Here is a 144,179-nt window from a genome sequence, read left to right as displayed (position 1 = left end):
GCAGGTCACGGCATCGGAGGAGAGAAACAAGTTCGTTGTAGTTATTTTAATTTTTATTTTTATAATGGTCAACACGTCATGATATAGTGAATCCCTTCTTAGTTTTGATGGGACTTTCCCAGCCATAGCATTTATAAAGGTATGATCCGGTTTGCCTCTGGTTACATTTTATTTTTTTAATATATATATTAAATATATATATATATAATATAAATATAAATATAATAAATATATATATATAATATATATATTTTAATGTTTATTTCTTTTTGAGAGAGAGAGAGAGAGCTCACAAGAGCAGGGGAGAGGCAGAGACAGAGGGGGACAGAGGATCCAAAGTGGGCTCCGTGCTGACAGCAGAGAACCTGATGCCGGGCTCAAACTCATGAGCTGTGAGACGATGACCTGAACTGAATTCAGATGCTTATCCGACTGAGCCACCCAAGTGCCCCAACCACTGGTTACTTTTTTTTTTTTTTAATGTTTATTTATTTTTGAGAGAGAGACGGAGCGCAAACGGGGGAGGGGCACGGAGAGGGAGACACAGAATCCGAAGCAGGCTCCATGCTCTGAGCTGTCAGCACACAGCCCGATGTGGGGCTCGAACCCACGAACCATGAGATCATGACCTGAGCCAAAGTTGGATGCTTAACGGACTGAGCCACTCAGGCACCCCCACTGGTTACTTTGTAAAGCATTGTTTCTTTAATGCTTTATATATACACGCAGTCTTACCAACAAATGCTATTTTTGTGAGCGGTCAATCCCACTTCTACAGTGGGAAACTTTCTTGTCAATTTAAGTCCCCGAGAGTGGCATTTTTCTATCTTATTGGTTGACCTGAACTACAGCTAGGAGCCCTTTTCTCTTTTAGTCCCTAGCCCTCTGTGTCCATTTTCCAGAATCCCATGAATTCATAGACCTATGTACACTTCCTCACCAACCTGTTTGTAAACAGAAAGTTCTTCAGTTTCTGCATCTGACAGCCTCTACTCCCACCCACACAGCCCCATCCGGCATTACCTCTGGGAGGCCAGGGAGATGGTGCCCTGTTCATTTTTGTACCTACCATCTAATATACCGCATGGTATATGGTAAATATGTGTGAAGGCGGGGGAGGGGGAACAGTGAAGAAATCTTGGTCCTGGAGGCAGGCAGACTTGGGTTTAAACGTCAGCTCCCCATTTTTGCTAGCTGTGGGGCCTTGAGCAAATTACTTCAGCGTTTGGGACCTCAGTTCCCTCATTTGTAAGGTGATGATCATAATAGTACCTACCTCCTAGGTGTTTTATAGGAATTAAAACGAGTGAGTAAATATAAAGCCCTCAGCCCAGGACCGTATGCATAGTGAATGCTCAGTCAATGTTAGCAATGGGTGAAGGGCTCTATGAAATCATGAATGAGTGGAAGACGCATTTTCAAAAGGAAGGCATATAACTCCAGGAAATATTTAGTGCCTATAAGAGATCCAGGGAAGGATGAGAAAACAGCCAGTAAGAGCTGGTGAGTGCTTCATCTACCCTATCTCTTACCACGTGATTCTGACTGGTGGGAGTACTTGAAAGCTGAAGTTTATCAGAACAAACCATTCACATCGAACACACAGAAGGAAAATACTGTTTCATATCATAGCAGTAACATTTGCTCAACTTCAGAGAGTTCTTCAAAATATGATGAAGTGTTCACAAGTGTAGCGCTGTCCATAGAAACTCGTGCTCACAGTGGTTTTAAATTAATTAACAATACTGATTTCAGCGGTCTGGCTTTCGGGCAGAGTATTTGAGTTATTATTGTTATTAGAGAAAGTCTGAGTCAGGAGGATTGCATAGACAAATGATGACATTAAAGGAAGTCAGGGGAAATTTCACACATCAGGAGGGTTGCACGGGCAACGAAAGCCACTTTTACTTCACATGACACGCTTTAAGAAGTAGCGCAGGGACGGGGAGGGTAGGGGGGTGGGGGAGAATTGATTTGCTGCAAACCTAGCTAGAGGCAGCTCTTGCTGTTCTGGATGTTAGGGAGGCAGCAGTGAACCAAAAGCCTTGCCCTCCTGGGACGTTGCTTCCGTTAAGGGTCAGCACACTGTGGCTCGCAGGCGAAAGGTGGCCTGTGACCTGTTTGGGTAAATACCGCTTTAACAGAACACAGCCGTGGTCATTCATTTATTTACGTGTCATCTATGATTGCTTTTGTGTAACAACAACAGAGTTTGGGCAGTTGTGGCGGAAACTTCCTGGCCCACAAAGCCTAAAATACTTATTAGCTGGTCCCTTATTTTTAAAAAGCCTGCCAGCCCCCGTTCTAGCAGAAGGAAACGGTTTTTAAAAAGAGATAAATATATAATATTCAAAGTATTATTTCAAAGTCTAAAGTCTAAAGAAAACTAAAGCAGGGAAGGCAGAGAAGGAGTGGGGGGGGGGAGCTTACTACTCTAGACATGCCCATCAGAGAAGATCTCACTGGGCAGGGGGCATTTGATCCAACACCTGAAGGGGGGCAGCGAGGGAATTACATTGATGTTTGAGTTGTATCCGGCATCATGGGCCATTGCGAGGAGTTTTACAATCACTGTGTGTGACATGGGAAGTCACTGGAGGAATTTTGAGCAGAGGAATGACGTGATAAGTCCGGCTTGCAAATGGATAAGGGAATAATAGACTTGGGTGAGGATGGCAGGGACCAAAGTGACGAGAAGAGTTGGGAGGCTAGTGCCATTATGCTGGGACCTGGATCATTGGGACTTCAACTAGGCAGTGAAAAGTCGTTGGATTCGAGGTATATTTTGAAGGTTGAACCAACAAGATCCGACAAAATGTCAGATGTGAGGAAAAGAAAAGAATCAAGAATGATTTCTAGATCTTCTGCCTGAGCAGCTGGAAGAATGGAGTTACCATTTGCCAAGATGGGCAAGGCAGTGACGAGCAAGTTTGACAAGTGGAGTAGGTTTTGGTCCGGGCAGGGGGAGGTGGTGGTGGTGGCCCTGGGAGTGGCGGGGGGATGGGGGGAATTGAGAATTCAGTTTTAGATGCAGTGAGTTTAGGATGCTATGTCAAGCAGGGAGTTGGATATAAAAATATGCAAGGGTTGAGGTTGGAGATACACATTTGGGAGTCATCAGCATATAGATAGTATTTTATTTTATTTTATTTTATTTTATTTTATTTTATTTTTTAAGTAAGCTCCACATCCAGAGTGGAGCCCAATGCGGGGCTTGAACTCACGACCCTGCAATCGAGACCTATGCTGAGATCAAGACTTGGACACTTAACCCACTGAGCCACCCAGACGCCCCTAGATAGTATTTTAAGCCATGAGAATGGAAGCATCACCAAGAAGATCCAGAACAAAAGTGAACTAAGACTTCAGGTGTTCTTTTACCTTTCAGTTTTAGATTCAGTCCGTGACAAAAATCCTATCAATTCGTCCTTTATAATGTCTCTTAACCCAACATTTTTTTTTTTCCTGTTACCAGAGCTACTGCCCTCATCCAGGATCTCATTCTAACCCACTTGGCCATTTGCAATAGCCTCCTAACTGATTAACTTGTCTCTGTCAGTGTGGAACTCATCATCTCACTTGTCCCTCCCCTCCAAGAAATCCTCTTTATTCCTGGGCTCCCCATCTTAAAGAATAGCATCACCATCCATACCTATTTGTCCGAGGCTGAAACTGGCAAATCAGCCTTGACTCCTCTGTCTCTCCTACTTTCCGCATGCAGTCTATTACCGAACACTGCCATTGATACCTCCAAAATATAACACAATTCTGCCCACTTTTCTCAGTCCCTGCTACCATCACTATAACCCAAGACATGGTCATCTCCCACATGGACAGTAGCCGTCTAACTGCTTTCCTGCCCTCCAACCTAGTCTCCATACTGATGTCAGTAGGCTCTTTCTAAAACAACACTGTATGGACCTTGCCTATCTGTTTTGTAGGTCCACAGAATAAAATTCAAAGAGCTTTCATCATTTGACTCGAACAATTCTCTCTAATGGTACCTGCCATGGTCCTTTTAGATATTCCTCCTATTTCAGCCCTGTGGCCTTGTCCATAGTCATTAGACCCACAGTATGCCCCAGTACCTTAGTACGGACCTTCCCAAGCATATTATAAGTATCTGAGACTATGAACCCTCCCCTCTGGTCTCAGCGGAGCCAGGGAGAGTGCAGTTGAAACTCCTAGGTCACTTGCCTTGAGGCTGAAGCTGCTTCCTCTGTTTGCCCAAATGTGGTTTACAAATACTTGCTTTTCTCTGTGTGCCATGACATGATAAGCGTTGGGAAGCACTGACTTAGTACACACCAGTCCCCCAGCTTGTGAAGTGCCGCTCCAACCTCTTCTCTAAGTTCTAAGTGCTCTTCCATGCCATGTTCAAGACTTGCCTTCTTTTTCTTAAGTTTATTTATTTTGAGAGAGAGAGAGTGCGCGTGTGTTCAGGGAGGGGCAGAGAGAGAGAGAAGAGAGAGAATCCCAAGCAGGCTCCGCACTGTCAGCATAGAGCCCGATGTGGGGCTTGATCTCACAAACCATGAGACCATGACCTGAGCTGAAGTCGGACACTTAACTGACTGAGCCACCCAGGTTCCCCAATGGAAAAATTGTTTGGCAGGTGAAAAGAATATGTTCTTCATGAGTAATACGGAGGCAGTATGGAGCATGAAGAAAGAGCTTGTCGAGGACACTGCACAAAGTCATGGGTGGAGGAAAAGCCAGTGGGGTAGGGGAAATTTGCTGGCAAAGTAGACGTGCCCAGTAGTGGTTGAAAAAGCATGGCAAGCACATGGGACAGAAAAATTAAGTCTCTCTGTTGAGAAACATTATAACATAGCCATCAGATCCAGAATGCCTAGGGCCAAAGCCTGGTTCTGGCACTTACCGGCTACGTGACTTTGGACAAATTGCTTAATGTGACCTCGGACAAGTTGCTTAATGCCTCTGAACTTCAATTTACTCATCATATGGGAATAATAATAGTGTCTGTTTCCAAGGAGTTGTTGTAAGACTTACATGAGTTAGGGGCGCCTGGGTGACTTAGTCGCTTAAGTGTCCTACTTCAGCTCAGGTCATGATCTCACAGTTTGTGAGTTTGAGCCCCGAATCAGGCTCTGTGCTGACAGCTCAGGGCCTGGAGCCTGCTTCGGATTCTGGGTCTCCCTCTCTCTCTGCCCCTCCCCTGCTCACACTCTGTCTCTCCCCCTCTCTCTTTCTCAAAAATAAATAAACATTTAAAAAGAATTTTTTTAAAGACTTAAATGAGTTAATGTTTTAATGTGCTTAGAGCAGTATCAACCAATGCCTGGCACATAGAGCACTATAGGAGGGTGCATTAGATTAAAAAAATGGTCTTCCTCTTCCTGGCCAAGCAGTACTCCAACTTCTATGGTTAGGACTTCCTCCTTGGGTCTGAGGCAAAGCCCACAGAAGCTTGGAGTTGCTCCCCAGAGTACATGTCTGATACCTGGGGTCCAGAGCCCAGTCTTCTGACCCGGTCTGTCTCACCATTCATAGGATACTGGCCACTTTCATTAGGTTTCTAGCCTATAAAATTTCTTCGCCATTCTTCAGTCTTTTCAAAAGCCCAGTGGAGTTCACTGTGAGGACATACCGGAGTGGATTCCATGAGCTCGCCAAAGCAACTAGAGTCAAACTAGCATAATCCTTAAGACTAATGGCTTTGCAATCAAGCAAACGTGAGTTTGAATCAGGGCTCTACAAATAATCAACTGGATGAACCTTGGACAAATGAACCTCTCTGAGTCTCAGTTTACTCATCTGTCAAATAAAGCCTAATAGGTGGCTGTCAGGATCAAATGAGAAAACAGACGTGAAGCATTCAGCACAGAGCCTGGTACACAGTAAGCACTCGAAAAGTGTTAACTCTTACCATTAATTCCTAGGATCACAGGTCTTGATTTTCCCGGCTCTAGAATGTAACTTAATTGTACTATAGCTCCTATCCACTATTGCTCTGTCATCCCAATTTGTCCCTTCCAAACTAAAAGGGTGCAGGAAAAAATTCTTTGAACCAGTAAATTACCAACACTCTCTCCACATTTTATAGTCCATTTGAGGTTCATGCCCACGTCGATAATTATGGAGAAAGAACCAGCAACTCTAAGCACGCCACAGATTTCAATTTCTGCAAATGCCTCAAAGACAATGGGGTCCCCTCAGCCTAGGGTGGACATCAAAATCACCATTTTAAAAAAAATTTATTAAACATATTCATTTTGTAAAATGGCAAATAATTTCTTTTCAAAACGCTTATACTTGCATTTACCCTAGCAACAGTTATCCTATTGAAACAAATCTCCAGTGGGGAGACAAGTGGCCAGGCAAGTACGTTTTGCAAAAGTCACCCAAGTGAGTCTGGTAGGCACCTCTGGTCTCGGAGAGGGACTGGAAAGTGAGTCTGGTGGAAAAGGCCAGGGCCTCCCTTTGAGAAGAAATCCAAGAAGGGTAGGTATAGCCACCCTGCCTCCCACACAAAATGGGTGTGTAGAAACATGCCCTGCACCCACTGGGGGACAGCATAGTGATTTCTCCTCCATGCGTGAATCATGGAAGACTTCCCTCCCATAGTTATGCAAATATCACATCTTCGACACACCAGTTGGAGAATTATGCTCAGTGAGAATACAAGATTTGCCCCATGCTTCAAAAATGCAACTATAGGGGTTCCTGGGTGGCTCAGTCAGTTAAGCGTCCAACTTTGGCTCAGGTCATGATCTCAAGGTTTGTGGGTTCAAGCTCCATATCGGGCTCTGTGCTGAGAGCTTGGAACCTGGCACCTGCCTCAGATTCTGTCTCTCTCTCTCTCTCTCTCTGCCCCTCCCCCGCTCATTCTCTCTCTCTCTCTCTCTCTCTCAAAAATAAACATTAAAAAAAATTATAAAAAATGCAACTATATGTAATGACTGGATTAAATATATGTCATGCCTAATTATTAAATACTGTTTAATGTCTAAATCAAGATAGAATGATTACCAAATTATTTAATTATTTTGGGTTTACACATCTGTTTTCAATGCTAATTGTCTGCTAGCAAAAACTGTTTGGCCTTGATTATGATCATTAATGAGTGTGCTTGCATTTCAAATCAAGGAATCAGTCTCTCAAATGGCTTTAATCAGATCAAATAAAACCATAAATGCTTTTCAAAATAAAAGTGTAAAACAAAAAGAAAGTGTAAAATATCATAATTTATTTAATTTTCTTTTTTTAATTTTTTTTAACATTTATTCATTTTTGAGAGACAGAGAGACAGAGCATGGGCAAGGGAGGGGCAGAGAGAGAGAGAGAGACAGAATCTGAAGCAGGTTCCAGGCTCTGAGCTGTCAGCGCAGAGCCCCACGCAGGGCTCGAACCCAACATTGAAATCATGACCTGAGCTGAAGTCGGACGCTTAACCAACCAAGCCACTCAGGTGCCCCAATTTATTTACTTTTCGTTATAAACTTTTTTTTTTTTTGAGCAAGCAAAAGAGAGAGAGCAAGCAACTGAGCAAGGGAGGGGCAGAAGGAAAGGGCCACCACAGAGCCCGATGCGGGGCTCAATCTCATGACCGTGAGATCAGGACCTGACCTGAAATCAAGAGTCAGATGCTTAACCTACTGAGCCACTCAGGCGACTCTAAAGTTGTCACTTTTTATTCCCTGATATATATATCAACAACTTCTTAAATTATGATTTTTGGGTGGAAATGTTATTTATTTTTTAAAAACAGACTTTATATTTTAGAGAAGTTTTTAAAAATTTTTTTAATGTTTATTTACTTTTGAGAGAGAGAGAGAGAGAGAGAGAGTGTGGGGGGGGGGAGGGGCAGAGAGAGGGAGAGAGAGAGTCTGACAGCGCAGAGCCTGACGTGGGTGGGGCTCCATCCCATGAACTGTGAGATCATGACCTGAGCTGAGATCAAGAGTTGGACGTTTTCACTGAATGAACCACCCAGGTGCCCCTCAAGGTGAATTTTTTAAATAAGAGCTTTTATGGAGATGTAACTCCCCATTTAAATTGTACAATTAGTTTTTAGTACCTTTACAGAGTTGTGCAACCATCACCACAAATCAATTTTAGGACATCGTCATCACTCCAAAAAAGAAACTCCATACTCATTAGCAGCCACTCCCCATTAACCTACAACTCCTCTCCCCAGGCCCGAGGGTACCACCAATCTACTTCCTGCCTTTATGGATTTGCCTGTTCTGGACATTTCTTATGAGCAGACTCATCCAGCAAGTGGCTGGTGAAGGCCTATCAATGAATTTCTCTTGCTCATTTAATAGTTCGGGCCTGGGGATGAGGAAGTTTCACAGGAGACTTTAGTTTCCTTTTAAAACGTTTCTAAAATTACAAAAGTAACATACACATGTAAAAAAGTTCTAATTTTACAGAATTATATAGGGAAAAGTAAAAATCTATTTTTATATCCATTCCCCCACCCATTTCCTTCCCAGAAATAACAATAACAGTTTGGTGTATGTCCATCCAGACCATCCTCTATGTATATCCATACATATGAATATATACATAAGAACACACACACACATATATATTTCTACACAAATTATACCTTACTATATATATTATTCTGTGACTTTCTAATTTTACTCAACAGCATGTTTTTAACATCTTTCCATTTGAGTACATAGAGATGTACCTCATTCTCCTTAATGGATGTTCAGCCATCCAAAGGATGGAAACGCCAATGGGTTACTTTTTAAAATCTTCAGTCATTGCTCTCAAGATAGCATCACGAGTCGCCAATTGCTGTGTGCTTTTTTTTTTTTTTTTGGCTGAAAACCTGTATTTAACTATGTCGTGTGTAAATGTACAGTTTACGGCAAATTCATAGTTTTCATGGATCGTGAGTGTTTTATTGAATTTTCAGTTGTAGGGACAGAATGAAAGGCTAAGCATTCATGCAGAAAGGAATTTTCTTTAGGTAGGTCAGGAGGAAAAACAAGTCACTCAAATTACGACCAGCTTTCGAATATTTTTCTTGCTGGGTTCTAATACTGAGAAACTAAATGTAAAAGAAGAATGGAGTGGAATGTGAGTAAATCCAAGCAAGATCTTGAGAAGCTTACTCAATACAAAACTAACTGTTGATCTGGTGGATAAAACATTGAAGTAACGGTAATAATCTTTTTTTTACTGCAAAGTTCCTGTAATAATTACTCTATTGGGTGAGAAACCAGCTCGGATAATTGAGAAATGCCAAAAAAGGGGCTAGCCACGTATTCAAAAATGGTTACATTTACATAAATAAACACACGAAGGAGCAATTAAAATGGATACTTCCAGAGTAAGCAAAATACATCGTGTCAATTTCCAACAGCCCTAAACTGTCTGTGCGCTAGTGATGGACATGTCGGAACTCTGGGCAAGTACTCACAAAGTTCACAAGTGTCATAACACTGAAGCAGTGTGGTTATGAGAGAAGAAAATGTGTAGAGATGGAATCATGGAAATGTCACTCACTGTAATATCTGAGCAGGAGGCTACAATCAAAGCAGTCAGCAATTAGAAAGTACAGGGCCCTAACTCCCACAGAATTTTCTGCTGTAAGCAGCTCCCACAGCACAGAGAACCGTTGTAAGATACTTTATGACAGAGCTTTGTCGGTGCTAATGCCTGCTTTAATGACATCTGGAAACAGCTGTTTTTCTCCAAAAGACAGCACCATGTCTGAGCCTGCCAAATACACATAATAAGGTGCATACCTATCATTAACAAAATTATGCTTTCCTTATTGACGGAAAAGATCTGTTCATATTGTGAGAAGAGAGTACATTATAGGACGAGTGAAAAGCTATTGAAAAGTAGCATATGGATGGCTGCGAAGCAGTGCTTCCCAGCCCTAAATTCACCACCCTGTAGGGTGTCTACAATTATCCTGAAGATCATCATGAGTTCTTTGAAACCGTCTCAAAACAAAATTAAATAGGAGGTGCTTTCATTTAAAAAAGTGATATCCCATCCAGCATTTTGAGGGAAAGGAGGAGATGGCCCAAAATCAAGCTAACAATAACAGTGTGTTATTAACTCCCACAAGGTGGGGAGCCAATGATGGTAAGACTGGTACATTATGTGAATTCGGTGGTAGTTTTTATGAATACAGTATATTGTACCAACGCATGTCATCAAGATAGTTATAATCAAGTGCATGACTTTCCTCTGTGTTGCAAAAGTGGGCACTCACGTCACTAGCAATCCATGCGTTTTGTCTCTAAGTTTCGGATAATTTTTGTAGTTAACAGTTTCCTGAGAGTCTGAAAATCTATTCCGATGCCAGCAAGGAAATCATTCACTCATGAAGAAATATTTATTGAGGGGCATGCTGTATGCCACATACGGATCCACAAGTTGCCAGATAGAAAGTTTGTATCAGTGATGTATAGGAGTACCTGTTTCTCTGAGCTTCTAACAGTGTGTTTTAAAATATCTTTAGCAGAACTATATTAGTGAAAAACAGTATATTATTGCAGTTTCCCATTGCTTTGAATATTCATGAGATTGAACACGTTTTCGGATGTCTATTGACCATGTGACCATTTGTAGTTCTTTTTTTGAATCATCTGTTCATACGTCCACTTTTCTACTGGTCTTTTTCTTACTGATTTGTAAGGACTCTTTACCTATTACCACACCATGTATCTGACATTATTATCTTTGAGTAGGAGCTTCTAGAGAGAGCCACACCTGCTAAATAACTATCAGAGTTCAATGTTGTCAAATATTTTTATAAGTTCTATGAGTACCCTGTAATCATCTTGATGCTGTTAACTTCCGTTTCTGCATTAAATTTCATTTCCTGTACACTAAATCAGTCCGTGTCTTAGCCAAACAGATTACAGGAATGTCCAATAAGCAATATTGTTCAGTAGTCAATAGGGAAGAGATTGGGCTATATAATCTTGCCAGTGATTTAAAACAAAACAAAACATAACATAACAAAAAAAACTAAACAAAAAAAAAAAAGTTTCCATACGATTCTTTTCTTTCTGTGATCCAGAGTCAATAAACATCTCCTGAGCATTTAATAGGCCCAGGTGCTTTTACATACAATCTTTTTACAGTCCTTGTCACTGATCTATTACATAGATATCCCCATTTTCATGTAAGGAAATTGTAGCTCCAAGAGGTTATGTGATTTATGATCATACTAGTAGCTATTAAGTGGCAGAGATGGTCTTCCAACTGCCCTCCTCGGCGAGAGCGGATGACACATGTGAATGCCCCAGGCAGGCTTTATGTTTTGGTGCCTCTCCAATTCAAAATTTTAATTTTTTTAATGTTTATTTCTCCAGAGAGAGACGGAGCACAAGCGGGGGAGGGGCAAAGAAAGAGAGGGAGACCCAAAATCCGAAGCAGGTTCCAGGCTCTGAGATGTCAGCACAGAGCCTGACACGGGGCTCGAACCCACGAACCGTGAGATCATGACCTGAGCTGAAGCTGGACACTTAACCGACTGAGCTACCCAGGCGCCCCTCAGTTCAACACTTTAAAAATATTTGCTCACATTTACTTAATGAGAGTAGGGAGACACTGAGTTTCTATTAGTAAAAGTATATACCTTTTTCATTATTTTTGAAATATGGCCACCACATGCACTTATCACAACAATAGCTACTATGTATTGAGCACTTGCCGTGTATCGGGCAGTGTGCTAAACGCTTTACATGCATTATCTCACTTAACCCATCATCATCATCATCATCCCCATTTAATATGTGAGGTCCAAAGAAGTGAAGTGACTTTGTTAAGGTCACACGGATAGTAAACTGTGGAGCCAGGATTTAAGCTCAAGCCGGCTGACACTTGAGCCTATGAGCTTAACCACTATATTTTATTGCCTTCAGCCATAGCAAGAATCCCAAGTTGACATTTTAACCTGCAGATTTGTTTCATTTCTTTTGTTTTGTTTTGTCCCTCAGAACTGAATATGATGGAGATAATTTACAGGGATATAATTGTAAAACCACATTTAAAAGATTTTAGAATTTTGCCTGTGTTTTTCCATTTTCTTGATAATAAACCATTTCCTATTCTCCTGAGGCTCTTGTTTTGCCTTTAGTTTCCTCTTGCAACTTTCCAAACCAGGCAACTTTCAGGGAGGTGTACTAGAGGATGAAAATTTTATTTTTTTTAAAATTTTTTTAATGTTTATTTATTTTTGAGAGGGAGAGAGACAGAGTGTGAGCAGGGGAGGGGCAAAGAGAGGGAGACAAAGAATCTGAAGCAGGTTCCAGGCTCCGAGCTGTCAGCACAGAGCCTGACCCGGGGCTCGAACTCACAAACCGTGAGATCACGACCTGGGCCGAAGTCGGATGCTTAACCGACTGAGCCACCCAGGTGCCCCGAGGATGAAAATTTTAGATAAGGAAATAAACCCTTCAGGGGCGCCTGGGCGGATCAGTCAGTTAAGCATCAGACTCTTGATTTCGTTTCAGGTCATGATCTCATGGTTCATGAGTTCAAGCCCCACATTGGGCTCTGCACTGATGGTGTGGAGCCTGCTTTGGATTCTCTCTCTCCCATCTCTCTCTGCCACTCCCCTGCTTGCTCTCTCTCTCTCTCAGAATAAATAAACTTTTAAAAGTTTTAAAAAAAGAAGAAAAGAAACCACTCGTTTCTGATAAACAGCACTGTATTATTCTGTTTCACAATCCTAGCTGATTGTGGAGAGTTGATCACTTTAGGCAACTCCCAGCTTGTTAATCTCACAGTTGGTGGCACACCCTTTAGCTTGCACGTGCTCATCACAAAAACGGTGTGGTTGGCACCATTGAGGGCTGGCTTCTTTTTGCTTTTGATTTTTTTTACTCAAGGGCCCCAGCCTCCTTCGTGAAAGAGATGGCCAACTTCCATCTCACCAATTACTTTGGGAAGCATTGGCAGAAACCCAGGGTAGTCGGCACCATATTTATGATGTCTCCCAGAGCTTTCTAAATACCCCTTTTTAAATTGGCAGCCCAGGATGTTGCCTGCCTGGCCCATGGCTTAATCCTTTCTGTCTCAGAAATCCTGTTTTCATGACGGTGTGGCAGAACTCCAGCGTTGGTGAAGAAGGAGGGTATGGTTTGCATACATGCATATTGACTCAAATATTAAAAGGCAATTTTCTGAGTTTTGGTAGACACTAGTGGGCATACAGTTTCCAGAGAAAGCCCCATTTGGTGGGTTTCCTCTCCCTGCTATTTGTAAACAGGTGAAACCAGATTATAATGAATGTCAGAGGGCAGCTGTGACCTGCAGGTGGAATACTGATGTTGACAGCTGTGTAATTACAATGGCGTTTTATTACTGGGCATTTCATATGTATGGTTATAATGAAGTGTGGGTAATTTAGAAAAATGACTGATCATGAGCAATGCCAGGGCATCTACAATCTGAACTTCACCTTTCTGTTAATTAAAGCAAAACTTTCAAACAGGACTAGAAATGAAAGGTAACACACCTGGTGAAAAGACTCCCCCGACCCTGGTTTCTAGTCTGTCCATTCATTGTGCGTACTTCTGTGGAAAACTAAAAACTTAATATTGACTGAATACATCTGGGTTCAAGATCATACCTCTTCGTCCACCCTCTGCCCTGCTAATTCTTTATAGGCACCGGTCTGCTTTGAGTATTACTAAGATGTCTCTAACTAGGATTGAGGGTTTCGAATCAAGTGCAGGGATTGGAGGCAGTTTTGTGTCTTGGTGCCTGAAAAAACAAAGCCTCCTTCAAAGGCTGAAGAGAAATGCACAGTGATCGCATTTGGGAATTTCAAATGGGAGCGCATGGTCTGAAAATGGAACAGAATATTTGAAATCAGGACTGCCCCAGAAAACTTGGATAATTATAGCTGTCATGTATTTCAAGCACTTACTATGTGCCAGGCACTTGGAAAAAATACTCCCCATGTATATTATCTCATTTAATCCTTTCAAGAACTCTAAGAGGTAGGTCCTAGAATCCCCATCTCTGCAGATGAGGAAACTAAGGCATGTTGAGTTAAAGACCACTTGCCCAAGGTCATATAGCAATTATATGCCAGTCCTGGGATTCAAATCCAGTTGTAAGTCCAAAAACCTTTCTCTTGATCACCAAGGGGGTCTGCCATTCTCTTAGATGTTGAGGCTCTAAATAGTTTCTTTGCAGAAGTGATTCACAAGGTAGGAGTCAAATAAGTATTTCCATCTGTGTATGAGCTGCACAGTTTTTTTTTTTTTGCCATATCCATGGACAACATAAATTATAGGAAGGGCGTTCAAGCAGGATCTCTCTAATTCCATGGGGGTGGGGTGGGCAGGCTTCTCCACCTTAGCCTTATCCCCGTAAGCCTACCCAGGATCCTTTTTGGCCATCCCAGTTGGTCTCTGAAAAGTGAACTGCCAAGACTATACTACTTTCACCTCAACTTAAGCAATAGAAGTCATAAAATCATGAGTTGGATGATAGATGTATTTTTAAATCTTTTAAAAAAATTTTTAATGTTTATTTATTTTTGAGAGAGAGGGAGAGAGAATGTGAGCAGGGGAAGGGCGGGGGGGGGGCAGAGAATGAAGTGGGTTCTGTGCTGACAGTAGAGAGCCCATTGTGGGGCTTGAACCCACAAACTGTGAGACCATGACCTGAGCTAAGTTCAACCAACTGAGCCACCCAGGCTCCCCGATAGATGTATTTTTAAATGCGCATCAAAATAGGTAATGTTCATCTGTCACGACCCGAAATCACCTAATGTACTACCAGAGGAACCTACGCCACATCTAGGAAAGCCCTGATCTGGATAATCTCTAACTGACCTTCTAACCTTGACATCTAGTGCAACAGTTAACCTCTAGAAAGAGTTAAGCCCCTGCTTAACTGTCCTCCATTTTCTGAGAGATTTGTCACAGCTTTTCAAAAGGAACTGGGGACTTCCAAGAGAACAAGCTGCTTCTATTTCCACAGCTTCTGACCTTCAACGTCCATCTCAGATGTCACATCCTTAGCAAAGCTTCCTCTGACCACCCAATCAGAAGTAACCCCCCTCTAATATAAAGTAACCCCTGTCTTATTTTTCTCTTAGTACTTATTGCTATTTGAAATCATCTTGTCTGTTGACTTGTATGCCGCCATAATAGTAAATGTTCATGGGGTATTAGTCAAATGAATGCACATGATGAAGTAGGGATTCTAAAGTTAGGTTAGACCATGGAGCTGATCAAACAGGCAACATAAGGAAAGCTAAACTTTGGGTGATGTAATTTATCCAACAAGGCAATGATCCAAAAAGGCATAAAACTGTCTGAGATGCTTACATCACTCATTCCTTCTTGAGCATTTATTGTGTTCGGGACACTTATGCTAAGCTGTCCCCTGTGGACTGGGTACTATTCAGCTCTGGGGTCTATGTCATTGGTAACCCCCAGTTCCATTAATGTAACTCACGTTTACTGAGTGACTACTGTATGTCAAGCACCATTCTATGCTGGGATACTGTAGTAAACCGGACAAAGTTCCAGCCCTCTAGTGAAGGTCAAATCAAGAGCAGGCACACACCTTTATATAGTTTTTCCCAGATGGCGTTTCCTAGTGATACTTTACCCTTCTAGCAAAACCAGATCTTTGCTTTGAAGGTGGTCCTATGTTCACCCTCCCTGACCCACTTATATTTATAACAGCTACCATCTATTTACTGAGTATGCATGATGTGTCGGGCACTATGCTGAGGGCTTTATATGCCTTATATGATAGAATTTTTCCAATAACCCCACAAAGAAAGAACTAGTATTACCCCCATTTTACAGAGGAGGAAATCAAGGCTCACTGAGATTAAATGGCTTGTCCAATGACATGTAGTTGTTACGTGGTAGAGTGGATTCAAAGCTGGGCAGGAAGCCCCCTGGAGCTGTGCAAACCAGCTCCTTAACCAGGAGTGTGTAATGGTGCCTCGTATGAGTGACATATGGCCTCCCTTCACTTAGGAAATCTACCTCTGAGATTCTGACAATGCAGACATTCTCAGGTACAAGGTTTGCCTGAGGAGCTGGCAATGAGATAGGCAGAGGGGTTTCAAGATCTGCCTGTGTGGTTCAAAACACGAGGCACTAGCAGATATATGTTATGAAGCAGTTGCTATGATCCATTATACCCTAGGAATAACACCGACTCTCATTAAAGATCAAATTATCGGAGATATAGTTCAAAAGGAAAACTATATTTCTGGACTTCTTTCATTCGAAAATGATTAACCACAAAGCAATTAAAGAAAAGCTGAGGAAAACTGCCAGTGCATTTGTGGAGAAAATATTAAAACTATATCTCAACATAGGCGACTCAGATTAAGAGAATAAATACATTTCTGCTATCAGCTTTATCATCATATATAGTGCAGGTTCAGTATAGAACTGAAAGTTAGAAAATATGTTTTGGTTTTACACCAATTCTGCATTTTACTGAAATCCATTGATTTGATTAGCAAGTTTTCAAAGCAACTTGTCTTCTTTCATTTAGGTCTTATAAAAACCTTGTAAGGTAGATCTTAGTTTTAGAAAGGTCTACATTTCAGGTACAGAGTGGACAAGTAAGTTTCCAAGAATACCAAAATAGAATTAAAGCAGCGAAATTTGGTCTACACCACCAGGGCGCAAAAAAAATGCCACATTTTTTTTTTAAGTTTATTTATTTTTGAGACAGAGAGAGACAGAGCACGAACGGGGGAGGGTCAGAGAGAGAGGGAGACACAGAATCGGAAGCAGGCTCCAGGCTCTGAGCTGTCAGCACAGAGCCCAACGCGGGGCTCGAACTCACGGACCGTGAGATCGTGACCTGAGCCGAAGTCGGACGCTCAACCGACTGAGCCACCCAGGCACCCCAAAATGCCACATTTTTAAATCTCCCTACAACAAATGAGATCTGCTCTGCGCCTTCCACTTTTCCAGCTGGCTAAAAATGCACTCTCGTGCATGGTTTTTAGAGGCCTTCCCTCTGCCAAGGTTGTTGAAAGCCCTAGCAAATCGTGCAGACCAGAACTTTCAGGGCAGGCCCTCTGCCTTTTGTCCATACTGATAAGTTTATCATGCAAATGCACAGGTCTCTTGCGGTAAGATGTGTCACTTGCTTCTGTGTCACCCTTGGACATTGGTGAGGGGGTGTCTTTGCTGATGTTGGCAGTCTGATGGCCTAGTGTCCAGCCTGTCTTAAGTGTACCATGCAGCCATTCTCCCTTGAGATCCTATCTCCTCTTTGGGCCACTAAAAGGGAACAAGGCTAGTCCTCGCTGCTCAAGGAATCTGTCATCACTCCCACCTGCACTCGAGTCTTGGACTTTAAGAACTTCCAGGTTGGGTAGCTTTGGCCACCTCTACTCAGAAGTGCCCATCTCTTTTTTTTTTTTTAATATGAAATTTATTGTCAAATTGGTTTCCATACAACACCCAGTGCTCATCCCAACAGGTGCCCTCCTCAACAGAAGTGCCCATCTCTTAACCCTCTGGGACAAGCCAGCATAATTCCTCTCAGTAAACCTTTTGAAATCAAAAGCTCTGGATTCAGGTGATCTTCGAGGTGCCTCTCAACTTCTGCTTTTGACTTTGTAAAACAAAAGCTCCCAAGACAAGGGAACAGAAAGACTTGGCTATGTTTCGATGTGGGGGGAGGGAAACATACCTACCATAGCAGAAACAAATTATAAAAAAATTAATGTGTCTATAAATAACCCTACTGAAAACTTTGTTACAGTTCCTATTGGCAGGTTTTTTTTTTTAATTTTAGGCATGTTATTTGTAAGTCAGCAGTAACGATGGGTCTACATTTTAGCAGCTGATTTCAATACTGTGCCTGTTTGTTAAACATGCACAATTCTCCTACTACTATACTACATATTGTATGGCATATGTAAGGAGAAAATGTATGGTTTTGTCTTTGAGATGTAAGGAAATGAATCTACAATGTACTCTTTGACAATCTCTTGCTGGTGACTTTCAGATCCCACTATCCCAGGAGCTAGGATTTTCTTTTCTAAAGATTATGCCATTCACAGGGAGTGTCTTCTTTTCTTTTTTCCTTTTTTCTCTTTTTGCATTCACTTGAGAAACATTATATGCTAGTCATGGGGCCAGGGCTATGAGGAAATGGTGCTGTCCTTGCCCTCAACAAGTAGAAACTAGGTGGAGGAAGAAAATAGACCTGCAATATCAGAGTAGCTTGACAGAGGAGGCTATATTTAGTTTAGGGCATAAAGGATGAGTTGGAGTTTACTAGAAAAGAAGTGGGAAGGAAAATTCCAGAAAGAAGTAACCACATGGGCAAAAAAGGGAAAACATTTCCTTAAAATAAAAAATTAAAAAAGAAAGGAAATGAAAGAACATAGCAAGCTCAGGGAACTCTCAATAATTTGATTGGAGTACAAAGTCTGGGGGTGGGGGACAATGATGAAAGACAAGGCCTGGGAGCTAGTCTGGGTGTGATTCAAAATGTTCCTATATGCAATGCTAAGGAGTTTGGGATTCTTCTTAAAGGCCATGAGAAACCAACCAAAGGCTCACGTATGGAAGTGGCAAAACCAGAACAGCATTTTTTAAATGCTCTTTGTGGCAGAAGTGCCAAGGATAGACTAGAGGAAGGTGAGACTAGATATGGAGAGAGTAATCTTGTGGCTCTTGGTGAGAGTTGATGAAGTAAGTCAAGAGAAGTGGGAATGGATTTGAGGTAATATTGATCACTAAAAGGTGAGAGAGCCAAAGATGACTCCCAGGCCTGGGGTGATCAGGTAGATGGAGAGGACATTAACTAAAATGGAAAATACCCGAGAGGGCCACGGTTGTGTACAATGAGTTCTGTTTTCGGTATGTTGAATTTCAGGTATCTTTGTGATATCCAGGTGAAACTACCTAATAAGTCATTTGAAGGATCAGCCAGCAGCTTGTTTAGAGAAGTCAGGGTTGGAGTTAGAGACTTGAGAGTTGTTAGAGCACAGGTGTTGAATAGACTATGGCAATAAGTGTGGAGAAAATGAAAAGGTGGAGTCTAGGGGTTTGAGGGACAGGTAGCTGGAGTAAGAGAAATCCCCAAAAGAGACTGAGAGAAGCAGCAATCAGATGAGGGCAGGAAGAGAAAAGGGGCATGGAAGACACAGGTAAAGACAGGTCCTGGAAGGAAGGGGTGGTCATGCGTAACAGATGCAGAGTAGAGGTAGGTGAGATAGGACAAGGATTGGAAGGGCCATCATGAATTGCGCAACTTGGACTTCACCGGTGGCTTTTGTTGGAGCAGTGTTTGGGAGCATAAGGCAGACTGCTGTGCTGTGATGACATAAGAGGAGATAAGGAAGAAGAAAATAGTGTATGAGGTTTATTCGGTCGAGAAGCCCGGCAGTAACTGGAAAGTGAGAAATATGATGGCAGCACAGTAGGCAAAGTTAAAAGAAAGATTGTTGAATGTGGGTGAATGCCTATGGAGAGGGAGAGGGAAGCTCTGGGAGAAGAGACAGCTGATGCATGGACTTGAGTCTCAGACAAGTCAGGGGAGGATGAGTTCTAGTCCAGTACTTCTGAAACGGTCTGTGATGAAGGATCAGCTTTTTAAATTTCCAGACTGGTACTCATGTGAAATGTAATAAAAATTGCTAGGAAAATGCAGTAAAAAACATTCAAGTATGAGCCCCAACTTTTCATTAGATCCAATAACATACAATTATCTTATCAAATTGCTATCGAAGTTTCTAAATTCCTACCCTTGATTTCAGTGCTTATGTTTTTGTGAATCACTATCAAACAGTTTGAGGATTGGAAGGGGTCACCACCATACTTTATATAGCACAATTCTAGACCGTAGGACCTAGAAAGGAGGAAAGAAAGAATACTCCTTCTTCCAAGAGAGAGGAAGGAAGAAAGAAAGTACAGGAGATTAGAGAGAACACTTAGGAGTGGAATGAAGGAGAGTTGAGGGAATTCCCACTGGCAGATTTTTTTTTTTTGTAGTGAAGTAAAAAACCTGACCTTTTCAAATGAGTCAAGCATGAGAGGATTTGGTGGGAGGATTGGTGGAGTGTAGTAATGGGTTGAAACAGCTGCTGTGGGAAATGAGAACTGGAACTGAATAAAGATGAATGAAAGAGTTGTAAAAACAATAGAAGGAAGGCCCAGCTGAGGCTGGAAATCATAAATTGGTTGTGGAGCCAATCAGTTCAATTTTGTGATTTTTTTTCCCCCTAGCAGTTTTGCAGCTTCAGGGCAGGAGCAGAGAAACATATGGTAGGGTTCTGGTAATATGGTGGGCTCTGTGTGCAAACTGACACGCCCACAGAAAACAACTAAAAATGCTGGATAAAATGCAACACACATCTCAAAGGTATCGAAGAGCTGGAAAGGTAGTAAGGAATTATAAGCCCAGATTGTAGTGAAGGCCAATTGAGGTAGTTCCTTCTTCAAAAAAAATTCGCTGAACTTAATTTAAGCTTCAGAGAATAAATCACCAGTGATGTGAAAACACAGAGTCAGGGGCCTACCCAAGGTGGGGAGCTCCTCCCCAGAGAAAACTGGCGTAACAAGGAGCTAAACCATCAGTGTATTCGTGAGCCAGAAATAACCCCCTACACACCCATAGGGAAACTTTGAGGAAAGAACCCTTGGTACTGAGTGGAGGGGGAAGCATCTGCCCCGAGAGGTTTAGATACAATCTCATCTAATAAAGGTTTGCAGCCTAAATTCACATTACCCAGGTGCTCCAAAAGACCTCAAGCTCTGAATTTAGTTTAGAGTAGACCCCAACTAGTAGTGCCAGGAAGCACCTGGCATATCGCAAATCCTCTCTGCAGAACCCACCTCCTCCTGAACCTCAAAATAGTTTCACAAATCATTTTTCAAAACAATGAGAAGATCTTAGTTGAAAATCACTAAACACACAACAAAAGGAGGCACCATGCATAAGGCAAATCGGAAGTTCAAATGAGACAGACCCGAATCCAAATAATTCAAGTAATTACATTTTAATACAAATTGACTAAATGCTTATGTTAAAAAAGAGACTAAATTTAAAAAATCTCACCATATGCCAGTTTACAATAGTTACATTTAAAACATGAAGATACAGAAAGATTGACAGTAAAAGGATGGGAAAAGATATTCGCACAAATACTAACCAAAAGAAAGCTGGTACTACTATCTTAGTATCAGACAAAATAGATTTTGAGGCAAAAAAGCACTGCTAAAGATATATAGGGTCATTTCTTTTGAATAAAATAACTCTTTATAAAAGATTTAATTGAATAAAAATTAAATCCCACAGGAAGATATACAAATGTTAAATTTTCATGAACCTAGTAATGGCCTTAGAATAAAGCAAAACTCAACAAAACTATAAGGAGAAACGGACAAGTCCATAATCATAATGAGAGCTGTTAACACACCTCTCTCAATAATTGATAGAATAGACCAAAAATATCAATAAGTATCCAGAATATTTAAATAACACAATTAACAAAACTTATCTAATAATAATGTATAGAACACTGAACTCAACAATTACAGAATACGTATTCTTTTTAAGCCCACATAGAACATTCACCAAAATTGACCATATACTGAATCATAAAACAGAGGATTAAGGTAATAGAAATGACATTTTATGATCACAGTGCAATTAAGCCATAAATCAACAAGAAAATGATAACTAGGAAAACCACATATGTTTGAAAATTTAAAAACATACTTTTTATTTTCTTAATGTTTATTTATTTTGAAAGAGGGAGAGCCAGGGAGGGGCAGAGAAAGAGGGAGAGAGAGAATCCCAAGCAGGCTCCGTGATGTCACCGCACAGCCCTGTGCAGGGCTCAATCCCACGAACCGTGAGATCATGACCTGAGCTGAAATCAAGAATCAGACGCATAACCAACTGAGCCGCCCAGGCTCCCCTAAAAACATCCTTTTAAATAAACCACGGGCCAAAGACAAAATCATATTGGAAATTGTAAAATATTTTGAACTGAACCAAAATGAAAATACTACCTATCAAAACTTGTGGGATGTAACTAAAGCACTACTTAGAGGAAAAGCTATAGCCTGAAAAAAAAAATTACATTTGAAAAGAAATAAACGTTGAAAATGAAAGACCTAGGCATCTATCTTGAGGAGCTAGAAAAATAAAAACAAAATAAACCTAAGAAAATACAAGGAAAAAAAAACATGGTGAAGTTGATCCTGGATTAAAGGTTAGCAGGGCAGATGTGGTTGAGGGCAATAAGTGTGAGGGAATTGTGGAAGCTAGTGAAAGTATGGTAAGAGATTACTGCTAATGGGAATCAAGCTGAGCAGAAAAGGAGGTGAGCAGAGGTGGGGAAAGGAGAGGATGTAAGGAAGATTGGAGAACAGGTATGGATCCAGGGACATGAGGTCACAAAGCCATGAGATCCTAAAGCAGTTCAGTGGGAGTTAGGAAGTGACTGGTGATTGCATGGGAGTTTTTGATTAACAAGCTGTCCATAATTTTTTGAAAGCCCTCCTTTGACCCAACATTCCTCTCTAGCTATCCCTTCATTTTTCTGACCCTCTTTGAAGCCATATGTTTCAATCGGGTTGTCTATATACACTATCTGCAGTTCCTCATCTCCCTACTCACCTTTCGACCGGCTTTACTCTGGCTTCTGGCACGTCCACTCCAATGAAACTACTCCTGTTATCGCAACAGGCAACCTCCATGTTGCCAAATCCAAGAGACACTTCTCTACCCTCATCTTACTTGAACTTCCTGCAGCATTTGCCAGTGAACAATTCCCTGCATCTTAAATGGTTTTTTAAAATTTTTTTAAATGTTTATTTATTTTTGAGAGAGAGAGAGAGAGACAGAGCATGAGTGGGGGAGGGGCAGAGAGAGAGGGAGACGCAGAACCCGAAGCAGGCTCCAGGCTCCAAGCTGTCAGCACAGAGACCGACAGGGGGCTCAAACTCACGTATCTTGAGATCATGACCTGAGCCGCTGAGCCGAAGTCAGACGCTTAACTGACTCAGCCACCCAGGCACCCGATCTCCCGCCCCACCCCGCAGCATCTTAAAACATTTTCTTCTTTGGCTATTGTAACATGACGCTGCTGGTTTTCCCCCCTACCTCACTGACTGCACTTGTTTAGTCTCCTTTGCAGATTTCTCCTAACATTGTGATATTTCAGGACTTGGTCCTTTTTCTTTATATCCCTTCTCTAAGTCAGCTCATCCAGACAGGGTGTCTAATACCATCTGTATGCTGATAACTCTCAAATTTGTTTCTCTAGTCAATATACTCATCTGAGACCATGACATGCAGATTTGACCATCTCCATTTGGGTACCTGACAGATACCTTAAACTTCTTATGCCACAAACTCTTTTTCCCTCCTCCAAACCAGCTTCTGTCCCTATCCTTCCCCTCCATCTCAATATGTCACCACCACTTACTCAGCTACTTAAACAAGAAATCGAGGCATCATCTGTAATTTCTTTCTTCACCTCGCCTCAGGAACATATCTATATTAGCCTTATTGACTCTACCTCTAAAATTTATGTAGAATACCTCCCTTCATTTCATCTTAAATGCTACCACCTATGTCCAGTGGGGCCTAACCTGGATTGTGGACATTTCTTGACTGATCTCTTTACCTTCTCTCTGTTTTCCTACTACATTCTAATTATTCTAATTAGAATATATTCTAATGTATTCTCCACCCAGCAGCAAAACTGATCTCATTGAATCCTTCAATGGCTTCTCATTTGGCTCTTTGCATAAAAGCCAAATTCTTTACTATGGCTATGCATGATCCACTCTTGCACCTCAATAAGTAAAAAGAAGACTAAACAACACTATACAACAACTAAACCTAACATACATCTATAGAGCATTCCACTCAATAACAGCACAATACAAAATCTTCTCAAGTGCATATGGAACATTCTCCAAGATAGACTATATTCTAGGCCATAAAACATCAAACATTTAAAATGATCTAAATCATACAAAGTATATTCTCTAGCACAAAAGAATAAAATTAGAAATAAATAAAGAGATTTGGGGAATTCACAAATATTTGGGAATAACACACTCCCAAATAACCCATGGGGCAAAGAAAAAAAAGGAAATTAGAAAATATTTTGAGATTAAAGAAGGCAAAACCACAACATACTAAAATTTATGTGATATAGCTAAAGCGGTGCTCAGAAAGAAATTTATAGCTGCAAGCCCTTTATTAAAAAAGAAGAGGGGCTCCTGGATCAGTCAATTAAGCGTCTGACTCTTGGTTTCAGCTCAGGTCATGATGTCATGGTTCATGGGTTTGAGCGCTTCATGGGGCTTTGCACTGGTGGTGTGGAGTCTGCTTGGGATTCTCTCTCTCTCTCTCTCTCTCTCTCTCTCTCTCTCTCTCTCTCTCTTTCTCTTTACCCCTACCCTGCTTGTGGTCTTTCTCTCTGTCTCTTTCTCTCTCTCTCTCTCCCTCCCTCTCTCTCTCAAAAATAAATAAATAAACATAAAAAAGAAGAAACAAATCAATAACCTAACCTTCAACTTTAAGAAACTAGAACAGAAAAGATATCCAAACATGAAAAAAAGACAGTAGGATAAGAAACAGGGAACAATGGATCTACAATACAACCAGAAAACAATTAGCAAAATGGCAGTAGGAAGTCCTTACCAATCAACAATTCAATGTAAATGGATTAAATTCTCCAGTCAGAAGACATAGAATGGCCAAATATATTGAAAAAAAATCCAACAATATGCTGATTACAAGAAACTCATTTTAGCTTTAAAGACACACATTAACTGAGAGCAAAGGGATAGAAAAAGTCTTTTCAAGAAAATGGTAACAAAAAAAGCAGAGGTAGTTATATTTGTATCAGACAAATTAGACTTTATTTTTTTAAAAAGATTTTGTTTTTAAGTAATCTCTACACCCAATGTGGGGCTCAAACCTACAATGCTGAGATCAAGACTTGCACAATCTACTGACTGAGCCATCCAAGAGCCCTCAAAATCGACTTTAAACTAAAAATGGTAATAAGAAACAAAGGTCATTACATAGTGATAAAGGGGTCAATCTGTCAAGAAGATACAACAATTGTAAATATTTGTGCACCCAACATTGAAGCACCTAAATATATAAAGCAAAAACTAACAGAGCTAAAAGGAGAAATAACAGTGAAACAATAGTATTTGGGGACTTTAATACACTTCTGTCAACCATGGATAGATCATATAGACAGAGAATCGATAAGGAAACAGTGTATTTGAACAATACTTTAGACCAAGTGGACCAAACAGACACATACAGAACATTCCATCCAACAATAGTAAAATACAAATTCTTCTCAAGAGCACATGGAATATTTTCTAAGAAACTAGAACAGAGAGCAAATTAAAGCCAAGCAAACATAAAAAAGAAAATAATAAAGATTAGAACAGAGATAAATGAAATAGAGAATTAAAAAAAATAGAGAAAATTAACAAAACAAAAGTTGGTTCTTCGAAAAGACCAGCAAAATTGACAAGACTTCTGTTAGACTGACCAAGAAAAAAAGAAAGAAAATTCAAATTATAAAAATCAGAAATGAAAGAGGAGACATCAATACAGACCTTACAGAAATAAAAAGGATTAGAATAGAATATTATAAACAATTTTATCTCAAAAATTAGTCTAGATGAAATGGAAAAATTCTTAGAAACACACAAACTACTGAAACTGACTCAAAAAGAAATTGAAAATCATAATAGACATATAGGAAGTTATAAGACTGAGTCATTAAAACAAAACAAAATAAATCCCAAAAAAGAAAATCCCAGGACCAGATGGCCGGTCCAGATGGGCAGAGAGAGAGGGAGAGAGAATCCCAAACAGGCTCCATGCTGTCAGTGCAGAGCCTGACGTGGGCTTGATCTCATGAACTGCGAGATTATGACCTGAGCCAAGATCAAGAGTTGGACACTTAACTAGCTGAGCCACCTAGGCACCCTGAACTCTACCACATTTTTAAAGAAGAATTAACACCAATTCCTCTTGAACTCATACAAAAAATAGAAGAAAAAACTTCCTGGCTTATCCTATGAGGCCAATATTATCCTGATACCAAAGCCAGACAAAGATGTCACAGTAAAATTCAGACCAATATTTCTTACGAATATAGATGTAAAAATCCTCAACAAAATACTAGTAAGTTGACCCAGCAACATAAAAAAGGGTTATACACTGTGACCAAACAGGATTAATCCCAGTATTTGCAGGTTGGTTTAACATTCAAAAATCAATTAATATAATACACCATATCAACAGAATAAGGGACAAAAACCACATGATCCTTTCATTAGAAAAGCATTAGACCAAATCCAACCTTTCAGGATAAAAAGACACCCAACAAACTAGAAATAGAAGGGAACTTCCTCAATCTAACAAAGGGTATCTTTAAAAATCCATAGCTAACATCATACTTAATGGTGAAAAACTGAAAGCTTTCCTCCTAAGATCAGGAATAGGACAGGGATGCTTGCTCTCACCAATTCTTTATGACATTGTACTGGAGGCTCTGGCCAAAGCAATTAGGTAAGAAAAAAAATAAATGCATCCAGATTAGAAACGAAGAAGTAAAAATATCTGTTTGCAGAAAATATGAACTTGTATATAGAAAAATCCTAAGGAATCCAATAAAAAACTGTTAGAACTAATAAACTAGTTTAGCTAGGTTGTAGGATACACGATCAATATATAAAAATCAGTTGTGTTTCTATACAATGAATAATCAAAAACTGAAATTAAGAAAACAATATCACCTATGATAACATCAAAAAGAGCAAAATACTTAGGAATAAACTTAACAAAAAAGTGCAAAATTGTACTCTGAAAACAATAAAATATTGTTGAAAGAAATTAAAGAAGACCTTAATAAATGGAAGAAAATCCTATGTTCATAGACAGGGAGCCTTAAAATTGTTAAGGTGTTGATATTCCTCAAGTTTATCTTCATTTAATGCAACCCCTATCAAAATCCCAGCTGGCAACTTTTCAGAAGTTGAAAAGATGATCCTGAAATTAATATGGAAATGCAAAGGTCCCTGAACATCTAAAACAATCTTGAAAGAGAAGAACAAATTTAGATGGATCATACCTCCCACTTCCAAAATTTATTACAAAGCTACAGTAATCAAGACAGCATGGCTTTGGCACAAGGACAGACATATAGATCAATGGAATAGAATTGAGGGTCCAGAAATAAATCCTTTTATTAATTTTTTATTTATTTTTGACAAGGGTGCCAAGACCTTCAACAGGAAAGGTCAACAGGGAAGGAAAAGTCTTTTCAACAAATGTTTCTTGGATGACTGGATATCCACATGTAAGAGAATGAATCTGGACACCTTCCTCATAATATACACAAAAGCTAACTCAAAATGGCTCAAGGACCAAAATATATGAGCTAAAACTGTGAAATTCTTAAAAGGTAACAGGTGAAAATCTTCCATGTGGCAATGCTTTCTTAGATATAATATCAAAAGTATAAGAACAAAATGATAAGTGGATTACATCAAAATTAAAAACTTGGTTTCAAAGGACAACATTAAGAACATAAAGAGAATGGGGGGTGGGAGGGAGGGGAGGGTGGGTGATGGGTATTGAGGAGGGCACCTTTTGGGATGAGCACTGGGTGTTGTATGGAAACCAATTTGACAATAAATTTCATATATTGAAAAAAAAAAGAACATAAAGAGACAAGCCACAAAATGAAGAAAATATTTGAAAATGATGGGTCCAATAAGGGATTGGTATCCAAAATATAAAAAGAATTCTTACAACTCAATAATAAAATGAATAATTTAACTTAAAAATGGGCAAAGGAGGGGCACCCAGCTGGCTCAGTCTCTAGAGAATGTGCCTCTGAATCTCAGGGTCGTGAGTTCAGACCCCACATTGGGTGTGGAGCCCACTTAAAAAAATGGGCAAAGGATTTTAATAAATATTTCTCCAAAAAAAGATACACAAATGACTGATAAACACATGAAAAGATGTTTGACGTTGTTAGTCACTAGAGAAATTCAAATCAAGACTACATTGAGATACCACTTCTCACCCACTAGGATAGCTACAATAATACATTTTTAAAAAAGAAAACTAGTGTTGACAAGGATGTGGACAAATTGGAAGCCTCATACACTGCAGGTGGGATTTTTAAATGGTGCAGCTGGTTTGGAAACAGTATGGCAGTTCCTCAAAAGATTAACCATGGAGTCACCATAACTCAGCCCTCCCACCACTAGGCATATATACACAAGAGAAATGAAAACACACATCTACACAAAAACTTATACATGAATGTGCATTGCAGCATTATTCATGAAAGTCAGGAAGTAGAAACAACTAAAATGTCAATTGATGAATGAATAAACAAAATGTAGTATATCCATTTCATGGAATATTATTCAGTCATAAAGAAGAATGAAGTACAGGGGCACCTGGGCGGCTCAGTCAGTTAAGCATTTGACTCTTGATTTTGGCTCAGGTCATGATCTCATGGTCGTAAGATTGAGCTTCAAGACGAGCTCCACACCCAGCATGGAGCCTGCTTAGGATTCTCCCTCTCCCTCTCCCTCTCCCCCTCCCCCTCCCTCGCTCACGCTCTCTCTCTCTCTCTCTCTCTCAAAAAAAAAAAATAAAAGAATGAAGTACTGATATATGTTGTGCCACGGAGGAAACTTGAAAACATTATGCTAAGTAAACTTAAGGCAGCCATGAAAGGACAAATACTGTATGACTCCATTTATACAAAATGTCCAGAATAGGCAAATCTGTAAAAACAGAAAGTAGACTATTGGTTTCTTGGGTTTGTGGGAGTGGGAGGAAATGGAAAGTGACTACTAATGGTTATAGAGTTTTTTGGGGGATGATGAAATTATTCCAGTAAGTAAATAAGAAGAGATGGCTGAATATCTGCCACAATCATTGTGCATTGCTCATTCTGAGAGAATAAACTGTAAATTATGAGCACTTCAGCCGTGGATAGAGTGGGGTGCAATGAGGTACACTTCAACCAGGATCCAGTCAAGGTTACGGGGCTCAGATTTCCCCCTCCTCGGTGCCATGAGTGAGCCTTAACTTTAAATCAAGTATTTGCACAGAAAGGACTTTTAATTCGGAAGATACATTTTTAAAAATATTTTTTATGTGTATTTACTTTTGAGAATGAGAGAGACAGAGCACTAGGGGCAGAGAGCGAGGGAGACACAGAATCCCAAGCAGGCTCCGGGCTCTGAGCTGTCAGCACAGAGCCCGACGCAGGGCTCGAACTCACCAACCATGAGATCATGACCTGAGCCGGGGTTGGATGCTTAACCAACTGAGCCAGCCAGGTGCCCCAGAACATATTTTTATATTTTAATTGGCAACGTTACTCCTCACCCATCCATAACTGTGCCTTCAGGCAACTGGAAGAGGTGTTCCAGAACATGATGAGTGGAGTTATAGAAAAATAACTGTATGTTTATGATTGAATTTAGAGGTTGGGCACAGCTGTGGTATATACATTTTCATACCCCATTGTATGCCTAAATAAGAGTAGATGAAGTCTTTAAGGAGGAGAGAAAAGAGAGTCACGTAAAGATTGTCCAAACTATGGTCGACACCTTCATGTTTTAGTTGCATGTGACTCCTCTCACTACCCAAATATTACTCTTTTTGATCATCTCTTCCCTAAAAAGCTTCCCTCTCCAATCTCCAACTAGCTAGCGTTGTTAATTCTTCCACATTCAGTGTAGATATTGCATATCTAAATGTCATTAAGGAGTTTATATAACTTTGTCTCAAGGAAATAGCTAGCAAAACAACATTCAACAAGTTTGCACTCCAGTTGACGATAGAAGATACAAATGAAACAACTAGAAAACGGTCCAAAGTAGATCCTGGTCCTTTGGCTCATTGATGTGTTCATGGGATAAAGAAAGGACCCAGGAGGGAAGATCTGTTTTGTCATGAAGAGAACAAAATGGGATTTATCAATTTGAATTGAAAAGTGGGTAAAGAATCGCAGTATTTATTCACATATTCATTCAACTATAAAAGGGAACTAATCACCACCTCCACCACCACAACCATGTGTTACATGTGTACAAGGTTAGATCAAAGTGGTAGCTAATAATATTACATTCTGCAGTTGTTCAAGGATGACAGTTGAGAAAGTTTGATGACAGAGGATAAAAATAACACTTGTTTGGGCATAAATGGAAGTTTTTTTTTTTTTTCACTGAACCATGGGAACATTCTTTGTCCCACCCACACCCCCAGAAACCTAAGAAATAATTTTGTGACATTAACCAGTATTTACTACCTGATCAAATTATAATGATTGTCTATTTTCTGAAATTAAAAAATGATTGTATTGGTAAACATGTGGATACACTGAGGTAATGATAACATAATCAGTAACTATTGGGTTCAACTCAATTTTGAGTTTTCCCACGTAGAAAATAATGTACATAACCTTTGTTCAAGAGGTTTTTAACACTTGTATAATAAAACATTTGACAAGAGTTAGCTAATAGCAATTTGGAGGCAGATGTACAGGCAGAAATGCTTATAGTTTGAATGTGCCTTGTTGACAAAAGAGATAATGGCCTGTTCATTATTTTTTTTATTTAAAAGAAACATGGAATCTTTACCTCCAGCTCGACAGTTGGTTATAAAAAGCAGAAGACACCTTAAGGTTTCCTCTGGAGGGTATTATCACTTCGTTCCAGTATCAGTGGTGGGTAGAAACACATATGCTCTATCACACTTCGACCTTTACACTTCAAGTCAAGAGAATCCTGAGCAAGGTCAGTTTTCCCATCTAGTGTGCACTTTGCTTAGATGTAAAAACAAACAAACAGGCAAGAAAGCAAGCAAAAAACCATTTTCACAGAATTTGATCTATAGATTTCATTTACGCTTGAATGAAATACGTTTGTTTCTATGCTGGTGACTTTGTAAGAAAACAAGGCCAGGGGAGGCATTTCCTCAAAGGCTAAAAGGAGGCATTACCACCACCACCACTACTTGCCAGGGGATTTGCAAAGTATGTTGAGGCTCAAGGTTAACATGGGAGATGAGCCAGGCTCAGGAGAAGTTAACACAGAGAAAAAGGTTAGAGTGTTTTTTCCCCTTAAAACAAAGTACTTCAGATAGTAACTCCTGATGGTCAGGTAACGGCGTGTTTTCTGCAACGATCAGGTTTGGGATTGTCTATTTTCTTTACACTTGTGAGGTTTGAAATTGGCATTTCAAATCCTTGGGGGGAAAGCTATTTTTGTAATTCAGCTGGGATGTCCTTGTCTTAGGGTTTCCCATTGCATCAGTCCCTTAGCCTGGTACTATAGCCATGAGAGTGCTGTGTCTTTTAGATGAAATGCAGAAATAAGGACATGATTATGGTGCTTATTAAAGATTCCTTGCTATTTTCACAAGAGTAGGGGCGTTAGACTCTTGTCTACTGGCCAAATTCTAAATTGGGAGATTACATTCTGCTTTCCTAAATCCCCCTAGCAGAAGCAGCCATCCACGGTATCCTACTTTGCTTCCTTTGCTAAACTGTTGTGTGATATCATTGAATGGCGCTGGTTTTCTACTCTAGAAGTGGTTACTTCATAGTGGAGTGGTGAGGAAATCAGTACCTATTGTCTGATATTGTGTTTGACCCAGTTGCAGACAAGTTAAAAAGTAGGCTCTGAGAGTTAAGGATGAAGTATAAAACAAAACAAAACAAAACAAAACAAAACAAAACACCTTAACAGTGTAGCAGTGATTGTGGAGCATTTTTTAAAAACCGAATCTGCTTTCTCTTCTGCAACATAGACCAAAAAAATTAATGTTTTTTTTTTTTTACTCCACTGGTAGTGGATAAGGAATAATCATTTGCTTCAAATAGGAAGATAGTTCTAACAGTGATGATGAGGTTTGAGAGGATGAGATCACATATCACAGAACAGTTAACCCATCTCTTTTGTCCTTAGGCTGCTGCTAACCATTCTAGACAGCTGATCCATTTCATAAAATCTCTTTTTAAGGAGGTTTTTTAAAAAAAAATCTTTTCTTGGTAATATATTTTAGTGTTCCTCAATCTTTCCATGACAATGAAAAATTGTTTAATGTCACCACCTTTTATCCATCGTTAACCTTGCTATCGTGTCGTGGTTTTGAGAGGCAGTATAGCACAATGGCATGGTTTTTGAAATCTGACATTTAAATCCTTGCTCTATCACTTTCTAGGTGTGTGATGTTGAGTGATTTACTTCTAAGGTTCAATTTCCTCATTGGTAAATGAGCAACCTCAGAGGGTCGAGGTGAAGATCAAGTGAGAGGATATATTATTTTGAAGGGTTATGGGGTAAGGTGAAGCATAGTACTCAGCACCCAAAAAATAGTGGTCAATAAATATTTATTGGATTGTGTACACAGATCTGACTTAATTCATAAACTCTTTGAGAGTGGGAAGCATACTTCCTGCATTTCTACATAAGTACAGTGTTGTGCACATAGTATGGTGCAGGGGATCAATATTTATTGCATGAATGAACTTTTTTCTTTCCTGCGTGGAATAAACAGCTCTCAGCTATTTGCAAGATCCCATTTAGCTCAAAGGTGACAAAATCAATCAATACTCTGATGTCTCCAAATGTACTGACACCTTACTTTGTCTAGATGTTTTGGCATGGTGTAGATACAATGCAAATAAGTTACACTTTCTATCAGGCTAATTTCTATGAATTTTAATACTTGAGTTGTCTTAGGTGCCCAAAATGGGACTGACTCAATCATACGCCTCCTCATTCATCCAAGCCTTCTTTGATTGAGAATTTTTTTAATGAATACTAAGAACCATCTAATTATATACCTGAACGAAACCTTCCAACTTGTGACTAAGTACACTACCTGCCCTATTTACCTGTAAGATCTGAGCTGACTACAGATATATTTCTAATTGCTTTGCTCCCAAGCCAAAAAAACAAAACCGAACAAAACAAGCACCCACCGCCGCAAGTTCCAGAGCACAATCAACATCCTTGAACCAGAGAGATGTTGTTTAGGACTTTATTTTTTGCTTTTAAACGTTTGCACGGGGCTAGGAGGGAAAGTTGGGGGAACAAGGGAGAGGTACATAGATTCAACCAGGCTTGAATATTTGTCAATAAGGAAGGAGTATTGCTCTTCGCCATAATCTTGGAAAACCCCTGGTGTGTGCTTAGGTGGGCATTAAAGCGACCTCAGTGTGGCCATTTCCCTGATGGCTTTGTACATACTTTATAGGGGCGGTCTCAGGTGTGGAGCTCCAAGCACCTGCTTGCTCAACTCCCGCAGTTCAGAAACCAGCGTATTTGAGGCCGGTGGCTCAGGTTTCACGTAACTCGGCTCAAGTGTCACTAACACTATGTGCAGTGCCGGTCATCGAGCTGTGCTTTGGGACTTGGATACTTAACTTCGGACTTTCTTCTCCCCCCCCCCCCCCCCCAACACTAGTTTTCCTTTCCCTTCTTCCTCCCCTGGAGTGCCCACCTCCTTCCTTTGCTCCCACTCTCTTTCTTGTTTCTCTTTCTTGTTTCCTTCTCCTTCCTCTCTCTTAGGCTTTCTGTCTGTCATCCATCCTCTGAGGGCCACAGTGCTTGAGGCTGTGCGGCTCGGGGAAGGCGCGAGTCCCCGCGGGACAGGCGCGAGGTGCTGAGCGGCTAAAGCGCGAGGCGCGCGCCGGGCCAGGGGCGCGCGCCGAGCAGCCGCGTGGCCGGGCGGCCGGCCGGGAAGCGGCGCGCGCGCGCCCCACGAGCCCCTGGCGCGCCCCCGGCGGCCGGGGCCGCAGCGTGCTCGCCCCCGCCGCCAGCTCGCCTCACTTATGGGTCGGAAGCGCTGCGTGGGGGAGACTGTTCCAAGATGGCGGCGGGTTGCTGCGGGGTGAAGAAGCAGAAACTGTCCAGTTCGCCCCCCTCTGGCTCGGGTGGCGGTGGTGGCGCCTCCTCCTCCTCCCACTGCAGCGGAGAGAGCCAGTGCCGAGCTGGGGAGCTGGGACTAGGAGGCGCCGGCACGCGGCTCAACGGGCTGGGAGGTCTAGCCGGAGGAGGTAGCGGCAGTGGCTGTACCCTCTCTCCCCCCCAGGGCTGCGGCGGCGGCGGCGGGGGGATTTCCCTGTCGCCACCTCCGAGCTGCGGAGTGGGGACCCTACTTTCTACCCCGGCCGCCGCCACCGCTTCCTCGCCCTCCTTGTCGTCCGCCGCCTCGTCCTCATCGCCCGGCTCCCGGAAGATGGTGGTGTCAGCGGAGATGTGCTGCTTTTGCTTCGATGTGCTCTACTGTCACCTGTACGGATACCAGCAGCCCCGGACCCCCCGGTTCACCAACGAGCCCTAGTGAGTACCGTGCCCTCCGCCGCCCTCTCCCTTGCGCTCGGGATGGGGCTCAGAGTTGAAGCAAAGTACGAGTCCGCCTGCCCGCCGGCGGTGGCCCCTGCCTCTCTCTCTGTCCGGGTCCCCGGAGCCACTCGACCTAAGTAAGGGAGGGCACCCCGCGCTTTCTGCCCTCCGAGGCAAGCACCCCACACTTGGAGCAGGGTGCTGCTGCAAGAGATGGCTCACTGGTTCCCAAAGGTAGTTCGCTTTCTCTTTGCGATAACTTCGAGGAGTTTTGACCCTTTCCTTCTCTCCTTCACCACCCCGCGTTCCCACCGCCCTGGTTTTGGAGATCTGGATTACTCAAGGTGTTGACCTCTCCTCACTTTGGTTTCCATTTACCCCACGTGAAAGCCCCGCCAGTATTCCCGCCCCGCGTACCTTGCACAAGGAGAGTTACCATCCCATTGCAGGGTGAAAGCAACTATCCAACTTCTGCTAGTGATGGAACTTAGCTCCAGAGCTTATGAGGTTACCCGTCTTTTCCTTCGGGTTTCCTTGAGTCCGGGGGAAGGAGGAGGTTTTTTTTGAAAAACACATTTTCCCTTCCTACCTATTTTTATCCGAACATACCCAATAAAATGTGTTTCTAGTGAAGCGCACCGCCAGCTCTCTCACAGAAGAGTGAGACCTCTTTTTTTTTTTTTTGTTAATTCCACCGTCTGCGTAATAGCTCATTCAGAGAGAGCTGTCCCCTATACAGTCACTGTCAGTTTGTACGTTAAGCGTGCATTCGCTTTTGTGTCGATTTCACTTGTAAGAAATCTATGTTAGGCTCCACGAGTTGAGAGATAATTAAACAATCCCAACAGTAAGTGTGTAGGAATTTTTATGCTTTCTTTTGGCTTGTGTACTTTAAGTTATTTTACCCTTCAAGTGTGTGGTTGAAATTGTTTAAAATAGCAGTTACAGCTAAAAGCAGGTTAATTCTAATCCCCATCCATTTGGATGTGTGGGAGATGGGGCATATGGTTTTTTTTTTTTAATGTGTAAACTGAGTGTAAACTGATTTTTTGAGTTAAATGCTAGACAGAATGTAAAGCCCAAGGAAGGGCAGAAATGACAAAGAGGGTAATTGTTTTTATTATGAGTTCTTAGCATCATCAACAACAAAAATAATAGAGAAAAATTTCTGTGAAACTTCTAGTGAAAACCATCAACCCTTTTCCTAGCTAACACAAGTGCCCCTTGTCGCCATATCATAAATACCTGAATTGATGTTCTTTTCAAACTGCTTCTTTTCATTTTGTGAGATTAGGGGATTAGACTACTACTGGATAAGTATAAACACTTCTGCCTAGACTAAAAATATTAAATTAATATGTAAAGTGCAAATTGCAATAAAGTGTCCTGGTAATTTTAAATTTGTATTGTTTGTTTTCTTTGGCTTAGTACTTTAAATGTATTTAATTTTGTATTTTTGCCACTGTTCTGTGGTCTGTGCATTTTCATTCTGACTTGCTTCATCTTTGGGTGTTTATTCATAAAAAATGCATGAAAGAGCATCCAGACTGACACTTTGCCCAGTAAACTAAATATTTTAGAAATTTCATAGTTTTAATTCTGGGAATGTACATCCTAAACCCACACCTTTAGTTAGCCAATTTGTTTTTTGGTTAAGAAGTCAGATTCATTTGAAAGAAACTGCCATGTAAACAAAAAAAGATCTGTGAAATATTTATTAGCTTGAGTTACTTATTTGTGACTTCTCTGCCTTCTCTTGGATGTCTATGATGTATTAAAGCCAGTCGTGGGATGATACATAGGTTGGCTCTGCAAAGTCATGGGACTGCAAAAATTCACTCCTGTTCAGTTACATGACTTTGGCAAAGGCTGTTTTACTATTCACGCTCCGTTGCTCCAAAGCATATGAGAACACACTTTCAGGAGGTGCTATTTTCACACATTTTCAAGTGAGTTTGGGTTAACTGAATGACTATAACGAGAAGTTTAAAAGGAAAGTGAGCTTGACCAGTTCACACAGCAAAGGGTTTTGACGCTGTCATTTTAAGTGGCCACTTGGCACATGTTTTTAAGGTATTGCTTGTCTTCTAATACCCCATCCCCTGGATTTCTTTTTCATGGACTTAAACAGATAAGGCACACTTTTCACCATCACAGATAATGTTGAAACAGTGGTGGAAGTATCATAACCATTACCATCTAGCAGGCCTTGAATGTGTCATGTGTTCAACAAAACAACTAATTTAGAAGAGACACTGATCACGACCAAAGGGAAGACAAACGTTTACTTAAGGGGAAAGAGGACTGCGTCTTATTTTCATTTGTCTTAAAGTCATTTTTGAGGTGTACTGTGGAAAATTCGAGAAAATTTCCTAAAAGCAGTGTTTGATTGTGGGAGTGAAGTAACTAATCTCTTGACAGCGCCTTCATGACCACCACACATTTTCTGTTTTACATATTACGTATTTAACAGCATCGTGTACTTATTAGTGGCTTTGTGCTGGGGGGGGCGGGACATAAGCTGTAAATGGACATACTTCTTTTTTTCCCCGAGTTATTAGTATCATGTCATGAGCAGCAGTGTTTGAGGTCTTGTCTCTGTCCACCAAAAGGCATGCTTTCAACAACTCAGATTCTCACGTGTAAAAGCACACGGCTTTCACCCCTTCCCAGGGCCTTTCTGTCACAATGTCTGTACGTAGTGAAATCTGCCTTTTACAGGTTTAGAAGTTCTAGATCAAATTACGCTTCCATTCTGAAAGATTAGTAGAAATTTCCTCTATGTGTTTCAGGTTTGGGGAAAGGATGTTAATATATGAACAGGCTGTATGGATACAAATTCTTCACTGTTGGTGGCTGTTTCTTGGAGTACCTATTCACCGCACAGAGGTGGCAGTAGCTACAACTTGAGAGGACAGTGAAAACTTGTTTAATGGAAGACAGATAACATTCATGTTAAAAGTTAGGAACGCGTTACTAAATCCCTGGTCTCCGTTGTACAGGCCCATTTGCCCACAGAAATAAGGTTTAAGACATGATTTTAAACGTGACTTTGGTTGCTTTTTACTATTCAAAATCCGAGGTCTTGGACTCATGTGGGAACCCAGACAGTCATGTTACGGGAAACCATTTGCTACAATAAAGGGATCCACTGTGCCAAGTGTTGAGCCGGTTAGATTCGAAGCGGCGGTTCTCAACTTTGGCCACCCAGTGGAATCCTTGGGGAATTATTCAACCTATGGATACCCACCCCACAATCCCAGAGATTCGGATTGAGTTGGTCCTGGATGGGGCCTGGACATCAGGATTATTAAATGCTCCTCAGGTGATTTTACTGTGCAGCTGAGGCAGAGAACCACCCGTTGTACAATATTCAGCTGGCCCTGTCTCCTGAGATTCACATGAACTTGGTCTGGGGTGGTGCCTGGGAACCCGTATTTTATAAGCAGCCTGGTGTATTTTTGGTAAACAACCGGTTTCAGAAACACTGGCAGTGTGGCCTGCTGAAGACTTGACCCGGGAGCTTGTGTGACGTGGAGGCTCTCAGGTCGCACCTCAGACCTGCTGGATTTGAATCTGCATTTGAACAAGCTCCCCAGGTGATTCGTCTGCACTTTAAAGTTTGAAGGGGAGCGGTTCTCCAACTTTAAAGTACATCAGAATCTCCTGTAGTGCTTGTTAAAGCACAAATTGCTGGGCCCCATTCCCAGAGTTTCTGATTCAGTCTGCCTGGGGTGGGGCCCTGAATTTGCATCTCTAACCAGCTCCCTGGTGAAGCGCTCCTGCGGTTCCCAGGACCACAGGGCTGAGACCCACTGGGTTATAGAGTGGTGGGGACCCCAGGAAAGTCCTGGAGCAACTGTAAAGGGAAGGGCAGTTTCCACCGCCAGTTTTCCAGTAAAGCACTTCCTGCTTCCATGTCACTATCCTTTGTCATGTTCTTTCTAATTTAGCACCAGGGAGATTGAATGCTGCCAAGATCATAGTAAGAGTCCCAGGTTCTTGGGATGGTTTCTGTCTGCAGTAGGGGGGAGGGGTGACTCTTAGAAACTGGTGGTGTGATTTTCGGTCTTTCCCCCACCCCCGGACATGTTAAACGTGAGGGGCACATTTTAGGGGTTAAAAACAGCACAAATATGGTATCTTAAAGTGAGTTGTATTGATTTTGGTAAGGAAAGCCCCCTTTTGTTGCCATAAAAAAATGCTTTGATGATTAGCTCAACTAAATAACACGTTGTGATAAAATTTTAAAAGCTTTTCCTTACACTTATGCTTGCCGGATTGGATTTTAAGAATTTCCCTCATTAACAAAGAAATATAAAAGGATCCTGCCAAGGCACTGGGATTGTTCAGTCTTCTATGTTTAATGCTGTGTTGCATGTCACGTCCCATGAACTATTTGTTTTAATCTCCTTACCACCTTTGAAGTTAATGCAGCCCTACATTGTGTATAGACCATGGCTCATAAAAGATACTTTACTATTAACATCAATACTATGGTTTTCCATTGCAGTGAAAGACATATAGTTTTAAAAAATCCACCCCTGGACATGCAGCTCTTGAGAGACTCCAATCAGGTGTTTGAACAGTTAACTCTTTCTTGTCTTGTCACAGCAGTCAAATTACTGTTTTCCAGCATACTTGGGAGGAATTGGGTTGTTTTAGAAAGGTGAAGTAGTAACAGTCCTGTGACATGTTTAAAAAGGTGATTGGACAGTGCAGCTCAGGTCAAAGTGATATTAATGCAGCATTTTAAACACAAGCTATTATATTTCTATTGTGTCTTTTTTAATGAAGACTGACCAGAATAGCCAGAAGGTTTATCTGTCTATTGCAGATGATGCTACTGGGCCAGTACAGATTTCCCTACCTATGTTGGCATAGTGGTTGGCATAATTTTTCTTCAAAAAAAAAAAAAAACACCACACATCTTGTCTGGAAAATTGTTGAGCATTTTTGAAGGTATTATGCAGGTTGTTCTTCAACAATGTTGATTTCCATTGGAGGGCAATCTAGTGTCGTGTCTTATACAAAAGAAAGCAGGCACGCCCCCAGTTTGTCATGTATTCTGTAAAAAAAACAGCCAGTGACTGAAATGGAAGGATGTAGAAATATAAGTTACAAAATTATTTTTATATCCATGCATAAAGGTGTATGTAGGACAAGGTATATTTAGTTAAAAAGAAAAACTCAAAGCTTATTTTACCTTCTCCCCCATATGGCCAAAGGGAGTGATCATCTAGCTCATAATTTTGCTTGCTTAGGAATAGTGTTTGTGCTGCATCAGGTCCCATTTAGTGGGTGGCAACCAAGCAGGGATCTTTGCTGGGATCTCTCAGTCCAATAGGAAGAAAGACCACTGCTGAGAAAGTGACAAATGCTCTGTTAGTCCATGCGCATGAGTTGTTGGGGTGTTTTTCCCTAAGTACGGGTTTCACAGAGACACGCTAACATTCACATTGCTGTCTTTAAAAAACTGTATACACTTTTTGAAATTGTATTTGTGTTGAAACACTACACCTTATTATTGCAAAGGATTATAATTTTGAAGTCAGTTGGGCTTCCCACTTAGAGACCATCTTACTTTCTGAGAATGTGTATGTGTGAAACACTAAAACTTGTGCAATGAGATTAGTCAAAGTTCCCTATCAATAGGCGTTATTCTGTTCTCTCGATGTCACACATGCTTGCCTGTTTTAAAGCTGCACAATGACCGGGGCTTTTTACATTTAAATTTTCTTCAATAGTCTTTTTTTTTTTCTTTTAGAACTTGTGTAATAATGTCTCTTTTTGATACTGTTCTGAATCAATTAAGCTAAGTAAGTGAGGACCAGCAGTAAAAGCCAGGGGCTGCCAAGAATGGACTGTCAATGTGTAAGCTGTCTTTCCCCAATCAGTAATTGGGCAGTTGCTCACAGGACACTGGAGACCGTGTGGGAAGCCAGCGGTTGTGCAGGTGGGAAGAGTAGATTCCCCAACAGCAAACTTAGAGGTGAGCTTCTGTAGTTACAGTGCTGCTAAGAGCAAAAATGAGCTACAAGCTTACGTAGTAGAAATAAAAGAGCCCGAAGGAAGAAGCGTGGTGTAATAGCGTAGCTGGTTGGGTGGAGCATAGTTTATGTTTGGTCCAACAATAAGTGGCATCTTTTCTATCTAGTGTGGGTGTATTTTCTGCAGCCCTTAATGTACCATACTTGCAAACTTGCTCAACCTTAAAAATGTTAGTTTTGAAAAGCTGCGTGGAAATTTTATGTCATTTTATGTTATTTTATGGAAAATAAAAAAAAAACAACCTGTTATTTCTTGTAGCATGTACATTAGGCCGAGTTCCTTGGTTGGAAAGCGAAGAAACAGTTCTGTCCCCACAGAGCTTACAGTCTTGTTCAAGGTGTGGTACAGACATCAAAGTCACTTCAAATGCTGACACTGCAATATATACATGATTGTATATGAATTAAAACAAAATGGAAAACACCGTACGTAAGTATGGTGATGCCATGGAATAAAGGAGTGGTTAGGAAGAAGCCTTTTGGGAGAGGATGACTCCTGAGCCAAGTTTTGAAATGGCAAGGGTACAGAAATCACTGGTGAAGAGTCTGGTGTGACCAGTAGATCTTGAAGTCTTACTGGCGGTTCTCGAACTCATTGGTCATCACCACACCTCTTGCCACAGTAGGTGGGGATTCCCAGCAGCTGTCTTCAGCTGCCAGCTTGCACCCTCAGTATTCTTCATACCACTCCCCTTGCTCTGGTCTCAAAGATCAGAAAACTTCAAGGAAGCTCCAAGTAGGCTTTTGTCTTGGGAACCCTGTGGGAAGGCTGGATAAACGATAAGTGGATCTGGTTGTTGTTTTTCGTGTTAGGAAAAGAACAGTATTGACAGAAGAGCCCTCCAGGATGTAAGATGAATTGGAAGGAGAAGAGTCTCATGATAGGGGATACCAGCTAGGTTTGAGGTTCTGAGGGCACTAGGAAGACTGGCATTGGAAAAGTGGGGAAGCCACCCTAGGGGCAGAGTTCATGCATATAGGAATGTGGCAAAAGCAAGACGTGGAAGAAGGTATCAGCATATGCAGGGACTCGCACTCCAGGGCCAGGTTTTGTGTGGGAGTGGAAAGATTGCAGCTCACCTGTTTTTTGGCTGCCATCCTTGCCTCCTCTTTTCTTGGCTCTGGGCCTAGCTATTCTTGTGCTCAGGAAAAGTTTGTTCAACAGCTTAGTTGGAATGGCTATGAAATTTGATCACAAGTGTAAGAACCTCCCCTCCCCCTTCACCTATTCCCAGTTGTATCTAAATTTGAGAGAAAGGAGAGGAAGACACGTTGGTTTATAGAATTTGGATCAAGTGTAAATATCCCTGAGATAGCTTTTGGGTGAGGACCTGAAAATAATTGACTGCATGTAAGTAAAGAGGCATTGCAGAAAAAGAAAATTCTACCAAATTCCCATTGCTGGGGGAAGTGAAAGGGAGAGAGGCTTTGAACATAATTTTGTTTACAAGCCTGAGGAACCAGGAGGATGGTGGTCCCACTAAAAACATGGAGCTGAAGGTATGGGAAAAACAAATAGTTGGCCAGGTGAAATCAGATTTCTCATTATGTGGTTTTCGAGTGTTGGCTGTTATCACATGTCATTTCTTTTTCAATTAACAGAACCACAGAGCAGCGACAGAGCTATTGTGAGGGTTTGGTCAGTCTCTTGGATCCCTACAGCCTTCCCTGCCCTAGTTGGGACTTTGAATGCTCAGATGAGTAGAGATCAATGATAGTTTTCAGCTTTGTATTGCTAGTAAAATACTTGACAGAATGTTGGGTCTCCTGAATGTAGCTATATATATATATATATATATATATATATATATGTGTGTGTGTGTGTGTGTGTATATATGTTATATATATGTATATATATGTGTATATATGTATATATATATACATATATATATATATTCCATTTGTAGAGCAGTCAGCAATTCTTATGTTTCCTTATGTGAATATCATAGCAGAGCATTCAGCAAAAATAGAGCCTCATGGAGGACCATCTCAAGAACTTGTAGTTTCAAACCTTGGATTAAAGGAAATTTCTGAAGGGCTGGAAGTATGGTCTGGTACTAGATTCTAGGTCCTGTGTCCTCAGGCTTAGCAAGTAAGAAATCAAACTGGATCCATTTTGCAGCTTTGCTCACAGTGAATGATAGATGCTATCAATGGACAGGACTGGCCATATTGCTTCACGGTCATTGTGATCTTCAGTGGATGGGCAAATGTGAAAGCTCTGCTTGAGTCCAGGCCTACTAATATTAGTTTTTTAAAAAATGAGGTCTGTGATAGTCTTGATGATTCTTGCCTTTCCTCTATCTGTTTCATTTTACAGATAATCCACACTGTGACCCAAAGCCACATGCAATGCTGGGAGAGCACAGTTGACTGTATTATGCAATATCCTGCCAGAAGATGCTGACCAGCTCTCTAGTAATGGAAAGTAGTGAGATTGACTTAACAGCCTATGTAGCTTGCCTGGCCATTCCATATATTTTCTGTAAGCATATGACACGCAGTTCTAGTAACGTACCTTGTATTGAGATTTTGGATTGCTGCAAGGTGTCAACACCAGATTCTCTGCTTTGCTTCAGGCATGAGTTGATCTCTGAGTCATTCTCATTGAATGGAATCTATGAAAAATTGGTTTTTGTGCTGTCAGCCTCTAGGCCCCACAGCACTGTGACTGCCTCAAAGAGATGCTTATGTGTTAGCCACACTAGTGTGCTGCTTCTCTGTGACATTATTATGGCCTATGTAGCCTGACAACCATAGAGGCATAGATGTTTGGGGTGTAAGCAAGTGATATAGCTGGTGGAACTTGGGTCTCGGTATATATGTCATTGTAGTAAGAGAAATACCTTTTGTATCCTGATTTTGAGCAACAGTGAGGTAAGTGTTTAGATGATGGGTCCTTTTTTACATCCTTTTCAAATTATTATTTGGTAAGTGGAAGCTGATGTTGGTAATTTGGTCACTAAGGGAGAATCTCACGAAGTCTTCTGGCCTTTTTCCATGTTAGAGCATTGCTCTCAAGGCATTTTACGAAGTTTCCCATGATTAAAACAAATCGACAACTCTCCATGCTTCCTTGGCACTCCAAACCCAAGACTTGCCATCAGCGTGGCATACTTGGTTTCTTAGTTCATGGAGTAGCTCTTTGATGTTAGGACTAGGTGTCAGGTAATCAGTGAGTAAAGGTTTTTGCATCTACCCCACCCTCTTGTCAGTTCAGAAAGCTCTCACAACAACAAATGGGAATGCTACTGCTCTCTTTCTCTGACACTAATAAGGTGATGATGTGTGGTTTCTGATGCGTTTTACCCCACAGACTCCTCACACCATTGCTCTGTTTGGCAAGTCCTTTTGCAGAAATCTACTCTTTCACCATGGGAAAGTGTTATCTCTGTGGAGAAAGAGAGTCACAGAGGGCTGGAGGCAGGAATGGAGGGCACATGGGAGCCAAGGAGGGAGAAAAATGTGATTATCGTCAAGTGAAGTGAAGCCTGGATTCAGGGAAGAAAAAGAAGACCTAGTGCCTGGTCTGGAGTAGGGCTGCCCCAAGAGGCATATTTTGCAATATTACAAACCCGGGGATACCTCCTTTAGAACCAGTGGCCATGGTGCTCTCGTTAAAAAAAAAAAATTAGGGGCACCTGGGTGGCTCAGTCGGTTAAGCGTCCGACTTCGGCTCAGGTCATGATCTCACAGTCCGTGAGTTCGAGCCCCGCGTCAGGCTCTGTGCTGGCAGCTCAGAGCCTGGAGCCTGCTTCAGATTCTGTGTCTCCCTCTCTCTCTGCCCCTCCCCCGTTCATGCTCTGTCTCTCTCTGTCTCAAAAATAAATAAACATTAAAAAAAAATTAAAAAAAAATTATTCCTGAGAAACAGATGCACAGCGTAAAATATAGTAATACTAGAAGACTTGTATATGCACCCCCTGAGTACTTCCAAGAGACCATGTTGAAATGAGAATGAGGTCTCTGGGCAAGTTTGGTGGCCATGGGACAGATAGCCTAAGTATACCCCAAACAGATCAAATGTTCATCTCTGATCATCATTGTTCTTCTCTCTGATCATCATCGTTTCTTTTTTTCTTGGCTTGTCTCCGGACATAGTTCTAAATCCTCAGGTGTTCAGATGTGTCTTATTTTTAGATCTGTGTTTTTCGGTGGTAAGAGATGTATGAAGTTTCATTTATAGCTTGCGCAGTTATTCTCCATAACCAAGATTATGGAGCAGATAATATTAAAGGATAGACTCAGCCATAATTTCAGACTGCAGAATGCGGTTATGCATAGGAAGGCATTCTGTTGACCAGATTCCGGTCTTCTATACCTTTTCTCCAGTGTCTCTCAACAGGACATACTATGGTCCATCTAATTTGCCGACTACATTCTCACAGATAACTGGAGGGTCGACCATTTTCAGTTAATCAGTTTCTCTTTAATCATACAGATGTATGCTTCTTTTAGAAAATTAATTGATATATCTATTAATTAGTGGTTAAAAAAACCACATGAGACCAACCCTCTTTCCAGATTTTTAAGTGTACAGTACAGTACTGATAACTGTAAGTGCCATGTTTAGCTTATTTTTTAAAGATTGTTTTTAAAGTTTATTTACTTGTTTTGAGAGAGAGAGAAAGAGCATGCATACGTGCACAAGCTGGGGAGGGGCAGGGAGAAAGAGAGAGAATCCCAGGCAGACTCCACGCTCAGCTCAGTGTGGAGCAGGACACAGGGCTCAATCTTCTCACCAACCGGGAGATTGTGGCCTGAGCTGATATCGAGAATCTGACGCTTAGCTGACTAAACCACCCTGGTGCCCCTAGCTGATTTTTTTAAGGTACGTGGTAGTGGCTCTACCCCAAAGCAACTAATGTTTCATTAGAATTTGGGAAATCTCTTAAAACTTAATCTTGCAAACATGTATTAGAGATGTACAAAGCTTATTGACAGGAGAGCCTAATTGAGGCTTTGAAGTATTTATTTTTCCAAGCTTACTGAACAGTATGAGTAAACTAGATTAAAGGCATTAGAGTCAGAAAGAACTGTTAAAAAATGTTTCACTCTAGTAGGGTGTCAGTATTTGACGTGGCATTTATCATTCACTTTATTAGTATACTTAATACCACCTATCTGTATTTGAATAGAGCTTGATTTTCTAGCTCTCTTTTTGCTATCGTCTGTTCTTTATGGCTTTCTAATGAATTTGCTAATGATCATATAAGGAAACATCTTTGATAGGTAGGAACTTTGCCATTGTTTACTCAGTCTTAACAGTGAAAGGACCAAGGGCCAAGGCATTACAGGGGAACGTTCGTTTTGACAGCTGAACCTGATATATCTGAGGAAATGTGTTTTCTAGAGAGATGGAAAATTGGAAAACACGTTGCCTAATGGGATACCATAAGTAAGGCCTTTTAAGTCCATATGTGTGTATATAAACCACTTTAGTTAAGCACTTCTTGAAATTGCTTCTTATTTGCTTTAATGAAAAGCTCATATCTAAAGCCAGTAGTGGAGTACTCACTTTGGGAGCACATATACTAAGTGCGGTAGTGGAATCTGAAATAATAGGTATGGTCAAGTCATGGGTCTTGAAAGTTGTTTATTTGCCTCATTGTCTACGCAACCAATGCGAGATTCTTTAGCGGAGGTATAGAAATTTTTTTATATTCTCCCTCAATTGTGATGCATTAATTTGGATTGTGGAGCAGTTTCTAACTTCTTCCACTTAGGGATGGCTTTGCAGCTTTAGAGAAGAAAGTAGAATTTCCACTATGATTACCCCTTTCCTTGCAGACCTTTTATTTTTTATTTTTTATTTTTTTTTTAATTTTTTTTTCAACGTTTTTTATTTATTTTTGGGACAGAGAGAGACAGAGCGTGAATGGGGGAGGGGCAGAAGAGAGGGAGACACAGAATTGGAAACAGGCTCCAGGCTCTGAGCCATCAGCCCAGAGCCTGAAGCGGGGCTCGAACTCACGGACCGCGAGATCGTGACCTGGCTGAAGTTGGACGCTTAACCGACTGCACCACCCAGGCGCCCCCCTTGCAGACCTTTTAAAATGAATATTTGTTTAAGCTTCAAGATTTATTTGACAATATTATCTTAAGACGGTGTATTTTACATCAAAACCTATCATTCACATCTGGTACTGCTCTTCATATTGTAAATTCTCGTATTTCAGTTCAACAAGTCATATAGTGGTTATGGGTGGAACACCATGGGTGTAAGGTAGAGGTCTATAAAATAGGCATAAGCCATGCTTCCTGCCCTTGAAAAGCTTGCAGTCATATTGAGGAGGTTCATGAAACAGATAATGGGGTCACATGATTTAACGGCTGAGTAAACGATGGAGACAATGAGGTCTGTAAGAGTTTGGACAAAGACTAATGTGGGCTTGGATTATACAGGAGGGCTTCATGGACAAAGTAGGATTCAGGTTGGGAAGACCTTTCACAGATGGATAAAGCATTCTAGACAGGGAAACAACTTAAAGACACAGAGGTCAGAAAGAGCATTATACAGTAGTCAATGGGTACCAATCAAAGGTATATTGAAGTGGGGGAGATCGTAGCAAGAAAAGGGACTCGTCAAGCGATTGCTATAATTCAAGCATTGGGAAATGAAGGTCTGCCAGTTGACAATTTTAAACTATTAATGGCCTGTGAATTGCTTCTTTCTTGGTAAAGTTTCCCTTTTGTCCAGTTAATTATGCCTCAGCAGCTCCTTTAATGTCATGAATGTCATGAAGCCTGGACAAGAGACTTGGAAATAACGTAAGCAGGAGTCTGCTGTGTAGACAAAGTGCTTTCATTTATCAATAGACATTCAGCATAAGTCAGTTAGATTAACACTGGTTACATCACCCTTTGCCTGAGTACCTTCTACATTCAGTGTTCTTTTTTTCTTCGAAACTTCAGTGTCTCAAATGTGAAGTTGAGAAAGTTGAGTACCAACAAAGATTATGTAATTTAAAAAATAAGCTACCCTAATTATTATAGAATTAAATGGCTTTAAACCACTTTTTTTCTCCTTAAATGAATGAAGAGATTTTACTTGGATGTTACAATTGTAACTCACATAAGGTAGGTCCTGGAAAATGATAATAATTATAGGAGAATTGTGTGCTAATCATTGAATGATGTTATTTATCAAATTAGCTTCAACATAGATTAGTCTAATGGGTATGTTCTTTCTGGTTCCTAACATGCCCTATTCTAGAATGCTACAACTCTAAGACACAAACTAGATAAACAAAATCTGTAAAAGTTTTATAGTGTTACCCAAAAACAAAATTCTAAAATGGTTTCCTGAATTACAATAAAACAACATATTTTTATTTTATGTTGAACAAGATTTACCCGTTGAAGAAGAAAGAGCAGATTCTTAGTATTTTTGTGGATGATTTGTCTGTAATTATATGAGATATACGTTTAGGACCCAAAACAACTTTTTCAGTCATCACTGTAAAATTTAGTTTCCTTTCATTTTATTTTAGTAACTCTCTTCTTTTTTTCCTCCTGACTGTGTTTCAGAACAGAAGAAAATTATTTCCTAACTGTTAGACTGATCTCTGACAGGGTCTAGCCACATAACCATGAGTGTTGTGGCAACGTGCTCAGGAAGGAAAAAAACAACACTGGCACAGTGCTTATTAGCAGTGTTCTCTGCCTAGTCAGTTCAGGGTTGTCGTTATTGTTGTTGTTTTTTAATAAGTAAACGAGCTCTCCATGTCATAGCCTTGAAGTATGAATAATATGTAATTTGAATTACATATTACTACAGTGAGGTAAAGGAATGCCAGATGTTAAAAGAAAAGAGTGGTAGTGAAGTCTTTTTGTGTCCAAGCTTTTGAAGAAGACATGGACTTTGGCCTAGGGACACGATCGTAGACCTTTATTAATAAAGGTGAACACTCTCATCAAGGGAAGGAGAGGTGATTTTGTTTATACAGGGTTGCACCGTTTAGATGCCAATTTCACTTTTCACAGGCTTCAAACAATAGGCACGTTAAATGGGCAGTGGCCTCCATAGTGTGGAGCACAATCAAGGAAAAAAAAAGGCAGTGGTTTTCCATTTTGGCTATGGCAAGAGAACAAGCAAATCCTATTTTAAAGTGAAAAACATGGGTGTGGGTCCAAAGGGTCCTGGTTCCTGTCTCCGTTGGCTGCTCTTAGAACCTTTGCTGTGTTTATTTCAGTACAGTCTAGAGAAATTCAAGTCAGTTTTTACAGAAGAGGAGCATTTCAGTCTTGAAGCTTTCTTTCACTTCCATGAAGAGTATAATTATTCACCATCCCATCATAACCATGTGTTAACCCTTTGCTAACTTAATTAACTTGCACCAGCCCAGCAGAGCCACTGGTGCTGTCTTGTTCTCAGAGTTATTGTTATACTTATTTGTGTATTTTTGACTCCTTATCTCTCCCACCCCAAAATTGAAGTATAAGTCAAGGAATATCCTTCACTTCCCCTTCCTCAACATAATTTCTCTTTGGAGCTTTGTCACTTTTGAGAGAAGCAGTCTTGAATATCTGAAGACTTTATAGCAACTGCATTAAGTAATTTTTGCCACTTAAATTCTAGTAGTGTTTACCACTTTGCATTATCTAGAAAGCTTGCTGGTTCTGCTAGTCTTCCAATTTGGGGAGGTGGTGGAGTGATGAGGAATAAGAGATTGTAAATTGATGACTTCTAAGTTTTTTCAAACAGTGGATTTGAATATCTAAAGGAGTGTGTTTAACTGGACTGATTTTCAATTTGGAGCAGTGCTAGATCTCAGAGATTTCTAGAAGTTTTTCTAAGAGGGTTTTAAAGCAGAGAATGAGAGATGGTCCATTGGGTTCCTTCCTATGCCTTACCTGAAAGTGAGGATCTTCGTGTCTGTATGCATAACTAACACCAAAAGATCTTTGTGGATTTATTTGATATTGTTTACTATTTGAAGACTGACCTGGCTACATGTAGTTATACACAGGAGGGACATGTGTTTATGATTCTTAAAGAGGCATAGCATAGGCTTTAATTGCCTGCTTATCTTTTACTCTATGATTCCATTCATATCGAATGTTGGAACACTTGGAAGGCTATTTGGTACTATTTATTTTTCTGGTGTTTTTATTTGGTACTATGTATTTTCTGGTGTTTTATTTTAAACTGTAGGTTCCCATATGTTTAGATAAATGCTTCCTACCTAATATTTCTACAGTCAGGAACTTTTCATCTAATGTCTAAGAATGGATTTTAGGGGGTCAGCAAACCACAGTGGATATCCTACATTTGGTGAAAAAAAGGAATACCTTTATTTGTTTTTATGGAAATTCTTGATGTGTCTGTTCTCACATTAATATAATTTAGATGAAGGAAAACAGATTTGAAGAAGCCTGACCCAAGGGATTTTAAGTTATCCTGAAAGTACAAATAATATTTTAGCATGTAATTTCCATCATAAAATGTTTTATGGCAGACTTGTTTATGTCATAGTTCTGAGTCAAAGCTGAACTCAACACATTAGTCTTTAACTTATCCACAATTAATATCTTCTGGCTACGAACCAACACTGCTTCATGACTCTTAAACCATTTCCTTATATTAATCACCAGCTGTAGAAATGTGCTTTATTTGGGGGGGGCATTTAAAAAAAGAAAATGAAAAAATTTTTTCACTTCCTGAGTTACTGCATAGTTTACAATGCAAAGAAAACATCCAAGCGTCGTTGGATAACAGGATAGTTACTAACTTAGCATCTTATTCACCCATTTTAGCCTTAAAGTACACAAGATTCAGATTCTTCCAATTACCGTCTCAGCAAAATGAAAAATCGTTTAATCAAGGACTTTAATGGTTGCTCATAAATTCCTGAAATTGCAGATTTTAAGTTCATGAATTCTAAAGATACATGGTAGGAAAAGCCTACCATGTTATATACCTTCATTGTATGCTGATGCTGGTTTAAAAAAATATGTATGCAATAGGACAGGGAAAGTAAATGATAGCATCATAAGTATCACTGAGACTACTGTGGATTTGTATGAGTGATTTCCTCTATATTAAGGATCTGCTCAATTTAAATTGGTTTTCTTAGAAAAGATTTGAATGGCTTTGTAGTCACTCTTACAGTGTTTCAAACATTTAGTGAGTGATTCTCAACATTTTTCTTCCTGAAACATGACTCTGTGCCTTGCAGCATAATTCCCAAACCCAGCGTTTCGCATACAATTCCAGGTGCTACTTTAAGAGGGGAAGGTCGGTTACTTTGAAAGTATTATGCATTTGTTCTCATTCTTCTCCCCACTTCTCCCTCCCCTTCTCAAACATACACACACAAAGGTATGAACAGATTGTTTTCATATCATACCTGCAGCTAAATTCATTCAGGACTCCCAGAACTACCTAAATGAAGAACCACTTATAATATGTTTGACTAGACATCTCCTAATTTAGTATGAGGATAATGCTACCATTGAGATCAAACTTTTTCACAACTTCGAGTTTGGTTTGGCAACATTATAATGAATCATCAATTGTGTGGGGTAAAATAGTAAATTTTCTATTAAAATGTTTATGATTCTTTAGAGAGTTCAAGACTTAGAGCTTATAATCACCATCCACCTCATTTCATCTATGGAATACATTGAGACCTTTTCTTAGTAACCTTTCATCTGTTACAACTCTAGGCATTGAACTAGATTCTGTGCTTTCAGTCTTACCATGAGTTGGATAAGTCATCGACTCTCTTGTCCTTTTATTTAAAATTAACATATGTGAATCTTTAAAAAGTAATACTTAAATAACACTGAAAATGCAGCCAAATGTTGATAATAATAAATGCCTTTTTATCGCATCTGTTATCAAAAAACACATTTATTTCCTGGTAGTCACCAAAGGTAAAATGGAATGTAAATCTAGGCTGATCATATTTTCTCTCTTCTAATTTTATAGATGTTGATGAATACTTTAACCTAGCAATTTATGTGTAGATCTCACCAAGGACCCCCCTATATTTCTGGGTACTTTTAAGAGCTGAAGGTTACAGTCTTTTTAGAAGACACCAGTCTCAGAATGATTTTCAAACTCAAGAGGGGATTTCCAGAATATTGGCATAAGGATCTCAGAAAATCTACTCCTCTACAAAAGCAGCATGGACACTGGCAAAAATTTTCAAGACTAACCTTTTCAGAATTCTTGAAATTAATCAAAGACTTCCAACAACCTGAGGAGCATTTACTCATTAAAAACAGCTGACTTCCATGAGAACAGTGAGCTTTGTTGTGTTTTAACTTGCCCTATTCCTGTCTCCTTTTGCCCACTTCCACAGGGAAACCAGCAGCCATGCAACCACAGTAGCTGTGAAAACCAGTAGCCACTGGAGGGGTCAAGCTCCCCAAATATCCCTATCACCAAGAATTATCACTATTTGACCTGCCGAGCAGCTCCTGGAAGGGCTCCGTTCACAAGGCTTGTCTTTATTTGATCTGACTCATCCTTGCTCAGTGGAAAAGCATTATCCTCAGGGCAGTTGTTGAAAACAGGCAAGGGCAATTGTTTAACATCGCATCTGCCTGAGCTAGTGATCCCCGGGGAGGGCAAAGAAGAGGCTGGCCGAAAAACTTAAAAGGAGGATCTGGGGGTGCGATAGGGGGCTTTAACAAGCTCCAGGATATTCCTGGTTATCTAGAAGATCACAGACATGTGTAGGGCTGTGTGTATGCCCAGAAAAGACTTAAGGAGGCCCTATTTGCTCACCACTGGTTGACTTTAAGAACCTACGGAATCAGGAAATGAAGGCTAAAGCAGAGTTGTAAACTGCTGGAAGGCATGCCCCAACACACACACACACACACACACACACACACACACACACACACACACGGTCTCTTGACATACGATGAAAGATCTACTGGTTCAAGACATTTTAGAAAATCTCTTTCCAATCATTAGCTGACCCCTAAGCTAACTGAGTGGAGACTTCAATTGGCCACACATGACAGGGAATACAGATTTGACAGAGTTAGTCCAGGGAAGTCACTAAACAAACAACAAACCTTGGGGAAGGATCTGATTTCCAAACTTGCTATGTTACATTATTTGAAATGTCCTCTTTTCAACAACAACAAAAAATAAAATACAAAGACATAGGAAAGTATGACATACAGGGAGATGAACAGTCCATAGAAACTGTTTCTGAGGAAACTCAGATGTTGTGCTTATTAGTCAAAATTTTAAATGAACTATTATAAATCTATTGAAAGGAAATCATGTCTCAAGAATTAAAAGAAAGTATGTGAATGTCTCATCAAGTAAAGAATATCAATAAAGAGATAGGAATTATTTTAAAAAGAACCAAATGGAAAATTTGGAGTTGAAAATTTCAATAACTGAAATGAAAAATTTACTGATGTAGTTTAACAGCAGATGTGAATGACAGAATTAAGAATCAGCAAACTTGAGGATAGATTAATTGAGATTATATCCTCCAAGGACCAAGAAGAATGAAGAAAAATAAGCAGAACCTAAGAGACCTGTGGGACACCAGCAACTATACCAATATATATATAGTAGGAGTCCCAGAAGGAGAAGGTGGGGCAGCAGAAAGAATATTTGAAGGAATAATGGCTGAAAATGTCCCAAATTTGTTAAAACAACAACAACAACAAAAACACATCGATCTACAACATCCAAGGGGCTCAGCTCAAAGTAGGATAAATTCAGAAGGATTTACACCTAGACACCTGATGGTCAAGTTGTTGAAAGCCAAAAACAAAGAGAATCTTGAATGCAGCATAGACAAGGGATCCTCAATAAGATTAACAACTGATTTCTCATCAGAAAGCATGGAGGCCAGAAGGGCAGTGGGATAAAATATTCAAAGTGCTGAAATAAATGGATTGTCAACCAAGTATCCTGTATCTAGCAAGACTGTCCTTCAGAAATGAAGGAAAAAGTAGGAGATTTCCAGATAAATGAAAACTTAGAGAATTTATTGCTACAGATCTGCTCTACAAGGAATACTAAAGGGAATCCTTCAGGCTGAAATAAAAGGACACTAGATAGTAACTTGAATGTACACAAAGAAATAGCACTGGTAAAGGTGACTACATAGATAAATATAAAAGATAGTGTAAAGGTATCCTTGTTTGTAACTTTTGTTCTATCTGATTTAAAAACCAGCTCAGGGGCGCCTGGGTAGTTCAGTCAGTTAAATGCCTGACTCTTGATTTTGGCTCAGGTCATGACCTCATGGTTGTGAGATTGAGCCCTGCATCAGGCTCCATGTGGGGTGTGGATCCTACGTAAGATTCTCCCTTTCCCTCTCCCTCTGCCCCTCCCCTGCTTGTGCTGTCTCTCTCTCATATCAATCAGTCAATCAGTAAAATAAAACACAGCCAAGTGAAGCAATAATTATAAAACTATTGATTGGCTTATCATGTACAAAGGTAATTTTAATGATGATAGTAGCTTAAAGGAGCAGGGTAGAGAACAGAGCTATAATGGAAGAGAGATTTTGTACACTGTTGACATTGGTCACTATTAATCTGAACTAGATTTTTTAAAATTAGATGTTAATTATAGCTCCCAAGGCAGCTATTGAGAAAATGGCTCAAGCTAAAGTAAAGAATTGGTAGTTAGCTTTAGAAATCTCATTACTTTGCCATGCAGGTTAGATTCTGGGAGTGCAATTAAAGATTCCTTATTTTCAAAGTGAAGTTTTATTTGAAAGTTTTTCATATGCTGTAAACAGGTTGAAGTATATTGCCTACATAGCATATTTTGGGCTCTTTCCAGGTAAACCTTAATAAAATACTAAGAAAACTTCATACTTACCAATTCTCAGAAGAATCTCATGAACTAAGAGTTTGTTCTTACCCAGTTTTTAAGATGGGAAAACTATAGCAAAGAGAATTTAAGCCTTGCCTGTTTCTTCTTAGTAGGATTTCTAACATTGTGAAAGTTGCGGTACTCAAGCTTTGGTTTTATAACTTAGTCCTCCCCTCTCCTAAAAGTGGTTAATGGCACATATTTATCTTTTCATATTAAAATTAATGTGTTTAAGGGGCACCTGGGTGGCTCAGTCATTTAGGCATCTGGCTTCAGCTCAGGTCACAATCTCATGGTTTGCGAGTTTGAGCCTGGTGTCTGTCTGCTGTCAACAGGAAGCCCACGTCGGATCCTCTGTCCCCCTGTCTCTCTGCCTCTCCCCTGCTCACATTCCCTCTCTCTCTCACTCTATCAAAAATAAAAAAATAAAATAAACACTTAAAATTAATATATTTAAGGTGCACCTGGGTGGCTCAGTAGGTTACATGTCCGACTCTTGGTTTTGGCTCAGGTCATGATCTTGCACTTCGGGGGTTCAAGCCCTGCATTGGGCTCTGTGCTGATAGCATGGAGCCTGCTTGGGATTCTCTCTCTCCCTCTCTTTCTGCCCCTGCCATGCTCACGCTGTCTCTCTCTCAAAAGAAATAAATAAACTTAAAAAAATAAAAATATGTTTAAGAATTTTATGACACCTCTCAAGGTTAACTGACAAGTTAAAAATCTCTCCCTGAGCTTGCTTCCCTCTCTTCTAGAACTAATTCAAAGAGACCTTCAGTCTGATGTGTAGCATCTGCCACAAAAAGTATGTATCTATTGCCTAGAAAGTTGTTTTTAGGGGCCCCTGGGTGGCTCAGTCATTTAAATGGTTGACTTCGGCACAGGTCATGATTTCACGGTTTCTGAGTTCAAGCCCTACGTCGGGCTCTGTTCTGACAGCTCAGAGCCTGGAGCCTGCTTCAGATTCTTTGTCTCCCCCTCTCTCTGCTCCTACCCCACTCACACACTCTCTCTCAAAAAATGAACATTAAAAAAATTCAAAGAAAGTGGCTTTTAGCTCAAGTAGAGGTCTTAAGAGACGTGGGAAAAAAATTTTTCTTTTCTGAAATAAGTATAGCACATCAATTAAAAAAATGTTGAAGTGTTTTCACAGAAATTTTGAATTTTAGAAATAAATCATCTGTCAGTCTGCAAATTAAATGCATCCTTGAAAAAGTTAATGCAAATAAGTATTTGTTAAGAATTTACTATGACCAAGGCATTGCAGGAGATTCAAGGATAGGTAAGATGTTTTTCTTGCCCTCATCAAGGCTTGTTATTAGGACAAGTGTGAAGTGTTGTAATATTTAATTAATTTTATATTAATGCTGACTTCAAAAACAAGAAAGAAGAACTGTAGAGTTGTAGTATAACCTAACCTCTTGGAATGTTCATAACCTAACAAAGTACGGAATGGACTTACAGGTCTAGATGATAAATTCCGTTATAACCCACATTATAATACTGGTGACTCGTTCCTACTGGGAGAAAATCAGCTGTAACTTTGACTCGCTTTCAGTTCTGTTGGTTTGAGGAAGAAGTAATGTGGCCGACACAATGACTCAAAGCTCTGAACAGTTTTGAATGGATCTGGAAGCGGCCGCCAGTGGCAGGAAACCAGGAGTGCACTGCTTCTGGGGGGCTGGCTGTCCAGAGCTGGGATGTCCAGCAGAAAAAGCGGGATTCCTTGTAAGTAGGAAGCTATTGAACCCGTGCTCTCAGAAGGGACTACTATCTTCTCTCCCCACCCCCCAAGGGATCTTAGTCTCCTTATTTAGCATTTGTTTACCAAGCTTAAAGGGAGTAGCTTAGCAATTTTGTAGTAATGTTTGGGCTTAGCAGCAAGCTGTGCCTGGTTGAGGAAGAGAGAAAGGAGGCAGTTCAGTATACAGATAAAGAAGGTGCTGGTGTTACCTCCACAAGGCCAGAGCAACACCCTCGAGTGATGCGGCGGGTTGTTTATGATAGCACAATTCCTGTCTATAATATACTTGTAACAGTCTTTTATTTGCCCTCACAACAAACCCACTGTGCTATTTTAAGCAAATTAGTTCAATTATAAATTAAATTATTTTTTAAGTTATTTAATTTTTAAATTGGCAAGTCTTAATTAAATGAATTGTTCAAAGATGATTGACCTAGACATTAGTTACTTTGGGAATAATGAGATAGATACAGCTTCCCTGCCCTTACGAAGTTTATACTCTAGTAAAAGAGCTAAGTTATGCACTGAGATAACTGTAATACAAGTAAGTAAACACCTTATAGAAGGACAAATAAACCCTACAGAGGTTAGAGAGTGAGGGGTGTGGATGGAAGATTTTAGCTAAGATGACTGAAGCGTCATCTGGTTCACAGACATACAGAGGTGAAAAGAAAAAGGAAATTTACAAACCACCTATATTCCCATGAAAAGTCTTGGCTTTACCAGAATAAGCCTGCATCTTTTTGAGCATGGCTGTCTGGGGATAGGCAGTCATCATGCTAATGAGAAGTTAATTTTCTAAACATCATGCCAGGGCAGGGGCAGAATCAATGGTAAAGAATCCTTCCAGGCCTGGGGTTTTAAGAGTAGGTCAAAAGGGACAGGATAATAGGTCAAATTAACTCAAAGATAGTCTGTGTCCCTAGATATGACAGACATTGTGCCAGGTACAGCTAATGCTATGGTCCCTTGCCCTCGAGCAGCTAGCTCACTGTCTGGCAGGAGAACCTAGAATGCTGGATCAATGGAAGAACCTATCCCTAAATCCCACTCCATAATCCCTAGGCCTTCTAAACTGGGTGGAGGGGAATATATCAGATAGAAGGGATACTTTAAAACCTTATGGTCAGAAAATTGTGCCCCCAGGATGAACCTTTTTCGAAGAAGTAGTATGTGCACATGGTATGAAATTCAGACATCACAAGGGGACAGTGACATGGAGCTCTCCCTCCCCTCCACCCCCATCTCCAGCTTCCCATTTCCCCTCCCCTGAGGCAATCACTGCTGCCACCAGTTTCTTCTGCATCTTTACAGAGATAGCCTATGCACAGACTAGCACGTATGCATATACACATACCCTTTTGTGTTGCACAAAGAGTAGCACAGTATACATACTTTTCTACATCATTTTTGCAGTTAAGAGTCAATCTTGGACATACTTCTATATCAGCACACCTAGAAATGCCTAGTTCTTCTATTTTCTCATTTAACTTTTAATTTTGAAATAATTATAGACTCATAGGCTGTTACAAAACTAGTACAGAGAGGGGTGCCTGGGTGGCTCGGTCAGTTGAGCATCTGACTTTGGCTCAGGCCATGATCTCACAGTTCATGGGTTTGAGCCCCACGTCAGGCTCTGTGCTGACAGCTCGGGGCCTGGAGCCTGTTTCGGGTTCTGTGTCTCCCTCTCTCTCTGCCCCTCCCCTGCTTACACTCTGTCTCTTGCTCTCAAAAATAAATAAACGTTAAGAAAATAGTACAGAGAGAGTCCCATGTACCTATCACCAGCTTCCCCCACTAATGATATAACTATAGTATATTATCAATTAAAAAAAACTGATTGCCACAATATAATTAGACTATAGTGCCTCTTTTTTTCAATGCCTGCAAGATATTTCATTGTATGGATGTACCATTTAACCAGTGCCTTATTGATGGACGTGTAGCTTGTGGCATTGCTGGTATAAAGACAGGAGACAGTAAATATCCATGTATTCAGGGCCGCTGCTAGCACATATATTGCCTCTGTGTGAATTGCATGTCTATCTCCCACATTGGATGGTAAGCTCCTTTGATAACAGAGACCTGATATTTTCATCTTTGTATCTTCTTTCCCTTTCCCTCCTCACTCCACTATTATCCACCTAGATGGAATATTGTTTTATATAAAAGTGTTGAGCAAATTTTTGTTAAAAAATTTTCTTAAGCCAAGGAAGTTAACAGGTGATTTTTTAATCTGCCTCTTGGTACTGCAGAAGGTGTCATAAAAGTTTTAAACCCAAATTATTTTGAATTAAAATACCTACACATCCCACATTTGTAGGAGAGAAAAAGAGTGTGTCATGAAGTCAGCCAACTAATAATGGGGTACTGCAATTTCAAAAACATAAAGGCATTATAATATTGAAAGGAAGAAAATAGAGTAGCTGAACTCCTTGAGAAATTATAAGCAGGTTATTAGGTTCTGTCTGGTTCCACCGAATATTAAAAAATAGCAATGAGAATAATCCCTGATAACGGCCTTTTAAAGAACTCATAATGGGTACAAAGGAAATATATGCTGTTATAGATAAAAGAGTTTATTTTTAAAGCTCTCTTAACAAAGAACCTATTTTATACGCTTATGTTTAATAAGTACAATTTTGAGAAGTTGCATAAACCTTATCCGCTAAAAATACCTAATTTCATCAGGTCTTAACTTCCTATGCCATTGGTTTAGAATGAAAATCGCCTGTTTTCACCACTGGCCTTTTCATTACTGTTAAGTGCCAGAAATATTTCAGGCAATGTTAATTACATTAATATTTCATTAAAACTTCCATCATTGGAGCCATACGTGTACATATCAGTGCTTCTATGAACACACAAAGAAGAACGGAAATGTATTTTTAAATCATCTTCTATTGTGTAGACTTTATATAAACAGTGTAACTAAATAAAATCAGCAGACCAGCCATACAACCTAATTGGCATAAACCTTCAACAAGTGACAAGTTAAAATAGATAACAGTATTTGCAGAATCACTGGATTCTGAAGATTATGTCCATGGCATAGGCAATAAATGGACTTGACATCTATCGTAGTTATGTTTGCTTGTGTATAAATTTAGGGAGGTAAGCCTTGGGGGTGTGCCAAATAAAACTGGGGAGGGGAATGTCTTCAGATCTGAAGTTCACAGCGAATTATCAACTGAGAGAACTATCAACTCAGAGAATTATCAACTGCTTTGCCAGCAGCACATAAATATTTTTTCATTACAAGGGAGAGACTGTTACTGGAAGATAATTGAAGAAAACATTGGTTTTCCTTGATTTGCTGTAAATAATTTTTTATGTAACTGAATCAACAAACTACTGTGCGTTCATTATGAGAAAGAGCATTGTTATTTAGACGCTCTGTTATCCTGACGTTAACTATACTGGGTTTTTACCTGTATTCCAGGAAATAAAGCAAGTTGGATTGATTCCAGTAGGTTTTAATTTTCAGCTTTAGTGCTAAAATCAGATTGTGTGCAACTCTGAATCATGGTTCTATAAATTCTTGGCTATACTAAGTAAATTACAGTATATCTTCCAGTACAATTATAAGAATGCTGTAACATGCAGGATCCTTTTCTTGAGTGTTTTTATGATTAAAGATTAATTTCCTACTGCTCGTGGCTGGATAGGTTCCCATTCAGCTAGTATTGAAGATCCCTGTCAGCCACCACTTGAGTGCCATCTGTGTATTTGACAATTTACTGCAGACTAATAGGAGTATAAAGAATAGCTTGGTTTGGCAAGATTTCTTACAGGGATGAACAGGATGGGCACGTTTACCTTGTAAGAATGTGTGTTTATGCGCACACACATTTCATATTAATCTTGGCCTATAAACTACTAGTATACTTATAATAATTTACCAACTTGCTTTTCGCCGAGACATACATAAATAAAACATCTTTTCTATGTAATTAAGCAGGTGGCTATTTCCGTGGCTAGGGGGTATATTTCAACTTTTAATATAAATGGACGTAATTACATTTTACGTATATATGTAATCACCCCTCATTATCCCTGCTTCTGAAAGGGACTTTAATGCAAATAGTGCAAAATAGTGACTTTGTTGCCCCTTTTTCTTGACTTTTTCCCACATTTTTTGTAAGCTGTCTATATGTCCCTTCCCTGTCATGCTCCATCTAGCACATTTACCGCAGTGGGCATATCCTAAGCTAGTATGTGAAAAGAAGGGATATGGTCACATGTGGATATTTGGGAGTTGGGTATCCATGATTATACGTGAGAATGGCGGAGGCATATTAGTCATACTAAAGTTGATGGACTGACTTATTAGGGAAGGATTTTGAATTCACAGGTGGTTTTTTTTTGTGTGTGTGTGTGTGTGTGCATAGGAGTTGTGTGGTTGAACCAGAGTGAAAGAATGGTCACATTTGAAAACAGACTCATTGTTGAAGAGAAGATTGGAGTAGGTTAGCTTAGAGAGGACTCTGGTTTACATAAAGATTTGCTGTGAAGTTAGGTTTGAGATGAAAGAGTGGGTGCAAATAGTGGTGCAGGGATGAAATGGTATAGGTTGGCTTTTTACCGAATAACGTGGGTGGTGATCTAGAGGTTCATGTTAGGCTCACACTGTTCATCCAAAGAGAAGGGCAATGCCATTGCCCAATGGATTTTGAAGAGTTCTGTCAGCCGTACACTGTTGAGGCCCTGAAGAGTAAGGTCTGTATTTTTTCCTCCAGCTATACTTTGGAGATCTCTAGTTTTTTCTAGAGAGTTTTTTCAGAGTGCACAATCTGATTCCTGAAATTCTGGTAGAGCTTGGGAGGAGAAATCAAGAACAGTGATGTTTGCTGGGCATTTCTGTGGCATACACCCTGCTGAGTGTTTTACACCCACTCTTCTTTCCCGTTTCTCCACCAAATCAAAGTCTTTTGTAAGGGTATATGTGCAGATGGATGGGTGAGTGGACATTGTGCTGAGAGAAGTCTCCCCGCTGTCAGAATCTTAGTCAACTAAAGAAGTCCAGAAGCAGTGGTGCTCCTTCAGCCCTGACCAGGAGCTTTCTAGCCTTCTCCCTTCCTTTTACTCTACCTTTGATGTGTACTATCTGGTGGCTACAAGCCACAGATCTTGAGCTAAAGTAATTTCCCCCATCATGGTCTAATACTTTCTTGCTTCCCTGAACTCCCACATTAAGTGGCCTTCTTCTGTGCCCCATCACTTCTCATTCATAGCTATTTCTTATCATTTGCTGTTTTATATTAAATTCTATTTATGTGTTTCTCTCCTTCACTTAACAAACTCTAAGCTTCTGACGAGTCGGGTTGGTCTTTTTCATTTCTGATCCCTAGTGCATAGCATATAGTAGAGAAGGTGCTTCATAATGGTTTGTTGCACTAAATTGACCCTATCAAGTGTACTTTGGCTTCTTATCTTGCTTCTCCCTGTGGGATGGCCCCCACCTTCTATTGAGAAAGAATGGGGCAAGGAAAACCTCTTAGCTTTCTTTGTAGTCTCTCTTAATCCAGACAACTGTATGCCCCAAAAACCTAATTGTGACGTGCCTCCAGACAACAGACTCTGTCCTCCAAGGGCATAGTATACCCAGCCCTAACCTGTACTACACAGTGTCAGGTAGACTAGTAACTTGGAAGATCAAGATACAAGAACTGGTTGAGGGGAGGAATTCTGAGCAGCAGTATACATGCTAATTTCTTCCTCAGAAGGACGGTACTCAGGAAACCATGGAGCCCTGGGTTACCTAAGGAGGTGTAACTGGCTCCAGATTGAAATTAGATCTAGTCCTGCTAATTGAAGGTCGATGGTCGTTTGTGTTCTTTCCAACTCCCAACAACAAGGTGGCCTCTCTTTTCAAGGGTTGGAGAGGAAACCAGAACGATTTGAAATTCTTACTCAGCTAGGTCCGCAGACATAGCCATTTTGCTGAAGTGGAAGATCCTCTGGTACAACAAGGCCTCCTCAGTCTCAGGCACATCAGATGCCTGCACAGTTAGGGTGTCTCTGCATTTTGATTTCTATGTGGGAAGAGCATTCCCAGAAGGAAAATTGACAGAACAGGAAGAGGTGGCTTATCCTTCATCCCCCTCTTTTGACATCCTACTTGGAAATTCTAGTAGATAGAATTCTCTTATCTTTCTTAAACCTGCTACTTTCACAAAAAGGTAGATTGTTCAAACTCACCTACCTGTGACTGACTTGAAAGCAGCAGGTCTCACAATTGAGGGAATCACTGGCAGTGAGGCCCTTGCCTTTTCTAACCAGCCCTGTTTTTATAACCAGTGGTTCTAAAATGCTGCTTGGCTATCCATTTGGATCTCAAGAAACTGCTAACTCATGAACATGATTCAGTATTGAAGGGCCTCGTATCCCTTCTTACCATCAAAGACAATGAAATATTCCAAACAGAACTCTTGAACTGGTATTAAAATGCACTAGTAGCTTTTCTAGGATACTTGAGATAAACCTGATGATCTTTTACTAAGGTCTCCAGATTTTGGCCAATGAATTTATAAAACCAAAAGGATCTGGTAGAATGGAAAGAAAGAAAAGATGACCCTAAGTAACTTCTCATACATGCTTCTAAGTTTTTAGGGGTCATGTGCCCATACAGCCTTCATCATTCAGGGTGAGTCATAACCAGAGACTGTATGAGGGTATTGTGAAATTCTGTGCAGTTCTTGAGCCATACGGGTATTGAGTTCTTTTAAAAATAGACCATTTCCAGACAGTTACCTATATATTCTGGATTTCCTGGGGCAGCCCTGATTTCAGTTTGGCCCATTGTGTCCATAAGTATGGTCATATTCATTAGACTGTACCAATTTTTCGTGTGAAAAATATAGATGCCAGACGTATAAGGACTTCCTTCTTGCCAAATGAGAAGAGTCCATCGCAGCATAATCTTGTTCTTTCAGCTCTATCATTTTCACTGCCAGCGGTTTTCACCCACTGCTAGCAGCTGCTAGTTCTGTTCCCATCTTGTTTCCTTCCCTTACTTTAACCCTTCAGGAGTTAATTTACCTCTTTCCCTGTGGACTCTCTTTCCTCTGGAGTCCAGCAAATGGTGTATCCTTACACTCTCATGAAGCTACTTGTATTGTAGCATTTGGGTGCTACCCTTTGGGGAAATAACACGCTTTTCATTCTTTCCAGGGCATTCTTGGAGGTTGAAAACTGTGCCTGGGAGATGCTCATCTTCACAGGCCTCCAAAACAGATTGAGTAAGAAGAAGCACCACTGCCATTGAGTGTTTACTGTGTACTAGAACTTGAGTATTTTTTTTTAATCTCACTTTATCTTTACAACCTGTGAGGATGGCATTAGTCCTTCCTCACAGATAAGGAAACATGCTTAGAGAAGTTAAGTAAGCTGTCCAAGATCTCTCCTTAGTAGCCTCTATTTGGAAATCCTTGCTACATTCCAGATAAAATATTAGTTGTGTGCATACCAGACTCAGAATTGTGGATGACCTGGCCAAGCATTCCAACCCCGTGTTAGAAAAGAACCTCTACCTTTATACTTCCCACTACCAGGAAATGTATATTTCTGTACTCTTGATAGTTGAATTTTTATACATTCTTCTTATATAGCAGTGGTCCTCAAACTTGAGCATGCACAAAAATCACCTGGATGGCTTGTAAAAATGCAGATTGCTGGCCTCACTCCCAGAGCTCCTGATTCAGTAAGTCTGGGGTGGGGCCTGAGAATTGGAACCTCCAGCTAGTTCCCAGGTGACCTCAATGCTGGAGGTCCAGGGAACACACTTAGAGTATCATTGTAATAGGCTGCTTTTTATTAAATTATTATTTGGCATTTACTCTGTCCTAGGCACTGTGCTAAGCACTGGGAATATAATAACAGAAATGGCAGACAGGGTCTTTGTTCTCATTAGGCTTATAGTCTAGTGGGGGAAACAGATGACTAATTTTATTGGGGGTAAGTAAACCGGGTTCAACACAGTAACAGAGTTGCTCTCCTCTACTTTACATAGGTTGTGAGAAAGTCATTTTGAGAAAGTGCTGTTTAGTCTAAGACTTAAAGGATGTGAAGAGTTTGCTACGGCTTTCAGCATTGGTTTTCTCAGCTCCAACCTCTGTTGCTGGCACTGGTGATGACCACCCTGGGAGAACCCCACGAATTCCAGACTGACCTCTGGGCAGTGCATTCCTTGGGCACTTTCTGTGGCCTTGCTCAAGCTCGATTCCATACTTGCTCTATGACTGTTTCCCTCCTCTTCACCTCAGCCTCCCCCCACCAACACCCAATAAAGATACAGGGGTCAGAGGAATTTGAAGGGTAGGCTAATTTTGTCTTCTGGCTCCACCTAGGTCACATTCCTTGGTATCCGATGGCTTGGGAAGAATATATACCAAGGATTGGGCCTGTGAACCTACCATTCATGGTCACTGCCTTCACCTTGTAACGATTAGTGACATTTTAGGATTCTGCCTTATTTGCCAGTTGGCAGATTTGCTCGGAAAGGAGTGGCAGTATAGGAATCCACACAACTCCCTCGCTACCCCGATGCTGGGTTTCTTTAAAGAGAACTCCCAGATTCTTGTGGTCTAAGAGGATGCTTTCCGCTTTCCAAAAGGCTAACAGAGCAACACAAAACCAAACCTTGCTTCTAGTTGTTGACCAAACCTGGAAAAATTCTAGGCATTTGACCATGACTATGCTCCCAGCTCTCTTTATCTCTTGCTCTAGATTTTTAGCCCTGAAATTGGATGATTTACCATGTTTTGTTTTGTGTGTGTGTGTGTGTGTGTGTGTGTGTGTGTGTGTTTTGTGTGTTTTGTGTGTTTTTGTTTTGTTTTTTGCTCTGGATATGCCCTGTCAATTTTTAACTAGCTTTTTTTTTTTAATGTTTTTATTTATTTTTGAGGAGTGGGGGAGGCAGAGAGAGAGGGAGACACAGAGCAGTCTCCTGGCTCTGAGCTGTCAGCACAGAGCCCGATGTGGGGCTCAAACCCACAAACACAAGATCATGACCTGAGCTGAAGTCAGATGCTTAACTGAGCCACCCAGGTGCCCCAAGATTTAACTAGCTTTTGCTTAGAACCTTCTGCCTCTGGAACCATTTCCTTGATGTCCAGTTTTGCTCTGTTTTGATTAAACATTTCCTCTGGTATTCTGTTCCTATAGAAGTAAAGGGACTCTTACCAGGTATTTATGTGCATATTTTCAGGCAGAGCATTTCTTTTGGGGATAACAGACTTCCTTAGTCACCTCTCTATAAAATCCCTGACCCGAGGTTGTTTATCATATGGGGAATACTGGAAATTGACTTTTCTGGTTGCTGAGGATATCCTGAGTTTACCTAAGAAATCTTTTAAAACAGTCATCCAGTGCAGGAATACCCACCTGCACCTAGGGGCCAGATGTAACTACTTCTCCCCAGATTGAGAATCACCCTTTCCCTGCGTCTTCAGAATTTCTTACTGTTTATCTGGTTCCTGATGGTATAGAGTGGAGCAGCATTTTTTTGTTAGCCCATATATCAACCACAAGAATGACTGAAATAACACAAAAAGGAAATGGTGCATAAGCTCACTTTTATCTGAAGACGATAAACCTTTTCTGTGGCTTTGGAGTCAGATAGCCCTGGGTGATAATGTCAGGTCCGCCCCATTCTAGCAGTGTCTTACGCTTAAGTAAACCAGCCTCTCAGCCTGTTTTCTCATCTGTAAATGCCTGTTGAAAACAGTGTCCTTGTGAAGAGTAAAATGCTGTTTTATTCCTGTTTGCCCCTAGTATGCTCTCCCTGCATGTCGGCTCTTACTTCCCTCCTAAATGTTCTTAAAGTCCTGAACCACTTGACTGAGCAAGGCGCAGTCCCTCATGGTGCACCTGTCAGCACCAGAATCTCACATTTCCCGAGAAATGGAGTCCATTCACGAGCCACCTGTGAAATTATAATACTTACTATAGCAAATTATCACACTAAATTATAATACTCAAGGATCCCTGCCTCTCCTAGGTATCCAAAGAAGGGATTTAACAGTTATTGAGGGGCTACTTAATAGAGGTCTCATTGGTCAAAATGATAACAATAATTATACCTTTATTGTTACAGCATTATCATACTTGGCAGCTTCAGGACCTTTTACAGGGCTAGTGTCTTTGGATTCCCGTGGCAGTCCATCAAGCAGACAAGCACACTCGTCCCTATGCTGCATATCCTTGTCTAAAGCTGAGGGAATTGGATGAGTCCTTCCAGGCCTTTAGATTAATGGATGGTGGAGTTGAGCCTCGGCCCTGTGTCTTTGGACATCCCATCACTATTTCTATGCCCTCCCCACCCTCTTCCAGCACTTTTATCCTATTATACCACACTGATTGGAACTCTGAGGTCCTAGTACGTGATTTATCCGATCACTAGAATTCTAAGAATAAAACATGTCTTAGGTTTCCTCCTGAGTTTATCCCTGAGACATTTATCTTCCTACGATTTCTCTCTAAAGTATGAGTTTTAAACTCTTATGTAGAGGCCCAAGAAAGCTGTTCATGCCTTTGATATCAATTCTGTGTGTCACGGTTAGAGGCCCATGACACACTTAAAAACAATATTTGTGGGGCTCAGACCCACAACAACAGTCCCTTTTAGTGTGATCCTCATTAGGTCTTTTAAATTATTTCCTTGATTCACCAAACATATATTTAGCCCTTACTGTGTACCAGGGGCTAGGGATACAGCCATGCAAAAGACAAACTGCCCCCTTGGAGCTTACAGTCTAGTAGGTCAACAGGAAACAAATAGTGGCATGCACTGTGAAGAAAAAGAAAACACCTTAAAATTTTTGCTCAAACCATGAGATTGTAATAGTTACCAGTGACCCCCGGTAGACTGTCTGAAAGAATCAGTTATTTGGAAAATGGCCTCAGAAAGGAATATTGCCTCTGACGCCCCTTAGCTGTTTCTCCTTTTCATTCTTCGGACTAAGACCTTGCTTTTGTGTATGGTTGTGAGTAACCCTGGTAGAGCTGGACTGTAAGCACATGGCCAAGTACTTAAAGACAGATGGTAGAGGAAGGCCATTGAGGTATAAAACACCTCCGGGAGAAGCAGTCTCACAACAAACACTTTGAGAGTTGTGTTCATCTTTTATTTTTTAAACGTAATGTTTTGCCTTTATAGGGTGTTACATGAAAACATTGAAAATAGATAGATTTTTAAATATTTTTCAACTATGCTCTGTTTAAGCAAACTCAGTATAGGGGCACCTGGGTGGCTCAGTCAGTTAAGCATCTGATTTTGCCTCAGGTCATGATCTCACAGTTTGTGAGTTTGAGCCCCGCATCAGGCTCTGTGCTGACAGCTAGGATCCTGGAGCCTGCTTCAGATTCTGTGTCTCCCTCTCTCTTTGCCCCTCCCCCACTTGTGCTCTGTCTCTGTCTATGAAAAATAAACGTTAAAAAAAAGAAAAAAAAAAGAAAACGGTATAAAAAAGCAGCCTCCTCAGATGCTTCTTGTTTTATGGCATAAGACTGTAGAATAAGTTTTTGGGGTTTTTTTTGGACATAAGTGTTTCAAAAGTTTTGAAGAACAGGGAGTCTGCAAGTTGGAAGGAGGCCATTCTTACCATGAGGCAAATATACTTGAGTTTAATTTTTAAACTATAACTGCCGTTTGACCTTAAATTAAGACAGTCTGTTTCCATTGTGGTGTTTTACTGGTTTAACAATGAGAACATTTAAAGCAGCTGCCACCAATTAAAATGATTCATAAATGCTGGTTGTAAATAAATATTCTTGAAGTTTTAACTCAATGAAGTCAAAATTTTTTTAAGTGGCACTGTCGTTCTGGAAAGCAATTTGATAAAATGCATCAAGAACTTTAAAAAATGTTCATACACTTTGATCTGGTAATTACGTTCTTAAAAAAAACACCTTATCCTTAATAAATCTAAGATCTGGATAAACTTTAATGCACAGAGATGTTCCCTACAGTCTTAACAAGAAGGAAATGATTGTCTAGATTATGGTACACCCATATGATGAAATATCATGGAGCCATTAAAATATTTTTGAAGAATCTTAAGCATGTAAGATAATGTTCATGCAATTCAGTTGAAAAACAAACTATCCGAAAATAATACAGTATGGCATTAGCTATGTGAACCCATTTTCATAGAAAATGACTATCAGGAAATGTAAATTTTCATTGTCTTTGGGTTTGAGATTATGTGTGATTTTTATTTTCTCCTTTCTACTTTTCCATATTCTTCAACATGTTCTTATAGTGAACATGCCTTACATTTGTAGTAATTAAAAAATGTTATAGAAGTGTTTTGATCCTTTCAGTGGGATGCTTTTTTTTAATACCCAGTCCATTTATATGATCATGACATAATTCTTTGCAGATTTTCATCTTTACAGCACTTCTTCTTTCTAGTGTTTCGTGTTTGAACCTTCTGTTTCTTTTAATTTTTATGGTATACACAGTGTCAACAATTTTATTTATGCTTGTGCTAGTTTCCAGGTGTTCCTCTTTAAAGCCAGTAATTCAGTTCCCAGTTGGAATACTATTTTTCAGGTGGTTTATATCAAACAATACACACACATTCATAGAATGTGATAAACAGAGGTGGCCCTGGGGCCACACCACAATACCAGGCTCCAAATCCTGACCCCACCACTTAGTAGCTATGGAACTACTGACAAGTTAATTGCCCCCTCTGATCCCCAGTTTATCTGTAAAATGGAGGGTAATACTAGTATCTTCCTCATAGGGTTGTGGGAGGGATTTCAAAGAATTCTCACATGTAAACACTTGAGAAAGACCTGCCACATAATAAATGCTTGGTAAAAGTTAGCTATTTTTAGTAGTGTGTGTGTGTGTGCACGCGCGCGCACACATATATAACCACATACATATTGTCATGATCACTTGCAAAATACTGCTTTTTATCTGGCTTTTATTCCTTTATACAGTTGTGATTTAAAAATTTTAATCTAATTGTCTCATTCGTAGGTAGTCAGAGTTCGTTTTCCTGTTATGCTTTGAAATTATTTTTTAAAGTTCCATAGAAATCTTATTGATTTGTCTTGCAATCACATTTTCCTTTTCCATATTTGGAATTGATGATCGTTCATGTGGGCTGGATGGAATGAAGGTTGGCTTTGTTCTAGGTATGAAAGAACTTCCATTTACATACAGATAGTTGATGTACTCATTAACAGTTATTCTCATTGGTTGAATTATTTACCTTCCTTATTAAACACCACCTTAGAGAAGGAGGGGATGGGCAGTTAAGTAGGAGCTACCCGGAAGTAATAAAACTACATTTGTTTCATTGGAAACTCTATAATCCAGATGTCTCTAATTCATAAAGATTTTTTTTAATGTTTATTTTTGATAGAGAGAGCACAAGTCGGGCAGGGGCAGAAGAGAAGGAGACACAGAATCTGAAGCAGGCTCCAGGCTCCGAGTGGTCAGCACAGAACCCGATGCCGGGCTCGAACTCACAAACCGCGAGATCATGACCTGAGCCGAAGTCAGAGTCTTAATCGACTGAGCCACCCAGGTGCCCCTGGATGTCTCTAATTCAAATTGATCCTCTCATATTTGGGGTGAAAGGAGACCTGCCTTTTAGGGAATCATGCATTGGGCTAGGCATGTATATTATGTAATTTTGTAGTCCATATGAGAACTATTTTATTGTAAGTAGAACAGTCATTCGGCAATTTTGTTGTCGTACGCTACAAAATGAGAAGTGTATTCCTATAGATAACTTGGATTTAAGTGATTAACTGTTCCTTATAGCTAATTACAATAATGTTGCCATTGCTCGGTTTCATTTCTTTAAATTAAAAAAAAAATTTAATGTTTGTTTATTTTTGAGACAGAGACAGAGCATGAACAGCGGGGGGGTGGGGGTGGGCAGAGAGAGAGGGAGACACAGAATCCAAAGCAGGCTCCAGGTTCTGAGCTGTCAGCACAGAGCCCAACGCAGGGCTTGAACTCATGGACCCTCACGGACCCTCACGGACTGTGAGATCATGACCTGAGCCAAAGTCGGTTGCTTAACTGACTGAACCACCCAGGCGCCCCTCGGTTTCATTTCTTTAAAGAAGAGGTGCTTCTGTGGCATGTTTACGTTGGCAGAATGAGGAAAGACGCTGGGCGAGTTTGAAAGCATTAAGCTGGTCACTGAAGAACTGTTTTCAGATAAAAAGATTTTTCATCAGTCTAGCAGTAATCAGTAGAGACATGTAGAGTCCAGAGATCTGCATCTTTAACTGGAAATTTGGTTAGTGTTTAATGTCAAGAAGGGGTGGGAGAGGTAAGCCCGATGAGAAATTACATTTTCCCTGGTCTTTGGTTCTACAGCTATATAGAAACACTGGATTGAGCGTGAGGTTCCATAGGTGATTTTTAGATCTGGAAGTAGAGACAGCTCGAATAAAATACTTTATATCTGTCATATTTATCTGAAAAGCAAAGGCTTGGGGTATTTTTGCTGGTTTTAAAGAAGAGGACTAGGTAGGCTCAAGGGGAAAAAATTAGCTTTCAGAGATGAGCATGTTCAGTGGCTCACGCAGGTGGCAAATCTTTCTTTCTTGTATTGCTGTAATGAGGCTGAGTAGGTCACCATCATTTCCAGACCCTGTGCACCACCTTTGGCTAATCTGTAGTCTTCCATGTACCTAGAAGTTCAGCTGGAGGCTTTTTAAACCAGAGTATTTAAATATACAGAGGAAGTTGTTGTACTGGCGCTCTTTGGTAGGGCTGCTGTGTTCCTTCTTATCTTCCCAGGGAGTTTGGTCCCTTTGTTTAGCTTCTGTTTCATTTGTTTACAAAGTTCTAGGCTTTGAAGTAGGCAGTTCTATAGGACTACCTAAAGAGAAGTGTAAGGCAAGAAGGTCAACAATTATTCTTCTCATTTCACTACCTTATTACCTCGGTTTCTCAGCCAGTGCCATTCATGGATTTTGCTTTTTCTCTCACAGGCTCTGCCCTGGCTCCCGTACTACTATCCTAATTTTCTGTGAAACCTTCTGTTATTTTGTGCCTCCCAAACTAGAAGCTGCCTCGATTTCCTTTCTGAACATCGAGCTATCATGATGTTGCCTGATGTGTTGGTTTTAAAATAATTTTTGATGTAATTTCATGGCACACACCACATGATTTTTCTGTTTGCTCCACCATAAAAGAAGTTGGCGTATTTGAGTTCCTTGTTCTTAGGTGACTGCCCTTCTATAGATATGGCTTTGTGATTGCAAGAGTTATACTGTTAAGACTATGATAAACTTGGTGTTATCTAGTACAGTAGTGAGGTAAATAGCTGTGCCACTAAATTGTTTAAATCATCATAGCTGAAAAAATAGCCCTGTGAATATAGCAATAACAAAACATACATCAGACATCATTCGTGATTATTAAAAACTTCCTCAAGACTTTTTAGGTGTTGTAAATAAGGCTGTTCAAATTGCATTTACTTTTTTTTTTCCATTTTAACTTGTATGGAGGGAGAATAAGAGGAGCGAGCTATTTTTGGCATCGCCTTAGAAATACCAGTGTGACTGTTAACTGACACTTGCGTCAAGTTCAGTTTTAACCTGACTGCCTTGATTTTTTTTTTTTTATTTCATTACTCTGGATTTTAGAGCTCTTGAGTTGATATTTTTTAAGATTGACATCTGTAACCTTTTGGTTCCGAGCAGTGCGTTGCCCCTGAAATTGGTTGAGTCACTTCATATTCTTCTAAGAGTTCACCACCTGTCATAGCTGAAGAGATCTGTCCCTTTTACTTTCTGCTTCCCAATCCATTTTCCTGTTTACTGTGGACTTTATTTGTGGGAGGCTTTTTTCCACATTTAATATGTGAAGCCTATCACAGAGTTTGACCCTTAAAGTGACTCAGTTTTAAAAGTCTTCGGGGGCACCTGGGTGGCTTAGTCAGTTAAGCATTGGACTTCGGCTCATGTCATGATCTCATGGCTCGTGAGTTCGAGCCCCACATCGGGCTCTTTGCTACATCAGTGTGAAGCCTGCTTTGGATCTTCTGTCTCTCTCCCTTTCCCTCTCCCTCTCCCTCCCTCTCTCTCTCTATCTCTCTCTCTCTTTCTCTCTCTGCTCCTCTCCTCACATGCGCACGTGTGCACACTCCTCTCATAAGTAAACATTATTTAAAAAATTAAAACAATAAAAGGCTTTGGGAGTTCCACTTCAGTGCAAGAAGTTGTAACTGGTATAAGACTTGTTCCCTTCTGCCTCACGTACCCTGTAAACCACCAGGAACTGGACAGAAGATATTAAACAACTGTTCTCAGATGTTGGGCAACAGGTACCACAGAACTGAGAAAAAGGGAACAAATGAAATGAACCCTACAGTCACTCTGGCTTTTTCCCTACAGGCAGTTTCTGGACCATAGCATTGTAAGAGGGAACCCAAGCAGAGCCTGCAGTGCAGTGTTGTTGAATTGATGAGACAGAGATAGAACTCCGGGAGGTCTAGGTGGCAGGAATTTGTAGAGCAGAGGACTGGGGGTGGGGGCGTGCTCAGAAATAGCTCCAGAAATCTGCATAAATGTTCCCTTTATCTTTGGCTGAATATGAATTTGTGCATGTGTTGGGAGAACCACCATGGGGCTGGGCAAAAAACAATTGCTCAGGAGCTAGAAGTTGAAAATTTACTGGAGCTCATACAGGACTGAGAAATATTTGAATTCTTATAGCAAGAGGTAGGAGACCTTGTTGAACACCCAGAGTATTAAACAGAGACCCCAGGAAGGTCATACGTTAGTAATAAGGTGAATGTTAGCCTTAAAGTAAAGGGTACTCGGAACCCAAACTAACAAAACTTCAAGCCAAGCTTTGAAAAATAATTAGCTACAAATAATTTAGATGCATGACAAAACAAACTTCATTTCTTTGAAGCAAGACAGTAAAATCAAAACACTCAAAAATATAATGATTATAATATCCGATATCCCAAAAATTATTAGACAGTCCAAGAAGCACTAAAAATGTGACCCATAATTAGGAAGAAGCCAGTCAATAGTAACAGAACTGAAAATGATGGTTATAGAATTAGCAGATGAGGAATTTAAAACCGCTATGAAACTATGTTCAACAATTGAAAGAAAAGCTTGAATATAATGAGGAAAGAAATTGAAGACCTATAAAAAACCAAATAGAAATTCTAAAGCTGAAAAGTATAGTATATGAAATGAGAAAGTCACTGGATGAATAGCAGATTAGATTGCACTCTGGAAGAAGTGATCAGTGAATTTGAAGATCTAACAATAGAACTTATCCAATCTAAAACAGACAATGAAAAAAAAAAACATAAAGTTTCAGCAAACTGTGGGACAATGTCAAGTAGACTAGTATACATGTAATTGGATTTCCAGAAGGAAAGGAGAGAGAAGGATAGGTATAAAAAAAATAGTTGAAGAAATGATGGCTAAAATACTCCCACAGATCCAAGAAGCTCAATGAACTCTAAGTGGGGTAACCACAAAGGAAACCACACTAAGGCTATTATAATTGAGTGCTGAAAACAAGTGTTAGAGGGAGCATTTGAAAAGAAGAGGAAAAAAGAGACATATTACATACAGGAGAACAAAGATAAGAGATCCTGTATACCTCATCAGAAACAACGCAAGCAAGAAGACAGTGGAAGGACATCTGTAAGGTGCTAAAAGAACAAAAGTACTGTCAACCTCAACTCCTGTCTCCAATGAAAATAAAAAATTAAAGCAAAAAGAAACAAAGGCGAAATATATTTTTTTCAGACAAACAAAAACTGAAAGAATTGTCACCAGCAGACCTGAACTACAAGAAATATTAAGGGAGGTTCTCCAGGATGAAGGAAAATGATTCCAGATGGCAATCTGGATCTCTACAGAGTAATGAAGAGTGCCAGATAAGTGCAGTAAGTGTGGGGTAATTAAATAAGGACTTTTTTCCTCATTTTAAAATGTCTTTAAAAGTTAAGTGATTGTTTAAAGCAAAATTAATAATCTGTTGTGGAATTTATTTATAAGGTATATAGATCTAAAAGATATGATAATAGTCCCAAGGGATGGAAGGAATGAAATGGAAGTATGCTGCTAAGGTCCTTATGTTAAAAGGAGAGCAAGGAAAAGATGGGGAATGTAAAAACAAAAATATAAGTATGGTAGACTTAAACACAATCATTTCAAAGTTACATTAAATATAAGTAGTTCAAATACTTATGCAAAATGCAAGACGCAACTATGTATTATCTATAAGAAACCAACTTTACGATTAAAGACACAGGTTAAAAATAAACAGATGGAAAAAAGATATGCAAATGCTAGTTATAAGAAAGTTGGAGTGACTGTGTCAATATGAGACAAATTAGACCTCACAACAAGCAGTTTTACCAGGGAGAAGGAGGGACATTTCATCATGGTAAAGTGGTTAGTTCATCAAGAACACAGCACAATACTAAATATGTGTGCTCCTAGCAAAGCTTCAAAAGACGTGAAGGAAAAAAAAAAAAAAGATACAACTGAAAGTATAAATACACAAATCTACAATTAGATTTGGATATTTCAGTGCCCTTAACTCTGTAATTGATAGAATATGTAGACCAAAAAAAAAAATCAGTGAGGAGTTAGAAGACCTGACCAACACTACTATACCTAATCAACTGTACCTAATTGACATTTATGAAACACTGGAGCTAAAACTACCAGAATACATTTTCTTTTCAGATTCACATAGTGCATTTACTAAAATAGACCACATTCTGGGCCATAAAACAAGCCTCAGTCTATTCAGAAAAATTGAAATAATACAAAGTATATTTTCTGACCAAAATGGAATTAAATGAGAAGTCACTACCAAAGGGATAGCTGGGAAATTCGCAAATATTAGGAAATTACACAGTACACCCTAAATAAACCATGGATCAAGGAAGAAATTATAAAAGAAATTAGAAAATATTTTGAACTGAATGATAATGAAAACACAACATTAAAATTTGTAGGATGTAGCTTGCACAGTGCTTATGGGGAAATATATAGCTTTAAAATAAGATCTAAAATCAATAATCTAATAGTCCACCTTAAGAAGCAAGAAAATGAGGAGCAAATTAAACCATAAAAGGAATAAAATATTAGAAGAGTAGAAATCAATGAAATAAAATATTAACAATAGAGAAAAATCCATGAAACCAATAGCTAGCTGTTTGAAAAGATCGATAAAATTGATAAACCTGTAGCTAGACTCATACGAAAAAGATAAAAGCACAAATTACTAATAGCAGGAAGGGAAGAATAGACATCACTATAGATCCTACAGACATGAAAAGGATAAAGGAATGTTGTGAATAAGTTTATGCCAATAAATTCTACAACTTAGATGAAATGGAAGAATTCCTTAAAGGATACAAATTACCAAAATTGACTCAAATAGAACTAGAAAACCTGAATGGCCTTATTATCTATTAAAGAAGTCGAGTTTGTAATTAAAAATCATCCCATAATTAAAATCTAAGCTCCAATGACTTTAATGTGAATTCTATCAGATATTTAAGGAACAAACCAAACTTTTAGAAAATAGAGGAGGACAAAATTCTTCCCAACTCATTCTATGAAGTTGGCATCACCATGATACCAAAAACTGAGAAAGCTATTACAAGAAAAGAAAACCACAGACCAGTATTCCTTATGTTTATACACACAAAAATCCACCACCAAATATTAACAAATTTAAAAAATGAACCTCACAGTATACACAAAATATAACTCATAATGGATCATAAACCTAAATGTAAAAGCTGAAATTACCAAACTTCTAGAAGAGAATAGGATAAAATCTCCATGACCTTTGGATAAAGACTCCTCTATCAGACACAAAACATGAACCAATAAACAAAAATCCATTAAATTAAAATTGTGTGCTCTTCAAAAGATACTATTAAGAAAATTAAATGGCAAACCACAGACGAAAATATGTTTGTAATAGACATTTGTGATAAAGCTTGGTATCCAAAACATACTTTTTAAAAACTACAACTCCTGTAAAAAGAAGACAATCCAATTTAATTTAAAAATGAGTCAGGGGTGCCTGGGTGGCTCAGTCAGTTAAGCTTCCTGACTCTGGCTCAGGTCATGTTCTCATGGCTCATGAGTTCAAGCCTCATGTTGGGCTCTGCACTGACAGCTCCGAGCCTGGAGCCTGCTTCACATTCTGTGTCTGCCTCTCTCTCTGCCCCTCACCTGTCTCTCTCTCAGAAATAAACATTAAAAATTTTTTTTAAAATGAGTCAATGAAGTTAAACAAGCACTTCCCAAAAGAAAATATGTGAATGAATAGTAAGCATTTGAAGAGATGTTCAGTATCCTTAGTTGTCAGAGAATTGCAAATTAAAACCACAATGAGATATCCCCTCACACATTAACTTGAATTACAAAAAATACCGAGTGTTGGTGAGGATGTGTAGCAACTTGCACACTCCTACAATGCTGGTAGGAAGTGTAGTTGGTATGGCCAATGGAAATTGGTACAGCCACTTGGCTGTTTAAATAGTTTGGTCGTTTCTTATAAAGGTAAAACATACACCTACTTATAGCCCAGCAATTCTCTTTATAGGTAGTTACCTGAGAGGAATGAAAACTTATGTTCCCACACAAATTTGAATGTAGATATTATCATAGAAGCTTTATATATGATAGCCCCAAACTGTAAGCAAACCAAATATCCATCAGCCATATCCAAATTGTGGTATATCTATTCAGTGGAATACTACTCAGCAATAAAAAGGACCAAACACATGCATGAATGTCAAAAGCATTATTTTAAGTGGAAGAAGCTAGACCCAAAAGAGTGCATATTGGATTATTCCATTTATATGAAATTATGGAAAAGGCAAAACTATAGGGACTGAAAGCAGGTTAGTGTTTGCCAGAGTCCAGGAGTGTGGAGAGGGAATTTATTGCAGAGAGGCACAAGGGAACTTTTAGGGGTGATGGAAATGTTTTGTAATTTTTTTTTTAATTTTTTTTCAACGTTTTTTATTTATTTTTGGGACAGAGAGAGACAGAGCATGAACGGGGGAGGGGCAGAGAGAGAGGGAGACACAGAATCGGAAACAGGCTCCAGGCTCCGAGCCATCAGCCCAGAGCCTGATGTGGGGCTCGAACTCACGGACCGCAAGATCGTGACCTGGCTGAAGTCGGACGCTTAACCGACTGCGCCACCCAGGCGCCCCGGAAATGTTCTGTAATTTAATTGCACTTTAGGTTATGTGTATGTACACATTTGTCAAAATTCATTGAATTTTACATCTGAAATGGGTGCTTTTATAGTATAGAAGTTCTACTTTGGTGGGAAGTAGAAATAAAGGCGATTTTTTAGAAAGCACTTTGGAAGTGAGGATGTCAATTCCATGTTAAAAAAACAAACAAACAAACCCTCACCCTCTTGGGCATTTCAAAATAGAGGTTCTTGCAAGGTTGAACTCTCTCCTGCAAGGTAAAAGAGGGGAGGGGACAGGGGAAGGTAAAGGCAACCTAAGCAGCCCTGATACAAAATATGGTCTCAGTTGAGTGCTCTGCCCCTAGATCCTGCCTTTCTTCTAACCCCTAAAATGAGAAGGGCTTGCACAATTTCTGCTACAATAAGCTGAGTCTCTCCAGCTCTTTTCTCTCAAAGGAGCAAGTAATCCAATTCAAGGACCTTGAAATCAAAACAGTTAACCTTTCTAAACCCCGAAAACTTCATAAACAACTACATCACAGATTTATTGCAGGTCTTATGAACCTGACAGATTACACTGGATCTCCTTGGAATGGGAAACAAGATGGAAATCTAGAATGAAGGAGCTAGATAGATTACTTTACAGCCCTTTTTATATTAGTGTTTAAATCTTTCAGCCTATTTATTTCCTATCTATTTCTGGTAATTGAGTGGGTTCTGAGGATAAGACAAGATGGTAGAGAAGCTAGATCATTAGCTGGGAAGTTAAGATACAGGTGAAAAACAAAACAAAACAAAACAAAAAACCTTTAGTTGTTTTCATTGTTTGAAGTATTAAGTATTCCCTAACCACCCACCATATGAGTTATAAAATGGAACCAAACATTTGGTATCAAATACAGTTCCATAAAAGTTTTTAATTGGCATAAAAAATAAAAGTTGACTGTATCAAAGCATTCTAAAACCCCTGGATCCAGTTCTCCTAGCTCTCTTAGTTTTGCTTATATTGAGTTTAGAATACATAAGACTTCATTAGAAGGTCTTTTGTTGCCTGGTCTGTTTTATATTAAAATAATTAATTCTTTTCATAGTAAAGGCAGAGTCTCTACCCTTAAAGCTCTTTGAGCAAATTGCTTCAGAACAGGAATTCTGAATATAAATTATTTCATTTTGGAAATCTATAGCAATTTGTCATTTAAAGTTTATTTTATGAGTTTATGAGCCTCATCCTTAAGATGCTACCTATATTAAGTTTAATACTCACTGCAGTGTAAACTAAGACTAGAAAATATGTGTAAATTTAGTGTTTTTTTTCCAATGCAGGCAGACCTTCTCATCTAATTTGGGGCCCTAAAAAATAAGACAGGCTATCTCAATGTATCAAGTCTGAGACTGAATTTTTCTTTTAACTTTTTTTTAAGGTTTTATTTATTTTTGAGAGAGAGAGAGAGACAGAGTACGAGCAGGGGAGGGGCAGAGAGAGAGGGAGACAGAGTCCACAAAGCAGGCTCTAGGCTCTGAGCTGTCAGCACAGAGCCCGACGCGGGGCTCGAACCCTTGAACCACAAGATCATGACCCCAGCCGAAGTCGGACACTTAACCGATTGAGCCGCCCAGGTGCCCCTGAGACTGAATTTTTTTTATGTTTATTGAAAATCATTGATTTGGTCTTGCTAAAAGGAAGAAATGGTTCTTTCAGGTAGGAATTTGGCAGAATCCATCTAATCCCTTAAAGGATGCTTGTGATTTGGCTAGTTGTTTGCTGGTGATCATTACACTTGATTTATAAGACACACACACACACACACACACACACACACACACACACACCATTCAACCTTCCCAGTCATCTGTAAGACTTCAGGCTGTCTCTCTTCCTCTGGCATTTGCCAGTTAAATTAGCGTTATAAAAAACGAGGGAGGGATATAATGCTGCCATGATAGAATTTCTGGGAACACCAGGCAAAGAAAAGTACTGAAAGGTTGGTAATTCCCGATTCCCATTTTCAGATATTTGTGGTCTTCTCTACTAACCCATGCCGTCTGTTTATGTAGGGTCTCCTTATTTTCCTGAGCCCCATGGGATACAGGCTATTTACAGAAGTTGGAGAGAGAGGAGTATTGTATAAGGCTGCAATGATGATTTGGTGTTTTTTCCTTATCTGCAGTAAAGGATTGGTGAGGAGGAGAAAAGTGTAAGATGTATTGGAACCTCCCCCCCCCCCCATTTACTGCCTCCTACTGTTCTCCTTTCAGGGTTTCTTAATTTGAATTTCAGATTATCTGGAAGAGTTAAGCCTCATTCATCCATTAATGATTCATTCATTCATTTAAAAGCCTTATTAAGTAATATGAATTAAACAGATCAATACCTAGCTTAGTAGTTGCTAACCAGTGGTAAATGGAAATTTTCATATGGCGGGAATTTTGACCTGGCAGAAATTTGTAGATATTAGATAGAACACTTGACTTTGATCCAGGGTGGCTAGACAGTAGGAAAAAAATGAAGGAAAAAGGTTGAGAGGGAGTCAGAAAGGGTGTTGGGAGACCCCCCAAAGATAAAATAGTAGGTTTTGCTATGGGCTTCTAATGGGAATAGTATAGAAGCTTGTAAACTGTATCTAGTGTTTCTGGGCTGATCCAGCATTTCTAGTTTGTCCTGACATCTTAGCTAATCTCTCCTTTCCTGGAAGGAGGAGAATGAGATTTGTGCTTACATGTTTACCTCTGTCATATTCCTAAGAATTTCTTATTCTCCGGTATCTTAGAAGACATCTAGCCTTGCTACTCACAGTTTTCTTTTCCTGCACGAGTAAGAAAATTTGGAGTACTAGCCAGGTTTTACAACTAACTAGCAAGGTGACTCTGCACTTAGTCTCCCTGGATCACTTTTGTTTTTCACCTGTACAATGAAGAGGAAATAGGCAACCTCTTAAAATTTCTTTCAGCTAACAACCTTAGATAATTATATAAACTTTGAACTATGTGCTCAAGCTCTTGTAGGGGGTTGCTATGGACTGAATTGTGGCCCCACAAAATCAATATGTTGAAGCCCTAACCTCCACCGATGGTATTTGGAGATAGGGCCTGTAACGAGATAATTAAGGTTAAATGAAGTCATAAGGGTGGGCACCTGATCCAATGGGGTTAGTGTCTTTATAAGAAGAGATGCTACTTCTCACTCTTTCTGAATGCTCAGAGAAAAGGCCAAGTGAGTACAAAACAGTCCTCTGCAGGCCAGCAAGAGCTCTCACCAGAAACAGAAACCTCTGGAACCTCAATCTTGTACTTTCCAGTCCCCAGAACCATGAGAAAATAAATTTTTATTGTTTAAGCCACCTGGTCTGTGGTAGTTTGTTATGGCAGCCCAAGTAGACTAATACAGGATTTAACCACATTGAGTGCCTTTTTACAAATTGAATCTGTAGTTTGTATGACTTGTAAATGAGATATGTCACTTCCCTGCACTGAAACAGGAAGTGAAATGTTTTAACCTGGTGGTGGAGGGAAGACTCCACCATTTCTGTTTTCCCATGAGCTCCTAAGTTCTGGGGCAATTATGGTATTGAGTTGGGTGTTATGAGTATTTCAGTTGGATTATTGAACTGCGTAGCAGAACCTGAGCATAGTTGAGAAGCAAGCATTCTTTGATGGCAAAAGAAAAGAACCATAACTAGGTAGCTTCTCTTTTCCCATATCTGTGTATAATACGAATAGCCTTGTGGAATACTCTGTTGTAGTCAGTAGCGTTAGACTGGTGGGGATCGATACCAGATTGTTAACATTACTAACTAAAAATCTCATTCTAGGGAAGAGAAAATTGCCAGATCGGGGACTTGCAAATGTCTAAGGCTATTTTGTTTTCACCTGTTTCTGCCTTGGTATGGAGGAGATTTGTGGTAAAATATTGTTAGGTAAATATACCTTTTTCATAGCTGTACGTCTCCCACAGAAATCTGTCTAATCTGTTCTGGTCTGCTTCAGTAGTATCAAAAGAGGGATGTGGGAAGTGGCATGCAGCTTGGACTGGGAGTATCCTGTTCAGATTTACCTTGCTTTTCTGTACTTTTGCTCATTCCATGCAACTACATTTCCCTGAGAGCCACTACTATTGACCTGATGGTATTATTGGCTGCCAGTTGGCAGAGAGGATTCACCTAGATTAGGTGGTTACTTCCTTTTCCTGTCTGTAGACTTGGAAAAATGGAGAGAGTTTACTTTCCTTCAAAAGGTTTCTCAGAACGTAATGGTACAAAATGTTCACAAGTAGGAAAATTCCTTAAAAAGCTCTGTCTGGTTACTCTCAGATAAACATTTCCATTAATATTTCATTTCATTTTGAGCCCCCTTCTAGTTTGTAGTATTTTTTTTTTAGTATATGTAGGTGGCTTCAAACCATATGGTAAAAGTATTTTCCAAAAACATTCAATCTTTGTCTTACTCTGAACTGTTTTCCTTATTTCCTTGTCGCCAAGCAGCTCCTCTCCACAGGCACAAATCCCTTTTTCTACGTTGATCTATCTCTGATTATGTTGATGTGGTGCGTCCTTTTGGGAACTCATACATGTTTAAATAACACATTTAAGAATGAAATTGCCTATTCCCTCTGTGTATTGGGAAAAGAAAAATTTTTGTTGCTATTTTTAGGTACTACGGATTGAATGTTCCCATCGTCATTGCCCTGTACAGAGTCATTATCACACACAAGATGCAATCTCTTGTGCTCAGTGATGTTTATTCTGTTTCAGTCTACTTGAAAATTCTTTACTTCCCAAGTTCTTTCCCCCATCAGATGTTGTGTGTAGGTATTTTGGTTTATTTTAATCCCATGTATGTGTTCTTTTTAAAAATCCTCCATTGAAGAATAATCATAATACAATACTGTATTAGCTTCAGGTATACAACCTAGTAATTCAGTATTTACAGGCATTCTGAAATGGTCACCACAAGAAGTCTAGTTAGCGTCTGTCACCATACAAAGTTATTATAATATTATTGACTATCTTCCCTATGGTGTACATAACATAGCCTTGTACCCTGTAACCCCCTTCACCTGCTTCGTTCATCTGCCTCAGCCCCCTTCCTTCTAGCAGCCATCAGTTTGTCCTCTGTGTCTCTGGGTCTGTTGCTGTTTTGTTTTGCTTGAACATGTACGTGATCCTTATAAAGTACACTGGATAAGCATTTGTAAATGAGAAATTACAGCCCGAGATTTTGAAGGCATAGTTTGATTCTGTCTACCAAAAGTCTGGTTTCTTCCATCTTCAGGCATCTATCTTAAACACAGTGCAATTATAAAGTAGCAGCCTCTCCCATCGTTGACACACACGCTTCCCCACCATACCAACCCCCAGAGTGGATGTTGCCCCGGGGCAGGTAAGGAACAGGGGAAGTACGGACAGTTCTGCATCTGCATTACCTGTTGTGAGGTAAAGAGAGCTCTTGAGAGCAAATAGTCTGCAGCGCCTAAAATTCATAAAATGTTAAATATGAAAGAGACCATGGCATGTTCTCGAGATTCGCAGACTACTTTCCGTTCCCTCAAAGTGCTGTGCTCTATTACATCTCCATGCCCTTGCTGATGATGGAAAGGAGTACCTTTTCTCCCAGGCTACCTGGCTTACCCTCTCGCACCCCTACCCCTTGAATTCAGCGATAGCATAGCATTATAAGAAACCACATATAACTTTCCCTACTATGTGTCTTGAATGCCCTCCAATGTAGTTCAGAACCTAGTGATTAATTTGTATTTTTCTTCTGTTTACCCTTCAAATTTTGAATGAGTAGATGAGGATTATAGTAAGAATGATGTGCGTATATATTTTAGCGGGATAAATAAGATAATTGAAGGGAAAGCACTTTTAAATATATTTTTTAAGTTTATTTCTTTATTTCGAGAGAAAAGAGAGAATCAGAGGGAGTGTGTGAGCAGGGTAGGGGCAGAGAGAGAGAGAGGGCCCCAACTGTAGGCAAGAGAGAGAGGGAATTCCAAGTAGGCTCTGTTCTGTCAGCTCAGAGCCCAATGTGGGGCTCAGTCCCAGGAACCATGAGATCATGACCTGAGCCAAAATCAAGAGTAGGTTGCTTAACTGACTGAGCCACCCAGGCGCCAGGTAAAAGCACTTTTAGATGACTTTCATTTCTCGGGTTTTTGATAGGGAATGAATTCACTCATACCTTTAGGTTTCTCAAGTCACTGAGGAAGAGAATATACCACTTAGTTCTGTGTCGTTGAGAAGCCATCATGGTATTTTAAAGACATGTTCGTATATGCGTTACAGTGTGATTCACTTGATTCTGAATCTGCCAAAGGACGTGTTATGTAGAGATGATTTGTGTAGGTGCTGTTATGGGAGAAGATTGGTATCTTACTGTCTGTGTAATGGTTGCTGACAGTGACTCTACCAAATTACAAAGTGAGAAGTAAAGAGATGAAATTCACCTGTAAAGAAAATATGTGGATTTTAGGATAGTAGTATTCGTATGAGTTAAACGTTTAATTCTTGTCTTCCTGATAATTCTTAGTCAAGAGCAGTTAGAGAAATGGTCCCACTGGAGCATCAGTATCTTGCCTCAGGTTATTAGATGTTTAGGTACATATGAGTGGAAACAGGAAACCTGGAATCTTCTGTTTGCTTTTTATCTTAGTACCTTTAATGTAGGTCATCCAAAACTTGAATACTAACATTGATAATAATTTGGCCTTATACTTAAGTCATTTTTTTTCACTTCCTCTGGGCATTTGGTTCTTGGAAGAAAGTAGTACTTAGTACTGTTCCCTGCCTTGTATACGTTGTTTATTTGGGAACCTGTCTGCCATTGTGGCTACCTGTCAGAATTCGGCGTTATTTAAATGTTTGAGATGAGTGATTAAAGTACTTGAACAGGATCTTTTCTCCCAACTGCTAACTAGAGAGCACTTTAAATACAGAATGTGTTCTCCAACTCGATAGCATATTATTAGAAATATATGACATATGGTATGTTCCCCTAAAATTTAAATTTTTAGAAAGCAGAAATGTATTATATTATACCAATAATACTGTGAATACTCAAATTAACATGAACCACCCCCAACTGTAGGGTAGTTCTCTTTACACAATGTGCTAAAATGTGTAAATTAACTTATTTCATAAAAAGTGACATACAGAGTTGCTTCTAACCAGAAAAGAATTGTTTTTACACTTACCCATTAATTCAGGCCGTCGCTGGTTTGCTGCAGCATCCAAACGTCTACTGTACTAAACTTCATTTAAAACTGTATTACTTTCTTGATGCCATTGTATTTGATGCTTGAGAGATTGTATTTGTTGACAGTAATTTTATCTAAAAATTAAAATAATTTTTCTGGTTTCAGAGCATTACTTTGTTAATGTTTGCTCTTGCCCTTTACCTCTCCAAACCCTACTCGTTTTTCTAGGCCAAGCTGAAGATAATCAAACTTGATGAAATTTTCTTCTGTCCCCATAGATTAATTTATGGCATTTTGGGCACAGTTGAGAATACTTATTTTCTTTTGCCGTGTGTTAGTTAGCTGTGAACATGCCTGCCTTCTGTACTGGCTCCTACGACTGTGCTTTAGGCAACCTTGTATTTCCCATAACTGCTTTCACAGTACTTTGCCCTGTTGAATATTCAACAAATATTCAGTATTTGTTGAAATTTGGGTGGTTTGGGTTTTCTGTTGTTGTTGTTGTTTGGTTGGTTGGTTTCTCTAAACTGGACTTAACAAATCAATTAGTAACTTGAGGTTTAAATGAGGACTCAGGCAGTCAGCCATGCTGGCGAAGGCTTTATAGTCAGGACTGCCCAGGTTGATGTTCCTATTTCATTATGAATTAACTGTGGAGCTGCCTCATCTGTAAAATAGGAATGTTGGTAATAGCATTACTCAGCGTCTGAGAGTTGTTGATGAGGATTAACGTAGATAATTTGTTTAAAACATTTATTGTGCCGCCTAACTTATAGGATACACTCAATATATTCTAGCTATAGTTATTGTTAAATGCAGTCCCATTGGGCTAGACCCAGCCCCTTGGGGGCCTTTCATGTGGTCTTCATATCTCAGGCACTTAGCCCTGCATATAGTAAATATTCAATAAATAACTTGCTTGAGTTGAATTGATTGATTGACCCTATTTTTATCTTCCATTACAGCCCACTGTTTGTAACATGGAAGATCGGTCGAGACAAAAGATTGCGTGGATGCATAGGTACTTTTTCTGCCATGAATTTGCATTCAGGACTCAGGGAGTACACACTTACCAGGTGAAGACCAATTTTCGTTACCTCTGCTTCTACATTAAAAAAACAAAACTTACGAAACTTGAACCTGATACCTTAACTTCTTTGCCTGTCCTAAATTGTCAACATTCTTGACTCCTTTCACATCAGATTTTTTTCTTCTCTTCAACCATTTGCCTGATCTCTGGTGAAATGTTATTGCTACATATTACCATAATATAAAATACGTGATTACATGTGTTCTGCCGTAGACATTGTGAAGTGTTTACCTTCAAAGGCCAGCTTTATTTTGTATAACTCGAAAACAAGTGGCCAGATGTCAGCGGCTTACCAAAATGTATTATTTCCACAGTAACACTGGGTCTCCTTTCTTAGGCTCTTTATAAATTGTTGAAGTCTATTTCATCTTATACATGTTGTTACATACCTTTATGTACTTTTGAAATGAAAGAGGGGACCTAGGAAGAAAGTGATACCGCAGCCTGGTAGCCCTAATCATTCACCTCACCCAGAATTAATTGTAGCTTCCTTATTTTCGTTTCCTCTAACATGAGGACAGAGTCATGAATGCCCCATTGCAGTTGCTAAGACTTTGTCTTTAATTTCCAAACTCACAAAGAGCTATCGAGCATGCCATCTGATATTCGGGGGTCCAAGTTTATATTTGTTCCAAAATTATTGCAAAAGGAGAAAACTCCTTAAATAATAAGCTATTAGTAAAGGAATTTCCTGTTTTTGCTCACATTTCAGGGTGATTATCTGATAGTTTCTGTGGCTGTAATATTGTACATGTATCTGTCCAATAGGAAATTGGTCCCTGCTGACTACTGGTACTTGGGGTACGTTGCTTAACCTCCAATAGACAAAGTAGTAATTATAGTATTTTGTTCTATCTACTTCATAGGGATGTTAGGGAGGTGTCAGGGGAATGTAGTAGTATTCAGTCACTGCTTTGCTTCTGGATTAACATTGTGGAACATTCATTACTTTATTACAGAATTGCATAAATGTAGCTCGTAGTACCAATTCATAAAGTGCTAAAATGTAGCTCATACTACCAATTCATAAAATGCTGGTAACTGAGTTTAATATTCTTATATTTAAAGGTGTAGCTCACAACTATACTGTTTTCTTAGCTTACAGTGCAGCCCAGAAAGAAAAGCATAGGCATAGAGGGTCACCTTCATTTTTAGACCGACACAGGTATTAGAATTGAGTGTTTGGACTTGATTAAAAACCTACAGGTAGTAAAGGGGTCAAGACACACATTCTGGAAATGACTCGAACTTGCTAAAGATAGTGTAAATGCTAGCTGAAGCAAGTTGGATTTTTTTTTCCCTGACCTGAAACATCATGGACTCGTTTTGGGACTTTAGCAAATTCTGCCAGTGACTGCTTCTTTGGGACAGGTACATATGAAATTACTCTTTTAATAGCTAATCAGAGGCAATTTATTATCCCTTTCCAAAAATAAGTTGTTATAAGGAGCCCTGGTTCCTTGGTTATTGCTTTGAAAAAAAGGATTCTGTGGCCAAATTGAGTTTGGGGAACACTGGCTAAACAAATTTAAACAGCTGTGCTCACTGCAGGACTTCTTAAAACCTGTTATGTTAATAGTGTTGTGGACCTCCAGGAGTGAGATCTAGAATGTTGTGTTTCCCAGACTTCCACTTTTTTGACCACAGAGCCCTTTTATCCTCCCACTCCATTCATTGTCTTATGCCATTAGAGTCCCAGTGAGCACATTTTCAAAAACGTAAGTCTGTCATAAAATTACCAGTTTTCTTTCTAGTTGGGGAGTCTGAGTGGAGAGTATAGAAAGCCTTTGTACGTTGTAATGAAACTGTGGCAGAAATCCCAGTATCAAATATTACGTACTTTAGAAATCCTTAGTAGCGGTAACTGTAGTAGCGGTTTGGTTTTGTTTAAAGAAAATACGAAATTCTTTTGCCTCCATTGATAAGAAGGGATGAAAATATTCAACTTCTCCAGACTTGTGGATCTGTTTCCTAGGGGTATTGCCAGAAGAATTATAGTGTATTTTTCGGACAACAACGTGATTCTGAGTGAATCAGTCAAATAGTTGAGCTTGGAAATTTGCCTACATTTGTATACGTCGCTACCCTCATTGCAGTCTGTGGCTCTTCCTGTTTATTTTTCACCTTTTTTCTCATGTTTTTTACACAACTTCCTGAAATAGCATATGGCACACAAGACGTACGTACGTGTGTGTGTGTGTGTGTGTGTGTGTTTTCATATTTGTCTGGCTCCATTCCTATTGCTTACATGACCATAAGAATGGAGTTATTTGGAAGAGAGAAACAAAAGAAAACACTCCTTACAATATACAATTGCTCTTTTTTCTAGATTCATCTTAGAGTCAAAACTGTGGAGTCATTGAGAAAAGCTGTAGTATAATATCTTTTGGTCCAATAGGGGGCACTTATCATTGCTACAAGCTGCTGTTGATGGTATTATTATCAATAGCTGCCCATTTATTAAAACTTGCTACATGTTGATACTGCACAGGGGCTTTGATTTATATGCATGCTACTCCCAACTCGTAGGTATTAATAACCATGTTTTAAAAATGAGGAAACCGAGATGTGCAGAATTTAAATAACTTATCCACTCCCACATCTGGTAAGTGGTAGAACCAGGATTCAAGCCTAGGCCACCTGACTGCAAAATCCAAGCTCTTAACCACGACATTTAAGAGAAGACAAAATAAATTGTTCTGAGAAATTACATTTTGCAGCTTTGTCATGAAAATATTGAACTTGAAAGAGAGTTACTATAAATTGTATAAATCATGGATTGATAATTCTTCACAAATTCTAGATAGGAGTTAAGATTGAAATTTTGGAACATTATGTCAAATTCCAGAAAATCCACAGATGGAATTATAAAAAGTATATAACACAGGGCTGTATAGACTAGCTGGAAGAAAACCAACTTGGATTAATACTGTAGACAAGGACAATGCTTATTACAAAATTATACCTCTATATGATATAAAATTATACTCTCTGGCCACATGTAAATAATAGACTGGACTTTGAGAAGAATACGTTTTTTAAAAATGTAACAATTGGTCTTGAAGTTTGTTCTTCAATCTTAAAACCCCATAAATCACAAAATTTACAGATGGAGTGAAATGAACTTTGGGCTTTAGGAATAAAAGGGAAGGACAAAGCAAGATAAAAAATAAACTGTGAAATTGAAGATTCACTGGGTAGAGATGTCTTTTTTAAAAAAGTAGAATATCTGGTTTTCTCTGTCTTCATCTGTGATTTGGTAGACTATTATTTTCAGGATATTACTCAGATATACCCTTTTTTATTATGAAATATATATAATGTGAAATTTACCATTATAACCAAATTTAAGTGTATAGTTCTGTACATTGATATGCAGCCATCAACACCATTCATATCCAGAACTTCTTTATCCTTCTCAACTGAAACTCTGTACACACTGACTTCCCATTTCTTCACCCCCCAACCCCTGGCAGCCATCATTCTACTTTCTGTCTGTGAGTAGGACTCTTATACATGCCTCATATAAGTGAAATCATACAGTATTTGTCCTTTTGTGATAGTCTTATTTGGTTTAGCATCATACCTTCAAGGTTCATCCATGTTGTAGCATGTGTTAGAATATCTTTCCCCTATAAAAGGCTGAATAGTATTTCATTCTATGTATCTACCACATTTTGTTTATCCCTTTATCTGTGGGCATTTGTGGGACTTCAACCTTTTGGCTATTGCAAATAATGCTGGGGTGAACGTGAGCATACAAATATCTGGTTGAGTGCCCTTTTTTTTCTTTTCTTTTCTTCTTTTTTTTAATGTTTATTTATTTATTTTGAGAGAGAGAAAATCTGAAGCAGGCTGCATGCTGTCAGCACAAAGCCCAACGCAGGGCTCAATCCCACAGACTCTGCCGAAATCAAGAGTCAGACACTTAACCGACTGAGCCATCCAGGTGCCCTACCCTTTTTGTTCCTTTTAAAAAGCTAACCATTTTATAGAAGACAGTGATCTAGTTTGTTTGTGGTCCCTTAATCTCTAAAAGCTAAATCTAAAAAGGGACTGGGTACTTTTTAAATGAAATGCCTATCCTCGATTAAGTATTTATAAACACACAGTTTTAAAATTGAACACCTGTCATAGTCAAGTTTTATGTTCTCCTAATTGAAACTTTGACTATAGACTGAACGAAAAACTAATAAATAGGCTAATTTCCTCCCAGTTGTAAAAGTGCATAATTTCTGTATAGACAGCAGAAAGACTTTGTGAAGACTTATAACGTAGAACCATTAAATAGACTATTCCTTCCTTGTCCTTGGAGACTAAGTAAAAGCAGGAAAGATTAGAGCAAATAGGAAGCAGGATGGAGAGCTCAAAATTACTGATAGAAGTTTATCCATGGTGACATACTAAAGCCCACAAATTACTATATTTCTTAGTGGTCAAATCTTCAAAGTAGAAATATTCCTTGTCCCAGCTGAAGAAGAACACTGTCTAGTATTTGCCACGCTACTTGCATTTATGGCTGTTACATGTTAGAAAGCAGAGGCAAATTTATTTCCTCTCTTTTAGTACTTAGAGTATATACTTTAATATGGAAGAGAATCACAACTAATATAGATGAACAGAAACGTCTCAGACAAAGAAGATTCATTAACATTTTGGCCATTAAGTTGCCCAGCAAAGTGTAGGTCTATTTCTTTATGTAAATTCCCAAGTTGGTGGTAATTCTTCTAGAACATATAAGTGATTAATAGATGTGCTCTTATTTCATAAAACAGAAATGTGGTCTAGCATTCAAGGTTAACAGATCTTTCTTTTTGTTTACTCTGTTGTACTTACACCTCTTAGCAGTGAAATAATTATGCAGGTGTGTGGGCAGTGTCTGGAGCTTGATTCTTAACAAAGCTACTTTGTTGCATTTCTTAATTCTGAGGAATTAGCCATGGAGGTTTGTTCTTTTCTAAGGAACAGGGTGACCACATAAAAGGTGATGTGTTTTGTTTAGGAGTTTGTTTTGTGTGAGTGAGGTTTGTTTTGTGCATGCGTGTGTGTGTGTGTGTGTGTGTGTGCGTGTGTGTGTGTGTGTGAGAGAGAGAGAGAGAGAGAGCGCGCGCGCGCGATAGATTGCATGTTACAAATGTTCGTTTTCTATTAAGATTTTTGAGCTATTAGAAATAGCTAACAGACCTACTTTATTACTTTCAAAGGTCCTGGCTAGATTGGGTTCTTCTGGGTGACTAGATTTGTTGTAAACCAAATTTGCTTTTGTATTTAGTGTTATAATCTGTCATTTTTCTAAAGCAGTATGAGTTTTAAACCACTGTAAGCAGCATAATTATATTTTTCCCTCTCAGAGTGGACTATTTTGTCATCATTCTTATTGATTATTTTAGGTAACTGGACTTGGCTCATGGAGAATAATTAGTTTAAACAAGCCCCCCCCCCCATTTAATATTAGTCCTCATGGTAGCATCACTCAGATTGATTTTTCTTCTGAGAAGAAAAGCTGTACATGAGTCACTTCTAACTGCACTATTGTCACGGAAGCTTATTCTGGAGATGGTAAGGCCAGACTGTTTTTGGCAAGTGTCTGTGGCGACTCCTGACTAAAATACACTTTTTGGAGAAGTAAATTAGACGTATCAGAAACATTGTACAAAAATAATTAGCTCAATTTGCAGCCTACATTTTGGTGCCTGTTTACAAAAGGCAGGTTGGCCTGACTTCTAAAACTCGTACCTAATTTGTTAGTTTCAGTGTATAAATTACCAAATGAGAAATTGTTTCTCAGATTTCATAAGCATTTAATTTAAGGTGTAGTTTGGAACCTAAATTGTTATATACCCTTTACTCAAAATTATTCATAAGTTAGCATGGCTAAATAGAATCTGTGGAAATCTGGAATCCTCTTTCTAAATGCTAGTTTAATGCCCTCTATCATCATTGCATATTTGTGCTAAGGTATAGAGATGTGGCCAGCAGAATGTGGAAGGAGAAACTAAAGAATAAGAACCATTCCCAGTATGGGTAATGGCTCCTGAATTAGAGAGAACTATCTGAATTCATAAAGCACGTACTACCACAGAAATTAAGTGTAGTGAGTATGTCAGATTCCCAATACCTTATCACATCTTTCAGATCTTCATAGTCTCCAGCTGGAATCCCCGGGTGGCTTTAAAGAGCTACAGGCACAATGCCTTTGCGTAGAAAAGCACGAAAAGCCATCTGTAAAGAGCTGAAGGTGGAGAGAAGCTGAAAATAGGCTTTTGTGATGTCAGAGCTCTTGATTCTTGGCCTTTCATAAGAAAAGGGGAAACTACAAGAAATTGACCCTATTACATCTATCTATAAACTTGACTGCTTTGTACTGGGAGGCTGCTATTTCCCCTTTAATCATGTTTAAACAGTTCATCCTGAAAATCTGGTCTAAATTTTGCCTTAGAAATTTATAATATAGTAGGAAAGGTAAGTTATATAAATAATTGTAATCTGAGATAGAAAGTGAAATTTGCCAGAGTCAGAGGTGGCACTGGATAAACAGATACTCTGCATCTGTAATAAAAGTAGAAATGTATTTAAAGCAACTTATGAAATCATTTCATTTGGCCCATCCCTTGTCCACTTTGAGCAAAACCAAAACACTTTATACCATTTTTTGGTTTGTTTTTATCCGATATGGATAAAGAAGTCCAAATTCCAGGGATGAGTATAAATTGTTAATATCAAAGGACCATATACAAGGTATTGAGTTCTTTTGAGAGACTAATAACACATATTTTAAAGAGAAAAATGAACTTACTGTGGAAAAAATTAAAACCTCAGAAACAGAGCACACTGAAAAAAGAGTGTGTGTGTGTGTGTGTGTGTGTGTGTGTGTGTGTGTCTGTGTCCACTCACTCACACAGTTCACCAAAGTGTAACTAGAACCAGTTGGGTTATAGCCCTGATGCTTGGCAAATAAAGAAAATTAAAGGTTAATAGTTTAGTTTCAATTTCTCTCATCCCATGAAAATGAATTCATATTTTGTTTCAGTACAGTAGATTGGTATCTACCTCCTTTCCTGAGAAGCATTGCTTGAGATATTCTTCTCTTTTTCAGATGAAAAACTGAAGTGGTAGAGATAAATTAGAACATAAATGTTATATGAAATCATTATTATATTAGATGCAGTCTAAAATCACTCTGTAGGCATTTAATAATGTATTTACTTTTGTCTGCACATTTACAAAATAAATATTGAGTCTCCTTATAAGTATCTCAAGTATTTGAATCATGAGGACCTGAATGAACAAAAGAAGAGATTTGTATCTTACTGTCTTAGAAGAATAAGATGCTTACACCAATATATGCTCAAGGCGATTACTCCCATCTAGAGTATCATACAGATAATATGTTCTTACCGCTTCTAGAGGACAATGTTGCTAGTAATTTGAGTACTTGAAAATAATTGAATGTTTAGACGTTGTGTGGCAAATAATAGTAAATTTTTAGTTGCTATTTTATAAGCATGAGAAAGTACTTTTTCGAAGATTTCCTTAAAAGGCAAAGACAACAAAGCCCTCGTCCGTGATCTGTACCCTTCTCTCAAACTTGAAACTACCTCAAATGTGGAAGGCCCAAATAGTGGCCTTTGGAAAACTTTCCTTTTCATCATTGATAACAATTTTATGTTCTTTAAATGCTAAATACTTATTGTTAGCCCTTTTATCTTGCGTTATAAATATATTTGTTGTAGAAACAACTTTCAGATTTTTTTTTTACATTCTCTTCAACTTAAAAAAATTTTTTTTAGTGTTTATTTATTTTTGAGAGAGAGAGAGAGAGAGAGAGAGAGAAAGAGAAAGAGAGAGACAGAGTGCGAGCAGGGGAGGGGCAGAGGCAGAGGGAGACACAGAATCCGAAGCAGGCTCCAGGCTCCGAGCTGTCAGCACAGAGCCCGATGCGGGGCTCAAACTCATGAACCGTGAAATCATGACCTGAGCCAAAGTCAGAAGCTTAACCGACTGAGCCACCCAGGCGCCCCTCTTTCACCTTTTAAATAAAGAGCAAACATTTGCTATAAAAGGCTTGTCCTAAAGAGCCGCATTATCTGAGCTTCTTCATAGCAAAAGAAATTTAAGAACTCATACTATATAATAAAATGGGCATGGACAAATGGTAACTTTTTAAAAAGTTCTACTGGAGCAAGAGTTTCATGGGTGCTAAGAATTGTTAAAGGTGGAAAATGGTATTTAATGCATTCTATTGAGAATGAGTATCACATTTGCCCTTCCCATATGTTTAGAATTTTAAAGTGAAGAAAATGCCTTAGAGTCATAAAGCATAGATTGACAATTTGTCTCATGTTCAGAAAACTGATTTTTATTAATTTTATACTATTTACCTCAACTCTGAAAATGATCCTGTAACTACACATATTAGAACTATAGGTTTCATCATTCAAATTGGATCAGCACGATATCGGTCCCATTTTGAACCCTCCTTTTTACGTGTATACATTCAAATGCCAACTTTTGTGTCCTTCCTAGAGGTGAAAGAAAAGATTCGAAAAAGCCACAAAATAAATTCTTCAGAAGTTTTAATTAATTCTGGGATTGCCCAGAACTCAACTTCCTTTTGCTATACACAGCTACTTTCAGGACTGCTTTATAGGCGACACAAAGCTGATTCAAAAGGTTCTAGATATTGCTACTTCACTGAGAACAGGAAGAAAGAGAATCTAATTCTTCAGGCTGGTGGGTGGATGTATGGCTGTGTTAAATCACTATATCATACACCTGCAACTAATATATGTAACTGTATGGTAACTAACTGAAATTGAAATAAAAACTTAAAAAAATCCTCAGGCTTCTTTCAACCTAAGCCATTCTTCTAAGACGACCTTCTCTTGCTCCCTAGCAAAGGGGATTGATTTGCTTACCTAGGTCTAGAGAAGTCTGCTAAGCCTTTGAAATGAGTGGAGCCATGTTGCATATGAGCAGCAGTAAATAACCACACACGGCCATTAAAACTTATACTGCTAATGAGGTCATGGGTTCGATCGCCATTTGGGCCAGTTCGCTTTGTTTAGCTGAACACACACTGCACCCAGTTACAAGGGGGCTCAAACAAGAGCATGTGGATGACTCAGTACCACACCCAAAACTTCAGCCTCGTGTCAGCATATGAAACATGCTGCATTTGGAGCACCCAACACTGAGCTTTCTCACAAATAGTTCATTCTAACAATAATTGCTTTGAATATAACAGAAAAAAATGAGAATATTTTTTAAATGTTAATTTCTTTTCAGAAGCCCTCTGGACAGAGCCAACACGGTGTTGGGGGGCAGGCAGGGGGTAAAGCTCTTTGGAGTGGCAGGTGGAACTGAGAACACAGGATGGGTTTCATTGGGCCTGGAAATGTTCTGGACAGAAGGGGAGATTTCTGGTTGGGTTCCTGGCCTCACAGGAAGATTTGTTTGTTTGTACCTCTTTTTGCGTTTCTACTTCTAATCCAGAGCAGTGGCTGGGAGCAGTCGTTGGGAATGGGAGTTGTTGCAGGTAATAGTGGATTTCAGCTTGAAGCCACTCTATTTTTTTTTTTTTTTGAGAGAGAGAGAGAGCGAGAGAGCGAGCGAGAGAGCACAAACAGGGGAGGGGCAGAGAGAAGGAGAGACAGAATCCAAGCCGGCTTCGTGCCATCAGCACAGACCCCCATGCGGGGCTCGAACCCACAAACTCTGAGATCACCACCTGAGCCGAGATCAAGAGTCAGTCGCTCAACCGACTGAGCCACCCAGGCGCCCCAGCTCGAAGCCACTCTTAAGTCCTTCTACAGTGGAAGGACTGTGTTAAGTTCACAGATGTGTAGGTACATGCTATAAAGTATAACTGCTCTTTCCAAAAGTATATGTTTTTAAAAGGCTGCATTGTCAAGTTGTTACCTGCAGCGTACGGAGATGCTCCTGTGCCTCATGTATGAGCTCACTAAGGTGTGTGTCTGTTGTCTGAGCATATGTGCACCCCCTCTCCTGTCGTTGTAGCTTCCTCTTCAGGGCTTTCATTACTGTGCAGAGCAGCACACTTAACCCCGGTAGCCTTACTGGCCGTGAGCACACCCATGGCTGTGACTAAACTCTCCTCAGTTACTGTTAACTCTTATGCCTGAGACAAGAAGTCCCCCTGTGTCTGCCCGTCTTGCCCAGAGGAAAAACCAAAGTCATTCCAAAAGTTCTGTTTCACTTAAAGTTAGGGCTCTACAGTGCCATCACGCTGTCTGCCCTGCCTCTCCCCCCGTCTCCTGCTCCTATCCTTCCTAAGAAGCACGGCCTTCAAGGCCCTAACCTCACACTGCAGCCATGCACAATTATTCACCACTCCCCAAGTTTGTCTTTCATGTCTCTCTGGCTTTGAACATTGTTTTTTTCCTCTGCCAACCACGCCTCTCTCCATTTCTACCCAGCCAACTCCTACTCACCCTTCAAGATGCAGCTTGCTCATTACTTCCTGTATGAAATTTCCTTGACACTCCCACAGCAAACTCGGCCAGTCTCTGTATTCACACGGCACTTTGCTCAGGCCTCTAGGATGACACCTAACACGCTGGTTTGTAATGATTAGCTTTAAGTGTTTGTCTCTCCCTTTTGAAATTGTCCTCAGCAGTAGTTTACCAAGCCACATCAAAGCAGATAAATAGGAAACAATCTCATCACTTTGTAGCCACTTGATCCTGATTCCTCCTTTCTTCCTTTCTGTCTGCTCCTGTTGGCTTAGGTGTGTCGCCTTTCCCTGCTGCCACGGTACTTGAGCTATTGGAAGTTTCCGATTCTGATTGGTAGTGAGAGGGATAGCTTAAGGCCAGTTGGAGTTAGACCGATCCAGAAGACAGGGATTCTTATCCAGAACACTTTAGAAAGCAAGTTAACATAAGGTTGATCTCTTGTGATGGCTGCTAGAAGTGACTAAAGAAGCACAATGTGGATTGGTGTTCACCCTGGAACCATAGAGCTAGAAGGAATCCTTTTAAGTCCTCTAGTCCAACCCTTATCAGATACTTTAATCTCCCATAAAACCTCCCAAGAAATGGGCATCCAGCTTCTATCTGAGTGTCTCCACTGACTCGGAACTCCCTACCAGTTAAGTAACCATTTCCTTTTTGAACACCTCTAAACCCACTGCTATAACTCTGGTTACCACATAGCTTTAGTTGAAGCGCCAGAAGTCAAAGATTGCCGATATTTAGCACTTTATTCTTTATAGAAAGCCACATTAACCAGCAGTGGTTAAACTTACCCTCTGCGTAATGTGTGAGCCCTTAGAAGTTGAGAAGTGGTAAGATACACAGCTTTACAACTGACTCCCATCCACCCACCCATAACAATTTTAACTGGCCCCTTATTACTGAAACCTTTGAAGCTGCTGCCACCACGGCTTCCCTCACTGCCTACGTTAGACTTCTGGAAATGGCTGGGCCAGAGAGTCCATAGATTACGAGATAGAACTGGTACTCGATCCTTTAGCGCCCTCTAACAATTCAACTAGTACCAAGTTGGAACTAGCGTTAGAACACAGGTCTTCTGACATTGCCTGGGACCGTCACTACAATTTTCATGACAGAAAGGCTCAATAAAAACATGAAATGAATTTAGATTACTTTCTTTTTAGGAAGCATACCGTTCCAGGGGGCCCTATAATAAAACAATCATTTCATAGGTAAAATCTCACTCTCACGTTATCTGCCTTGTGTTAAGTTTTTGGCATATTTCCACAAAATGAAAGATATCTGGAGCTAGCTATTCAACCAAAACTACAAGAGTAACAGAATCTGTTAGACAAACCCAAAGCAGAACCCAAAGCAAATATATATATATATATATATGATGCACACACACACACACACACATATTCATCTATGTATACATATGAAGTTGATCCTTCTCTTAGATTTCCCTTTTCCTCAAACATGGCCTCCAACATACTGCAGTTATATTTCCTAATCACAGTAACCACTAATAACTTGTTTTAAAAGTTTTTTTAAATTTTTTAAATTTATTTTGAGAGAGAGAACGTGCAAGCAGGGGAGGGGCAGAGAGAGAGGGAGAGAGAGAATCCCAAGCAGGGTCCACATTGGCCATGCAGCCCAATGGGGGGGCTGAAACTCACAAACCGTGAGATCACGACCTGAGTCAAAATCAACAGTCAGACGCTTAACCAACTGAGCCACTCAGTCACCCCACTAATAACTTCTATTTGTGTGTTTTTGTGTTGGACCTGTCCGAGGTATTTTCTATAAGTTACGTCATTTAATCTTTTCAATCATTATGTGATATTGAAGGTATTTCACGTATATCACAGGTAGTGAAAAACAGGGCTTAGGTTAAGTACCTTGCTGAATAACAGTGAGTTCATGACCGCACCTGAATTTGCACCTCCTTTTGTCTGGCTTTAAAGTCTGTTTTCCCAACCAGTATGTGGACTACTCTCCTCCAGTAACCTCACTCCCTCTTCCGTGAAAGCTTCTTAGAGCCAGTTGCTCTACTAACTCAACTGGTATCCCCTGGCCTCCACCCAAAGGTAAAACCAACCAACAAACAAACATTGGATAACTTTTCCCTTCGTTTAGGGACTCAATTACTTAACTCACTACTCCAAAAATCTCATACCTGCAGTCTGTAAATTCCACTCTCACTCAGCTTTTCCTGGATTGTGTTTCCTTTTAGAATCCTGCGACACATCGTCTCCCTCACATGCTTCTTTTCTTCCCAGTCCCGTTTGGTGTCCGAATCCCGAGTCCCATCAGAATGGCTCATTTACTCAGGGATTACCCCCCCCCCCACCTAGCTTTGATTGTTTTTGTGTGTGCCACACCTGCACTTAACCCAAGCAAGTTTACATGGAATACTAGTTCAGCCTTCAGGTTTCTGGTCAGCATAACCCTCTGAAATCTAGTGGGCCTTTTGCAAGGGTTCAGGGAAAGCTTCACCACAAAGGGATAAAGGCCCTGGCTCTGCCCCTCTCTACAACTGGTCGAAAGGGAGACATTTCAGGGGTAAGAAGTCCGTTCCTTAGAAATTGTCATTAAGGAAAGAAATTCCAAATTTCTAGGTAATTTATATCAAATTTATTGCTGTAATTTTCACTTTTGCAATGTGATGTTCCTTGGGGCAACTTAACATAAGACAAGAAACAGCTATGTAAATGGAGGACACGATGACATTGTTCTCATAGAAATGAAAAAGGGATTTTAAGAAGGAACTGTTATGTATTTGGTCATGGGTTCTGTCTGTTTTTCCATTCTTTGATTTCTTAAAATCATAGGGCTTTTTAAAAATAATAATAAAAATTGTCCAGATTGTGTCTCTTCCTTACCTCATTTGGGATTTGGGGATCTGAGTATTTGAAAAGCAAGGTCGATTTTTTTAATGTTTTTTTTTTTTTTTTTTTTTTTACTGTATACAGGTCTTTAATGGGCACATTATCTCTTTAATATTTTGAGGCAAGCAGTAATGAAAACTAGAACCTTGGGCATTGTGAGTATCTTGGGTTTTGTTTTTGTTTTTTGCCCTCGATCCAATTTAAATCTTCTTTATCTGAAACAAATAGTACATCACCAGAAGTCTGTTTCCAGGATAGGTATTTTAAAGTTTGGCAGGAAAATAGCTTTCAAATTTTTTATTCACATACTGCCTGTTAATGATTATAAAATGAATAGCAATGTTTCTGGATACATTGTCCATGCCTCGTGTTTCCTAATAGGATTTCAAAGAATTTTGCCAGCACAAGAAGCTGTCACCTCAGCTGTATTCAGGTTGCACATACCAGAGACTCATCACAGCAAACCATGGCAAATTAACGATGCAGCGAAAGAGAAACCAGCAAATGGCTGGAGGTGCTTGCCCAGAAATGAACAACATTTTTAGTCTCTGGGATGTCAGGGAGGCTAAACAGTGCCCTTAAGGGTCATTTGTAGGCTTCTGTCATAGGCCAAAGAAGTGAGAGGAAAGAGTGACGAGTCCTGTTAGAGCAGAAACTCTGCCAAACAGTTGACTGTCAGAGTTGACTGCCGCCGTTCTGTCTCTTGCCCAAGGTGTATTCCATTTTAAGTTCAAGACTCCGAAAACCGTCCAGAAAGAACATTTTAGATTTCCAAAGCAACGAAGTGAGTAAAATACTCATGGCTGTATAGTTCCACAGGGCAGATTTCTTCTGTTTCCCGAAGGACACACCCAGGGTTTTCCTCAAACCCCCAGAGTTACTGCTTCTTCCTTTGTGTGCTCATTACACACTGCCTTGCCGCACACTTAATTTTGGATGCGATTCTCTCCCTTACTTAGATTGGCAGTCCCTTAAGGACCTGAGCTAAATTTTTCCCCGCTTTGCATCCCTTCGGTGGCTGTGAGGGATTAGGCATGGATCAAAATCCATGTTTGAATAAGAGAGAGAGTTCCTTTAGTATGCCAAAGTATTTGTTTACTAGGTGGGTAAGGTAATTAAAGTATTAGGAGCCACAGCCTATGCAAAGGAAGTGAGAAATGAAGGATAAAGATCTCTGAAAATGGAAGCCATTGGAAAATACAGTTAATTTTCAAAAGCAACGTAGTTTCGGGGCGCCTGGGTGGTTCAGTCGGTTAAGCAGCCGACTTCGGCTCAGGTCATGATCTCGTGGTCCGTGAGTTCGAGCCCCGCCTCGGGCTCTGTGCTGACAGCTCGGAGCCTGGAGCCTGTTTCACATTCTGTGTCTCCCTCTCTCTGACCCTCCCCTGTTCATGCTCTGTCTCTCCCTGTCTCAAAAATAAATAAATGTTAAAACAAAACAAAACAAAAAGCAACGTAGTTTCAAGTTTTTAGGAACCTAGACATAAGCATAAGGTGAGACACACCTGTATTTCGTTTTCTATTTATAATTGTAGATCAAGGAACTTTTTGCCCATGATTTGCCTTATAATCACATCCGCAGTCATTTGATAAAGGATGGGAGCACTCAATTCCTATGAGAGACTTTAGCTAGACCAAATGTTTAAGATATTCCAGTTGTAGCCATGAAGGTTTGCTCTTATGAAAAAAATGCAACTATGAAAAGTTTAACATGTGTTCTCCCAGAAAAACTTACTAATTCTACAAATGAGATGAAGAACAGAAATAGCCTAGGATCCTGTGTAATACTTATAGCACCTGGTGCCATAAGGCTGCCTACTGGAATTGTTTCGTGAAGGACACTTTATTCACAGTGGGACTAGTGTCCATGTGTTTTTTGTTTTTTTACTGCTCGTAAGACAGGGATGGCCATTTCTGTGAAGCTTTACAGTTCCTAGTCTTTTTTTTTCCTCTTTCAACGTTTTTTTTTTTTTTTTTTTTTTTTTTTTTGGGACAGAGAGAGACAGAGCATGAACGGGGGAGGGGCAGAGAGAGAGGGAGACACAGAATCGGAAACAGGCTCCAGGCTCCGAGCCATCAGCCCAGAGCCCGACGCGGGGCTCGAACTCACGGACCGCGAGATCGTGACCTGGCTGAAGTCGGATGCTTAACCGACTGCGCCACCCAGGCGCCCCTACAGTTCCTAGTCTTAAAAAAGGTTGGGTGAGTGGGTGATGGGTTGTCAGAAATGATCTTCCTGTGATGGCTGAATGCCTTGGGGGAGCGGGACCAAAGTTTCAGGTAAGCATTCTGAGCTCATGTCTCTGCGTTGTGCCTCTTATTAATATCTAGTTAATTATGCTTAATAATTATTTTAATGAAGCCACGTAGAGAGTCTGTGTTGACACAGAAATAAAACTTGAATTCAACAAAGCAGTACCTTCCCTGCCCCCTGCCCCATGTTACCAAGGAAGAAGCTTTGGGCTAGGGATGGTGACAACATTTGGATCGTTCTATTTAGCGAGTTTCAAAAAGTCCTTTTGAGAGATGGGGACTCTAGGAGCTCTTGTCCTCAATTATCAACTGTGGGAATATTCACTCCTGAATGGATCCCACCCTATTCTGAGCTCGACTTTCCTTGTCATTCCTCCCCGCCATACACATTGTGCAATGAACTGTCTGTGTAATGAATAAACCATTTGGGGATTAAATCGAATGCTCCATATAATAAAGCCCGCTTGCAGTGGAAAAGAAGAAGCAATGTTGATAAGCATTTGATAGGAATGTGTTAATGTCAACAGAACATCTGGTATGAAAAAAAAAAGTTGCGAATGTAGGACCTTTGTGAGGGGGTTAGAGGAGGAGAAGGGATTTACTGTGCTTAACAACTGCCAGTAGTTAAGCCACTTCCAAGTTGTGATTTTGTCAGACTTGGAAATTAAGTGGGATCAAGTCGACTCAGCCCTTCAGTGGGAGTAGATCCAGATCCATCTGGAGCAAGGAGCAGTTACTGATTGAGAACTAAGGCTCTACCCAGTGTCTCCTAGCTAGTTTTCACTACCACGCTTAATATTGCCCTTTTTATATTCTGGTTGGAGAAAAAAAAAAAAGACTGTCTTTGTGGTCTATTGGCTGAACTTGTACAGCTGAATCTACTGTAAAAGGCCTTTGTTCATCGCCATTATTTTACTACAGATTTCAGTGTTCTTGCTGTTCGACTTCTTTTCTTAATAAGGTAATTCAAACTTAGAATAGTTACTGTAGTTTCAAAGCTTGATTGAAAGATGCATTCAGTATTTTCTCTAAATAAGCAGCAATTATAACAACACAGCTGTAGTTAAAGATAGAATTTATTATAAATACTGACAGTCTTGCTTCTCAATTACATCAGGCTGAAGTAAGGTCTGTTCAGTTCAATTCTACATTGATTGTGCCCATCACTCTGAGCAAGGTACTGTGTACCAGGTACTGCTGAGGTACAAGGATGAACACTGTGTGCTGTCTTCCCTCTGTGAGCTTGTAGTCTTGTAAGAGAGACAGCGCGCACAAAAGAACTACAAAGAAGAGTGTGGTAAGTGCTACCTTAGACGTATACACAACACAACTGGAAAGTGAGGGAAATTGGCTGTGGTCGGATATACTGGGGAAGGTTTTACAGAAGAACTGACATTTAAGCTGAATCTCTGTGGACATTCAAGACTCAATTTCCACATTCAAAAGTGAGGACGTGGAGAAGGTATGCATTATGTGTCCAAAAAGTTTCTGAGCCAAATACAAGGGGACGGAACAGTGTATGTTGTTTAGGGGAGAACTGTAACCCTGTGTGGCTGGAGCTCTCTCGTGACTGAGAGTGGGAGATACAATGATAGCCTAGGGCTGGATTTTTTTTTCTAAAAGCAAAGAATTGGCATTGAAAGCTTTTCAGCAAAGTAATAATGTCGTTCAGGGATGACTCTGGCTGCTTATATATACAGGATGGAATGGAAAGGATAGGGATGAGAAACAGAACAGTTAGGAGGCTCATTTTAAATATTCCACACGAGAGTTGCTACAGATGTGAATTCGATTAGTAACAGGAAGGATGTAAGGAGACATAGAACAGAGACAGGGTAGTGCCAGAACAAGGGGAGACTGTATGTGAGGAGTGAGGTAAAGGGATGGGTTAAAGACCGCTCCAAAGGTTCCTTCTTCCATGATGGGGAGATGACGTCATCAATAGGCAGCCCAGAAAGAGGCATACCTCTCACACATTTGCTTGCAAAAGAGTCATTTTTAACATCAGAGTAATTTTGACTTTCATCTTAGGGTCGCTTTATTTCTCCATTTGAGCACTGAAGAGTTTTCTAAATTAAGAGTTGATTGAAAATTGCTTCCTTTCAGGATACAGTAGTGAGAGAGGAGTCTATGATCTAATACATTATTACATGATATAGTATTACCATTTAATATTTTATGTAAAAGTGTAATAAAGAAAAGAGAGGAGCAAGACCCTTGATATTGTTCTTTTCTTTTAGCCCATGCCACAAAGCAAAGCTTAGAAAATAAAAAATAATTTTTATAGGGCTGCCACTTGCTTGGAGAAACACCGACATCATAACGTTTGTTAAAGTACAGCTGAACCCTCAAAATTCCTCCTTACAACCACATATACATTTTGTGGAAGAGAAATCTATAAAGAAATAAATGTTTGTAAACACCAGGCAGTTGTTATGGAATTTAAATATCTGTACTTATTACCTAAGATGTCTGGGTTTCAAGGCTGAGTTAAAATAGATTCCAGGCTTCCTTAAAGGTAAACAGCACATCTGCTGATTTGTCCAGGACGATGGAAACTGACTTTTGTACTATGATAAAAGTCAGCATCTTCTCTTACCCAGAAGTCATCATTTCTCCTGTGGGGAGCTTCCCAGATGTTTGGTGAAGATGATTCCAATTTAGAAGAGTTGTTGTTATAATGTAGCTGAGTGATGTTCTAACTCAAACTCTTAGACTGGTGTTTTGCTAGCCCGGTGACACTTTGGATTTCTTCACTTGGCTAGATTCTCAAAGCTGCCTGTGGGGGCTGATGCCTGGCGTGAAAGAATCCAGCCCCTGTGGCAGTAATTTCCATTAACAAAGAAAATAACAATTCCAGGTAGCAGCCGGGGTCACTACATTGGGAGTGATGTTCATGTAGTGCTGTGAAAATGAGCAGTTAGCACCACAAGATGATTTCAATTGTTCCCTAGGTACAGATGTTGACTTGTCTTTTCTGGAGGGAAGAAAAGCCCTGAAATGTAAGGAAAATGACAGGGTGGTTGCTGTTATGCACATAGTTTAAAAAATTTTTTCAAATAAAAGATGGCAAACTTTTAAAAATGTCGGTGTATTATAATTCCCTAGCACGAAGTAGTGAAACTTTAGACAAGTGGCCAGTGTGTGTTATGACTACATTTGTTTCTTAATATTTATTTAGCAAATTCATGGTCAGTGCTTAGTTTTATCCAGGTGTGGATTATGCTGTTGATGATCTTCCATAGAAAAACCCTCCCAAACCGGAACAGCCCTAAGCTGCCTCACCCTGTCGAGCAGGTGGTTTGTGCCCTGTGTTTGCCGACTACCTTCAATATTTTCTTAAGCCAGGCAAGAGAGAGAGAGAGACAGAGACAGAGTGGGGCACCTGGGTGGCTCAGTCAGTTGAGCATCCGACTTCAGCTCAAGTCATGATCTCACAGTCCGTGAGTTCGAGCCTCGCGTCGGGCTCTGTGCTGACAGCTTGGAGCCTGGAGCCTGTTTCAGATTCTGTGTCTCCCTCTCTCTGCCCCTTCCCTGCTCATGCTCTGTCTCTGTCTCTCAGAAATGAATAAACATTAAAAAAAATAAAAAAAAAAAAAGAGAGAGAGAGAGAGAGAGCGCATGAGCATGCACACAGGCTGGGGAGGGGCAGAGAGGAGAGGGCAGAAGATCTGAAGCGGGCTCTGAGCTGAGAGTGGTGAGCTCAATGCGGGGCTCGAACTCATGAACCCGGGAGATCATGACCTGAGCTGAAGTCGGATGCTCAACCCACTGAGCCACCCAGGCGCCCTGCCCAAAACCATTTTGAAGAGGTTTTTTTCCCCCCTATAAAATATACTGGCTAGCATTTCACTTTGGAACATTGACCTATGATTATTTTATTCAGTATTCTTGTGGGATCCCTATCAATTTTAGTGTCCCAAATTTCCTTAAGCAAACACATTTGGTGGTTCTGGTTATTTTCCGAGGTTTCTATAGAAACTGGAAATCTTGGAGCCTTTTTTTTTTTTTTTATTGCTCCGATTTACAATTCTGTATATGAAAAGAGGGAGTCTTACCACCCCAAACCAAGTGAAATTAGTGGAATACCCATCCATGACGTGCTAATTCTGTGTGTTGTGCTTAAGGGAAACCTGTCCAAATCCAGGAGCATACAGTATAATCTGAGTGGTGAGACATGTCCTTGTGATAAGGTAACTGGGCCTCTGAGACAGTGAGCCATGCTCACAGAGTAAAATGAGAGCCAGTATGGAAGTGTGAGGAGTGTCTAAGGATGTTCCCTTTGGACAGTGATACTACTTTGTTGGGCTTTCAATTGACATTTGTTTCATAACGACTGAATATTTAGTACTTATAGATTTTCCAGGAACTTTGTTGCTTTGCCTCACATTTTGTTTGTTCTGGTGTGTGGGTCTATAACCTCAGGGATATAAGCGTTCCCCTCCCCCCCCCATTTTACAACTAGATGTAACCCAAGGTATTAAAAGTTTGTAACTTCTTTAGTTCAGACAGGAAGTGGCCGAACTCAGTCAGGAGGCTTGGGCCACATTTCTGATTCAGTTATTAATGATGTACCAGGAGACTTGGACTTCCAGGTCTTTGAGCATGACTGTGACTGTAGGCGAGGAACTAGCAATACCAAAGTGGACATAAAAGCTTCCTAATTCAAAATAATTGCAGGAAGTCCAGTATGATCAATAAAGAATGAATGAATGTGTATTTTTAAAATAGTTGTGCTTGTTTTAATGACACAGAGAACTTGAAATGAGCTAGCAGAGTACTATCAAGTAGATGTCTTCAGAGAGCTGGTTTTTCATCTACAACAAAAGGTTCCTAATTATGATGTTACAGTGCACAGAGATGGCTAATTCCTTAGTCCTGAAAATAGTTTCTCTTTCAGCAAGTCCTGTACTTCTCTCATAACCTTAATTACAAAGTTGATTTGTTTAGCGTAGCAGACCCTTCTTTTCCAGTCAGCCTAGGTCTGTTTGAATTAGCACAAATTTTGAATCAGTGGAGCCCAAATTAATGATGTTTTATTCTGTTACGAAGAGTTTGTTTTCCATCACCGATAATTATTTCCAGGAAAGTTAAGTCCACAGAAAATATTCTCTCAGTTTCCTTAATGTTGTTTACCAAAGTCTGAGAAGTGACTTTTAGTTCCATGGGGGAGGGAGAAGACATGGCAGCGGCAAAGGAAAATGAGGTGCTGTCACCTGGTCTCTCAGATTCGTGGAACGGGCTCTGGGCAGCCTATTCTAAACCAATATTATTCCTTGTAAAAGGCAAACCAGACCTGGGAATTTACAAGTCTAATGTGATTGAGAGAACGCGTGCTGGTGCATACTAATCCTTTAACCCCTATCAGCCTGGTAAGTTGTAGAACCTCTTAGTTGATAAACATTCTGACGGCCCTACTAGAGAGGTCTATTGGTCTTCTTCTCTGGAGCCAGCCCTTCTCCCACTAGAACATTCTCATGGCTCCAGAGGGTTGATTTCCATCAAGTCCCCGTTTCCCTTTGGATGCTTACTCACCTGAAATCCCACAGAGAACCCGGGGGGGGGGGGGGGGAAGAGGAATCTTTCAAAAGATTTTTTTATTTGTGAACTGATGGCTGAGTTTCTTTAGGCCCGTGTTCTTTGAGGGACCGTTACCTTGTGCTTCTTTTCTCTGAGCCTGCCCTCACTGACTTGTGATTCATCCACTTCATAAGATGTTCCTTTATCCGAAAGTGTGAAAGGCATAAAAATAGATCAGGAATATGGGTCCCTATATGTTTCCAACTACAACGGAATAGTAATAATCACCCCAGAAACATAAGAGGCCATTGAGCTCCTTCGGGATGCAAGGCATCTGTGTTTTCTTTGGGGGAAAAGGCCTGTGAGATCAAAGCAAGCCTGTGACTCTATCATGAAGGTGCATTGTTGTCTGTTTGTAGCGGTGGTCCGTGAGTTTTAGGTAGAAAAATGTTGCCAAACCATGCTGCCCTCTGGATGCCCTCAGCAACTTAACTGACTAAAAGACGAAAAGACGAAAAGGACGAAAAAGAGTGACCACCTAAATGAGCAGCATTTAATAGACACAAGACAGGGGAAAACACACTTTAGTGTGGACAGTTTTTAAGTTGATGAATAAAAGGATATTTAGCGTATAGGGCAACGTTCGCTATTTAATACAGTAGAAGCAGTAGGGCCATTTTAGTGTTAATTATATTACCAACACATGTTTATTAAATCTGGGACTACCTTCCTATATTCCGTCTTTTACTCCTTCAGTGTTTCCTCAGCAGCTACTGAACACCAGGCACTGGGTATACAGTGGTGAGCAAAAATGAGCACAGCGGCCATACTCACGGAGTTTATGGCCTAATGAAGTTATATGTATAATACATATGTGGGTATGGAAGAGTCAAAAACTTAGTTATTGGATTTCCACAGGGTCTTGCTAAGCCTGGTAGATTTTCTGCAAACAGGATAGCATCCATAGAGTGAAAAGTAGTAAGGCCTTGTGAATTTAGGTGCTTTCCTCTTTTGGGGGCTGATTTTTTGTTTGTTTCTTTGCTTTACATGTCTAAAACGTGAGTCCATTTATGAGATCTGTACTTATCGGTAGGTGTTCCGTGTTACTCATATAAATGCCGGTCACGTTAAGGTGGTGTAGTAAGACTTCTGTGAAGTCAGGTGTTCCACAAAACTGCAGTTGAGCAGTGCTGTGCCCCTGGCTGTATACCTGTGCTTGGCACATAGCAGGCACTGAATAAATATTTGCTGAATTCATTAACTCACGTTCATAGATACTCCCTTCCAACAGTAATCACTGGGGCTGCCACTTATTCGTGGCAGGCTCTGCTGTGGGGGACATAGCGTTTTGTCACTTGACCGTAACTTAAATTGCGTGCCTTTTATCCATTGCATTTTTTCCATCCCCAAATGATGCTGTTTCCTTTTAGTATCTATTGTGGTTTTCCTAATATGTACTGTAGTACCAAATCAGCAATTGCCGTGATTTCAGCAGCATTTTGCTAGAGCTTTTCCAGCGTATTTTATTACCCCATGTGCTTGTTTCAGGGAAACACAATCAGAGTAAGGACCTTTTTCAGTGGGAGAATGAAGTAACTTTTAATGGCAGTAGAATGGAAGACTATACAAGTGAAAGTTTTCTTGGCCTTTGAAAATTGGGTTTATCAAGATGTGACCAAACAAGAGATGAAGAGCTAAAATACCCTGGTCCGTTGGATCCGGCTCAGTTTAAACATATCCATTGAAAGGAATAAAGCAAAACCTGTTCCAAGACTGGAAGGTAGGTTGGATTAAAGTCCGAGAGCTTTAGCAGCACATCAAGAGCCACATATCTCCCTCATGCTCCATCTGCGAATGGCATTGTGATATTTACTTGAAAATGGGCATTGAGGTTATCTTGCCCTGACCGCCTTATAAATTTGACTTATTTATACACGCACAACCAGAACATACGGTGGCATTTACAACAGGGACAGAGCCTCTAGTTGTCAGAGCTGGAGAAAAGGGCATTAAATATGCTATTTTTATAAAATGCATAACTTTTCCGCTGAACGTTCCTTCCCTGCAGCTCAGCAACTATGGAGAACTGATGGGATGGAATAGATGGACTGTAAGGGCAAAAAGAGCAAAGAAAAAGCACAATCAGGAAAAAGCAACACGTCCTAGTGTGTGAGAGCAAAGCAGGATGAGGAGGGGGTGAATTAGAAACACAAAGGAGGGGAACAGTGAAGACCTTATTCGAATTTGCCACCCTCACGGGTGTTGGCTCTGGCGCTCCTGCACCCTTATCTGCTCAGTTTCTAGATTCTGCATGGCTTCAGCATACTGACAAGGGCCAGGTGCCTGGCAGCATTGGGTTATGCTGGGAAGCTCACTGCTTTATCCTAGCTGTTCCCTGGTGCCTTTGGCATCATTTTCTTCTTTGCTCCTTGAACATCCGTTCTGGAATGTTACTGGATTAAGACCGAGGCGGTCAACAAACATGTGAAAGGTCAGTGGATGGGGGACGAGGAAAGTCAGGAGACGTGCCGTACAGTCACTTTCTGCTCTAGTTCCCCCAAATGTCAAATGAAGAGTGCAAACTGGATGATCTCGGAGTGCTTGTAGCTTTGACAGTGGATGACCCTATGACTGTAGGGGGCCTTGTTCTTGAAGGGCATCTAGTACGGTTTCTAATGTAATGTAGCATTCACTTTGTCCACTTCAGGGAGCTGTTTTGAGGGTCAGCTAGGATAAAAGATGTGAAGACCCTTGGGAAACTCTGAAGAATCATATAAAACAAAGATGACAGGAATGATTGAAACTCTTCCCCGAAGGTACCACACAGTGATACAAATTAGAATAGCTCCACTTCAGTCGGTGTAAGGCAAGTGACAGAAGCCTTAACAACAGACACGTGGTTCTGATTCATCATAGAGAAATCTGCCACTGGAAAGTATACAAATCAGGGAGCTGATTCTAGACCCATTGCCTGTTTGAGCGGTGAGGGGGCCGAGGCCCTCGACTTTTCTTCCCAATACCCCTTCTGCTTTTCAAGATTACCTTTAAGACCCTAGAGAGAACCAAGCAGTGGATCTTGTACCTGTCTCTGTCACCGTCACCTGGCTACTCGCCAAAAGCTCAAATACAACCTTCAAACCAGTACCAAAGGGAATGAGTCATCTTGACCCCATAGCAGAGCATAAGAACCTGTGGTTGCCTCACACCCTGGCCTGTTACAGTGTCCGCTGGGGGCAGCAGCTCTGTGCCTTTGTCTTAGTGTTATCCCTATCCCTCTTTTCTTTCATCTCCTCCTTAACACATGTTCCTATTCTATCCTCCTTACCTTATTAGCGTAGAAAGAGGAAAGGACAGAGGAAAACATCCAGAAGTTGGGGGGAGGGGGAAGAAGAGAAGGAAACTAAAGATGAAAGACATCTCAGTGAGGCAGTGGGGAGGGCTGGATTCCTTCTCTCTCTTTCCCTCAACCATGACCGAGTTGATAAGTTTACCTTGTACCTCATCTTTAAGACCGACAACATTCTTCTCCTTTGTTACCTTGAGTCCCCCATCAGTGACATCTGAGAAAATGACAGACCCCACAATAAGAACTAGCCTGCCGGCTCTCAGCAGACCTGTAGCATTTAGGACTGGCAAAAGTTTCAGAGAGGACAGTTAGCCAGTGGGTAAGGCCAGACCACCCTAACATGGCACATAAGTTGCAGTGACAACATACGTTTCGCAGTTTGGGGTTTAATTTGTAGATCTGATTACCATGGAAAGAGGGGAGCAAAGAAATTGCAGGACTCTTGTGGTGAGGATGACAGAGCTTTTTCATTCAGGTTGGAAAAGCAAAGTTAAAAATCAGAAACAGGCCCGCCAGTCTAGATATGTCCAAAACTAGTTCTTTGGTAACGCTGTTATTGACTTCCAGCAGATTAAATTTCAAATTGTGGAAAGGCTTCAGAATAGGGGAAGGCTTAGTGTCTCACTAATAGGGCTTATTAAATTTAGATAAAACATGTTTTTCAATGGCAGCAGCTCTGAATCACCAAGATCAAAAGGGAGAAAATGAGAACAAAAACAAGCTAATACTTTGACTAAAAAAGTACCATTTATCTTAGTTTCAGAACCTGCTCACAGTTATAACCTAAAGCGTCTAGTTAAACCCCAGGGGAAGCAGCACTAATTGGGGGAAAATTTCCTTAAAACTGATGAAATGTGTGTGTATACATTTATGTTGATTTGCTAACATTCTAGAAGTGGTACCATGCAAAGAGAATGGGCTCTAGAAACAGGCAGCCCTGAAGAGTTCAGATGTCAGCTCTGTTACCTTATTTTTATGATCTTCGGCAAGTTGCTTAATCTCACCAAACCTCAGTTTCCTCATCTACGAAATGGGGTTGTTTTGAAAACTCCAGCAAGGTAATACTTGCATAGTACCTGGCTTACAGTAGCTACTCAGCAGATATTGGCTCTTTTGTATTTAAGGCTGACTTTGCTCGTAATATCATGTGTCTACATATATTAGAACCAGTCTCCTAGAATTTGATTAGGAGCTTTAGATTTGCAGTCTCCAAAGAGGGGTGCACCCAGACCATCCACTGTGGGGTGAGAATAAAAAAATTAGAAATTCTATTTATGATCCTTTTATCTAAAATAAGATACCCACTAACCTCCACTAACATTTCGTGTATAGATGGCCCCTGGTGTCCTCATTTGGTCTATACCTGAAGGTCACTGTCATATACTCTAAATGAGGGATCTTGAGGAAATGTATGATATCCATGATTTGATGGAAATTGATAGTGGTATACTCCTTTCATTCACTTTCAGCATATAGCAATGTATTTTAGTTTACATGCACCTGGTTAAGTGGATTCATGGTTCTTAGTATTATCTTCAACCAGTGGTTTCTTTGTAGGAGTCTTCTGAAGCCATCTGACCATTGTTCATAGGTTAGCTAAAGCTAGATAAACTAACCCATGCAGGATGGACAAGTAGCTTAAGACGATTCCTGCAAAGGAACAATGGATTGGTGGTAATAGTAACAATATAAGCACAAGGCAAAGACAAGAAAATGGTGGAGCTAGCTAACCCTTCTACAAATTACCTTATGACTTGGTTGGACAAGTCCTAAACTAAGAATGAAGATATCCTAACAAGATGTCAGCCTCACAATAAGAAATGATCAAGAGCATTATTTATAATATGTATTTATACATGCTATCTTCAACAACAAAGCTTACTCAAGCATATATTGTACTTTGGATATATTAGCTAGTGATAGTAGTACTTATAAATAAATATACATATTGGGGGTATGTGATCAAACTTTTCTTACTGATAAGAATCAAAACATTTAAACCAGGTGTTTAGAAGAGGAAAGCACATCTCATTCTGTGTCTGTTATTCAGAAAGTGTTTTGTTTTGTTCCTAAAAATTTTGATGTAGCATAACCAGTACAGTAGATGATAATATATTTAAATCCATTGAAGATAAATTGATAACAGTTCAGGGAACTGCATTTCTTGGTAAATGATTCCTGTATGGAAGTAAAAGACCAATCCCTGCCCTGGAGATTTTTAAAAATCTAGCTCAGGAACACTAAAAGTCACAAAGCAACATAGGAATGCATACCTGTAGGATAATAGAAATTCTTAATGAAGAAGCACATTACTTGATGTAGTAGATTTGTTAACTAGAGAAAAGTATGTATAGATTTCATTTCTGTAAATTTACCTATAATTCTGGGTCACGTGTTAACCACTAAACCAGTAGCAGAGAGTGTAAAGCAGATCCTTCCAGAAAAGAAACGAACCTTATCTGACCATTCCAGCATTCTTATTGTATGTGATTTTAATAAATCTTTTACACATACCCATATATTATTTTCTAATCTATTATTATATCCTCATGGCTCTTCACATGATCAGATGAATGTAACAGGTACATAATAAGTATTTTGAAAACGAAAGAGGGGCGCCTGAGTGGCTCAGTCAGTTGAGCGTCCAACTTTGGCTCAGGTCATGATCTCATGGCTCGTGAGTTCTAGCCCTGCATCGGGCTCTGTGCTGACAGCTCAGAGCCTGGAGCCTGCTTCAGATTCTATGTCTCCCTCTCTCTCTGCCCTTCCCCCCCACACTCTGTCTCTCTCTCAGAAATAATGAATAAACATTAAAGAAAAAAGAAAATGAAAGAAAATGAAATTAAGCCTTCTCAAAAATACCATACCTGGAAAAGTAGTCACTATTCCTTGAGATGGCCACATTTAATTCCTAGAGAAAATAACTTGTTTAGATTCCCCTGTATCAAGGTTGAAGGGTCATTCTTATTATTGGGGCTCCCTTCCTTTCACCCGAGTCATGATATGGGGACAGTCCTGTGACTATAAACTTACAGTGAAAGTTCTTTGACAGTCACTACTCATTGAGCACCTAGTGGATACAAAGCACTTATGCAGGTATTATTATTTTATTTACTTGTCACAGTAGCTCTGTGAGGTAGGTATTATTATTATCACCATTTTATAGATGAGGAAATTGAGGCTCATGCAAGTTAAGAGACTGGCCCAGATGCCACCCAACTAGTAAGTAATGCAGCCAGAATCCACATGCAGGTATATCTGACTCCAGGATACAAGGTTTTGACCATTCTATGAAAATAGAAATACAGCATGCCAAAATCTGTGAGATGTAGCAAAAGCAGTTTTAAGAGGGAAGTTTATAGCAATACAGGCCTACCTCAAAACAGTAAGAGAAATCTCAGCTTTACACCTAAAGTAACTAGAAAAAGAGAAACAAATGAAGCCCAAAGTTAGTAGAAGGAAGGAAATAATAAAGATCAGAGCAGAAATAAATGACATAGAGGCAAAAAGACAATAGAAAAGATCAGTGAAACTAAGAGCTACTTCTTTGAAAAAACAAAATGGACAAATTTTTAGCTAGACTCTCCAAGAAAAAAAGAGGGGCTCAAATAAATAAAATCAGAAATAAAAGAGAAGTTACAACTGATACAACCAAAACACAAAGGATCATAAGAGATTGCTATGAACCAGTATACACTAATAAATTGGACAATCTAGAAGACATGGATGAATTCCTAGAAACTTACAATCTTCCGGGACGGAATCATGAAGAAATAGGAAATCTGATTAGACTGATTACTAGATCACTAGGGTAAGGAGATTAAATCAGTAATCAAAACCCTCCCAACAAATGAAATCCAGGACCAGGCAGCGTCACTGGTGAATTCTACCAAACATTAGAAGATTTAATACCTACCCTTCTCAAACTCTTCCAAAGATTGAAGAGGATGGAATGCTTCCAAACTCATTTTATGAGGCCAGGATTACCCTGATACTACAACCAGAGAAGGACACCACAAAAAAAGAATTACAGGCTAATATCCTTGATGAACATAGATGTAAAAATCCTCAACAAGATATGAGCAAACTGAATTCATCAGTGCATTGAAAGAATCCTATACTATAATCAAGTGGGATTTATTCCAATTCAACATCTGCAAATCAATCAGTGTAATACACCACATTAACAAAGTGAAAGATTAAAATCATATGATCATCTAAAAAGATGCAGAAAAAGCATTTAACAAAGTTCAACATCCATTTATGATAAAACCTCTCCACAAAGTGCATATAGAGGAAACATACCCTCAACATAATAAAGTCCGTATGTGACAAACCCTCATGTAATATAATACTCAATGGTGAAAAGCTGAAAGCTTTTCCTCTAAAACCTCTAAGGCAAGGATTCCTACTCTAATCATTTTTCGCAACACAGTATTGGAAGTCCTAGCCAAAGCCATTAGGCAAGAGAAAGAAATAAAAGACATGAAAGTTAGAAAAGAATAAGTAAAACTATCACTATTCGCAGATAACATGATACTGTATATAGAAAACCCCAAAGATTCCACAAAAAACTTGCTAGAACTAATAAATGAATTCAGTAAAATTGCAGAATACAAAATTAATACACAAAAATCTGTTGCATTCCTGTACACTAACAAACTATCAGAGAAATCAAGAAAACAATCCCATTTACAGTCATATCAAAAAGAATAAAATACCTAGGAATAAATTTAACCAAGGAGGTGAAAGACCTATGCACTGAAAACTATAAAACATTAATGAAAGACATTGAAAAAGACACAAAGAAATAGATATTCCACACTCATGGATTGGAAGATTTAATATTGTTAAAATGCGCATACTACCCAAAGCAATCTACAGATTCAGTGCAATTCCTATCAGACTTCCAATGGCGTTTTTCACAGAACTAGAACAAGTAATTCCAAAGTTGATATGGAACTACAAAAAAACCCCTGAATAGTCCAGAGTTTAGAGAAAGAAAAAAACACAGCCAGGGGTATCACACGCCCAGATTTCTAACTAAACCACAGAGCTATAGTAATTGAAACAGTATGGTAGTGGCATAAAAACAGACACATAGAGCAAGGAAACAGAATACCAAGCCCAGAAATAAACTCATGCATGTGTGGTAAATTACGACAAAGGGAGCAAGAATATACAATGGAGAAAGGACAGTCTCTTCAATAAATGGCATTGGGAAAACTGGACAGCTATGTGCAAAAGAATGAAACTGGACTGATACCTTACACCATATACAAAAATTAACTCAAAATGGAGCAAAGACTTGAATATAAAACCTGAAACCATAAAATTCCTAGAAGAAAACATAGATACATAGGTGGTAAGCTTCTTGACATCAGTCTTAGTGATAGTTTTTTTTTTTTGGGGGGGGGGGCAGGGATCTGACCCCAAAGGCAGGGGAAGCAAAAGCAAAAGTAAACAAATGGGACTACATCAGAAGCTTCTGCACAGCAAGGGAAACTATTTTTTTTAATTTTTTAATGTTTTTATTTATTTTTGAGACAGAGACAGAGCATGAGGAGGGGAGGGGCAGAGAGAGAGGGAGACACAGAATCTGAAGCAGGCTTCAGACTCCGAGCTGTCAGCACAGAGCCTGATGCGGGGCTCGAACTCACGGACTGTGAGATCATGACCTGAGCTGAAGTTGGATGCTTAACCAACTGAGCCACCCAGCACCCCAGTAAGGGAAACTATTAACAAAACAAAAAGGCAAACTACTGAATGGGAAAAGATATTTGCAAATCATAAATCTGATAAGGGGTTAATATATAAAGAAGTCATACAACTCAATAACAACAAAAATCCTTTTAAGTAATGAGCAGAGGATATGAATAGACCTTTTTCCAAAGACATACACATGGCCAAAAGACATAGGAAAAGATGCTCTACATCACTAATCATCAGGGGGATGCAAATCACAACCACAATGAGATATCACCTTACAACTATCAGAATGGCTGCTATCAAGAAAACAACTAACAAGTGTTGGTGAGGATGTGGAGAAAAAGGAAGCTTCATGCACTCTTGGTGGGAATGTACATTGGTGCAGCTGCTATGGAAAACAGTATGGAGGTTCCTTGAAAAATTAAAAATAGAACTACCATGCGATCCAGCAATTCTACCAGGTATCGGAGGAAAATGGAAACACAGATTCAAAACAATAAACGCACCCCTGTGTTCATTGCAGCATTGTTTACAATACCCAAGATATGGAAGCAACCTAAGTATACACTGATGGATGAATGAATAAGGAAGAAGTAATAACATGCACACACACACACACACACACACACACACACACACACAATGAAATACTCTTCTGCCATAAAAAAAGAATGAAATCTTGCCATTTGTGACCACATGAATGAAACTTAAGGGCATTATGCTGCTATAGAGAGATATAAATAACATATGATTTCATATATGTGGAATCTAAAAAACAAAATGAAAACGAACAAAACAAAACCCAGATTCATAGATGCAGAGAACAGACTGATGGTTGCTAGAGGGGAGTGGGGAGTTGAGCAGGGGTGAAATGAGTGGAGTCATGGGATGTAATGTACAGCATGGGGAATATAGTAAACGGTATTGTAGTAACTTTGTATGGTGACAGATGGTAACCAGGTTTACTATGGTGATCCTTTCACAGCGTATACAAATGTCAAATCAGTATGTTGTATACCTGAAACTAATATAATACTGTATGTCAACTAAACCTCAATTAAAAAAAGATGAACCTGGGTCATAAATTATGTTCTTTATACCCAATGGATTTTCAGCAGAAAAAATAATTGAGACAAAAACTGTTCCTGGTAGTTCATTTCTAAGAACAGGATAGAGTAAATCCAAAAAGTCTGCAGACGGCGTTAGGTGGGCATTATACGGAGGGAAATGAAGAACACCTGCCATTCACACTAAACATGTGGCCATCTGTTTCTTTATGTATCTTATATTTTCCAGTTGTAGTTCTGCTCCACTAAGTCAGACTCAACCCAGTCTCCTCATTTAAAGGCGAGGTGAGGAACTTCTGGTGAGGGAGGCAGATTCTTGATAGTATTGCTGTGGTCATCACAGCATGCAGCTCAGACAGTATTTTTCCCTCCTGGTGGGCAGCTACAGCTATCTCAGAGAGTAAAGCCTTTTAAGAACTTGAGGTTAGAGCAGTTCAAGAAGTTTACAGTAATCATGGGGCACCTGGGTGGCTTGGTCGGTTGATTTCAGCTCAGGTCATGAGCTCGTGGTTCGTGAGTTTGAGCCCCATGTCGGGCTCTGTGCTGACAGTGCGGAGCCTGCTTGGGATTCTCCCTCTCTCCCTCTGTCTGTGCCCCTCTCCTGCTCTCTCTCAAAATAAATGAGTAAACTTAAAAAAAAAGAAGCTTACACTAATCAGAAGGCAGTGGATGATACCACGCTAAAGCCTAAGTGAATCCTGTAGGATAGGAGCCAAATAATATATATGAAAACCTGCAGGACCAATTGCACTTTTGCTCTCTCTCCCTCCTACCTTCCACTCTTCCTTGTTTTCTCTGTTTGTCCTTTTGTGTGTATGTCTCTCTATTTTTTTTTTACCTTTTTTTTTTTTTGCCTCCCACTTCCTTTTCCTATTTCTTGTTTTCCTCTCCATCTTTATTTTTCTGTCCCTCTTTTCTCTTCCTTTTGTTCCATCCCTTAGTGTTTTCCTCCACTCCCCATCAATTACCCATCGTATCACATTTTGTAATACATGTTAAAATCAATACATTTTAATGTTAATATGCATTGAGCACTAAGTAGGTTGTATTTAGTAGTCTAAAGGGGAAAAGCGTCCCCCAATTAAGTAACACTTACCTGTGGCTTACAATTGAAAATTTCCTTTTGGATCACTGGCCTCACTTACCAAAAGAGGGTTCCCTTCCTCCTTCCTTATCCATAATCCTGTCCTCTGTTGCTCTTCTGTATCCTTAGGTTTGATGCATAGTCACTTTTCTGCATTCTGGTTTACATCTGTTATTTTTTTTTAATAATGGGAAGCTAAAATTGCTTCTTAATGCGAAGTAGAGCTTATGGATAACTTTTGAGATTTAGGCTTAGGATTCTAGCATTCTAAGTTTCTCAAATTCAGACAAGCCACACGTGTTCCAGAATCTCTGATAAGGAATGGAAGAATTTCCAGATGATTGAAACCCCTCATGAAAGAAACGTTTTTTTGTTTTAATTTCAGACTAATGTATGCTTGATTTGCTTTTCTTCACCTATCCAAACAGATTTTTTCCATTTTGGTTTTGTGTTTCCTTGTCCTGAAAAATGATGGCCTGTAATATGAAGCCCTTCTCAGTGTGGTAACTTTCCACTGGCTAGCTGATTAAAGTCCTCAAAGGTTTAGAAAGTGGAAGGAATGAAGGAACGAGTGAGTAAATGGCTAACTCACTAGTTTCACTTAAATCACTTCTGTTGCATGCTATGTCGCTTATGATGAGCCTTGTAAAATCTAAGGTTTTGTCTCCTTTCGGCTGTTTTTTTTTTTTCCTTCATAGTTTCCAGGCACTGTCACAAACTTTGATTCTTTGATAGCTAAACTCTTAATTCCTTTTTTTAAATATTCATTTTCATTAAAGTGCTATTTAACATTAGATATTAACTTTGACAGACGTTAATGCTGCTTCTCAATTAGGTAAAATATATTCTTGGTAAGGTGCCAATTTGAATTGAATATATTTGAATTTGGTATGTGAATTAAACTGTTGTTTAAACCTTACCCATCCATCACATGTGTGATGGAGCAGCCAGCTGGTTTTGTATATAAGTGGGATTTTTTTCCCCCTAGCAATATTTAAACATGAGAAAATGGCTTCCTATTGTAGCAAAGAGAACTTCATATGAATTTAATACAAGATCTCCTTGTTTGTCAGGTTCTTAGACTGCCTAGAATTTAATTGGCAGACACTACTTTGGTATAAAATGTTTTCCATGGACGATATTAATATTTTAAAATCCTTTTTGCTCCTGCAGATTTCCAGTAGACAGGAAGTCTAGCTCTATTTACCCTTTGGCTACTAATGAATGCTATTAAATTATTATTTATCTTCTTTAGGCAGAGGCAGTACAGGTATGAGATCAGAATTGCCAAGTAAGGCAAGCATTTAACTTTAAAATTACAGAAAATGCTAATCCATTGACAGGTGGCAACTGAAGTATAGATACTAGAAAGTATTTTGGACCCGAGTCAGAGATTTGGGGTTGTATTCCACCTGTGTCGCTAACTTGCTGGGTCGCCTCGACACCTGTGTCGCTAACTTGCTGGGTCGCCTTGAGCAAGCCACTGCCCAACTCTGGATGGCATATCCCCTCTATAGTCTCAGCTTGCACACCACACCAGCCTAGCAGCTCTGACCGAGGTCAGTCTCCAGCTGCATTTTTCATCTTTTTTATAATCCCTTAAACCTTTGCTAGGCTTTCATTGCCAGTTCTTTTCCCTAGGATTTTGCATTTAGAAATACTGAGGGCTTCCTACCTTTTGGAATTTTTCTATGCTCATGAAATTAATGAAAAGTTACTTAGAGTTACAAAAAAAAGTGCCAGAATTAAAAGTCTTGTTTGAATGACTGTTTTGGTAAATCAGACTGTTTCTATCATGACTAATGTACCTTCACTATTTCAGTTTTGAAGTTAATACATTTGAGTCCTGGTATGGCAAGGCATGATTATCAGTTTGTCTCATTACCCATGCTAGTATTCTCTCACTTACTCATTGTTTAATTAATCTTTCCTTTTTTTTTTTTTTTTTTTTTTTTTTTTTGCCCAGAATGATTGAGCAGCAAGGCTCCATATCATGGGAGTTACATTTTAGGTTCTTGAAAATTTCATTGACTTGAAATAGTTTGAATTGCACTAAGCTAAAATTTACCTTTTGTTGGTTTTCTAAGAAATAAAGTAAACAAAATGACTTGTGTCACAGTGTTGAGAAATTAACTGTTAATTTCAGGAGGTGTCTTGTTTTAATGTAAAGGCTAGAGATAGATTTTTTAAAACCTCTTCACTAAAGGAGATCTAGCACTATTACCTAAAAAGGCAGGCAATAACCAGTGTTGGTAGGAATATGGGGAAATGGAACCTCATACGTTGCTGTTGGCAATGTAGAATGGTACAGCTACTGTGGGAAACAGTTTGCTGGTTCCTTAAAAGTTAAACATAGAGGGGCGCCTGGATGGCTTATTCGTTAAGCACCTGACTTCGGCTCAGGTCATTTTCTCGCCGTTCATGAATTCGAGCCCCATGTCAGGCTCTGTGCTGACAGCTCAGAGCCTGGAGCCTGCTTTAGATTCTGTGTCTCCATGTCTCTCTCTCTCTCTCTCTCTCTCTCTCTCTCTCTCTGCCCCTCCCCTGCTTGTGCACGTGCACCCTCTCTCTCAAAAATAATCATTAAAAAGAATTAAACATAGAATTACCATATGACCCAGCAATTCCACTCTTAACATCTCTCCCCAAGAGAAATGCAAACATATGTCCACACAGAAACTCATACATGTGTGTTTACAGCAGCATTATTCATAGTAGCCAAAAAGTGGAAACAGCCCAAATGCTTCTCACCAGAGAAACGGATCACAAAATGTGATATGGCCACACAATTGAATATTATTAGGCAATTAAAAGATGAAGTACTGATACAAGCTCTACAGCTTGGATGAAATGTCCAAAATATTATGCTAAAAAAACAGCCACAAAAAGCCCCACATTGTACGATTCCACTTACATGACAACTCCAGAATGGGCAAATCCATAGACAGAAAGTAGATTAATGCTTTTCAGGAGCTGGGGGCAGGGAAGAATGGAGACTGACTGCTAACAGGTATGAGGCTTCTTTTCGTGTAACAAAATGTTTTAAAATTGGATAGTGGCGATGGTTGTATAACTCTGTGAATAAAGTAAAACCCATTAAATTGTATACATTAATGGGTGAATTTTACAGTATGTGAATTATATCTCCATAAGTAGTTATATATATAAAAACATTAATGACCCTATTATTATAATTATTTGAAATTATGAAAGTATATTTAAATTACACTTTTGCTAAGGGCTGGAAGGAAGGAGGAGTGGGGAGTTCATATTGAATGAATACTGTGTTTAAGTTGGCAAGATGATAAAAGTTCTAGAGATAGATGGTAGTGATGGTCGTACAACACTGTGAACGTACTTAATCACACAGAACTACATGCTTAAAAAGAGTTAAAACAGCCTTTTTGTTGTAACGTGTGAGATTCTTCTATGTTTTAGAACTTCTGTTCAGTATGTGTGTTTGTTAGGGGAAAGGGTGTTGGTTATACACACATATACATGTCTTTATCTTGGCTTTGGATGAGAGCCTGAAAAAAATATTTTTAATTTTATCTGCCAACAGGAAAATAAAAGAGGCCAAACTCTGGAAAAGTTATGTTGTTAAATTATAAAATAGTGAAATGCTGTTCTCAGAGTATAAATTATCACAGATTTCCTGAATTTCTTGGCTAATCTTGGCTCCTTGAATGGGAAAACACCTTTATACTTTATATAGTACATATCTTTCTATAAGCATTTTCCTTTGAATAATAGGATAGAACCATCACCAAAATGCAATGAGGGGCGCCAGAGGGGGCTCAGTTCATTGAACTGCTGACTCTTGGTTTCTGCTCAGGTCATGATCTCACGGTTCATGGGTACGAGTCCTGCACTGGACTCCATGCTGACATTGTGGAGCCTGTTTGGGATTCTCTCTCTCTTCTCTCTCTACCCCTCCCCTGCTCCTCTCTCTCTCTCTCTCTTTCTCAAAATAAATAGACATTAAAACAATACAAACATAGGGGTTATATTTTAACAATACAATAAACGAGTTTCAGAATGCAAAGGAAGGGATGGAAAAATGAAAAAAAAAATCCAGCAATGAGGAAGTCCCTGAAAAAGGTATTAAGTGATTTCTAAGGGCCATGGAACTTTGTTATAACCCCCATGCAGTTTGTAGGCTCTAAGTTTGAACTTCCAGGGATTAATCTGTGAGAACATTTTCTGAGTCTGGCTGCTATATAGGACATTTGGATTTGAAGACTTGAAGATCGATGGCACAAATGCCAGCAGTGCCACTAACATAAAGTATAATCGGAGGTGTGTTTGTTTTTCTTGACCAGGAGGTAGTTTCTTTTAAAAGTATAAGAAACATACAGCGTCTCCGTGTGTGTGCGCATGTCTGTGTATTTTGTCTTTTCTTCTGTTGCAGGCAGAATTATGGTCTTCCAACATCTTTGTCCTTTACAGTAGGGGTTTTTCTAGAATTTGGCACTGTAGTATATTACCCTTGATTACAGGATCCAATCAGAGTTGATGTACTCAGAAATCCATTGATGTGATTAATGGTCTCCTAATCATACTTTTATTTCCTAGATTAGCCCAATTTCCTGCAGTTTCACAATTTTTGAGTCATATCTTGAATTACCCTTTATAGGGGGCCTGAAAGCCCTGTATTTTTAGTCAGTAATTTGCATGATTATTTTAATTTTCTTTGATTTCTTTTGCTTGAAGAAAATGAAATTTTGATCGTTTTTGAACTCTGAGTGCTGTTCTATGGTAACTGGCCAACCTAGTGTGAGCTTTTTTTTAACTATATATATTTTTTTCCACCAGCCCTAGATCTAGAAGTCTTCCCCCAAATTTCTACTGGTCTGGTTTTTATTCTTCTCAAAAGTAAACTAAAATATTCTCAGATTCTACAAGTAACAGGAAGTGCACCAGGAAATGACTGTACAGTAAATGTAATTGACCATTCACTCTTTGCAATTGGTCACAGGATTGGCTGATAAACAGTCTATTGAATGAAAAAAAAATGACTTCTAAAATCTTTGAATACACTTGAAGATCATTGGCATCTTTGGCACCTTACTGATTTTTTTGTGTGTCTCTTAACCTTTTTCAAATGATTGCATTTGAAAGTAGGAGTCTTTCATATCTAGGGGTTGCTTTAATATTTGCTTTGTTTTCAACAGTGCCCTTAAAGATAGCCGTTTTCCCCCAATGACAAGGGATGAGTTACCACGGCTGTTCTGCTCAGTGTCTCTGCTCACTAACTTTGAAGATGTCTGTGATTATTTGGACTGGGAGGTAAGACTATAGAAATTTCTTAAAGAAAAATGAAGGTAATTCCTGAGTAAATGTTAAAAATTAGGCCCAGAAAACAACTCTTTCAGCCCATTCTCTAGTGGGGTGGAGGTGGAGAGTCACATGGATAAATAAACCTCACATCTGATCAATGAGATATCAGTGAAGGAGTTGCTGTTTTTTGTTTTTTTTAAGGCATGTGTTGTTTTAATCCCCAAACTGAAGTTGCTGTTTGTTTCTATCCTGTTACTGTACCACAGCACCTCACAAAAGCTGTTAATAAGTAGTAAGAAGGACTGATTAGAATTTATTTCTCCTCTTACTTCCATTCTGATGTATTTTGGTCATAATGGCCTCCAAGCAGCTAGGTGGTCAGAGGATATATCTCAGAAGCAAGGAGCAAGACAGGATAATACAGCAGTTGGGGAAATCAGCATGTGGATACACACAGGGTGTTGGATAAGTACCCTTAAATCATGTCAATTCATTCTGGGCTACCTTAATTTATGCACTTAAACACGCTGACAAATAATATTAAGGTCACATCTCAGGTATCTCTTGAGCATTGTCGTTATCGAAATAGCCTACATCGATCATATTTTTTATTGTGTAGTATGTGGGGTTGGCTTTTTAAGGAAGTTTGGAGGTTCTCACTACGATTTGTTTTGGTGGTTGGGAGGAGATAGTTGACCATATTTCCATGAAATTTCACACACAAATGTGCACACATTACTGAATGCATACTACATTCAAGGCACTGTGCTACATACACAAAAGTCCTCAGATTTGGTCCCCACCATAAAGTGTCTTATAGTCTACAAGCAGAGAAAAAGAAGTATGCACAAAGCGTAAAGAAATAAGTACTCCAAGAGTGAAACAATGGGACTGCAGTGATACACGTAGCATCCTCTCACATAAACACTCATGAATGCCGGGATTATATCTTTACGGTAGAACACGTTTTAATTTTTCTGCCTTTTTAGAATGGCCACCTGCCATGGTAACTGAGATACTTTTCCTTGTGGACAGATCACTGTCTTGATAATTGATGGGACCTGAATTTTATTTTTGGCTTTGCCCTGATTCCTTGTGAGACTTGGGACAACTTATTCCACTGCCATTCAGTTTTCCACCTATAGAATGTGACATTTATAAAGTTCCTAATCTTCATTGGACAAAATCTCTATGATATAAATTATTGTTGTTATACCTGAGCTGTTAAAAAGACATTCTGCAGAGAGTAGGACAAAAGAGTTCCTTTTGAGTTTTGTAGTACATGGGGTTTTTTTGGAGTATTATCAGAATATGAAAGCATTTGGGGATTTTTTTTTTTTTTTGTAAAGGAAAAAATAAAATCAGTCGCTACTGTTGATCGGAGCCAAGGTGGATGGTGTAAAACCTTTCATAGCATTAAAATGTCCTAATTGATTGTTTTCTAGAAGTTCATCGTTCCTGTTTGAATTTTTCTTAAAGAGAAGTCTACCAATATCACAGGAGCATTCCCCAGTGTTTTAGTTTTAAATGATCCCAAATTATATCCCTCACTTATTAACAAATATTAAAATTTGGGTGGTTCTTTGAATGTTTGAAGGCTACTCCTTCCTCTTCTCTAGCTAGAATTTTATTTCTGCTTTCTGAATTGCAGAGTGCCATGTGTGTAGGGGTAGGGGTAGAAGCGATAACGGGGACAAGCCTGAAATCTAAGGGATGACTGAGCTACAAAACCACTCCTACTCTTATTTGCTATCACTGAGTTTGGAAGTACAGTTGTAGTGTGTGGGGGTTTGCACATGCGCGATTGTGCATGTGTATGGCATGAATGTATATTGTATAAATATGCATGCATGTCTTTTGGAGGGAAGGAAAAATGGGAGAATCCAATAGTAGTTAAATCACTACGGGCAGGTGCACAGTGCACCACCCTCTTCTTTAGCCCATGTCAAGTATGGTCTACAGCTAAAGTTAACCTTCATACGCTGTATATTGTATATTTGTTTTATTTTTAATTGTTTTAACGTTTATTCATTTTTGAGAGACAATGTGTAAGTGGGAGAGGGGCAGAGAGAGAGAGAGGGAGACACAGAATGGGAAGCAGGCTCCAGGCTCTGAGCTGTCAGCACAGAGCCCGACATGGGGCTTGAACCCAGGAGCCATGAGAGCATGACCGGAGCCAAAGTTGGACGCTTAACCGACTGAGCCACCCAGGCGCCCCTGTATATTGTATATTTAATGCATTCCTTAAGGCTTAAATATTGACATCTGTTTACTGATAACCTTCTGGTTAAACTAATAACAACAAAAATACATGTATATTTGTACTTGTAACATACAGGTATTTGAAAGTGAATTAGGGACTGTCAGAATGGCTATGCCTGGAGGAATAGACTGTCCTTTTTAGTTAGTTCATCATAGCTTGAAGTATTTAGCATAAGAGAAATTTGTTCCCAAAGAGTAAAGGTGAAAATTATATTTTTTTAAGTACAAGAATGTGATTTGGGCTTAAAAAAATATACCATAGTCAGTGATTAAAAATGGTATGGTATTATTATGGGGATGCTGTCATAAGGGTTATCCTTAATAATTCTGGAAAGACACTGGTTACTTGAAATACAGAATACCAAAGTAGAATTAAAAGCATTTTTAAAAAAGTATGTGTCAAGCCATTTGCACTCCTAGGTATATACCCTCCCCCCAAAAATGAAAACAGATGTTGAAACAAAAACTTGTACACAGATGTTTATAGCAGCACTATTCATAATAGCCAAAAGGTATTGACACAAGACAAATGTATATCAACATATGAATGGATAAACGAAATGCAGTATATCCATCCAATGGAATATTATTCGGCCAGAAAAAGAAATGAAGTAGTGACACATGGAGGAACCTTAGATACGTTATGCTAAGGGAAAGAAGCTAAGCACAAAGGGCCGCATACTGTGTGGTTCTGTTTATATGAAATACCCTGAATGGTCACCTCCATAGAGAGAGCACATTAGTGGTGGCCACGGGTTGGGGGAGAGGCTGCGTTTAATGGGTACAGGGTTTCCATTCAGGGTGACGAAAAAGTTATGGAACTGGATGCTGTACAACATTGTTAATGTACTTGCTGCCACTGAATTGTACACTTAAGAAGGGTGAAAATGGTAAATTTCATATTATGTGTATTTTACCAGAATAAAAAGGCATATATGCCTATGCACATACACATTTAAACCTGTTGTCCATAATAGTACAGTGATTCTAATTTATTGAACAAGAAAACTTTGGAAATTCCAAAATTATAAATTAAGGCAAGCCATTTGTAATTATGCCGTTCTGAGATAACTACTGTTAACATTTTGGAATATTTCTTTAAATTATTTTTCTGTGTCTTTGTATCAATAAATGTGCATATTCATGTAATTGAGGCCATGTCGAATATACAGTCATTATTAAAAAGGATTGTGGGAAAGCCTTTGTCTATGGTTTATCTTTATATATAAGTTAATTACTTGTATTGCAAATTTCCTTTACAAGGGGGTCAGTCTATATTATGAAAGCATACGTTTCACTTGGAGAAATTTCCCACTGTCAAATAGGTATCCCTTTTCTTCCAAGAATGAAATCTCATATTCACCATAAGTATCTAAATTTAACCTGAACTGCAAAGAGCTGCATATGTTTATGCCACAGGGGGAAACAGGAGATGATTACAGAATTTTAATAGAGAACTTTTAAGTCAAAGATCAGTAACGAATATGTTTTATATAAGCAGAAGCCTCTAACATAGGGCTTTTCTGGTAGAAGGGCAGTTGGAGAGTTGACCCCCACCGGTGAAGCGTGTTACTGCAATCGAATTCCTAATTAAAGGGGCGCAAATGCCCAGATCAAAGCCGGAAGAGGGCTAAGTCTAGAGGTCCCAAAGCATAGAGGTGAGTAACTTCAGTAACAAGAGAGACACCCCTGTGGTCATGAAGACGAGGGACGTGACCGGTGGTAATAGCCACCTAATTTTCAAATGATGAGGAAACAAGTGAGCTACCACAGAGCCAGCTACTGCCCTCCTCTTTTTCTTCATCCGTGGTTTTTAACTGAGCCTGTTTGGGACCTCTGTTTTGGTTACATGTCTCTAATTTTATAATGGAAGTTAATAAGAAGGTGGGATTTACATCAATCGGACGTGGTTTTAGAGGCTAGAATGCTTCTCTTTGATACTGTGAGGGACGTTTGATAAATGGTTTCACAAGTAGATGTAATTAACTTCGAGTCAGTGTTGAATTGACAGAATGATCGGTGATGCTTCCATGTTATATATCCTCAAATAATAATTAACATGTAAAATGAGTGTCTGTAGGTGGCCTGTCAAGGAATCTGTGTAGTGATTTAAAAACCAACAAAACCATCCTCAAAGACCATAAAGACAAATTGGAACTCTGGCCCCACCCTTCTGAGAAATGCTCATTCTTGTCCCCATTGTGGTGTACTTATTGCCCTGGTAGGTATGTATGAGAAGGATGAAGAGTAAATGATATGGGGGAAAAATTCATTAACTGATAAATTGAAATATCTATCTGTGAGGTGAAAATGGCTGTTAAATGAGGAAAATTGCTCCCCTAGGGTGAAATCTGAAGTGATCTGCCTGGTGTTTGAACACAAAAACTTATTACCATTGTTCTGTGTTCTTCAGTTGACAGGATTCTCTTAATTCTGAATGACAGGATGATGGGCAGACATGGTACTTCAGAAAGAAAGAAACGCTCAGGCAGTATGTTGGAGTCCTTGAAAATAATGTACAGGCTAGAACATGTATAGTTATACCATTTGGGAGCCATGTTTGTTTTTCAAGATCTGAAAGGATATCAAACCAATGACATTACAACAGCTGCAGTCTGACCTAAGGGGTGAACTCTAAGTGTGTCATTTTCAAGATGATATAAATGAGTAAGCTTTTTTGCTTGTAGGAGAACTTGTATAAGCCGGTATATAACCAGTGATCTTGCAGGAGCTCATGTAGCAGTTTGCTGACAAAAGACAAAGTATTTTCTAGATTATAGTCAAGCATCCTTTATTTCTGTGCTTCCATGTTGAAGGCATGAGGAAGAATTCTAAAGTAGACCGTTAGCTCATATTTCAATAGATTAGTAACGTTTTCACAAACCATAAGGCGCTTTTTGTTATATCTAGCTCCCTGGATCACTGATACCTCAACTCTGTATACCGCTGTCACTTGGATCGTGGACTGTTCCTTTTTAGCACCCAGCACTTACATGAAATCAACCCATGCTGTGTGGGGCTGGCCAGCATGATTCTAGTCTGATACCAAAAACCTATCCCCAGAGTATAGAGCTAGACCCCAAGCCCCTAGTCTCGCTCTGTTCCTAAAGTACCAAAACTTATCTGTCATTGTGGGTGAGCTTGTTAGAGTCCTGGTACTCAGCGTGAGACTCCCGGTACTCAGAGTGGTGTACTTCACTTTAAAAAGCACACCTTCTGAGCGATCACAGCTCCATTTCTGACGTGTTTGTTTGCAGTTAATAACATCGTACTTTTGTAATCACCTTCACAGGCGTAAACAGATGAGTAAATTGGCTATTGTCATTATCTCTCATATATTTTAGAAGGTCACGATCTCCTTCTCACCCTCCCTTCCCCCCCTTAAAGGTTTACATTTTTCTAGCTCCATTCAATGTACTGCTGAAAACAGAGTTCCCATTCAGACACAGATGTTTCGCATGACTCATGTTGAAATGAAACGGCTTCTCATTGGATATGTTCTCTCTACCTCCCCCTCATTATTTTTCCCTAACTATGATATAACCATGCTTTGCTTATATATATATATATATATATATATATATATATATATATATATATATATGCTTTGTATTTCTCAGGGACATTGAGATTTTTGTATAAGATGTGCCACTATTGTTACAATAATTTAGTCTTTGTCCTGATGCTGTACTTGAAACATTATTTTCAAGTGCCGTGGAACATTGGGAAGGGAATGCTTCAAGCTTCCTGGCCATCTAGTAAAGCATTTGCTGTGAATCAGCACTTCTGTGTATTAGAAGTCTAGTGGGGAAGCAAACCAAACAAAGTAAAGTAACTTCTAGAAGGTGATTTGATGCATGGAAATTTCCTGTAGCTATTGGTACCGTTGGTGAAATGGGCGTGCACGGTGTCGTCTGTCGTCAGGCCTCCTCCACTTGCTTCCTGCTTTTCTCCCAGCGTGTCGGTTGAGGGGGGGACATTTTCCTGCTTCTTCCCCCAAAGCCACAGACCCTTCCAGCCTTTTCCCTCCTAGTAGTTGCATTATAGTCTGCTCCTCCCTGGATCTCTGTTTCCTCACCAGGATGCTAGAAAAGTTGGACTAAATAATACCTAAGGTCTCTCCGGAGGCTGACCTCCGTTTGATGCTGTGATCACCCCCCTTTTCAAAATGGCTTCTGTTTGATTTTACTACCAGAGAATGAATCACCACTAGCCCTTTAGAAGTCATAACAGAGCCCTACCTTTTAAAATGGGAGGGTGGCAACAAAGGTGAACAACAGTCCAGTTTTTGAAGCTGTACATTCTAGATTTCCTTTCCACCAAAGATTTCTCTTTCGGAAGAATACTATCCTAAACAGCTAATGCTACATTTTATTACTGCATCATCCCCTGTTTTAAGTCAACGTTACATTTATAAATCTAAATGAGGTAAATATATTAGGGAGTGACTGTTCACTTGACAAAGATATTTTGCTTTGCAGAAGGACTCACTATAGAGTTTCCTTAAGGCCTTCCTGGTGACTTCAAGATTAATCCATTTACATAAATTCAACACATATGTAACCTTTTAGGAACAAATCTCTTTTGTAGCCTGAGTAAAACTGTATCGAGTCCCATACTCCATGTACAGTTCTAACCTGTATAAGATTTTTCTGTCTCTTATCAGGCAAACAACATTTTTTCATATTAAGTCTTTGCCAAGAGATGTTTTTCTTCCACAGCCTTTGAAAAGCACACTGATTCACATGTCTGGATTTTAAGAAAATTTCTTGACTTGAGTTCTCTTTGCCTGTAAATTCACTCCCTTCCTCATCCCCTTAAAAATGGTAGGAATGCATTTTTCTAACTTTTGATGAAAAGCAGGCTTTTTATTTAAAGGTCACCTGTGTTGCCTGAACTTTCCTTGGAAAGCTTCAGGATGTTCAATTTTTAAGGAATGCTCATTATAATTAATCATTACAGAGAATTGGTTTTTTTTTTCCTTACTTGTACACTGAGCTGTCACTGCATGTCTGCAAAACCTTAAGAACAGTTTCTTTCATTGCACATGATCTATAAACATGTTTGGCTTCACAGCTTTTCAAAGCACCTCCTCATTAGCCATGCTTTATTTAAAATCTTAGCTAATTCTTTAAAAGTTCATGGGGGTGATTATTAGCTAGCTCAGGTATTTTAGAGCTGTGTGTCTGTTATTAGTTAAAATAGATGTTATCAGATTTTTCAGTGGCTTTTGTGAAATAAATTGGCAGGCTTGCATTCCTGATAGACAAGATGTCCGAGGCTCCTACAGGAATCAAAATTGGCACTAATTGGTCCTTTGGTAAGCTCTGCGAAAGCCAAGAATCAGTCCATGGAGACTGAACTAATTTCTAAATCTACAGGTGACTAATTTGCAGGGATTTTAGAAAAGAGCAGTACATATGCATTTTGGTCAAGGAGACCTTTGTGGTTGCTTTCACAAAATAACAGTAAAAAAAAATAACTTCAGCTGAGGTTGACGACAAAGCAGAATTTTCAGGGTAGAATATATTAAAAGGTTACTTGTGCCCGAATGATAGCTTTGCAATCGGTTATCCTTTTTGACCAACTTTTCTAGTATTTCTTCCATTTCTAAAAGCATCTCACTTAAAGGAGATTTGAAAACAAGGGCAGCTATAGACATGGGTCAACTGATGGATTAAAAACGGTCTAACAGGCTAGTATACATATCCAATGGAATATCACTCAGCAATCAAAAAGAATGAAATCTTGCCATTTGCAAGTACGTGGATGGAGCTAGAGGGTATTATGCTAAGTGAACTTAGTCAGAGAAAGACAAATATCATATGATTTCACTCATATGAAGACTTTAAGACACAGAACAGAAGAACATACGGGAAGGGAAGCAAAAATAATATAAAAACAGAGAGGGGGACAAAACATAAGAGACAAATAGAGGGTTGCTGGAGGGGTTGTGGGAGGGGGGATGGGCTAAATGGGTAAGGGGCACTAAAGAATCTACTCCTGAAATCATTGTTGCACCATATGCTAACTTGGATGTAAATTAAAAAATATAAAAAATAAAATAAAAAATGGCCTAACAGGTTAGTCCGTGATGTTGTCTTAGTTGGTTCAGAACATTATTTTTCTTTCTTTCTTTTTAAAAATTCTTTTGATGTTTCTTTCTGAGAGAGACACAGAGAGAGAGAGAGAGAGAGAGAGCGAGAGAGCAGGGGAGGGGCAGAGAGAGAGGGAGACACAGAATCTGAAGCAGGCTCCTGGCTCCCAGGTGTCAGCACAGAGCCCAACGCGGGGCTCGAACTCACAAACCGTGAGATCATGACCTGAGCTGAAGTCAGATGCTTAACTGACTGAGCCACCCAGGCACCCCAGGACATTATTTTTCAAGTCACTAAGGCAAGAGTTGTTCCTAGGTGGTCCTAGGATTGCAGAACATCTTTATTTTCTCTTTCGTACCTTTCTAAAGAGATTTCCCCCCCCCCCCCGGTAATATGTGTATACTCTTTTTATAAACAGGAAAAACAAATCCATGTTTATGATTGTTGAGGTTTACAGAAGTAAAACTGAGTTAAAAAAATGATTTGCAACAATGCTATTTTTAAGATGTATGATTTGGCCAGACTCTGAAGTGTTAATTGCTAACAATTTTTAAGCGTTCATTATTAATCAGATGGGCACCTTCCAAATTTCAGACGTACTTCTGAAATTGGTGGGTGGATTGAAGTAGTGCAGATTCACAACTCTGAGGATTTGATGCGCAGATCTGGATAATATGTCATCTACTTTTTTTGTTGTTTTTAGGATCAGGATTGAGGAAAGTGATTCATTAGGATTTGTACAAATCATCATCAACCTTTATGATTAAAATCTTAATTTTTCCTGCCCCAGTGAGAATTATTCAAGATGATACACATAAAGTAGGACCAAGAATTAATGGAATATTTTCCTTTTTTATGGTGAATTTGTTTTCACTGAGAGAAGGAAGAGTCACTGTCTTCAGAAGGCTGAGCTGGAGGCGTCCAGAAGCCTCTGTAGGGCTATGAGGGAAAGAGTGGAATGTGTGGCATTGTGGTTTTGGGGCTTTTAGGAGAAATACCACATATGGCTTTTTTCTCCCAAGAATATAAGAAACTCGAGACTCTGGGTCAGACCCATGGGCTGTCCAATGCAGTGCTTGTTTCTGTCCGTGGTACCATGGGCTGTTTCATGAAAGAGCATGTGTGTCTCCTATGATGCCAGCCTCTAAAGGTTAGAGGGTGTGCCAAATATCCTGAGCTTCTCTCATTAGGAACAGAGTCCTTTTATTCAGTTCAATGGAACTGGCATATTGAGCCTGGCAGGTCAGTCTTATGTGAATGACCAGTGACTGGCTGTTTTGTTAATTGCAAAGCATATTTTGCCAAATGATATCAGGAACAAAGATCTGGTCAAAGCACTTTCAATTCCTTGACTTCCTGAATATCTATCTATCTATATATCTATGCACACACACACATACATGCGCACACACACATACACACATATATATACCCACATGTTATGTATATATACATATATACATACCCACATATACATATATATTTTTAAATATATACATATATACATTATATATATATATATATATATATATATATATATATATATATATGTTTGTTTTTTTTTTAATTCAAGTGAATCCACTGAAAATCAGTGGACTAAGTTAGGGCCATAGTGTTACAAGGAAACCCAACATTTGGTCACTAAGACCCAACATTTGGGGCTAACTGTGGCATTTGCTAAGGCAGGATGAACCTGAGGAGGTGATTGGTTTTATTGGCCGGGATGTGTTCAGGGGCAGATTTAGCTTTGAGGGTCAGGACTGTGGAGGTAATTGTGGATCCAAATGATCCCCGGCTTGCATGGAGCCTACCTGATTTAGCCAGAGCACGCTTTATGCTCGCTGATGCTTTTAGCCAGATGACTCCTTCTTATGGTTTAGCATATCCAGATTGTTGGCTTGCTGATCAGCCTTGCGAGTACAAGTGAGGCCCTTTGGTAGTGCTGCTGGTGGATTACACTTGCCTTACAGACAGACTAAGGTGTATCGAACTTTGTGCAGTTGTGAGGAGCAAAATATGGACATGTGTCATAATGGGGTAGGAGGGGGCACTTTTTAAATGCTCCTGTGTTGAGAGTCGCTGCATTAGAGGATAATAGTTTTAAATGAAGCCACATTTCTAACAAGGGACCAGATAACAAGGATAAATGAAAGCTGCAGACAGTCTAGAAGCTTCATTTTAGCCATTATTTATAATCTCTTCTCCTATGAAACCTTTTGCTATGTAGCAAAATTGATTAATTTGCATGTATCTCTCTCTCTGGGCCCACATGCTCTCTGACAGAGGAGTGAACAAAAAGCGGCATGGACAAGGGAGGAAGGAGGACGGGGCCAGGTGAATAATCAGCTCTAGACTAATCAAGATACATTTTAGGGTCTCAACATTAATCTTGATATTTAATCTTTCTGGGCGATGTTAAAAACGAAAGAATGTATAATGGCATTAATAAAAATCACTCGCTATGGAACGGTTCCGAACAAATAGGACTTTCTTTTTAGCATGCAATAGGAGTCTGTTGAACTGGCCTTAATGTTCCTCTCGGCACACACAGATATGGCTCTGTTTAATTCCATATCCTCTTATCTATAAGTCCTACATTTCATTTACTACCATTCGAATTGATTTATAGCTTTGCTTAGCAAAAGTACAGTCTTGATTAAAAGGACATTATCACAGCTGATGGACCTTGAAAGCATTTTTTTTCCTCAAACCTTCTAATAACATTTGACTCCCATAAGGCTCGATTTGCAAGTCCCCAGTTTTTGTCCACCTGGCTGTACTTCGGGCAGTGGCAGTTGGGTGTATGTTAGGGGTACTAGGGGTGACATAAGGTTTCCCCGGTGCTGCCTCCTTATTCATCCCTGAAACGGAAGGTTAACTACAATGCTGAGGTAGAGTTTTAGTTTGCTGTAGGGAATCTCAGTACCCTGGTGAGCTGATCTCTTCTCTAGCTGATCATTGCCACTATAGCCTTTGTCTCTGGGGATGCAGCTAGGCCGAAGGATTCTCCAGTCTAACAGAGGATTCGATTATCATACAAATATCATGTTTGATTATTACGATATGAGGGTTGCATTTTGGAGTCGTAGCTGGTGACACATTCCTCCCTCAAAACAATACGGGATTAGTTTTCACGCTCATTGCAGCCGAAAGGAATTAATTTGCAAAGCCACTGATTTCCACGGGTTGGCCACATTTGGTCATTCTCCACAGCAGGCCATGTTCCACTCCCCGGTTTTGATTGCGCAGTATGACTCTTTGGTGGCGTCTGTGGTTCTGGGAGTAAAGGAAAATGCTGTTGCTCAACAGGTGACAAAAAGCTATTATGCTTTGATTCTGGTCAGAACATTATTGCCATTCTCCTGGATTCCAACGGTTGAAGAAATGAGTCACTGTGGTTTTGAATTTCTGTCACTCTGGAGTATTTTTTTTTTTTTTTTTACCTATGAAATAAGTTACTTCTCACAAAAGGTTCACTTTAAAATCACCATACTTACATTTCAATTTACAGATACTTTCAACTGTTCAGAATCCTAGGAACACAGAAAAGAACTAAAAATTGTAAATGTACTAATTCTAAATGGGAGAAGTTTGATTATTTTTTTGGTCACATTAAGTTCAATGGTGGGCCCTTCTGAAAATACAGAAGTAAACGAGTCATTTTTATCTTGGTCAGCATGTCTTTCCAATTCAGTCTTAACCTCTGTCACCTCTTTCTTTCTACTTACATAGTCATATATATATAAATATGTAAATATATATCTGTAAATGTATCTACACACACACATATATAAGCTTTAGTGAGATACCGTTCATACACCATGCAGCTGGTCGTAATCACCTTTAATTGTTAAATTACTAGGCTTAAAACTCTCTGAAATTTTTGTTAAAAAACACAATGCACTCCTGTGAAGAAAGGATTTAAGTGTCTAAATCACCTCCAATTTGCCTAAATCACTTTTTTTTTCAATACCCAGCCACAATCTGTCAGAGCTAAACCGATTATTAGAGGCTTTCTAGTTAACCTAGAATAAAAATCACCTGCAGAGTTGTTCTTTTTCCAAACTATACTTGCTGAAGCATGAAACCTTCTGAGATTCTGATAAACTTCACGGCTCCCATTCCCCCCGCCCCATACCAGTTAAATACCCATGATTTTGTGTAACACTCTCATCTCACAAATAGCGAAACCTTCTTCTTCCTCTCACGGTTTTGGTTAGACACCTTAATAAACACCAAAATTCTTTCCCATTTTAACATGACAGATTTTTGATAAATTGAGTCAAAGATTCACTGCAGTGAAGGACGGGAGCACAAGCTACTTCTGCTGTATATTTTTAAAAACAAGTTACGACGGAGCCGATCATGTTGAAGGAAAGAGACTTCAAAGTCACAGATCAGAAAGTCCGTATACAGAAACTGTTGCAAATTTGTCATTGTGTCAGTACCGTGTCAGACACTGGGGAGATTAGTAGATGTCCTTTATCCTGGAAATGCCTGATAGCTAAGCCTCATATTTCTTCTCAGCTGTCCACAGTCATTTCCCACAGGTTATGGGAGGCCTTATTGTGTTAGTTTCTAAACAGCTGCCCTGAGTGCATTTTCAGCAGAAGGAGATTCATAAGAACACTGATATTAAATAGAAGAAATCACCACACAGATAGCCTTTCATAAAACAAACTTCTCAGAAGATCTGGCAGATTGTAATGTATGGATGTGTGAAGAGGCCCCGGGGAAAGGACAAAATGGATTTTTTCAGAGGACTTCTGCTTCCCTGAGAAACTGGGAAACTTCAGGCTAAGGGCAGAACAAGCAAAAGAGGTTTTCGGGGACTCCTGCTCTTCTTCTAGACCTCAACATGCATATCGATGGAAAGAGCCCAGGTCTATGACTTCACTCACCTGCTCTGAAAAGAATCTTCTTTACTGGATAAAAATGTTTTCCTGGTCTTACATCCTCCCTCCAGTCCTTTGGGTGACCTTACACTCCACTGGGGGACCATTGATCTAAAGCGACTGTAGGTTTGGGAGAATGGACTGGAGTTGTTATACTTTTGAAATTTCATTTTTACTATCAGCATTTACAAAGAAGAAACTCCCGTGATCCTCAGTTCTGTATACCAGTCTGCAGGATATGAGGGGGAAAGACAGATTCCTTCTGACGAGATGCTAATCAGAGAAAAAGTATATTACTTTCTTAAAACATTAGCCAGAAATTGCCCACACTCAGAGAACCCCTTCTCTTAAGGCATCGCCAAAAGTCTGCATGCTTCACATAGAGTTATAGTGGTCTCTGTGTTAATAGATAAGGAACTGCAAAAATGCCCTGCCCCAAAGCGATTTGAAATCCCTATCACTCGTAAATTTAGCAGTAGCATGTAAGGGTAATGATGTAGACAGACAGTGAGGGCTTGCCACAGGCCCACCGTAAGCCATGACATATATCTTAGAGATATCATATGGAATGGGGTGATGATGTCGGATCTGGTGGTGGTTGGCTTTTTTCACTCTTACCTGGGTTTGCTCATCTACATACAACTCAAGGTTTTAAAGAGACTCAACAGTTTGGGAAGGGAGTCAGCAACCCCACAAGTTTCAGAACTGAATCTGAAGTGGCGACTGTACCTGAAAAGAGGATGTGTATCTGCTGTCTCTTGGGAGTCAGCTTCCTTGGTCTAGTTCCTTACTGTCATGAGCCACAGTTTGGGAGCAGGGGCAGGATTCTTGCCACCGGCTGTCTCATTCTACATACAAGCCCCAGAATGGGTGTTCCGGTTCCAAACAGAGTAGCATAGCCCAACACATGTTGGGCACACATAAATCGATGTTTTCTGTCTCCGTGGCCATCATACCGGCCCTCACACCCAAAGTCAGGGCTTTGGAAAGAGAAAAATGATAGGCCCTTCTAAAAACAAGGGGAAAGGAAGATTGCATTCTCTTGAGAGTTAAATTATAACTTTTTCTTTCTGTTTCTATGAAGAAGACTGTACTAATAAAACTGCCAATTTCTTTCAGGTGGGTGTACATGGCATTAGAATAGAATTCATCAATGAAAAAGGATCAAAACGCACCGCCACCTACCTACCGGAGGTTGCAAAGGAGCAAGGTCATTGTTGTACTTTATTTCGTATGATCTGGTGAAGAATTTGAACACATATACAAATTGCAATGCGATATCTGACCTTGCAGTTATGTCTGATAATTGATCAGTGTCAAATCATAAGAAGTGATTCTTCCATCACTGCCACTGCAATGTCTGTATGAAATTGGTGAATTCCTCACACAGGAGTCGAGTCCCTGCACTAAAGTTTGATAGCAAAAACACACAACAGTGTACTTTCACAAAAGCAAAGATTTGTAAACTTTGGGTTTTATTCTTAGGCGATGGCTTGCTACGAATTTGAAGTGCCATATTCCCATATTCCATTGTGCTGTATAGCCTTTTGGCACAAACAAGCCTTTTGTTTGACAGTCAGCCAGCCACTCAGTTCATTGTCAGTATCAAATGTTTCATTCTTAGGTGGTTGCCTGTTACTCATTTGCTACTATTAGCATTGTAGGTTTCCCATTAAGATCTGGAGCACTGAGATTAAATGAAGTATTAGTGTCTGATATGCCTGCTCTGCGCTTCCTAATCAAAAGTTTTTTTGTTTTTGCAGATGTAGCACACACCTTTATGAACCACCACTGTAACACAAAATAAGTCTTCACTCTGTAGTATCTGGTCCTTTCTAGCCACTACTGAATTCCAATCTCATGTTAGTTGAAATGAATATTTCTTTATCTTATGGAGCTTATTTTTCTCATCAGAAAGCATCTGTCATTTGGTTTTCTCACGTTTGTTTCATATAAATGTGAGATACATCACAGTAAAGTCTAATATCATTAGATTTCCCCCCCCCCCTTTGCCCCCCCCATCCCCAAGACAGGAGAGTTAGATTTGAAGACAGCTATCTGAAGATTTATTTGGGTTGCTGTCGAAAATGTCTTAATCCTGTAGTTCTGTTGGCTTCGTAAAGCTTACAGAAGAGAGAGGGCCTCGGATATTAGTATACCATCCCATGTCAGAACCAATAAAAATGCCTCTGAATACTTCACACAAATAACACTTGACTGACCACAGAAGATACCATTAAGAACAATAATTACCATGAGTTAGTGTGGGAGTCTGAATTACTGCTGACTTGGCAGAATGACATTTAGGCCTTTCCCTCCCTTTTAGAGGTGTCACTGTTAGAGGGGAGTACGGTGTCCGTGGTTTGCTACCTAGACATGACTGAGCAGTTATGGCCAGCCTTTTAGATTTCTGGTCTTTGAGATTAAAAAAAAACAAACAAACTAATGTTGTTGGCCATCATGGGTAGCTAGAATTTAAGGTGTGTGATGGTAGATGTGCTTCCGTACAGGAGGAGACCGTAGCCCTTCTGTGTGATTGTTTTTAGGACCAAAGGACATGATGGCATTTGGTGACAGTGATAGCTGCCGTCTGCAGAGTCGTTTTGTATTTAACCGAAAGTGCTTGTTGCATGTGTTTGACTGGTATTTTATCTGGTCTGCTCTCCACAGGATGGGACCATATTCAGACCATAGACTCCTTGCTGAGGAAAGGAGGCTACAAAGCTCCGATTACTAATGAATTCAGGAAAACCATAAAACTGACCAGGTACAGAAGGCATTTTCTAGCGCAAGGCTAACCAGGACATTTTGATGCGTATGTCTATAACCCTTTGATTTCTTTGGTCTCTCTTACTTGCTTCTCTTTTCTGAAACAGAATGGAAATGAATGGCAGGGCCGGACTGAGGGTGGATACAGTGAACTCTGGTGGGCAGTAGGGCCTGTATGATGTACGAACCCATCCTTCCCATCTCTAGCTGTCTGCGATTACTCTGGCTTTACATGAGCAAGCCCTCTGAGCCTTTTTCAACTACATTATAGATGAAAGTCACCTGAATTAGCGATTGGCTAGCTTTTGAATGGCTTAGCAGAAGCCCCGGATTCTGCTAAGCAGTCCTTAAATTTGAATTTAATGTTAGGATGTGGGCAGCGATAGAAGTCTACCGTGAAAGCTTACTAGAAATCACAGTTGAGCTAGACTTACAAATGCCAAATACATTTCTACGTGGGATTATAAGGATACTTTTTTTTTTAAATACCCAACATTTTAGGAAAATGGATTGCTGTTTCCATTTGTTTCAATTCCGTAAAACCACACTGAATGCCTGCAGTCTAAAAACGGACTTTTCTCAGCTCTGAGGAGTTACAGATTTGAAAATGCCTTCCTCTCTGCTTTCCCCGGGTTCAGCCTAGGAGAATAGAAGGGCATGCACAAGAATAATTATTAATATAAGGCAGAATGTGATGGGTGGTATGAGATCATACAGTAGGGAAAGAGGAATATTCCAGGAGGGATATAGTTTTGAGGCTGGGCTTGAAGAATGGGTAGACTCTTTGAGGGACGGGGGGAGGGATTAATTTAGTGAGTCGAGGCAAGTTCTGAGGAATGTTCAACAGTAAGATGCGGCTGGTCTTTCAAATAGATCTGTAAGGAGGTGGTCATTAGAGCAAAACACGGCCGAGAAGGTGGGTTGGGTCATATGACGGAGGGTCTTGAGTTCCAGATGAAGAAATTGAGACCTGATTCTACAGGCAGTTAGTAGCCATTGAAGGGTTTTAAGCACATGGATTTGGCGAAGGCGTAAGACTGGAATAGGCAACAGGAAAATTAGGAGGCGTTACTGCTACCCAAGAAGCTGTGGGAGCAATCCAAAGGAGGTGAAATGGGAACCTTACTAAGAGCTGTGGCGGGAGGATGAGAAGAAAGGAGGAAACAGGTGAGAAAACACCGTGCAAGAAATGACAGGACTTAGTAACATCATTCAGAAGTAAGGAACAGGAACAAGTCAAGGCTTTATGTAGAAAAGAAGGACCGAGGCAATCCCTTTGACCCAGGGAGGGACCACAGGAGGAGAGCCCCGTTTTGGCACTGATTCTGGAGTTGAAGCGCCTCCTGGGGTGTCTGTGTAGAAACGTCCGGTATGTCACCGAAAACGTACACGTGCAGAAGTCATGGCCAGAGATGGTGACTTGGGATCATCTGTCAAGAGGTCATGGTTGAAGTTGTAAAGGTAGGGCTCACGGAGGGGACACAGAGCATGGGGTCAAAAGAGCCGAAGGCAGAAACACAGCAAAGTCTGACAAGGCAGGAAGGAGCAGGAGGAATAGAGAGATAAGGAGCAGTCTGCGAGACGGGGCTGGGGCGGGGGAGAACCAGGGAAGTGCGTTATTGTAGAACCCCTGACACGGGAGAGCTTTAGAAAGGGAGCGGTGGGTGGTATCATACTGGAGAGGTCAAGCAGGAGCAGTTCAAACAAGGAGGGGTAGAGTAGAAAAGAGCGCTGGACTCAGACTTTGGATTCTTGGGTTCTGACCTCAGCCTTGCTACTTAGTTGTGTGACATTGGGCGAGTCACTTGCTTGTCTCTGGACCTCTGTTTTTCCTGTTGTGTAAGGTTATCTCTGAGGTCCATCCTAGCTCTGAGTTCAGTATGTCATCTGTTTCTTCATGTTAACTTTGTCTCTTCCCTGACTTTTTCAGGTACCGTAGTGAAAAGATGACCCTGAGCTATGCTGAATACCTTGCTCACCGCCAGCATCATCATTTCCAAAATGGCATTGGGCATCCCCTTCCGCCATACAACCATTATTCCTGACAATGAGCCGCACAACCAGTCACTGGGCCTCTCTGCAGACCTCTTCCCAGGAGACCCTACCCCTTCTTGGTCTAGCTATCTCTTTTACTGTACCATTTTATGATGATAGTTTCCGTTGCCATGATGAAGCTTGGACATTGTCTGTTAAGATCATCATGGTAACGGGTAGGAAAATGGCATTTGTTAAGAAGATTCTGTTTTATTATTTTAGGTCATTGATTTTTTTTTTTTTTTTTGCAGCATATGTAACTTCTGGGGTTTTCTTTCCTCACAATATTGCGTAGGATTTTGCTTTGCTCTCTCAATCAGGTTTCTGTCTTTCTGTCCTTCTTGCCTTCCTCCCTGTCATCTCTCCTTCCTCCCTTCTGTCTTCTCTTCCCTCCTTCTTTCAACTGTGGATGGAAGAAATTGTGCAGTTTTTAAGGATTTTATTTAGGTTTTTCTTTAGTTTTCTTCAGTGAGATAGATAATTTTTGATAGCTGAGTTTGGGAGCAATTCATATCAAATTCAGGTATTTGTATATGACTCTGGAATTTGCCTAAAATTCATTTTGCTATGAGAGCTTAGTGTGTGGATCTTCACTCCTTAGGTGTGTGTTTTTCCCATGGTTGAAATATATGAACTTTAGTTCTAGTATAGAACATTCGAAAGTCCATGATAGGGCTTGTCACAGAGCGTGAGAAACCATTTATGCCTATTTTGATGGTTATCATGGAAGAGATGGCCTCATCACTTTATAAAATCAACTTACAAACAAAACTACAACACTGTTTTAAGAAAGTGCAAGCTACCTTTCAAATATGCTACAGAAATCATTTTGAAGAGCAACAAATATCAGGAAGAGAGCAGATACAGAATTTAGTGCCTTTGAGAAGAATTTACTTAAATGGAAAGGAGAGAAGTTGGGGTGGGGAAGGCAATTTAGAGAAATATTCTTCTAAAATTTTATTGTTTCTATATGTGAAACAGCAGATGAGACAAATTCCTTACTCTTAAGTATTTTTTTAAGGTGAAAAAAAATTTATTTTGAGCAATTAACCAAAAAGAGACATTTGTCTATGATATATTAATTTAAATTCGTTAGCTTTAGGTTTCAAGAAGTCATGATTGGCCAGAGGCAATTCTAGCTACTATTTAAAGAAAATAGTAAAGAGAATCTAGTGAAACAAAAGTTCATATATTGCCATGATTTCAGATTATGTTTGTCCTGGGGACAATACTGGAGTCTTTCTGCACTACATACTTCTGATAGAAACACCTTGACTGTGTTGGTAAGATGTTATGTCACACCTATAAAAATGGCATTTAGAGATGATACAGTCGTCAGAGCCCAGCCCGTTGGCCAGGCTGGTCTTCTTCCCCTGGTGCATACAAAGAGAACTTCCTACCATCAGTAGGAAGTCCGTGTGGACATCCCCAGGAAAAATGACAGATGATTCTGGAGAAAGATTACCTTCACTTTACTATAATAACTGTGTGTGTGTGTGTGTGTGTGTGTGTGTGCGCGCGCGCGCGCATGCGTATGCCCACACATGTGTGTGGGTGGGTGTGTAATTTTTTTTTCAAACAGGAAACTATATGTCAAATGAGGAATAGAAGTATGGTGCAGAATATATAGTCCAAAACTACGAGATGTCACTGGATATCAAAATGGCAGAGCTTAGGTGACAAGCGACAGACTGCTAGTTCAGGAATCAAAAACCCTTTTCTAGCTTGCAAGGGAACTGCCTGAATCCCTTCTGCTTGCCGCTGTGGTAAAGCACACCGCTTTAGTTTTTGATGAGCATTCTTAGAAGTTGGTTGGTATTCCTTCATCCACAGCCCCCGTTATTGAAATAACCATTTTCAGTTGTGATGCCTTAACTAAGAAGCCAATTGTTAGCCTGAAATGCAATCTCGGTAGCCGGTTTCACTGAGCATTGAGATTAGTCAGAGAAAGCTAGCTGTTGGTCTTTTGAAAGGGATTTTGAATCCTTTTGTTTCTACTTGGGAGCATTTTGGAGCAGATTAGTCTTTCAGTGTAAAACCAAGTGGCAACCTAATAGAGACTTATTTCTTGCCCTTATAGGGAAACTGAGCACAAGCTGAATGCTATTGTCTGCTGCAAAAAAAAAAAAAAAAAAAAAAAAAAGGGGGGGGGAGTAAATAAAACAAGCAAACTGAAAAGACAAAATAGACCAATATTGACCCATCCTATCCATCATCTCATCAATTCAGCAGGCTCCTCGTCCTGAGTGAGCTCATGGTTAGAAGTTGTTGTGTTGTTTTTTTTTTTAAAGAAAAGATCTATGACATACATATGTGTGTGTGTGTATATACATATACTGACACATACATACACACATATGTGTGTTTATGTATTTAACGGTGCTAATCAATCTTGAGCAGGTCACGTGACTGGTCATGCGGACTCTAAAATCATATCAGATTTTTTAAAATTCTTGATATATGCAGATGTTATACAGATTTTTCTTAAACCAGTGTAATAATGTTATACTGAAGAAATAACCATCCTGCAGGCTTCAGAGGACGAGGTCAGCAATATTTCCCACCATGGCTTGGGGGAAAAGGATAGTTTTGTCTCCTTTTGTTTTCAAATTAATGCACAGTGCATTTTTGTCTCTAGCTGTTGACTAAAAAGACTTTGTAGCTTTGTAAAGGGTGTTATACAAACTGTAATGGTGTGCTTCAAACAAACAAACGCTAGACCCTTTCACCTCTGTCGTATACTACAAAGCTGTCAAATATGTGGTTTGAATTCACTTCGAACATGTTGAAATATGTAGCATGTGTCTTTAACTCAGACGAAGATTCTGATTGCACAGGTTGTTTTAGCCAGTTGTGGTTTATTTGTTCAGAAACACAAATGTGAATTGCACTCTTATCACCAGAATATTGTATAAGTCAGCGATCTTTAAACAGCTCGGAAGTAATACTTGAACTTCATTTGAGTAGCACAAAGTTTACACTGCCCCCCCCTTTTAAATGTTAATTAGTTCCATTTCTGTTTTTTGTTTTTAAATGCAACTGGGTATTTTTCCTCTTGAAAAACAGTAACGCGT

At 39.7% G+C, this 144,179-nt stretch overlaps 1 protein-coding gene across 3 annotated transcripts; it reads left to right on the top strand.

Annotated features, from left to right (window-relative positions):
- The first annotated feature begins 33,621 nt into the window (after nt 1-33,621).
- AMMECR1 (AMMECR nuclear protein 1) lies at nt 33,622-142,636 on the top strand. Of its 3 annotated transcripts, XM_058712374.1 has the most exons (7): nt 33,624-34,349; nt 85,313-85,423; nt 122,583-122,642; nt 122,942-123,056; nt 137,422-137,512; nt 138,973-139,069; nt 141,002-142,636. In XM_058712374.1, exons 1-7 carry the CDS (start codon nt 33,877-33,879, stop codon nt 141,114-141,116), a joined length of 1,062 nt encoding a protein of 353 aa, XP_058568357.1. In that variant the 5' UTR covers nt 33,624-33,876; the 3' UTR covers nt 141,117-142,636. The 3 variants fall into 3 exon arrangements, with proteins under 3 accessions (XP_058568359.1, XP_058568357.1, XP_058568358.1); XM_058712375.1 differs by lacking the exon at nt 122,583-122,642 and having other exon boundaries at nt 33,638-34,349; XM_058712376.1 differs by lacking the exons at nt 85,313-85,423; nt 122,583-122,642 and having other exon boundaries at nt 33,622-34,349.
- Nucleotides 142,637-144,179: the final 1,543 nt, after the last annotated feature.

This window comes from Neofelis nebulosa, chromosome X, assembly GCF_028018385.1.
Source record: "Neofelis nebulosa isolate mNeoNeb1 chromosome X, mNeoNeb1.pri, whole genome shotgun sequence".
Classification (NCBI taxonomy): Eukaryota; Metazoa; Chordata; class Mammalia; order Carnivora; family Felidae; genus Neofelis; species Neofelis nebulosa.
This window is presented reverse-complemented; position numbering and strand designations above follow the sequence as displayed.

What these genes read in the sequence shown, in the direction of transcription:
- AMMECR1 (XM_058712374.1), top strand. Translation starts at nt 33,877, where the DNA reads ATGGCGGCGGGTTGCTGCGGGGTGAAGAAGCAGAAACTGTCCAGTTCG. An exon ending in GTGATTATTTGGACTGGGAG is followed by an intron (nt 123,057 to 137,421) that starts GTAAGACTATAG and finishes AATTTCTTTCAG; the next exon opens with GTGGGTGTACATGGCATTAG. An exon ending in AAAACCATAAAACTGACCAG is followed by an intron (nt 139,070 to 141,001) that starts GTACAGAAGGCA and finishes TGACTTTTTCAG; the next exon opens with GTACCGTAGTGAAAAGATGA.